Here is a 144,179-nt window from a genome sequence, read left to right as displayed (position 1 = left end):
TTTGAGCACAGGAGTTGGGACGTCATGTTGGGGTTGTACAGGATGTTCATGAGGCTTCTTTTGGAACACTTATGTCCAGTTCTGGAGAGGGTTCTTAGCCTGGAGAGGGTTCAGAAGTGATTTACCAGGATTTTGTGAGGAATGGAGTGTTTGAGATATAGGGTGAGGCTGGAAAGGATGGGACTTTTTCCACTGGAGTGCAGAGGTTGAGGTTTATAGAGGGTATAGAGGTTTATAAAACCATGAGGGGCATAGATAAGAAGAATACCAGGTATCTATTCCCTGGGGTGGGGCATTTGAAGACTAGGGGGCATATTTGTAGGTGAGAGGAGAAATATTTAAAAGAGACAAGAGGGTCCATTTTTTCACACAGAGCGTGGTTTGTGTGTGGAATGAGCTTCCAGAGGAAGTGGCGGATGTGGGTACAGTTACAACATTTAAAAGACATATTTTTAAGTACATGAATAAGAAATGTTTGGTAGGATGTAGGTTTAGTACAGGCAGGTGGGAGTAGTTTAGTTTGGGATTATGGTCAGCATAGATTGGTTGGACTGGAAGGTCTGTGTCCATGCTCTACAACTCTATAACTCTATCCAGTCAATGATTGAAACTTTATTGCATGTAACAACCATTATAAAACTCCTCAAGCAAGCAAGTTAATCCTCAAAATCGAACTTGGCTATTGTCCTATTCATGGTGGTATCTGGCCAGGATTTCAACCAACAGTGTTAACATTTCAGATCTAGTCACCCGTTTTTGGAACTGAAGGGCTTATCATCACAAACACTACCATCATCAGTTCTGAGGAAGGGTCACTGGGCCCAAAAATGTTAACTCTGCTTTCTTTCTACAGATGCTGCCAGACCTGCTGAGCCTTTCCAGCAATTTTCATTTCAGTTTCTAATTTACAGCATCGACAGTTCTTAAAGAGATAGTAGGAACTGCTGATGCTGGAGTCTGAGATAACAAGGTGTGGAGCTGGAGGAACACAGCAGGCCAGGCAGCATCAAAGGAGCAGGAAAGCTGACGGTTTGGGTCTGGAACCTTCTTCAGAAAATCTTTCAGCTCTTTCAGGCTTTTTTTCCAATGGGAAGCGTTCACCTCTGGAAGTGTCCAGGGTTTGGTCCTTGTGTAACGTTGTCTTCTGAAGTTCTGCTGCTGAATTGTTCTGCTGTTGGATTGTTGCCCAATTTCCTCCCTATCAAGTCTGTGGTGTGACATCATTGATGGTTCCTTCATTGATGACACTCCTGGAGGCCACAAGTGTGCCATTTTATCAGAAGCAGCTCCTTTGTTCCTTGTAACATTTGGAGTTAGCTATCTGTTTAGAACACAGCTTTTCCCCAATTAACCCCCTTACTTCAGGACATCTCATTCGATGGTCGGTCCTTATGGCCCATTTGTCTTGAGGCAGCAACTTAACAAACAGTTGTCCCAGGAAACAACCTATTTACGTAGCTTCTTCCCAGAGATGGCTAATTCGCATGTTACTGTTAGCTCCTTTATATCACAAGCAAAAATCTGTCCCAGAAAGCACTGCTGCTGATTCTGTCCAAGCATGAAATTATTAAAGTTCTGAAGTTAACATTGCCACACTTTGATGCCGTGGGTCAGAGATAGGGAAGCTATCACCGAGCCACAATTTATGCTGCAGGGGAAGCTTGATAAACAAATGAAGGAATAAAAGAGCAGAAGGATATATACAGAGTGAGATAGAGGGAGGTGGAAGGTGATGCTTGCACAATATAAATATTGGCATCGACCAAATGTGCTGAGCAAGTTGTTTTCCTGTTGCAAATTCTCTCTTGAAGTGCCAAAGACCTTCATTTGTGCTGTGGCTCTGTCGGTAGCAGGGGCGGCCAGTGGTGAAAACAGCAAATGCTGGCGATCACAGCAGATCAGACAGCATCCATGGAGAGAGAGCAAGCTGACATTTCGAGTCCAGATGACTCTTTGCCAGAGCTCTGATGAGAAGTCATCTCGACGCAAAACGGTAGCTTTCCCTCTCTCCATAGATGCTGGCTGACTCACTGCGATCTCCACCATTTGCTGTTTTCAGTACAGATTCCAGCATCTGCAGTAATTTGCTCCCACAGGGAGTTCGCGTGTGCCTGCAGGAATCTTACACTGTCGGGGGTTCTCAGTCGTGTGTTGGATATCTGAGGAAGACTCATGCAGATTTGGAACTGTTCTTCTCTCTCTCTCTCTCTCTCGAAAAATGCTACCCGACCCTGCTGAGTTTCTCCAGTATCCTCCATGTTTGTTTCAGATTTCCAGCATCTGCTGTATTTTTGCTTTTACGTCAAATCCTCCGTGTTCTCAGGTAGACGTAAGAGAAACGTTGATATTCTGGAGATTATCTCTTGAACTTATCCCTTCATCTCATGCCCATTATATTTATCCCTTGGCAGACATGGCTAAAAGATCACCATAGAAGTTAAAAGTGGCTGCATTACAAAAGTGACAATGTTCAGCATCATTCATGACTCAGATACTGAAGCAGTCCATGTTCACATGCAACAAGATCTGGACAATATCCAGGTTGGGCTGACAAGTGGCAAATGACATTCTCACCACACAAATGCCAGGCTGTGACCATCACCAATAAGAGAGAATCTAATCAACATTACTTGACATGCAATGGTGTTATTATCACTGAATCCCCCACTATCAACATCCTGGGGGGTCACCATTGACCAGAAACACAACCAGACTCACCACATTAACAGGGTGGCTACAAGAGCAGGGCTAGAAGCTAGTAATACTGTGGTAAATAACTCCCCTCCTGACTCCTCAAAGCCTGTCAACCATCTACAAGGCGCAAGTCAGGAGTGTGATGGAATACTCCCCACTTACCCTGGATGGGTGCAGCCCCAACAACACTCAAGAAGCTCGACACCATCCAGGACAAAGCAGCCCGCTTGATTGGCACCACATCCACAAACATCCCACTCCCTCCACAACCAATGCTGAGTAACAGCAGTGTGTGCTGTCTACAAGATGCACTGCAGAAATTCACCAAAGATCCTCCGGGAGCACCTTCCAAACCCATGACCACTTCCATCTAGAAGGACAAGGGCAGCAGATACATGGGAACACCATCACCTCCAAATTCCCCTCCAAGCCACTGACCATCCTGACTTGGAAATATATCGCCATTCCTTCACTGTCGCTGGGTCAAAATCCTGGAATTCCCTCCCCGATAGCATAGTGGGTCAACCCACAGCAGGAGGACTGCAGCGGTTCAAGAAGGCAGCTCATCACCACCTTCTCAAGGGCAACTAGGGATGAGCAAGAAATGCTGGCCAGCCTGCGACGCCCACATCCCACAAATAAATAGAAAAAATAAAATCCGAGCTTGTTGTGAGACAGCAAAAGGCATTGATTTAATGAAAGTCCTTGTGTTTGGTCCTTTAAACCTACTCCAAGAGATGGCCCCTTTAAAAGGAAGCAGTTGCTGAATTATTAGTACCTTTGAGTCTGCAATAAATGACAAAGGCCAGGGGTTACGCTGTGCTGAAAACAAGTCAGTCTATGAAATTATATATTAGGCTCTGGTTTGCTGCACAATTCAGAGATGCCCACTCAAACCAACTTCGTGACAAATGGTTTTTTTAAAAGTATGACATTAGATGGTGCAGAGGAAGTTATAAATATTGCTAGTGTCTATCTCCATTCTCACCTTCCTATTGCATTTATTTCCACATCAAACATCAAAGATATACACAGATCAAAGCTATCCTATTTTGCAACAGATTTTGCATGTCAGCTTTGATGTGGCCTCGCTCCTTTTCAATATCTATCTGGCCCTTTCCTCCCCTGTTTCCTTCCTTTCATTTCCTCCTCCTGTTAAAGGCAAAATTAGCACCTCACTGATTGAGGCCATTCAGCCCAGTTGAGTCCATGTTGGGTCGAAGGAAGAGCTAGCCAATTAGTCCCCAGTCCTTCATTGCCATAAACTGATTCAGTCCTATTTATGTGCTTATCCAATTCTCCTGTTGAAAGATAACAGTCAATCTTCCAAGCCAACTCATCTCAAATTGTAATTCATTTTTGAGTATCATAGAATCCCTGCAGTGTGGAAACAGGCCATTTGACTTCGCATCAAAACTCCAAAGAGCATCCCACCCAAACCCATGCCAACCGACCTAGCCTACACACCACGGCCAACTTAGCATGGCCAATCCACTTAACCTGCACATCTTTGGACTGTGGGAGGAAACCAGAGCACGCAGAGGAAACCCATGAAGACACAGAAAGAATGTGTCCACACCGAGAGTCACCCAAAGGTGGAATTGAACCCAGGCCCCTTGTGCTGTGAGGCAGCAGTGCTAACCACCGAGCCACCGTGGCTCCTTAACAGGGAAGAATACAAGGAAGACTTACAATGTCTAACAGAACATGCACACGTTGCTTTCAATGCGCCAGTCCTGGCTTTGCTGTCAAATAAGTGACTTTCCTCAACTACCTCCTTGAAAGTGGCATCAAAGGCAGACAGAATGGTGAAGAAAGCATTTGTTACACTTGCCTTCATTGGTTAGAACATTGAGAATAGGAGTTGGGATGTCATGTTGCGACTGTACAGGACCTTGGTAAGGTCACGGTTAGAGTACTGCATTCAATTCTGGTCACCCTCCTATAGGAAGGATATTATTAAGATGAAGATGGTGCAGAAAGGATTTTACAAGGATGTTACTGAAACTGGAGGCTGTGAGTTATCAGGAGAGGCTGGATGGGCTTATTTTACTGGAGCAGAGGAGAACAAAGAACAAAGAACAAAAAAACCTACAGCACAGGAACAGGCCCTTCGGCCCTCCAAGCCTGCGCCGATCAAGATCCTCTGTCTAACCTGTCATTTATTTTCTAACTGTCTGTGTCCATTTGCTTCCTGCCCATCCATGTACCTGTCCAAATATATCTTAAAAGACGCTAACGTGTCTGCGTCTACCACCTCCGCTGACAACGAGTTACAGGCACCCACCACCCTCTGTGTAAAGAACTTTCCATGCATATCTCCCTTAAAAACTTTCCTCCGCTCACTTTGAACTCATGACCCCTAGTAATTGAGACCTCACTCTGGGGAAAAGCGTTTTGCTATCCACCCTGTCTATACCCCTCATGATTTTGTAGACCTCAATCAGGTCCCCCCTCAATCTCTGTCTTTCTAATGAAAATAATACTAATCTACTCAACCTCTCTTCATAGCTAGCACCCTCCATACCAGGCAACATCCTGGTGAACCTCCTCTGCACCCTCTCCAAAGCATCCACATCCTTTTGGTAATGTGGTGACCAGAACTGCATGCAGTACTCCAAATGTGGCCGAACCAAAGTCCTATACAACTGCAACATGACCTGCCAACTCTTGTACCCAATACCTTGCCCAATGAAGGAAAGCATGCCATGAGGGTGGCCTTAATAGAGGTTTATAAAATCACGAGATGCAAAGATGAATAGCCAAGGACTTTTCCCCTGAGTATGGGAGTCCGGATCCAGAGGGAATAGGAATAAGATGAGTGAGGAAAGACGTAAAAGGGACCTGAGGTGCACTGTTTTCACACAGAGGGTGGTGTGTCTATGGAATGAGCTTCCAGAGGAAGTGGTGGAGGCTGTTACAATTACAGCATTTAAGATGCATCTGGATGGGAATCTGAATAGAAAGGGTTTAGAGGGATATGGGCCGAATGCTGGCAAATGGGGATAGATCAGTTTGGGATACCTGGTCAGCGTGGACAAGTTGGATCAAAGTGTCTGCGTCTGTGCTGTACTTCTCTATGACTCTAAGTGCCAGAAAGTGGAAATAATGTAGATAGGTGATAAAGATACATTGGCCTCGGAGGGGGCACAAAGTACATTTGTAGGAATGATACATGGACTTCAGTCATTTGGATAGGAAGAGAGATTGTGCAAACTAGGCCAACTTCCTCTAGAGCCTAGGGAACAGGAAAGATTGCAAAATAAAACTTTTTCCACTATTCTAGAGCTAGGAGGTGCAGTCTGAGAATTAGGGTAGACTGTTTAGGACAGATGTAAGGAAACACTTTCACACACAAAGGGTGGGAGAGGTTTGGAAATCTGTTCCACAATGGTAGGCAAATGGGACTAGTTTAGTTTTGGAAACCTGGTCGGCTTGGACAAGTTGGCCCGAAGAGCTTTGTTCCACGCTGTATGAGTCTATGACTCTATTGACGTGGCATGCAATGAGTCAAATGCATCTTGTAACTCCCATGCTTAGTGGAGAAGGAGGCCTGATTCAGCCTGAAGTACCTGTGCTGCCTCTCTAATACAGCTTATGCAGCTAACTCACCTCCCCACTTCACTAATTGCTGTGGGCTGAACTCAATCTAAAATATGACTGTTCAAAACTAGCTCCTAGTTTGTTATCTTGGATTCTCCAGCATCTGCAGTTCCCATTATCACTGAAGCTTTTGTGCTCCTGAGATGCTGCTTGGCCTGCTGTGTTCATCCAGCTCCACACTTTGTTATCTTGGATTCTCCAGCATCTGCAGTTCCCATTATCACTGCTCAAATCTATTCTAGGTTTTTGACAGCATGCTAAACTCCGATCACTGTCAAACTGTCTCTCTGGCTCTGAAAATTATTTTGCTTTACATATGTGGACACACACATCTCTAACAACTTTAAAAATTGTTCTCTTGTTCCTTTAATCCTTTATTCCCAGTCTTATATTTTACTTTTATTATCTGATTCGTCATTGAGTTTATTATTCTAACTGATATGTCATAGACTCTGTGACTCAGCGATGATTTTCCGTTCTCACTGCTTAATGACATCCACAGTAATTGGTTGTAGACACACTGCTGGTGATTACCCTAAGGTCCAAAGAAGAAATTCTCTATAGTCTACTGGGTTTTGTTTTTGTATCTTTACTGTAAGGAGAAATATATTATCTCTTCTTTTTGTCTTGCATTCATCATATCTGTGCAAGAAAGCCAAATTTCAAACTATTTCGAATGCAGAAGAAATGATTGGACATCGAGTTGACCCTAATTGGCTGGGGTGTCTCCATGGAGAAAGTGATGGGTGACACCTTAGTCAATCAGAGTAAAGTTTGTAACCACAGCGACCCCATTTTCTACTTTAGTATACGTTGTTGTGAGCAGATCAGAATAAAACTTGCAATAAAATAGCACCTCTTTCCGCTGTGGGAATGATTGTTCTCATCATTTGAAATTTGGCAAGCTTACATTTCATCCTCATAAGTGCAAAATGAAAAGCTTGTGCCTCTTGGCAGTTAAATTGCCTTAATTATTCAGTCCTTTGAGTATAGCAGTTGAGATGTTATGTTGAGGTTGTGCAAGACATCAGTGAGGCCTCTTCCGGAGTACGGTGTCAGCTCTGGTCACCCTGTTACAGGAAGGACATTATTAAGCTGGAGAGGGCTCAGAAGAGTTGTTGCTGGGTATAGAAGGTTTGAGGTATAAAGAAAGGTGGGATAGGCTGGAACATTTTTCACTGGAGCATAGGAGGTGACCTTATAGAAGATTATAACATCATGAGGGGTATAGACAGAGTTATTGGGAGCTGTCTTTTCCCTAGGATGGGGGATTTCAAGACTATGAGGCACGTTTTTAAGGTGAAAGGAGAGAGATTTAAAAAAGACATGAGGGGCAGTTTTTTTACATGGAAGGTAGTTTGTGTGTAGAATGAACTTCCAGAGAAAGTGATGGATGTGGGTACAGTTACAACGTTTAAAAGGCATTTCGACATGTACATGGACAGGAGAGGTTTCGAGGGATGTGGCATTTGGGACTTGTTTAGTTTGGGATTATGTTCAGCGCAGACTGGTTGGACCAAAGGGCCTGTTTCCGTGCTGTATAAGTCTATGGCTCTACGGCATGGCCAAGAAATCATCTCTATCTTGTCATTGCCAGGAAACATAAGGAAAATGTTAAACCCTCAAAGAGTGTGCAGAGGACCTTTACTAGAGATGAAATGAGTGGCAGTCAAGGGGTTGGTAGTATTCTCCTTAGAGGAAGACAGTTAAAGGAGATCTATTTGAGGTGCTCATAAAAAGGAGGGGGATTTGATTGATTAGATAGCGGGAAGCAGCCTCCAATGAGTCAGCAAAAGTAGAGAGTAGGTTCAGAGTTTGGAGATAATGGGAACTGCAGATGCTGGAGAATCCAAGATAACAAAGTGTGGAGCTGGATGAACACAGCAGGCCAAGCAGCATCTCAGGAGCACAAAAGCTGACGTTTCGGGCCTAGACCCTTCAATCAGAGAGGCTCTCTGATGAAGGCTTCAGGCCCGAAACGTCAGCTTTTGTGCTCCTGAGATGCTGCTTGGCCTGCTGTGTTCATCCAGCTTCATACTTTATTATCTAGGCTCAGAGTTTGGTCTGTTTCAAAGGCAGATGAACTGACTGACAGAATACACATTGGAAAGCATCAAAGCAGAGGCTGTGAGCCTATCTGCCTGCAGTCAAACCAGAAGCACAACTTGGGTCAAAGTGGGGGAAAGAAAAAGGAACATAGGTATGCTGAATCATTGTTTCACGTCCAAACACTTTTCTCCCTGGAGACCATTGTGAAGTTTTGGAAGAACTCTCAGGCTGATTAAAAGTCTGACAGTACGCAAAATGAACTCCTTAACCATCTCAGTAGCAGATGAAAGGATGGTGGGATGCTTGAGTCTTCATCCTATCCAACAGAAGAGGCCATCCATGCTAAATCAGAACTCAGCGAGAGTGAGTTCCTTCAAAGCACAAGTTAAACCAACTTGGAACAAAGTTGAATCTATACACATTGCAACCAGGTACATCGCTGAGACAAAGACTCAACACTAAAACTGAGACTGATTGTAGCAGGTACCTGTTCTCAAAGTCCAAAACACAATGCGTGCTTGTTAGATGTGATTCTGCGAATGGGCAGCATTTTCTGAACAATTCCTGGTGTGCTAATAGGAATGCTAACAACCAGATGATAAGCAGTTGATCATGAAGGTGGCTCATTTGTGCTCCCCAGGCATTTAGTACGCTTGCCTTCATTGTTAAGTCCTTTCAGTATAAGAGTTGGCACATCATGTTTGGACAGGACATTGGTGAAGTCTCCTCTGGAGTACTAAGCCCAGTTCTGGTCGCCCTGTTGTAGGACAGGCATTATTAAGCAAGGGAGGGTTCAGAAAAGGTTTACCAGGATGTTGCCCAGTGAGGAAGGTTTGAGTTATAAAGAAAGGCTGGACAGGCTGGGACTTTTCTCACTGGAACGTAGGAGATCGAGAGGTGATCTTATAGAGATGTCTAAAATCACGAGGTGTATTGGTAGGGTTAGTATGTGGCTCATGTGTGGAATGAACTTCCTGAGGAAGAGGTAGATGTGTGTACAGTTCCAACATCTAAAATACCTTGAGATAAGTCCATGAATAAGAAAGGTTTGGAGGGATATGGGCCAGGAACAGGCAGGTGGGCCTAGTTTAGTTTGGGATTATGGTTGGTGTTAACTTGTTGGATTGAAGGATCTGTTTCTTTCCTGTTTGATTCTAGAAGTGGCATGCATACACATTTATATGCAGTTTTTTGCAAACAGAAGGAATATGATCAAAGTTTTGAGCCTTTTTGGAATTTCCAATTAGTTTATGGTGCACTATTGCTTTGCCATGGCTATGGCAAATGTCCATTGTCAATAACTGTGCAATTCAGCAGCCTGGTGGGATATGGTCCATATACCAATAACACTCAAGAGCTCATTGATGCCCCATCAACCACCTTCAAATTTAACTTGCCCCACTTTGGACACATATTAGCAGTAGTGGGCACCATCTACAAGATACATAGCATTCCTACCATGTGGAAGCGGGACTCGCGGCCCATTGAATCCACACTGACCCTCTAAAGATCATCCCACCCAGACCTTCCCCACTACCCTGCGTTTCCCATTATCCAATTCTCCTGTTGAAAGAACCAATTTTCCAAGCCAATTCATCTCAAATTGTAGATAACAAAGTGTGGAGCTGGATGAACACAGCAGGTCAAGCAGCATCTCAGGAGCACAAAAGCTGACGTTTCGGGCCTAGACTCCTCTCTGATGAAGGGTCTAGGCCTAAAACGTCAGCTTTTGTGCTCCTGAGATGTTGCTTGGCCTGCTGTGTTCATCCAGTTCCACACTTTGTTATCTTGGATTCTCCAGCATCTGCAGTTCCCATTATCACTGATACAATTCATCTCAAATTGCAATTTAGTTTTGAGAATCATAGAATCCCCACAGTGTGGAAACAGGCCATTTGGTCTGTTGAGTTCACACTGAAACTCCAAAGAGCATCCCATCCAAACCCACTCCATCCCCATGGCCAACCCACTTAGCCTACACATCCCCAGATGCTAAGGGCAATTTAGTCCACCCTAACCTACAGATCTTTGGACTGTGAGAGGAAACTGAAACACCCATGCAGACACAGGGAGAATGTGCAAACTCCACACAGCCACCCCAGGCTGGAGTCAATCCCAGGTCTTTGGTGCCCACAGTAATAGTACAAGTTGGTCTCACCCTTATCATCTACATCCCATGAACAAAAAGAAAAGACAAGGACCTTTGTTTGCAAAACAACCTATTTGCCACCTGCTTTTCCAGTTAATCTTCCGCTTAATGGTAGAGTCGTGAGGAGTGTTGCCGAACAAACAGACCTTGGGGTAAGGGCTCGTATTTCATTGAAAGTGGAATCACTGGCAGCCAGGGCAGTGAAGAACACATTCGGCATGTTTTCCTGTCTTAGTCAATGCATAGAGTATAGGGGTTGGGAGGTTATGATGCAGCTGTACAGGACATTGATTAGTCCACTTTTGGAATATTCAGTTATGGTCTCCCAGCTACAGGAAGGAAACGGTGAAACTTGAAAAGGTCCAGAAAAGATTTACCAGGATGCTGCCAGGGTTGGAGGGTTTGAGCTCCAGGGAGAGGCAGACTAGGCTGGCACTATTTTCCCTGGAGTGTCAGAGGCTGAGGGGTGACCTTGTAGAGGTTTATAAAATCGTGAAGGGCACGGATAGGGTGACTAGCCAAGGTCTTTTTTCCCCCAGGGTAGGGGGAGTCCAAAACTAGACGGCACAGGTTTAAGGTGAGAGGGGAAAGATTTAAAAGGGACCCTATAGAAACATATAAAATCCTGATGGGACTGGGCAGGCTAAATGCAGGCAGAACCTCCCTTGGTGTTGGGGCAAGTCCTGAACTAGGGGTTCACAGTCTGAGAATAAGGAGTAGGCTGAGATGAGCAAGGACTTGTTCACTCAGAGAGTTGGGAACCAGTGGGATTCTTTACAACAGGAAGCTGCTGGGGCCAGTTGGTCAGATATATTCAAGAGGGAGCTGGACATGGCCCTTGTGAGTAAACGGATTCAAGGGGTATGGAGAGAGGGCAGGAATGGGCTTGGAAGGTCGGCCGCGATCATTTTGAATGGTGCTGATCGAAGGGCCGAACGGCGTACTGCTGCACTTGTTTTCTGTGTTGCTGTATTTCTCTAGTCGTGCATCGACAGTGCCCACACAAAAACAGCACGTGTCCATAAGTTAGCAATCCGATGATCAAAATGTACAGGGTCTGGACAGTACTAAGCTGTCAATGATGGAGAACGCCTGTAGGCTGCGGTGGAATCAAAGCGATCCAGTTTTTCGAGATTGCAAATGTTGTAATTTTCCTGAACTGTTTTGAAAGGACATGAAGCTATGATCGATTAGATGTGCGTAGTTGTTGACGTCAGCGCCATTGTAATTTCATCCTTCCTGAAATGACAAAAGATGGGCTTTTATTTTGTGAATGAAACACGGGCGATTCATAACATCACGGGGGATGGGGGCGGTGTAACCTCCTGCCTTCAACTCCGACCTGGGGTCACCCAGAGCGACTGGGACCCCTCAGGCGATATACAGCAGCGGGTGTTCCTGAACCACGAACAGAGCGAGGTGAAAAAGGAAGGAGAGAGAGAGAAATTGAGTGAAAAATGATAGGAACTCTGATGGAATAACAGGGATCCGGAGAGGGGAAACGAATAAAACAAAAATCAAGGGAAAAATGACGATGAGCAGAGGCTGAAGGGTGACCTTGTAGAGATTTATCAAATCGTGAGCGGCACGGATAGGGTGAATAGCCAAGGTCTTTCTCCCCCAGGGTAGGGGGAGTCCAAACCTAGAGGGCACAGGTTTAAGGTGAGAGGGGAAAGATTTAAAAGGGACCCTATAGAAACATATAAAATCCTGATGGGACTGGGCAGGCTAAATGCCGGCAGAACCTCCCTCAATGTTGGGGAAGTCCCGAACTAGGGGTTCACAGTCTGAGAATAAGGAGTGGGCCATTCAGGGCTGAGACAGTAGGTAGTGGCGAAAGAGGGTGAAAGAATGAGAGAGAGAGAGAGCGAGAGACAGAGTGAGGGAGGAAAGAGCGAGTGGGGGCAGAGGGAGAGAGAGTGAAAGACGACAGAGAGCGAGAGTGGAGAGAGAGGAGAGAGTGGTAGAGAGAACAGGAGAAGAGAATGTTGGTGAGGAGATAACGGGAGAGTGAGAGAGGACAGTAGAGGAGGAGAGAAGAGAGAGAGAAGGGAGAGAGTGAGTGAGAGAGAGGAGAATGGGAGTGAGAGAGAGGAGAAAGGGGGAGGAGAGAATGGGAGAGGAAAACAAGATTGAGAGGGAGAGTGAGAGAGTGGGCGAGAGAGAGACAGAGAGGAGAGAATGAGTGAGGAAACAATGAGACAGAGACAGAAAGAGAGAGGGAAAATCTTTGATAGCACCAAGTGAGAGAGGAGAAAGTGAGAAAGCAGAAGGTAAGAGAGAGATAGGATGCCGCGAGAGGAAGGATAATGAGAGAGAGCAGACAGTGCGAAGGTAAAAGGCACGCAGGACAGAAGCAAAGGATGAAATGAAAGGGAAACATGAGAAACTAGTATCAAATACAGAAGACGCAAACAGAGAACCAGAGAAAAGATTACAGAAAGGAAAATTGAGAGAAAAATCATGAAAAACATAACAAGCTTTTTGGCAAACATGGTGATTAATAGTTAGTCATATCCCGCACCACCTGCTATAACTGAATGTTAGGAACAAGCACCAATGAAATTATCTTCCAAACAAAAGAGAGATGTGAGACTGGATGAATAATGGTTTAGAAGAGGGCAGAACAGAGCGAACAATCAGCAGGAGGAAGGGGTTTGCGACCAAAAAGCAGAGGGTGACTACACAGTCACCACTGAATCAAACAGACACTAAAAACACAATTGCAAATATGATATCAGAGGAACAGTGAAAAAGGTTCCACTTGGCTTAATTCTTCCTGTACTGAATTGGGATAATTATGTCAGTTTTGAATCTAATATGGCAAGTTTATATATTTACTCCCATTTATAGATCATTTGCATGGATGATACAAATTAACCCTGGGAAAGAGCAGAAAGGAAAACGGAGAGTGTGTGTGAGAGAGAGAAAGAGCAGAAATAGAATAGAGGAGAGAAGAGAGAGAGAGACAGAAAGAGTAGGCCAAAGGAGAGAAACATTAAAGGTAAAGAGGACAGTTGCAGAGAGAAGGGGGAGAGAAAAGGGGTTGAGGAGAATAGAAAAAAAAGACAGAAAATTAAGCGCAGGCAAAGCAGCAGGGATTAAAAACAAAAAGTGCTAGACAAACTTAACAAGTTTGGCAATGTCGCTAGCGAGAGAAATAGAGCTGATATTTCGAGTCCAGTATGAATCGTTCTTTTGGAAAATAGCAGAGAGTGTGATTTAGAACAGTATGATTTAATGTTTAGCAGAGTATACAAAACAGAAACCCCAGCGGGAGTTCGAAATTCCATTTCATTCTCTCACTCACAGCCCACAACAAATAAATTAAACTTTAAAAGCACTCTGGTTGTGGTCTCCTTTCCATTTCGAATTATCGAATGCTCTTGATCCCAGGAAATAAAACAGGTCACATAATTCCATCAAACACAGGCAACTGAAAATGCAGATCAGAGATAATGGGAACTGCAGATGCTGGAGAATCCAAGATAACGAAGTGTGAAGCTGGATGAACACAGCAGGTCAAGCAGCATCTCAGGAGCACAAAAGCTGACGTTTCGGGCCTAGACCCTTCATCAGAGAGCTCTCTCTGATGAAGGTCCTAGGCCCGCAAAGTCAGCTTTTGTGCTCCTGAGATGCTGCTTGACCTGCTGTGTTCATCCAGCTTCACACTTTGTTATCTCAACTGAAAATGCACCATTTTTTAGTTCCAAGCTTGCACTGCCAAAGGTATTGAGGAAAGGCCTGTGAGGATGGATGTCTGGTCTTAGTACCTCCTTGTTAATCCAATAAGTCTGCCTGGAACTGACAGGGAGATGAGGAGAGTATCTGTCCATTGTGCTGAAAGGAGCTGCTGGCATTTGCCCACCTTTGGCAAATTTACTGGCTGTGGCTGGGTGTTTATATCTCTTCCGAGTTGAGCGTGGTCAGCAGTGAAGATTTCCTGAGGTCTAACTTGAAGGTAGCTTTATATTGCAAACATTTTCGAGCTCTGTGTTACAGTTCTGGTCACCCTGCTACAAGAAAGATATTATTAAATTATAGAAGGTTCAGAGAAAATTTACCAGGATGTTGCTGGGACTGGAGGGTTTGAGTTAAAAGGAGAGGCTGGATAGGCTGGGACTTTTTTCACTGGGACATAGGAGGTTGAGGGGTGACCTTATCGAGGTTTATAAAATAATGATGGCTATAAATAAGGTGATTAGCCAGGGCCTTCTCCCAAGGTTAGGGGAGTACACACCTTATAAGAGGAGAAAGATTTAAAAGGGGCCTGAGGGCCAACTTTTTCTACTCAATGGATGGTTTGTATGTGGAATGAACTGCCAGGGGAAGTGGCAGATATAGGTACAGTTACAGTGTATAAAAGACATTTGGACAGGCACATGGAAAGGATAGGTTTAGAGGGATGTGGGCCAACTACAAGCAAACAGATCTAAGATAATAAAATGTGGGGCTGGATGAACACAGCAGGCCAAGCAGCATCTCAGGAGCACAAAAGCTGACGTTTCGGGCCTAGACCCTTCATCAGAGAGGGGGATGGGGGGAGGGAACTGGAATAAATAGGGAGAGAGGGGGAGGCGGACCGAAGATGGAGAGTAAAGAAGATAGGTGGAGAGGGTGTAGGTGGGGAGGTAGGGAGGGGATAGGTCAGTCCAGGGAAGACGGACAGGTCAAGGAGGTGGGATGAGGTTAGTAGGTAGCTGGGGGTGCGGCTTGGGGTGGGAGGAAGGGATGGGTGAGAGGAAGAACCGGTTAGGGAGGCAGAGACAGGTTGGACTGGTTTTGGGATGCAGTGGGTGGGGGGGAAGAGCTGGGCTGGTTGTGTGGTGCAGTGGGGGGAGGGGATGAACTGGGCTGGTTTAGGGATGCAGTGGGGGAAGGGGAGATTTTGAAACTGGTGAAGTCCACATTGATACCATATGGCTGCAGGGTTCCCAGGCGGAATATGAGTTGCTGTTCCTGCAACCTTCGGGTGGCATCATTGTGGCAGTGCAGGAGGCCCATGATGGACATGTCATCAAGAGAATGGGAGGGGGAGTGGAAATGGTTTGCGACTGGGAGGTGCAGTTGTTTGTTACGAACTGAGCGGAGGTGTTCTGCAAAGCGGTCCCCAAGCCTCCGCTTGGTTTCCCCAATGTAGAGGAAGCCGCACCGGGTACAGTGGATGCAGTATACCACATTGGCAGATGTGCAGGTGAACCTCTGCTTAATGTGGAATGTCATCTTGGGGCCTGGGATGGGGGTGAGGGAGGAGGTGTGGGGACAAGTGTAGCATTTCCTGCGGTTGCAGGGGAAGGTGCCGGGTATGGTGGGGTTGGAGGGCAGTGTGGAGCGAACAAGGGACTCCCTTGTTCGCTCCACACTGCCCTCCAACCCCACCATACCCGGCACCTTCCCCTGCAACCGCAGGAAATGCTACACTTGTCCCCACACCTCCTCCCTCACCCCCATCCCAGGCCCCAAGATGACATTCCACATTAAGCAGAGGTTCACCTGCACATCTGCCAATGTGGTATACTGCATCCACTGTACCCGGTGCGGCTTCATCTACATTGGGGAAACCAAGCGGAGGCTTGGGGACCGCTTTGCAGAACACCTCCGCTCAGTTCGTAACAAACAACTGCACCTCCCAGTCGCAAACCATTTCCACTCCCCCTCCCATTCTCTTGATGACATGTCCATCATGGGCCTCCTGCACTGCCACAATGATGCCACCCGAAGGTTGCAGGAACAGCAACTTATATTCCGCCTGGGAACCCTGCAGCCATATGGTATCAATGTGGACTTCACCAGTTTCAAAATCTCCCCTTCCCCCACTGCATCCCTAAACCAGCCCAGTTCATCCCCTCCCCCCACTGCACCACACAACCAGCCCAGCTCTTCCCCCCCACCCACTGCATCCCAAAACCAGTCCAACCTGTCTCTGCCTCCCTAACCGGTTCTTCCTCTCACCCATCCCTTCCTCCCACCCCAAGCCGCACCCCCAGCTACCTACTAACCTCATCCCACCTCCTTGACCTGTCCGTCTTCCCTGGACTGACCTATCCCCTCCCTACCTCCCCACCTACACCCTCTCCACCTATCTTCTTTACTCTCCATCTTCGGTCCGCCTCCCCCTCTCTCCCTATTTATTCCAGTTCCCTCCCCCCATCCCCCTCTCTGATGAAGGGTCTAGGCCCGAAACGTCAGCTTTTGTGCTCCTGAGATGCTGCTTGGCCTGCTGTGTTCATCCAGCCCCACATTTTATTATCTTGGAATCTCCAGCATCTGCAGTTCCCATTATCTCTCAAACAGATCTAGCTCAGTTTAAGAAACATGGATGAGTTGAGTTTGTTTCTGTGCTGTATGACTCTGTGACTCTAAGAGGCTGGACCATGGATGTCAAGAAGAGCAGAGATCTGAAGGCAGAGGTAAGTTCATGGCAACATTTAGTAGACTTTGGACAAGTACATGAATAGAAAAGGTTTAGAGGGGGATAGAGGCCAAATGCAGGCAAATGGGACTAGTTCAGTTTAGGAAACTTGGTCAGCATGGACTGGTTGGACCGAAGGGTCTGTTTCCATGCTGTGTGACTACGACTCCATAACCTGTTGGCCTTGCATCATTAGCTATCTTGTCATGGAGCTTGACACATGTGACCAGCATCCATTCAGTTTGCATGATGTAGCCAATGGAGTTGCCACACACACTCAGGAAGGTGACAGTACTGGGAATCTCTGCACACTCATGTACCTCCATATCCTCCCCTCTCACAGCAGGAGATGGTCAATATTCATTTACAGAAATGGAGATAGTCTCAGTTTGACCTTTGCTCTTGGCCTGCATATGTTGCCCAGGCTCTGCTATTAATGGAAGACAGTGCTAAGGTCACAAGCCTGGTACATGTGAAGCTGTACATTGTTAGCTCATTTCTTGTTGGTCCACTTGATCTCTTGTGGTTTGCAAGACAACTGCAGCCTTGGTAAACCCGGTGCTAAATTTTGTATCAAAAGATGGGTTACTGGTAATTGTTGATCCAATTGCTGATGTCAATTGTCAGTAAGTAGCAGAGTGAGATTGTTGATGCTGGTGTAAGATGCTCTGATCTATAATTGTGGTCTTTCTGAGGCTGACTGTCAGTCCAAACTATTTGTAATTCTATAAGAGCCAATGTATAATTTATTGCTGGTGAAATACAACACAATGTTGGCTTAACAGCAAACAACAGTGCACAGACTAGGGCATTATCAGTTTGGTCTTAGTGTGCGGTCTTGCCAAGTTGAACAGGCTGCCATCAAGAAGCTGAGAGTTATCAGCAGGATCCCTTGGTAGGACAAGCTGGGTATTAGTGAGTTGACAGCTGGGGTACTTAAGTACTTAAGTAAGTGTTCTTACTTAAGGGAAGGCATAATTGCATCAGAAACAATGTAGACCAAGTGATTCCTGAAATGAAGGGGCTAACTTTTGAGGAATGGGTACACACGTTGGGCTTGCATTCAGTGAAGCTCAGAGAGGCAAGGAAAATATCAGCCTCCAATAGAAAAGGCAATTCAAAGAACTCCTAAATCACAATGCAATCATTGATGAGGACATGTTTGAGGGAATTTCCCAGTTCCCAATGAAAGATGCTATTAGAAACATAAGTGATGGAAAAGTCACGGGAGTAGATGATGAGTAGTGGAGGAACTCCAAAAATGTGAATCTATGGAAATATTTAATTGTTTGGCAACCCAAGTGAAATGCCAGGAACAATACCAACCATTCTACGTGACCTTCATCAATCTGACCAAGGTTTTTGAATCAGTGAATCTGGAAGTGTGATGGTACTAAAGCTTTAAAAGGTGTATTTTGTCCTTTATTTTGGAAGAGAGGGTTTAAGACAGAGGTACCGAGATGCCTACTGAAAACTTATAAGTTAAACAGTTTGTGAGGCTGTGTTTTATTTTAAAGATAGAACAATAGAAGCATCCTGACTGGATGTGGTCAAGCTCCATTAGCACCAGGACTTCCAATTTTTGGCTTTCAGCACTTGTTGTTGGAGTCTCAGCAGGGTTTGGAAACTGTAGTACATCTCTCTCTGCTGCACTCTCTCTCAGAGTTTTCTCTTGGTGTTTTCATGAATTTGCCTTTGTCGAGGGTGTGTTTATGGGATGCTGTCATATTCAAACAGTTAATTAGTAATTGTTACTGTATCTGTTATTTTGTTAAACATTTAGATAGAGTTATAGCTGAACCAATTCTTTTCTTTATTTTTTCTTTAGTGTAGGAATAAAGTGTGTTTTGCTTAACATTGAGTAGTTTGACCTACTGAATTGCATCTGAAATTCAACACTTACTTTTAAAATAAGAAAATTTTATGGTCCAGGTTATCTTCTTAATTTATTTTGAGGGGGTTTGGTCTGATCCATAACAGAAGGCCCTGTCAAAGGCCAACTCTCCCAAGAACAACATGTTCCATCTCTTCTACATTGGTAGGAGTTCTCACTAAAAATATTATGATAGGAGCCTTTGAGGTCAAGGCAGAGATCAAGCAAGAACATGCCACTTACCCTACTCTGCTCTCTACCTTCATTGCCACCATTCTTCATCTTATCAAGAACAAGCTTCCCTGAGGTATAGCCATAGAGACATACAGCACAGAAACAGACTCTTTGGTCCAACTCATCCATGCTGACCAGGTATCCTAACTTAATCCAGTCCCATTTGCCAGCATTTGGCCCATATCCCTCTAAATTCTTCCTCTTATTATACACGTACAGATTCTAAATGCTGTAAATGTACCCACCTCCACCACTTCCTCTGGTAACTCATTCCATACATGCACCACCCTCTGCATTAAAAAAAAATTGCCCCTTAGGCACCTTTTAAATCTTTCCCCTCTCATGATAACCATCTGCTCTCTAGTTTTGAACTCCCCTAACCTGAGGAAAGGGCTTTGACTACTCACCCTTTCATGCCCATCATAATTTTATAAACCTCAATAAAGTAAGTCCTCAGCCTCTGATGCTTCAGAGCAACTAGTTCCATCTTAGTTGTATCTTAGTTCCATCTCTGTATCGCACAAACTCTCCAAACCTGGCAAATCCTTGTAAACATTTTCTGAACCCTTTCAAGTTTTACAACATCCTTCCTTTAGCAGGGAGATCAGAACTGAGTGCAGTGTTCCTAATGTGACTTCACCAACGTTCTGTACAGTTGCAATATGACCTCCCAATTCCTCTATTCAACCTGTAAAGGCAAAAGTAGCAAATGCCTTCTTCACTACCCCCCTACCTGCGACTGGACTTTTAAGGAACAATGAACCAGCACTGCAAGGTCCCAGGTGTGGACATTATCCACAGGATGGACAGAAAGATCTTACAACCTCAACTGGTTGAAACCCAAGAAGAGGACGATGCCAGCCTCTTTTGCGAAACTTCCGTATGAAGGTGGCAATGTTACCTCTGCTCTTTCAGAAGGGAATCTTCAAGCCTCACATAATTCCTTCATGAAAGCATACAGGACAATTGGTCTCAGCCTCAACCTCAAGCAGACTCAAATCCTTTACCAACTTCCCTCAACCTCAAGAAGACTCAAATCCTTTACCAACTTCTCCAAGGTCAAGTTGCACCCCTTCCTTCCATTAAGAGAGAAATCCTTTCAACTGTGGAACATTTCTATCACCTGGAAAGTTTCCTCTCATCTAAGATTGACATCAATACAGAGATTCGACATCACATCCAATCTACGAGTGCTGCCTCTGGATGGCTAAGGATGAGAGTCCTCAATAATTTTGGCATCCATACTGATACAAAGATCTTTGTGGATAAGGCAGTCATCTTTTTTGAATCAACTATATGGCTCCAAAACAAACAGGTGTCACAGGAAGGTCCTTGGGAATAATGATCAGCTGCTATTATCACCTGCATCAAGACTATGATCGTCCAAAACCAACTTTGCTGGGTCTGCCACCATCTTAGAATGCCTGAGTTCCAATTTCCACACCTTCACCTAGCTCCAGGAAGGCAATTGAGTGAAGGAAGGACAAAGGAAACATTTCAAAGACTCACTGAAAGCTACCCTCAAGAAATGCAAGGTAGACATCAATGGCTCTGATTCAGAAAAGGCTAATTTGAAGGAAGTCCCTGGATAAAGGGGCACAACTCTTCGAGAACACCGTCAGCCAGAAGTGCAGAAAAGGAACCAAAGAAAGTCATGCCAGCATTCCCGAGGCCAAGGATCCTTTTCAGATTCCAGAATCATCTGCCAATTGAATGGTTGGAAATGTGGCTCCAGGATTGGGTTCATCAGCCCAAAAGGACCCACAGAACACATAATCAGTGACATGGAATTTCCTAGGTGGACAATCATACTCATCAGCAAGTGACTGCTGATGACAATGATGACAAATGTCAGTCAACCACATCAGCATTGACTGTCATACCCCTCCCTTCCCTCCACAGTCAAGTTTAGACATATGGATGCTCACTGATTTTCAGCACCATTCCTGACTTCTCAGCTTGGGAAATAGTCTTGGTTCATATGCATCAAGACGTATGTAAACTGCACACTTGAGCTGATATACAATAAGTAACATTTGCTCTACAAATGTTCGCAAAGACCTTCTCCAAAATGAGGGATTCTAGCCATCAGCCCTGATATACAATAGTGTTACCCCACTATCAACATCCTAGGGGTTATCATTGACCAGAAACTGAATTGGTCCAGCGATACCAATACTGTGGATGAGCATATAAATACTTGGAATTCTGATTAAGCATCTTGCCTCTTGCCCTCTCAAAACCTATTCACCATCTACCAAGTGTACATCAGGATGAATGCAGCTCCAGCAATACCTAGGAAGTTCAAAGCCATACCGGAAAACGAAGCCCAATTGATTGACACCCACATTCAAAACCTGCTCTCTCCACCATTGATACTCATTAGCAGCTGAAGAACGCATTTGGCATGCTTGCATTCAGTGCTCAGACCATTGTATATAGGCAACAAAAAATGCTGGAAATCTCAGAGGGTCAGGCATTATCCATGGAGAGACCAAGCTAACATTTCGAGTCTAGATTGTTCTCAGAGATCTGATGATGAGACTCAAAATGTTATCTTTCTGTCTCTCCCCACATGCTGCCTGGCCTGCTGTGATTTCCAGCAAAATTTGTTTTCAGTGTAGATTCCAATATCTGCAGTATTTTGCTTCTCCTTTGAGTATTGGAGTTGGGACATCATGTTCTGGTTGTACTGGATGTTGGTGAGGCCACTTTCAGAATACTGTGTACAGTTCTTGTCACCTTGCAATAGGAAGATGTACAAAATGAAGTAGAAGGATGTTACCAGGACTAGAGCGTTAAGTTATAAGGAGATGCTGCATAGGCTGGGGCTTTTTTTCACTGGAGCACAGGAGGTTGAGGTGTGACCTTATACAGGTTTAAAACCATGAGAGATATAGATAAGGTGAATAGCCAAAGTCTTTTCCCTAGGGTAGGGGAGTTCACAACTGGAGGTCATATTTTAAGGTGAGAGGGGAAACATTTAAAAGGGACCTGAGGGGTAACCTTTTCACAGAGCGTGCTTCATGACAACTGGTACAGATACTGTAACAACATTTAAAAGACATTTGGACAGGTACATGAATGAGAAAAGTTTACAGGGATATGGGTCGGATGCAGGAAAATGGGACTAATTTAGATTAGGAAACTTTGTCAGCATGGATTAGTTGGGTCTGTTCCATGCTGTATGTTTCCTTAGTCAGCGCCTACTGACCTCTACCACCTCGGAGGCCAAAGGCAGCAGATAAAAGGGAACACCACCATCTTTGAGTTCTCCTTCAATCCACTCCCCATCCTGACTTGGAAATGAGTCGGCCATTTCTTCAATGTCGCTGTGCCAAAATCCTGGAACTCTCTCCCTAACAGCATTGTGGGTGTAGTTACACCATTAGAGGTTCAAGAAGACAACTCACCATCACCTTCTCAAGCGGAAATTAGAGATGGGCAATAGATGCTGACCCACTCAGAGACACTCACATCATGTAAAAGAATAAACAAATCTCCCAACTCTAAAATAAGAAAAAAAAACCTAACCAGCACCCAATACTGACCACCAACAGAGCTTAGCAACAGCTTTCAGTTCTGAGGAAGTTGTATCAGATTCAGAATACTACACCTTTTTAACAACACTGTGTGTGGCCCTACACCAAATGCTGTCTATCTATTCATGATAGCAGCTCATCAGCACCTTCTCCAAGCTAGTTAGGGAGAGACAATAAATCTTTGTTCAGCTAGCAACGCCCACATCCTGTGAATGGAATAGAAACAAAACCAAATTAGAGTCAGGCTTGCTTTAAAAACAGCACCTATGTGAGAGGAGATGGACAAAGCGATTGTGTTTATGGTGCGAATCTCCTGCAATGAAAGACTACATTCCCTGGGGGAGGGCAAAACAGAATCATCAACAAAGACATTGACGCCCCTCACAATGCGGCAGAACTGCCATGACTGAGTCAGAATGAAACAATTCATGCCCTGGTTAAAGTGGGGCCGGCCAGCACCAATAGGATAAGGGACATATTAAAAAGATAAAAAAAATTAAACCAGGAAAACGGAGTGTAATGCTCTACATTTCCTCAAATGGAGTGGAGGATTACACCATTCTCACAGATTATTACAAACATGGTTGCATATAATGTTCAATGTACAACTTTAACACATGCACAGGCAGACAGATACCTGTAGAAACATTGTATTTTACACATAGAGCGTATATAAAGGGTTTATTCTATACATAGGTAGTATTGCATATAAATGAGCGCATCATTTATACATGGAATGTTACTACTACGGCTAAATATATTATCTATAAATAAATGACACATTTGTATATCCAGGCTACACAAATGCTGAATTGCACTGCAATTATGCACTTCGGAGCAGCTTAGTTTTGGTGCTCGGTATTTGATATATTTTCATTTTAGTTTGATTCAATTTTCTTCCCTGGCGTAACCATCTGGAAACACCACTCGTATCAACTGGAGTGTTCGAGAAACGTCCTCTGGTTCTCTCGGTAAACAGCTTTTAATCAGATTCAGGCTCACAGAACTGAAAGTCTTTCTGTAATGTCAATGTGTACACACCAGTGTTTGTTCCCTCGACATTCCTTTGTCTGGAATATGATTCTTTTTCTCTCCCTCTGTCTCAGATTTTATTTTAGTTTTCGGCGGAGGTTGCATCTGCATGAGGACCAGACTGAATCGCAATGTTCATGGCTGTCTAGGTGACTTCTTTCAGCTGTGCCCTCCCTCTATTGTGAATGGGGCCGAGGTTTCATTCATGAATCCGGGACTGCGGGTGATTTCCACACGAGAGGCTGGGGAATGAATGAATCGATGACGTCAATGCAACGTGACGTCAGGGAAGGGCGGAGACTCAAAAGGGGGTGTTCCCAGAAAGAGCTTAAAAATGTACGGGCGCTGTCCGTGGTGCTGAAACACACGGAACCAGAGCTAGGGCGCTGTCCACAGTGTTGAAACGCCGCGCGAACCAAGAAACTGCAGACGCTGCTGTCCGCGGTGCTGAAACCCACAGTGTCCAGTCCGCGGTTCTGAAACTCTTACAGTCGGAGACCCCAGCCGCAGAGCCGTGTACAGCAAGCATCCCGACCGCCGTCTCCCCCACCCTTAGACACCGCATCTACCAGGTAAGAGCTACTGGAGCCCAAGCTCTACCCAAGAGAGCAAATCTCAAATGCCCACATTCAGTGTGAAACCTACGAATTAAATGTGATCAGTTAAACGGTGAGCAAAAAATATTCACGGCCGATCAGACAGTCATAAATCTGCCAAAACAACAACAAACAGAAAGAATTCACCTTATTCTGGGGCACTTAGTTGCAAAATCATTTACTTTAAAGAATAGGATTATATTAATGCATTTCATTGCATGTTGGAATTTGTGAAATGTAACTGAATAATGCAATGCATTAAGTCATCTGGTAGTAGAGATTTACACATTTGGTATCTTAATTAGGAAATCAAGAAATATATATAATTGTATATTTCTGATTCTCAATGATGGTATTTTGTTTATATATATTATCAGTATAAAACATTTGATATATGTTTTGTGCATTCTCATTATATGTTAATGCATTTATTATAATATATATTTATTGATTTTATATAGTTATGTCTACAGCTGGGAGCTCACAAGTAACAGATACAGGCGCAGTCGGCATTAGCTTGCTTGTTTCTCAATGTAGACTGCAGTTTCAGGAATCACCAAATACCTCAATCATTCTTGAAGTGCATCCATTTCAAGAGGTTTGCTGGCAGTGAATGGGAATGAACAGGCACTGGCTTCACACAGTAGGAGGGGATGAACGACACTCCTGGACAGTCACAATCTGGCTGAATTGCATGCTATCAGCAGCCCCACTCCCTGGCAGCAGCACGGATGGGATTCCCCTGTTCAGGGCTGGCCTTTAGGCTGAAATCTGATCCGAGTCATATATCTCTGCCATGCTTCTTTCAACAACTAAGTGGCTAGAAACTTACTGCGTAGACAGATAGAAGGAAAGAGATAGGGATGAAGTGGATGATTATGTTGATAGGTAGATAAATAGACACACAGACAGATAAAAAGAAGAGACAGATAAACAGGTAGATGTATTGCGGTAAATATTCAAGCATCGCTATCCTGGTGTTAGACCAGATGCATTGACACACTAACTATTACGGATGTAAGTGCTCATTCCAGTGCAGGCAGAAAGCTTTCTGCCTGCCTGCAGTTACCAGATTAAAATGAATGGGCAACTGAAACAGAACCCTAGGTGGGGGGAATGTTCAAGGTAGAGTGATGTCTATGACATACACACACACATCAACCCTTGCGCCCTTGCCTCCTCAGTGTGAGACAGGAGGTCACCTGGATTTTGCAAAGAGCTGAGTGCCCCTCCCAAGGGAGAAGACTCCCCCTAATCCTAATCCTGATCCCTGTATCATTCGGGTTCTTGGAGTTGTCATGGTCCAACAGAAATGCCCAGAGTTACCATGGTAACCAGGAGGCTGTAGACATGGACATGGTCTTAGGAGACTGCAGATCAATCGGTTGTCATGGTAGCAGCTACTGATGTCCTGCAGCTTGGCCGTTGTGTGCAAACCCTTTCACTTCAGAACACATTTATTTCGCAAATCAAACAAGGAGAACACGGACCTACTGTGATTCTTGGCCTTATCCTTGGCAAGATCTTCATTGCTTACAGCTGTGAGAAGGTTTCATTGTCAGCTTTCACATTCATATTGAACAGCAACTGTCAAGCTTGTCTATGCAATACAAACCTTATTCTGATAGTCTCCTTGAGTTACAGCTGTACAAGTGGAACTACTTTGTGCCTCAGTGGAGACGGACACAAAAGCACACACAAATATGAGACACGTAGAGAGATATACATTCAGTCACACATATAGAGAGATATACACACAGTTGTGCATATATAGTGATATACATACAGACTCAAGTGTAGTAAGGTATTTGTGCACAAACACATTTAGAGTGATATACATGTAGCTATATCTGTCAGAGAGAAGTTGACAGATATATACACTGAAGTATGTGTACACAGACACAAAAACAATACACATGGATAAGCATACAAATAGAGAAACACACTGATATAGATACAGAGAAATATACAAACCAACTCATAGAGAGACATAAATACAGGCGTCTCCAAAATCAATATAATGTACATATATTATACATATAGGAGAGATTTACATGCAAGTATGCTTTATGCACAGGTAAACACACATATACATAGAAGGATATACATACAAATACATAAAGACATATAAGTACATAAAAAGGAAGACAGAATGTGAAGTTTGCAGGATAGATCAAGTCATAGAGATGTAGAAATAAACTGAACGATACTGGAATAAGGTTTCTAACACATACAGACGCTGCAAGTCAGAACGTAAGAATGGGGACTGACTAACAGAAAGAGAAGACGGCAATGCAGACAGAGAAACATTTTTATGTTCATGAATGTGTGGAGAAGAAAAATAAAGAATATTAGGGAGAGAATGTACATATATAACAATGCGCTGAGTTAGTTTACGTATCCAGTTCCTCTTATCTGATTCTGGCATTTTTCTCGCTCTGTCCCTGTGAATCCTAGTGTCTCTGTCTCTTTCTGTTTATTCTTAATGTTTTATTACCAATATCTTATGGTCCTCTCACTCGCTTTCAATATCTATCGTTGTGTTTCTGTCCTCCATTCTCTCTCACAGTCTTGGTGGTATGCCCCTGTTTCTGAATATGTATTCCTGCCTATGTGTAATTATCCCCACCCCACCCTCTTTATCTGTGTCTCCGCTAATCTACAGCCACACTATCTATGCATCGGATACATCTCCCTCTCTCCTTTTGCTTGTTTATACTTGTATATAACCCTATTCCTTTGTGTGCGTCTCTCTGCTTTCATTGTCTCTCTGCCAATCTACATGATTATCCTCCTTTCTGCTTGCTTCTCTGTTTTGCCACCTTCCTTTCTTCATGTCTCTTTCCCCCTCTTTATCTTGCTTTCTTTCTCTCCTCTCTCTCTCTCTCTTCTTTTTTTCTCCTTTATCTCTCCATCCCACATTCTTCCTTGCTTTGTTTTTGGCTTCTGTCACATTCTTCCTTTCTCTTTTATCTCTCTCACTTTATTTTTCCATCTTTCTATTTTCCTTTCTTTCCTTTTCTTTCTCTCTTTCTTGTTTTACTTCTTTTCTTTTTTTGCTGTATTTCTCTTTCATTCATTCTCCCCCCTTTGTCTTTCACTCTCTCCTTGTTCTTACATTCTCCTCCCTTTTTTCTCTTTCTGTTTCTTTTTTCTTTCTAGCTGATTTTCATTCTCTCCTTCCTTTTTATCCCTTTCCTATTTTTCACTTTCTCATTTTATCTCGAGTTTTTTTCTCTTTTTTAAAATATTTTCTGTATTTCTCTTTCATGTCCTTCGCTCCTCTCTGTATCCTTAATGTTTTATGCCTGTGTTTTCTTATTTGTCTTTGTCTGTCTCCATCTTGCCGGCTTGCTCTCTATCTTTTCGTATGTTTCAGTTTCATTGTCCATCTCCTTCAGGCCAAACAAACAGTAAATATCATCGCACGTTCCGGTGCCAAAGATGCCCAGGATGAAGCCAGTGGTCAAATATACTGCCTGCCATTCATCAGATTTAATTGTTATTTAAAGACTGGATTATCACAAAAGCAGAACTCACTGAAATTCACAGCACAGAATTGGTTTTTTGTTTATTCAATGACAGGATGCATGGGTTTGCTGGCTAGGTCACTATTTATTGTGCTCCATTACCTTGGAGATAGAGGCCATTTGGCCCATCCAACTCATCCCATTCTGCACTTCAAGCTCAAAAGCCTTTTTATTGTAATGATGGATTCTGCCTCTACTATTCTAATATGTTCCAGTTCTCCACCTCCTCCCTGCCATTCCAAATGTCCAAATGTTGCTAAATTGAATCCCCATCCCTGCACAAGCTCCCACCTCCCATATGGACAACTCCAGCAGAGGGTTTCCCTACCCATTCTATGTAGGCTCCTTATAATTTTATATCTGTCAGTAATGTCCCACCAGGTACTCCAAAGAACACAAAACTCCTACACTGCCCATACTTTGCCCATATCAAACATCAATCAATCCTGTTTGACCTGGACCTGCATTTAACTCACAACAAACAAACCCTAGCTCCCTTAAAATGCATTGGAAGTAGGATGCATGCATCACTTAGCAAAATGCTCTTGTTGTCACAAAATACTGGTGATAAGCAATGCCACAGGACATCCCCACGTGAAGCTACCTCAACATAAACTGTTATATCCCACGAGTGGGGGTTTGAGAAAACACAGTACTTCATATAACATGATGCATGGGTACTATTTCTTTGCAAACATTTCTTCTGTAAGTCACCTGAAAATCTCAGAGTAAGTATGGCTGGAGTTACCCATTTGTAGACACATGCTATAGGTCATTCAGTCATAGAGATATACAGCACTGAAACAGAGCCTTTGGTCCAATTCATCCATGCTGACCAGATATCCTAAATTAATCCAGTCCCATTTGCCAGCATTTGGCCCAAATCCCTCTAAACTTTTTCTGTTCATATAATCATCCAGATGCTCTTTAATGCTATAATCGTACCAGCGGTGTTTGACTTCAAAGCATTGGTTGGTGTGGTAAATCTGTCTCATCTTCTTCTTATGTCTTTGCATCCATAGCCTCCTCTCCCCTCCCCAGTGACCCTGCAAGGATGGCCTGGCCTCCCCATTCATCGGCCATTGTCATCTTCGCCCTGACCCTCACGTTGCTTGGCGCTGTCAGAGCTGGCACCCTGACAGAGGATAGTCACAGGGAACACCAGCGCCCAGACAACCTGAAAGAGAACAGACAGATCCTTCACCACCAAGGCCCGGGGCTGTTCTCAGAGGATGGGAAGATGCCCGAGGGTGAGACAGAAAAGTTCAAGAGTCACCAGGACAGGTCTGCTCCTTCCCAGCCCAACATGGAATCCAGTTTTGATGATGAGCTATTCAAGGACATGGATGCCAAGACCCTGACAGCCATTCTTCTGCAAGCTTTGAAGGTAGATGAAGAACAGCCCAGTTCCAGGGAGGAGCCAAGGCAGCACGATGGAGAGGCAAACCCCTCCACCGACCTCGCATCACCAGAGGTGGAACCCAACAACTTGACAGAGAACGTGAAGAGTAGGACCAGAGTGGGGAAGACCCAGAGGAGCCCCATCTCCCGTGAGAGTGAAGAGTCAGACTGGAGGGTTGGGGAGGATGAAGAAGACTCCCTGACACCACAGAACATTGACAGGCTGGAGACCATGCTGCAGGACATGGAGAGATACAGTGCAGCCACTAAAAGGGAGAGGTCCAACACTGCCCAACGCTCCTTAGCCAAGGGTGACGAGTCAATGGAAAATGATGTGCTGAGAGACCTGGATGTACTTGAAGACCTAGTGGGCAGGAAGGAGAAATACTCTGACTATGAGGAGAGACAGGAGGACACTCGGAGTAGAGTGAAGTACAACCCCAAAGCCCAAGACGGCAACAGGTGGAAGGAGAGCCAGCAGAGGGCAACAGATAGAGCGTCTGACCTGTTGCTGCAGTACTTACTGAGGGGAGAGGCCAGCCAGGAGGAAGAGGAGGAGGAGAAGCTGAGAGACAATAGGAGGAAGGTTGGAGCGGACTCGGAAGACAGTGCCTCCCAGGAGAAGAGGTCAGATGAAGACGAAGATGAAGATGAGGATATAGACCCCCAGACAATTGATAGGCTCATTGAAATATCTAGCAAGCTTCATCTGCCTGCTGATGATGTAATTGACATCATCAATGATGTGGAAAAGAAGAGGAAAGATCCAACAGAGAGGCTAGAGAGCAGATACGGGACATCATCCCGAGATAGGTACAAGACCCCAGATAGCAACTACCTTCCCCATCACTGGCCAGAGAAGACCAGACACCGTGCCAATGATGAAATGAGCCTTCAGGATCTGCTGGGTGACAATAATGCTCTAGACTACGACAGCATGGCTTATCCTGTCCCTCGGAGGTACCGGCCCAGGGCAAATGGTTATCCCAATTACATCCACCCCAGGCTCTCCCAGCCTCGTCACCGCCCCTATTACTACCAGCCACCACCCCCAGTCTACCGAAACAAGGAGTATTATGACGATGAAGACAATGAGGAAGAGCTGGAGAACTACATCGAGAAGATCTTGCTCAAGCATCCAGAGGTCTTCCAGTAGAATGAAAGCAACAACGAAATGGTCCAATCATTGGTTTGTTTTCCTTTTACACCCCCTCCCTCCTACCCCTCCCCCACCCCCACTTTCGCTTTTGTCTAGATTATCGGTTCAGTAAGGTTTCTCTGCATGAGCCAGGCAAAAGTGTGGATACATCACCCCCGCCCTGTCTCACGCTGAACACGGCTATGTGCCCCACCCAACCAGACCTTTCTCACATCCTTCCTTTCTCCCCCACCCCAGCCGCAATCGTCCCCGTACTGGACCAGAAGGAGAGCAGTTGGCAGTAACAAGGTCTGATATTTTTGTACTACAGCCTGGACTCAAGGAGAGTATCTCCAGTCGCTGCCTGCAACTCTTCAGAACAGTGATGGTGATCATGTTTCATGTGTGTGTGTGTGTGTGTGTGTGTGTGTGTGTGTGTGTGTGTGTGTGTGTGTGGTGGAGGAGTCATCCTTTACAGCAAAGAATGCAGCCATTTGGACCATCGCATCTGTGCTAGCCCTCCTCGGGGGCAAATCATGTGCTGTCCTCCCATCCCCACCTCCAGCCATGCGCGCTCGCCCTCTTTCTGAACAGGTACAGCACAGAATGGGACCGCTCTGCTCATTTACATCCAGGCTAACCTAACTGTACTTTCCGATACTGGATCTGTATCGCTTGGGTGCACACCCAGGCACATCCGCGAGGAGTTGAGGGCTGCATCCTTACCTCACAAGGAGCGAGGTTTGGACTCGGGTCAGCCTCTGAGTGAGAAATGCCATCCCTGTTGCCCACTATCTACCCATCACCCACTTTAAAATCGATGCCTCCCCCAGTCACTGACCCCTTCGCTGAGCAAAACAAGAAGACCCTTCCTTTTCTCTTCATCTGACCTTGCATATCTCAAGCAGTTACATTCTCTTCCACTGCTATCCGTTCTAAAAAAAAGGCATGTGCAGAGTCACCCATGGCTTAATCAGTGTTGTGCGTGCGCACACATGTGTGTGTGTCTGCATGTGTGTGTATGTGTGAGCGTACATGTGTGTGCATGTGTGAGCATACATGTGTGTGCACGTGTGTGTGTGTGTGTGTGCGCGTGCATGTGAATGTGCGCACAAGTACCTTCATCATCAGTATCAGGGCTCCCAGATTGTCCCTACCACTCTCTTCAACACTCTTACCCACCAAGTGCCCCTTCTGCTTTCAAAAGGTTGTTGGCCAGTGTTTGCTGGTGTTTAGACCACACGGAGGTTAATGGCATCAGTTCCACCAGCCCCAAGAGCAGAGAGGGTGGGGGAGCTGCACTTGAATGATTCCCCTCAATTCCCTGGAGGAAGTTTCTCCGACGCTCGTAGCTACGTAATCTTCGTAATTTCAGTGAAGATGGACTTGACAGCAATCTGACATATCGAGACCAGAGCAGGCTCCAGAAGTGAAGAGCTTCCTGTAGAATGGTAGCCAAAGTAGGGACATCTTCACATGCTTGACTGAGCCTGCATGCGCTGTTACAGCAGAGAGCGGTCTGCCTTCAACCCTAGCTGTCCTGTCAACCACATATCGCCGCCCCCACCCACCTGGCTAATCCACACCCCTGCCCACCTCTCCCCACAAAACCTTCCAGTTTCTGTGATCCACTCAAATGCCCTTGCTTTTTACATATCTTGAAGCATTGAGCGCAGAATCAGCCTCTCTTGATGCCTGAGATAATAAAAACTGGAAATGCTGGAGAATCTGAGATAACAAGGTGTAGAGCTGGATGAGCACAGCAGGCCAAGCAGCATCAGAGGAGCAGGAAAGCTGACATTTTGGGCCTAGACCCTTCTTCAGAAAGGTCCAGGAGAGTCTAAGAAGGGTCTGAAAAGGGTCTAGGCCCGAAACATTAGCCTTCCTGCTCCTCTGATGCTGCTTGGCCTGCTGTGTTCATCCAGCTCTTCACCGTGTTATCTCTCTTGATGCCTGTTGTGAAAGGAAGCATTCGCCAGAGGAAGAGACAACGCACAGTGTGGAGCTGGAGGAACACAGCAGGCCAGGTAGCATCAGAAATTCATAAGAAGTGTCCCAACCGGAAACGTCAACTTCCCTGCTCCTCTGATGCTACCTGGCTGTGCTGTGTTCCTGCAGCTCCACATTGAGTTGTCTCTGCCTCCAGCATCTCCCATTCACCAGAGGAAGCTGGCTACTGACGGCTCGCTCTTTGTTTGAAAGGTTAATTTCTCTGAGATGAGAGCGCCGATGACATTTCGACAAAAGGCGATAGGATCTGATCTTGCCTCCTACGTCTTTACGCTCATCGCTCACCCCAGGATGTTATGAAGGTTTTCAGCATCGGAGTGAAGAGTGAATGGAGATGGGGGTGGCGCGGGGTGTGGGGGACGAAGGAGAAACTTTCTGTTGCGCTCCTTTGTAAATTTCCTTGAGTCTGTGAAAATAGCTTCTTGGAGTGTACCAAGTCTTGTTCCCTATCTGAAGAAAATACAGAGTCATTTGATGTTGCAGCATTTGATGTCTTTTTGCATTTAATAAAAGTGACTGATGTAAATAGAACGGCAGGGGGTGGGGGGGGGAGGAAGGGTGTTGGGGGTGGGAGTTGGGGTGGGGGGGGGGGAAGTGGTTGAGTACTAGTTTTGCAATGAATAAAAAGCACATATTTTATTCAACAGTGGTCTTTTTGTCTTAACAGTTGCATTGAGATCAGAGCAGCAGCCTCCTGGGGCTGAGTATTAAAAAGATTAGGTCTTCAACCCACTGCCCCCCATGGATTTGTGTATGGCTGTAGCACGGGATGGCAAATATGCATGAGCATCCAGAGTAGACCATTCATTCCATCTAGACTACCCTATCCTTCAAATAAGGTCGCAGGTTATCTGACTGTGTCTCAACTCCACCTCCTCGTTTGCCCTGCCTACTGTAGCCACCGCCTCTCCATATTCTCTCTTGACCATCTACCTCTGCCTTAAAAATGTTCGTTGATCTAGCCTCCGCTGTTCTCTTGCGATGAGTATTTCACATTTTTGCCACCCTCTGGGAAGATGATGTCCTTGTCTATCAGATTGTCTTAAATAGTAGACCACTTTAGTTTTAAGCTGTGCATTTACAGCCCCCCCCAGTGCTTCCTGTTTTTCCAATGACCAGGGAAACAGCCACCCTGTCAAATCTCCTTGGGATCGTACACACTGCCTCCTGCATTCCTCTGAACCCCATTGGGCCCAGACCCCAACCTACCCGCTTCAGGCGGTCACCCCAAGAGTTTCAGAGGGAAAGAATTGGTAACAGACAAAACACACAGTGGGATTCAGCAAAGACACAGTCTGCATTGAAATAGCACCTTTTGGATTACCCCCTTACCCAATGAAGCCTGAGGAAGCCTGGCGCATAACCTGCACACAGCAGGCTCCGGCAAACACCGCTGACCCAGAAAACTGCTTTTGGCGACCTTTGCGGAGGTGGGGAACCATCAGACTGGAGGTGGAAGTCTTAGAGCAAGGTGCTGCAAGAGCGTTTGCATTCTCCACAAAGCTTGGCAAAAAGAAAAACACCCAGAAGGAGCAGCTTTGTATCTGCCACAGGTCCTGCAGTTGGGCGAAGTACAATTTGGAGTTACAAACAGACTGTGAAGGAAGAGTGCATCTCATCGAGCTACACCGCACAGGTTTTGGAGGAGTCAAAATGCGCAAAAGGAAATGTATTCTAAGAGATGGAAGCCCACAGCATAAAATTGGCCAAATTGTATGTCACAATGGTTCTGAATGGGTTAATGTTCATATTACATTGGCTTCACCCATTCTACTCATGTCTCCCCCACACACGGTCTGTGGGTGGAGACTCCAGCTTTTGGAAGGGGCAGATATATCTAGCCACCTCCCAAAAGTCAACTATTATATATGCCCAAATGTTGTTGCACTTACTGCTGTCATTGAGAGTCGTACAGCATGGAAACAGAGCCTTTGGTCCTATCAGCCCATACTGACAATAATCCCAAACTAAACTAGCCCCATCTGCCTGCTCCTGTCCCATATCCCTCCAAACCTTTCCTGTTTGTGAACCTTATCCAAAAGTCTTTTAAACATTGCAATTGCGCCCACATCCACTACTTTCTCAGGAAGTTCATTCCACACGCGAACCACCCTCTGTGCAAAAAAATTCGCCCCCGTCTTTTTCAAATGTTTCCTTGCAACTGAAAAATGTGCCCCTAGTCTTGAAATCCCCCTCCCTAAGGAAAAGGCATCAATCATTAACTCTATCTATTGCCCTCCTGATTGCAGAAACTTTTGTAAGGTCACTCCCCCTCAAACTTCGACACTGCAGTGGAAAAATGTCCCAGCCTATCCAACCTCTCCTTATATCTCAGACCTTCTATACCCAGCAACATCCTGGTAAATCTCTTCTGAAACCTCTTCTGCTGAATAATATCCTTCCTGTAACTGGGTGACCAGAACGGTACTCCAGGAGAGGCCTCTCCAATGTCTTTTGCAACATCAACATGACATCCCAACTCCTATGCAAGATATCATATAGTCATCTATGAGCTGGGGAAGTGATGGTCCATGGCACTATTGCTGGACTGTTAATCTAGAGATCGTGGAATGTTCCGGGAGCCTGGGTTTGAAGCCTCGGATAACAAGGCGGAATATGCCTGGGTACGCTGTAGCCCAATGGTCTCAATTTACAAACTTCAAAATCTCCCCCCCGCCAACCTAATCCCAAGACCAGCCCCTCTCGTTCCGGTCTCCTTGACCTGTTCATCTTTTATCCCACCAGTCTGCTCCTCCCACCTCACTGACCAAGCCCCACCTGCACTTCCTACCTACTGGCCTCATCCCTGCCTCTTTGACATGTTCGTCTTCCCTCCCACCTACCTGCCCCTCCCTCCTCACTGACCAACCCCTATCCCAACTCCCTACCTAGGCTGAAATGTGGGTAAATTGCAGAACACCTCCGCTCAGTTCGTAACAAACAACTGCACCTCCCAGTCGCAAACCATTTCCACTCCCCCTCCCATTCTCTTGATGACATGTCCATCATGGGCCTCCTGCACTGCCACAATGATGCCACCCGAAGGTTGCAGGAACAGCAACTCATATTCCGCCTGGGAACCCTGCAGCCATATGGTATCAATGTGGACTTCACCAGTTTCAAAATCTCCCCTTCCCCCACTGCATCCCTAAACCAGCCCAGTTCATCCCCTCCCCCCACTGCACCACACAACCAGCCCAGCTCTTCCCCCCCACCCACTGCATCCCAAAACCAGTCCAACCTGTCTCTCCCTCCCTAACCGGTTCTTCCTCTCACCCATCCCTTCCTCCCACCCCAAGCCGCACCCCCAGCTACCTACTAACCTCATCCCACCTCCTTGACCTGTCCGTCTTCCCTGGACTGACTTATCCCCTCCCTACCTCCCCACCTACACCCTCTCCACCTATCTTCTTTACTCTCCATCTTCGGTCCGCCTCCCCCTCTCTCCCTATTTATTCCAGTTCCCTCCCCCCATCCCCCTCTCTGATGAAGGGTCTAGGCCCGAAACGTCAGCTTTTGTGCTCCTGAGATGCTGCTTGGCCTGCTGTGTTCATCCAGCCTCACATTTTATTATCCCTACCTAGGCTCACCTGTACTGACTTCATCCCCGCCTCCTTGACCTGCCCGTCTTCTCTCCACCAATCTGCTCCTCTATCCACCGTCTATCATCCCCTACCCATCCGCCATTTCTGAAAAAAGGGTCCAGACCCAAAGCGTCAGTTTTCCTGCTCCTCTGATGCTGCCTGGCCTGCTGTGTTCATCCAGCTCCACACCTTGTTATCTCAGACTCCAGCATCTGCAGTTCCTACTGTCTCTGGGCTCGAAGCCTCGCATGGCAGGTGGTAGAATTTGAATTCAGTAACAAACAAACTAATGGTGACCATGAATCAATTGTCAGGAAAAATCCACCTGGTTCCCTAATCTCCTTTAGGGAAGGAAACTGCTATTCTTACCTGGCCTGGCCCACATGCGACTCCAGATCCACAGCAATGAGTATCATTTCCACTAATTACTAGAATGGCCCAAGACAAAGGCTATTTGCTGGCAATGAAACCTCAACAATGCTTACTTGGTGCCACCTACTGGCAAGAGGTGGCAAATACCACAAGATGCTGGAGCAGAGTCAAACGGCTACAAGGCTCACTTCTGCTCCCATGTCATATGGTCTTATGCCAAGTGCAATCATCTGGAAAAAGACCACATGGTTGATCTGGTGCTGATCCGACTCCCCGCTGTGAGAAGCAAATATCCACAAGTTTCAGAAGAAAAGAAAAGTCAACCATTTTAAGAGCATTACTAATTTAAGAAGATACAACGATTCAGCAGCTGAAATGTGATTACCCGAGGGACAGAGCGAGCAAGAGAGTGAGAGAGCAAGCGAGAGGGTGAGAGTAAGAGACAGAGAGAGCTGCAGTGTTCAGGCAAGCAACGGAAAGGCACTCAAACCATTCTGAAAGCAAAACTTCACTCAGAAGCCGGTAAGAAGTGCTAAGGCAAGAGGAAAAAAAGGCAGTCACACAAATAATTTAGCAAAGGGAGCTCTGTAATGAGCAACAGAAGCCCCATAAGGTAAAGGTGGAGGGAAAACTAAGGAAAGAAAGGGAGTACCTTTATGGATAAAAAGACTGTAAAATTAGAGAATCATTGAATTGCTGAAGTGAAGAAGATCATTCAGCCCATTGTATGTACATCTGTTCTGTACCTTGTGCAACTCTCCTGCCTTTCTCCCACATCCCTACCTGCTACTTTTATCCAAATTATCAGCAATGCCCTCTTGAATGTCACAACTGACCATGCCTCCACTATACTTCCAGGCAGTGCATTCCAGACCCTAACTATGCTCTGTATGAAAAGTATTTTGTTCTTCATATCAGCTTTGCTTTGTATCACTCTTAAACCCAAGCCCCTCACATTTTTTCCCCCTCTTTTGAGTGAGGAACAGCTTCTCCCTACCTATCCGTCTCACTCACATTTTAGCATCATGAAGGATCATAATCATTTCAGCTCTGGTCTCCCTGCTAAAGGAAAGATGTTGCTAACTTGAAAAGGGTTCAGAAAGGATGTTGCCAGGTTTGGAGTGTTTGAGCGAAAGGGAGAGGCTGAATAAACTGTGGCTATTGTTATTGGAGTGTCAGAGGCTTGGGAGGGGGGTGCCCTCATAGAGGTTTATAGAATCATGAGGGGCACGGATAGGGTGAATAGCCAAGATTTTTATTCCCCAAGGTAGGGGAGTCCAAAACTAGATGGCACAGGTTTAAGGTGAGAGGGGAAAGATTTAAAAGGGACATAATTTTTTCACACAGAGGGTGGAATGAGCTGCCACAGAAATTGGGGGAGGCTGGTACAATTACAATATTTAAAAGGCATGTGGGTGGGTTCATGTATAGGAAGGGTTAGAGGGATATGGGGCAAATGTGATTAGATTAAATTAGGATATCTGGTCAGCATGGACGAGTTGGACCAAAAAGTCTGTTTCTATGCTATATAGGTCTACTATGGTGCCAATGAGAGCTCTTTACTTTCACAATGAATATTGCAGCCACTGATACTTGGCTCGATGAGGGTCTGACTGCAAGGAAAGGGTCAGAGAATAAATATAGAACGGGGCTATAAAGTTGGGAAGGCCTCAGAATTTAAAACTGAAGATGGGAAAGCTTAACACATTTTGGGAAGAGTCTAGTAACAGTAGCAAAGTCAGAAAAGAATAAAAAGTTTGAAGAGGACCAGGGCTTGGTGTTTAAAGTGATTATTTCAATGGGAACATTCATAATGGGTGAAGTTATGACAAATACTTTTTGAAAAAAAAATGTGTAGGAGGAAATGCTTGACGTTTCAGACCATGAAAGGTCAAACAAAAGTCCATTTTACTTGAAACGAAATATATAAACTGCATTGGGCTGTGAAGCCTGAGAAGAAGAAATTATCCACAATTTTGATCACTAAATGAAGGGCACAAAATTCCAAAAGAATTTTGGAAAGTTAAGCAAGCAGCAGAGAGACACATTATTTCAAAATAACAGATTTTAAAAAACCTTGGAAGAGGTAAATACAACAGAATAGACAGTAATACAATTTAAAGCTTCAATAAAGCATTTGTACAGCACAGAAACAGACCCTTTGGTTCAACCCATGCATGCTGACCAGATATCCTAAATTAATCTAATAATGACCATGAATTAATTGTTGGGAAAACCCCGTCTGGCTCACTACTGTCCTTTGGGAGAAGGAAATTACCATCCCTACCTGGTCTGGCCTACATGTGACTCCAGACCCAGTGACATCATGGTTGGCTCTTAAACCCTCTCTGAAACGGCCTCACAAGCGTCTCAGCTCAAGGGTCAATGAAGGGTGGTCAACAAATTCTTGCCCTGCAGTGCCCACCTCCGATTGCTGTCCTTAGCGTTCAATGAACTTGCCTTTCACTTGCCGCTTGTCAATCTGAGTTTCAGACAATTTGATGGTGTCATTGGGCATCCAAGCACGTGGGTACTTGGCAGCTTCCTGTCAGAGGTTCCAGCCAAGGCAAGATGTCAGCTGTTTCAAAAGTGCATGGCAAGAGCCCACCAATGGTGATATGAAACAATGAGCAGACAATGGTCTTTGCTTTGTGAGGTATTAGTTGAGAGATAAACATTGTCCAGTTCATGTTCTGGTATTGTTCATTCACCCAAGGGGGCAAATAAGATCTTGGATTTAACATTTCATTCCAATACTGAGCACACCTGATCACGTTACACATCCTCCATCCTGCACTGGGTGTGTCTATCTGGATCATGTGCTCGAGAGACTGGGAATCCTGCAGCGAGCAACTTGCCTTCTATCTCCCCAAAGCCTGTCTACCATCGACAAGGCATGAGGAGGGAGTGGGACGGAATACTCCCCACTTGCCTGGTTGGGTGCAGCTCCGACGGCATTCAAAAAGCTCGATACCGTGCTGGACAAGGCAACCCCCACTTGATTGTCATTGCATCCACAAACATCCACTTCTGACCCTCAGCAGCAACATTGTGTACTGTCTACAAGATGCACTGCAGAAACTCACCCGAGGCTCCATAGACAGCAGCATCCAAACTCATGACCGTTAATGATTTGGAAGGTCAAGGGCAGAAGATACATGGGAACACCACCCCTTGAAAGTTGCCCTCCAAGTTCCATCCTGCATTCAAAATATACTGCTGTTCCTTCAGTGTGGCTGGGTCAAAATCCTGAAACCTCCACCATAGCAGCACTGTCAGGGTGTCCCTACAGCAGTTCAAGGCAACTCTCTAGCATCCTCTAAAGGGCAACAAGGGATGGGCAATAAATGCTGGTCCAGCCAGCAATGCCCACGTCCCCGTGAATAATCCAGTGAAAAGGCAAGAGAAAACATGGTTGGTAGGGGTGTGTGAATTAACTGTGGAGACAAATCCCAGAGCTGAGTCATTCCCTCCCACCCTTCAAAACCCAACCAGAGAGACCAAGGTGTTAAGATGTTGGTAATACCACACTGATGAAACTCAATTAGCTGCACACTGTTCTTAATTGGAAAGCTGTGGGTTTGGATGGTTGAAGGCAGCAATGTCACGGTTCATTACAGTTTGATTGGGCCCAGTTGCATCTTGATGGCAAGTGAGTCACAGTTGACGTATTTGATATAATTGGTTGGTACTTGGCACAGGCCCCATTTTGCTATATTTAGACATCGTCAGAGGCTTATGCAGCTCCAAAAAGCTGGACTGGATTTTAAAATTAATGGATTGTTCCCTTGTGATATAGAGTGAGCTGTGTTGGCAGTGGAGGAGCCAGTGAATTTCACAGAATCCCTGTAGTATTGAAGCAGGCCATTTGGTCCATCAGGTCCACACTGACTCTCTGAAGAGCATCCCACGCAGACACCACCCACCGCCCCCCAAAACTTTTCCCTGTAACTCTGCATTTCCCACAGCTAACCCACCCAGCCTGCACATCCCTGGATACCATGGGGCAATTTAGCAATGGCCAATCCACCCTAACCTGAACATCTTTGGACTGTGGGGAAACCGGAGCACCCGCAGGAAGCCTCACGCAGACGTGCGGAGAACATGCAAACTCCACACAGTCACCCGAGAGTGGAATCGAGCCCACATCCCTGGCAGTGGGGCAGCAGTGCCAATCACTGAGTCATTGTGCCACCCAGGGATCTCAGGAACTCCCTGGTGGATAAGTGTGTCAGGGATTCTTGGACTGTTCGAAAATGAAGCATGCAATTAGTATCTGGGTTGATTTATGGAAGACAATGGAAGTGATAGGGTTTACAGAGGATATACCAGGATTTCTGTCACCTAAAGGCATGGCCACCAATGGAGGACTGACGAGTATCTGGGAATCGGAATACTAAATGGCCTGGTTCATGGGAGGGATGTGAAAATGAGGATGAGAATTTTAAAGTTGAGGATTTGCTGGACCTGGATTTGGCATAAGCCAGTGTGCACAGGAGTGATGGGATTGGTGATTCTTTTTCATTCATTCTTTCAGGGGATGTGGGCACTGCTGGATGGGCCCAGCATTTATTGCCCCTTCTTAAATTGCCCCTTGAGAAGTTGGGAGTGAACTGCCTTCTTGAACTGCTGCAGTCCGTGCGGTGTAGCGGCATCCACACAGTACCATTAGGGAGGATGTTCCAGGACTTTGATCCCGTGACTCTGAAGGAACAATATATTTCCCAAGTCAAGAGGGTGAGTGGCACACACGAGAAATTAAAAGGGGTTGTGTTCACATGTATTTGTTGCCCTTCTAGGTGGCAGTGGTCTGGGTTTGGAAGGTGTGCTCAGAGTTGGACAGGTCTAGAGGTGATTCCATAGTATGTAGAACACATAGTTCATAGTTATTTCATAGCTCCCAAATGACATGGGTAATTTGATTTTGCATAAAAAAAGCACAATTTCCTCTTACCTTTTCCAGGCAAGTGATGGTCTCCATTCTGTGATTTCCATGCCTTGACATACATTTGTCACCGTCAGTCCCCAAAGGGAATCACAAAAGGCCATCAAAACATAAAATGGCTCGTGCACAAAAAGGTCAACGCATTGAGTATACACTGGCGAATGCAAATCAGCTAGTCCCACTCCTCATACCCTCTCCCCACATTTCCTCTCTTTTTGTGTGAATCCTTTCAGAAGACATAGTTTGACCTTCACCATCCTCTCAGGTGGTGACTTCCATATCTTGACTGCTCGCTGTGTGAAATAAAGTTTTCTTCTCTGCTGCTTTTGGCTTTCCTTGCTTGATCAACACCCTTTGACTCTTTTCCTTCCACAGGTGGGCACAATTTATTTCTTCCCAACTCTGTGCAGAGCCCTTGCAATTTCAAATACGTGTCTCCGTTTCTTTCTGAACCTCCTCCTCTCAAAGCTGAACAATAGTTTTCTAATCTGTCCCTTCGACTGGAGACTTCATACCTGGAAACATTCTCATAACCAAGGTCTATCCCTCCCCAAAAGCTATCATACCTCTCCCTAAACTAAAGGGCACAGAATCCAGTGCTACACACCCATTGAGACAGAACCTGTACATTATTTGAGCTCATTGCAACTTCCGTCAGTAATCTTCTCTGTGTTTACAAAAGAGTTGGATTCCACATATGTAAAATCCATCTTCCCAACAGCTCCATCAACTTTCTGTTTTGGTAACAGCCAGACATTTGAAATAATCAGGGATGGTAACGTGCATTACCAAAGTAATCTTTCTGCCCTTCTAAAGCTTGGTAGCATGAAGTCATATTGGCAAGTTACCCCATGCAGTCATGTACAGATAAGACATGCATCATGCACAGGGAGCACAAAAGCAGAGTGAGACAGAGAGAGAGCGAGAAAAAAAAACAACTAAAGTGCCCTCTTCAACTAGTGCTGCTATCTTTCACTGTTACTGTTAACATCACCTTTGACAGTGTCTGCACTGAAGTGGGACTTAAGACCCACCTCCTTCTGAGGTAAGGAGGAGAAACTCAAATAGATCTAAAGTGGCACCAACCCTGAGTAGACACAATATATAACTCAACAAAGGTAGAGAGAACTTTTATGTTGTGCCCTTGTACTCCCAGGGTAGGGGCAGCACAAGGTGTAGAGCTGGATGAACACAGCGGGCCAAGCAGCATCAGAGGAGCAGGAAAGCTGACGTTTCGGGCCTAGGACCTTCTTCAGAAGGGTCTTTTCATCATTTACTGAAGAAGGGTCCAGGCCCGAAACGTCAGCTTTCCTGGTCCTCTGATGCTGCTTGGCCTGCTGTGTTCATCCGGCTCTACGCCTTGTTATCTCAGATTCTCCAGCATGTGCAGTTCCTGCTCTCTCTACCCTGGGAGTGTTTGATGGGGGACAGCATAGGGGTACCTTCACTCTGTAGCTAACCCCACACTATCCCTTTCCTGAGATAATGGCAACTGCAGATGCTGGAGATTCCAAGATAATAGTGTGAAGCTGGATGAACACAGCAGGCCAAGCAGCATCTCAGGAGCACAAAAGCTGACGTTTCGGGCCTAGACCCTTCATCAGATGCTCTCTGAAGAAGGGTCTAGCCCTGAAACGTCAGATTTTGTGCTCCTGAGATGCTGCTTGGCCTGCTGTGTTCATCCAGCTTCACACTTTGATATCACTATCCCTTTCCTGGCAGAGTTTGGTGAAGGACAGTGTGGAGGATGCTTTACTCTGCCTGTAACTGTGCTGTCCCTCCCCGACAGTGTTTAAAGGGGACTATGCAGAGGGACCTTTACTTTGTTTATAAGAGTAGAGGATGATTTACTTTACATGTAATTCTGTACTCTACCTGTTTGATGGGGACAGTGCAGTTTGTGACCTTCTATTTAAAACAGCAGAGGAATCTTTACTTTCAGTTTAAAAGAGCAGAGGTAGCTTTACCTTATATCCATCCTTGTACTGCCTGCTGTCCTGGGAGTGTTTGATGGGGACAGTGGATGCTTCACTTTGTATCCAACCCAATGTCAACCCTACCCAGGAATGTGTTATGGGGACACAGTGTGTGTCGTAACAATAAAAGTCTCACGTTCTCACATCTCTCAGCTGCCTGGTCCTGCCAAACCAACTAAATTAAAATGCAAATGACAATTACTAATTGCAATACGTGTTTTGATGTGTGTAATGCAGCTGTTTAATGTTCAATAAATAGAAACACAAATTTCACAGATTTACATGATCTTTACACTCAAAAATAACCATTCAAAATTCTGTTCAGACAGGGGCAGGGTGTGAATTCAGATCAAGTCCCACATCATTCTGGCTGTGATAGAGAGCAATAGTTTAACACACACACTCACTAATTGTCAGCTGCCTGTGACCTGCCCTGCTTTCTCGATGTGGATCATTTGTAGAATTATCCAGCCGAGAGCCCTTTTGTTAAACGCCCTTGGTACCCACTCCAAGGTTTTGAAACTGTTCCAAAAGTGCTGCGGCCAAATTTGGATGCAAAACTCCAGCTGGGGACTCTCTCATTAATAAAGACGTAGCAACAGCTCTCATTAGTGCCCTTTACACTTGCATAACAGGGGTATCAACCTGAGGCAAGATGTGGGCCAAATGCAGGAAAACGGGGTTAGTGTAGTTTAGGAAACCTGGTCAGTGTGGACGAGTTGGGTCGAAGGGTCCGTGACATGTGACTCTATCCCTCCCCAACAGTCATTAAAACCCATTCATAAACTGCAGGGCCCAGAATCCATTGCCACATGCCCATCGAGGCAATGGACAGCCAGGACAAATGTGGGGAGACTGTGTGTGTTGAGAATACCAGCAATCGGTGGATAACATCACATAGGGGACCTGTTCAAATCCCAGAATTCTGCTAGCTGCAATGCTAAGTTGTTAACTTTAACAAAAATCTGGATTTCAAATGGAACAGGGAACAAAACTGACTGCCCTTAACCTTGTCTGGCCTACACGTGACAACCAGGCCCCCACCCCGGCTGATGGGGTTGACCTTTAACTTCCCTCAATTCAAGGGGCAATTAGGGACAGGCATCAAATGTTGGTCTTGCCACCAGAATGAAACTACACACACACACGGAAAAAGTGATAAGACAGCAGCATAGAGCTATAGGTCCCCAAATGGGGGTCACAGAAACAAAATGGCATTAGCCTCCCTTGTAATGGTCTCCCATCAGAAGATGAGTTCCTTATGCTGAACACTTGGGTGGGTTGCAGTGACCAGGCTGCAAGGTAATAATCCATCTACAAATGTGCCCTGGCATTTGTTTGGTAGAGGTAGACCAGGTTTTTGTGATCCGTGGCAGTCCTGGTACTGAGTGCCCGGGACTTTTAATCTTGTGCAATATATTATATAATGTCCTTTTGAAAGCAAACTTTAATAATTATATGCTGAATGCTGCTGGTACGTTTTTGCTAGAATCATAGAATCCCCTGTAGTGTGGAAGCAGGCCATTCAGCCCATTGACTCCATACTGACTCTTTGAAAAGCATCCCACCGAGACCCATCCGATTGCCCTATCTCTGCATTTCCCATGGCTAATCCACCCGGCCTGCACATCCCTGAACACTACAAACATTTTACCATGACTAACCCACCTAGCTTGCGCATCTTTGGGCCGTGGGAGGTAACCTGAGCACGCGGAGGAAACCCACGCAGACACGGGCAGAATGTGCAAACTCCACACAGACAGTTGCCTGAGGGTGGAATCAGACATGGGGCCTAATGCTGTGAGGCTGCAGTGCTAACCACTGAGCCACCGTGCCGCCCAATGGTTTGGAAGTCGCCTGAAATTTCCCAGCCAAAAACAAACAAAAAAAGTTGGAAAATACCTTGGGAAATCTTGTCATAAGATATCCATTCTTTCCTAACATTTGGCCCAAAGTAGTATTTCTGGTTTTGTTAAAATCCTCTCCCTTCCAAAATGAATAAGATTGAACAATACCGGCATCTCAGAAACATGAGAAACAACTAACTTTTCATAAGAGAAAGAAACAAATAAGATCTAGTTGCTTGGTGCAAAATCTGGACTGCTGGAAGTCACCATTTTGATAATAGGTGACATTTGACTGAGAAACATTTCACTAGTTGTGATTAGAACTGTTTCCCCACATCTGCAGTCAATTTCACGTTAGTTTAAGCCCCAAGATTGCTGTTTATGATATCACCACAAGGAGGTGATCCAGAGTAGTATTTTATCACTAGGACCAGGAAGCCACAAACCCAAGTGATGGTCAAATGGCAGATACTGGAATTTGAATCCAGTTAAAGTCTGGAATTAAGATGAGCATTGCCAGACGAGCCCATCTGGTTCATTAACGTCCTGCAGAGTATGAAACCTTACCTGGTCTAACCTTCACGCCCAAAGCAAGGGGGTTTGGGCATTGAGTGCTGGCCAACATCCCAAGAATGAATATATTTAACTTAAAAAAAATCAGGGTCTTGGGTGGACTGCGTTCATGCCCCAGGGGGACCTGCACTGAGCTCTAACGAGTGTATTGTGGAGATGGAATTTCTCACAGCAGGGGGCAGACATTGCCCACAGGATGGACAAGTTGGAAACCAGATCTCACACAGTGAGCAGGCACAGACTCACCTGGGTAACCGACAAATAGGCACCTTCACGTGGCTCCAGGACTGCAAAGTCAGGACATCATGCGAAAGGACATTGACTGATCTATTCCACCCTTCCCCAACCCCCGATAATCACCCCCATACACTGCCCCAACCAAACAGGTGCATGCAAAAATGGTGGCCAACCCACATATTGCCATGGGGAACACCATCACTATGTGGCAAAAGCAAAACATCACCAATTAATCCAAATCCACCGCCCCCTATTGGCCAGCCGGTGGGCGTAAAGCAACATTGAAACCATCAGCTCCATGAAATCCTTGTTGATGGTAAAACCCTGTGTTGCCTGTTAGAATGCACATATGTTCAAATGGATGAGCTACAGTCACCCTCATCTTTTCAAGGCAGCGAGACTGAACCCCCCCCCCCTTAGACAGTGCAGGTGTAAAATCGTGATTGGAAGCAACTCAACAGTGAGGGTCGAAGGATGGGGTGGAAATAATTCTGTGGTGAAGACCAATTGGATGCCAGCATTGCAGCCCATGCACAACTCCTGAATGACAGTTCATTGCACTACAGCCTCCTTCCACATCAAAATGTAGCATCCCACCAAAGATCTCCTATCTATTACCATTGTGTCATATGCTCCCTTGGGCATCAATGCAGTTGCAGACTTCGCTTAGCAGGTGGCACTGGCTGCAGAAGGTGTCACCACTTTGCCTGATGATGGTGAGCCCATAGGTGGTCTTCTTCGATTGAGGGGACAGGTAGCTCTCATTCCTGGTGTACAAGGATTGGAAACGTCCGATGAAAATGACGCGCCCCTGTTGGCAGGCACAAAGGCTGTCAACTCGTTGCACCCAGTGAGACTCTCACAGTCCCCTCTGACTGCAAGAGATGCATAAAGGAATAGGAGGAGCAGGAGAAGAAGCATCTCCTGCTCAAGTCCTTCCATTCACACAAAAGGTCACTGGGCAAGAGGGAGTCAGTCATGCCTGTTGGTCGAGAAATGAAGACTCCAGCCCGTTTTACAATTGGTACACCGCCCACCAAAGATTCCAGCCATGATTCTCGACCCTGCTCCCCGTTATTGCCCAGTTCGATACTGCTCAGTTCGGCATTGCTCGAGTGGAAACACATCCTCATCCGTTCCTCAAACCCGTGAGTTGGACGTGAAGAAGGTCAATTCTTAACTTCAGACAGGGACTCCACAGGATCAATACAGCACAGGTAGATTTTTTTGTGGTCAAAGATTTTTGGTCCCAATCACCACCCCTTTCCCACCCCACCCCACCCTCTCCCAATCAAGTGAGAAATCCCACCCCACCCCACCCCCCAATTTCCATGTAGCCATATGTCAGGCGTGTAGAGCTAAGCCAGCCCCATTTCCTCAAGGACACTGCGTGGAGACTCATCGTCCTGTAGAGGGGAAAGAAAAGCTTGCATCAATGTCAGAATCATAGTGAAGCTGACAGAATTGTACAATGAAAGGGTTTAAGGTCTTCGCTCATCAACCGTGGGGATACTGGTGCACGCCCAAACTAATGTTTTGGAGACAGGCTCAAATCTCACTGTAGCTGTCAATGGAACTTATATTCAATTAGTAAATTGAAAATTGGATTGAAGGTAGAAGACAGAGGGTGGTGGTAAAGAGTTGTTTTTCAAACTGGAGGCCTGTGGCGCCACAGGGATTGATGCTTGGTCTATGTTTATTCGTCATTTACGTAAATGATTTGGATTGGAATGGTTAGTACGTTTATGGATGACACCAAGATTGGTGGTATAGTGGACAGTGAAGGTGTTTATCTGGAAATATAGCGACATCTTGATCAAATGGGTGGAGGAGTAGCAGATGGAGTCAGGAGGTGAGTTACTCACTGCCAGCCTCCGAGCTGCTCTTGTTGCCATGGTGTTTGTGTTTTTACATGACTGGCCTGGTTCAGTTTCTGGGCAGTTGTAACCACCAGGAAATGGACATTTCCCAGACTCTCCTGCCCTACAGGATTTGGAATAGTGTTCCTCCAAAAGGGAGGTGAATCCATAAAGACACTGGAGAGGTAGCAACAGATTGGGAATTGTTGGGGTAACGGTTTAAATAACCATAGGATGTGGGATCATAGAATCTCCACATTGCAGATAGAGGCCATGAGGACCTTCAGTCTGCACTGACTCTCACTGAGCAACCTTCCGCCCTATCCCTGTAACCCCACATTTACCATGGCTAACCCACATAACCCTGAACACGATAGGGCAATTTAGCACAGCCATTCCGAGATTGGAATCAAACGCGGATCCCTGGCACTGCGCGGCAGCAGTGCCGACTGAGACACCGTGCTGCCCCTACCGCTTCTACGAAAGACTTAGTACAGGCACAGTGGGGCGAAAGGCCTTCATCTAGGCATCAAGTGTTTATGACCACTTTTCCTGTAATTACAACCATGGTTTGAGTTTTTCAATCAGTTTTCTATTAGGCCTCTCCCAGAACACCAGATGGTTGTGGGCGGGTAAAAATCCATTTGCGATGAGTAAAGCATCACACACGTGTGGGGCGAGGATGTCTTATTCCTGTCAGCTGTGTGCTATTTGCAGGGACCAATTGCTGAGCAATACTCCGAGAGATACATAAGGGGATTGACTCTTCAGTTGTTCCAGTGCCTGCTCCTCTCCCATTCTGAACTCCCACACGTAGTGGCCAGGCACATACAACGCAGGACCACAAGAGGTCCAACCTACCTCCTGCATGAGGTCTGCCTGTTCGATGGCCTTCAGCACGTTCTTTTTCGACGTGTCCTGAATTTCACCTCCCATAAGAAACTCGTCCAGGATGAAATAGGCCTTCTCGAAGTTGAAGATGATATCCAACTCACAGACCTGCAAGCAGACAGGAATTAGCAGCACCAGAAGATTCGCCTACCCCTGCAAGATTCCTATCTTAGAGTCCCTACAGTGTGGGAGCAGGCCATTCAGCCCATCAAGTCCACAGCAACCTCTGAAGGGAATCCCACCCAGACCCAACGCCATTCTCATTCCCCTAACCTATTTCTGTAACCCTGCTTTCTCCCATGGCTAATCCACGTACGCTGCACATTCCTGGATGCTATTGGGCAATTTAGCACAGCCAATCCGTCTAACTTACACATCTGTGGATCGTGGGTGGAAACCAGAGCACCCGGACAAAACCCATGCACTCACAGGGAATACGTATAAACTCCTCACAGACAGTCGCCAGAGGGTGGAATCGAACCCTGGTTCCTGGCGCTGAGGTAGCAATACTAACCACTCAGCCACGTGATGCCCTTTTATTCTTTCAGGCTGGTCCCGAGCTGCCCCTGTTGCATCAGTGCTTTGATGCACAGTTCTGTGCAGTATAGAGCCATACTTAACCCAAGATCTCTGCAAAAATTCAAACCTTGCAGTCAGTTAAGGTAATTTTCTTAAAGAATTACACATTTTATTCCCCTGACGATTAATTCTTGATGTTAGGTGCAATTTTTACATGAGAGCTTGGGACTTAGGAACGGGAGTAGATCATTTGGCTCTTCAAACCTGCAGCACAACTCATTAGGTAGCGACTGATATGGTTATGTTCTCAACTTCACTTCTCTGTCTACACCACCTCCCCCACAACTTTGTCTATTGAAGTCAGCCTGGAATAAATTCAAAGAACCAGTCTCCATTATGTTCTAGGGAAGAGAATTTCACACTTGCAAAGTCTTCCGTGAAAACATTTCTCCTTGTTCTTCTTAAAAAAAAGAAGAGACCTCTCATCCTTAAACAATGCCCCTAGTTTTAGTCTCCCCTACAAGTGGAAATATCCTTCTGGTATCCACCCTGTCTGGACTCCTCAAAATCATACATGTTTAAATAAGATCATCTCTCATTCTTCTTCACTCTGATGGATTTAGTCCTAACCTGTTCAACGTTTATGCAGTTAAGACAATAGACAATAGGCAATAGGTGCTGCAGTAGGCCATTCGGTCCTTCGAACCAGCAGCACCATTCATTATGATCCTGGCTGATCATCCACAATCAGTATCCTGTTCCTGCCTTATCCCCATAACCCTTGATTCCACTATCTTTAAGAGCTCTATCCATCTCTTTCTTGAAAGTATCCAGAGAGTTGGCCTCCACTGCCTTCTGGGGCAGAGCATTCCGTATATCCACCACTCTCTGGATGAAGAAGTTTTACCTCAACTCTGTTCTAAATGGCCTACCCCTTATTTTTTGTGTCCTCTGGTTCTGTACGCACCCATTAGCGGAAACATGCTTCCTGCCTCCAGAATGTCCAATCCCTTAATAATCTTATACGCCTCAATCAGAACCCCTCTCATCCTTCTAAACTCAAGGTGTATACAAGTCCAGTCGCTCCAATCTTTCAACATATGATAGCCCCGCCATTCCAGGAATTGACCTCGTAAGCCTTTCACTCCAGATAAAAAGCCTCTTTCCTTATTCCACTCAACTGCACCTTTGCCTGACATGTTAAGACCACAAGATAGTGGAGCAGAATTAGGCGATTCAGCCCATTAAGTTTGTTCTACCATCCCAATCCCATTCTCCTGCCTTCTCCCCATAACACTTGATTGCCTTTACTAATCAAGAACTTTTCTTGTCTTAAAAACACTTAACGACTTAACCTCCATATCCCTCTGTGGCAATGAGTTCCACAGATTCACCACCTTCTGGCTGAAGAAACTCCTCCTCATCTCAGTTCTAATGGGCCATCACTTCATTCTGAGGCTGTCCCTTGGTTCCTAGTGTCTCCTACTGGTGCAGATATTTTCTCCATGTCCACGCTATCAAAGCCTCTCAGCATTCTGCAAGCGTCACTAAGGTCCTGCCCCACCCCCCCACCCCCCCACCAACCTTCTAAACTCCATCAAGTACAGATGTACAAATCCTCAACCACTCCTCACAGAACAAGCCCTTCATCCCCAGGGTCATTCTTCTAAATCTCTTCTGGACAGTCTCCAAGGCCAGCGCATCCTTCCTTCGATACGGGGCCCAAAACTGCTCACAATACTCCCCTGCCTGCCAGAAAACTGCTCAATGAACCACTGTTGACTAATCTCTACGGCAACTACAGGGCAGCACGGTGGCTCAGTGGCTAGTACTAATGCCTCACAGCACTAGAGGCCCAGGTCCAATTCCTGCTTTGGGCTATCTATTAAGAGTTTGCACTTTCTCTCTGTGTCTGTCTGGGTTTCTTCCCAGTATGAAGGTGTGCAGGTTAGGTGAATTGGCCACCCTAAATGGCCCCCTTGAGTCCAGCAATGTGCAGGCTTGGTGGGTTATCCACGGCAATACAGCATTATAGAGGAGTGGGTCTGGGGGGGGATGCTCTTGGGAGGCTCAGTGTGGACTTGATGGGCTGAATGGCCTCTTCCACAATGCAGAGGCTATGTGCTTCTGGGTTATATCCTTATTTAGGTGTGTATTAATCTACTTCAACCAGATATTCCTCCCAACTCCTTTTCCCCTCATCTGGTTTATCTGTGCATGCTAAATCACAGGTGGAAGCACTGTCGATGCAAGTTCCTCTGGAAATGCTGCTCTACCTTTACATTTTTCTAATTCAGGAGGAGGACTGTTTCTTAGTTTCACCAACTTCCAGTAATTTTAGACTGAGCAGCTCTCAGAAAAAACAGAATTTTTTAAACAGTCTGTAACAAGTGCGCTCTCTCGCTGTTAAAATTTTTAATACAAAATGTTACATAGAACACTACAGCACTGTACAGGCCCTTCAGCCCTCGATGTTGTGCCGACCTGTCATATCGATCTCAAGCCCATCTAACCTACACTATTCCATGTACGTCCATATGCTCATCCAATGATGACATAAATGTGCCTAAAGTTGGCGAGTCTACAACTGTTGTAGGCAAAGCGTTCCATTCCCTTACTACTCTCTGAGTAAAGAAACTACCTCTGACATCTGTCCTATATCTTTCACCCCTCAATTTAAAGCTATGCCCCCTTGTGCTCGCCGTCATCATCCTAGGAAAAAGGCTCTCCCTATCCACCCTATCTAACCCTCTGGTCAAAAGAATCCCCAACTTGTTGGCCTGGTGAACTTGCCTGCATTCTGCAAACATTGTATTGATTGATTAATAGAAGCTGCTGGCTCAGTCGATCTGCTTGAGTATTACATGCACTTGTGGGTGTGGGAGCTGGCTTCACAGGGTGAGAAGGGACCTTTGATCTTGGTCGGGTTTGTCCACTACTTTTGTCAATAACAATTATGCTGATTGTGAGACTGTAAAAGTCTAGGTGTGCACGGTATATGGTGATGGAGCAGATTAGACTGTCCATAAAATATAACTTTATTTGCAAAATTATATTATACAATCAGGGGATTTTACAGTCCAGAAGGCGGCCATTCAATCATTATGTCTGTACTGGCTCCTGAAAGAGCTACCCTATCACTCCATCGCTTTCAAATATATATCTATTTCTCTTTGGAAACCTCCCATGGAATCCACCTTCACAACTCTCCCAGATTCCAAATCCTAACATCTCTCTGAGGAAAGAAGTTTCTCCTTCTCTCAATCCATGCTCTCTTGCTGATAATCTTTAAATAGTGACCCCTAGTTACTGACATACCAACTAGCGGAAGCAGAATATCCTTATTTACCCCATCAAAATAGTTCATGATTTTGAACACCTAATCTTCTCTGCTTTGAACAGTAGAAGCCCAATCTTTCTAACCTTTCCACATATCTAAAATCCTTCATTCTTGGTATCATCGATTAAATCTCTTTTGAACTCTCTCTACAGCTCTAATATCCTTCCTTAAATAATGTGCCCAAAAGCGAACACACGTAGATAGGGTGGTAAAGAAGTATGGCTTATTTGTCTTTGTTGGACAGGGGATGGAGTACAAGAGTCAGGATGTCATGTTGCAACTTTATAGCACTTTGGTTAGGTCACACTTAGACTACTGCACTCAATTCTGGTTGCCACATCACAGGAAGGATATGGAGCTTTGAAGAGGGTGCAGAAGAGGTTTACCAGGATGCTGCCTGGATTACAGGATGTGAGCTAAAAAGGAGAGGCTAGAAAAACTCAGGTTGTTTTCTCTGGAGTAGCGGAGGTTAAGGAGAGACTTGATAGATGTCAATACAATTATGAAATGCATAGGTACGGTTGACAGTCAGAATCTTTCTTAACCCCCGCCAGAGTTGAAATGTCTAATACTAGGGTGCATGCACTTAAGGTGAGCAGGGTAAGCTGAAAGGAGATGTGAGGGACAAGTTATTTTACACAAAGAGTGATAGGAGTCTAGAATGCGCTGCCAGGGCTGGTGGTGGAAGACGACACATTTGGGCTGTTTAAGGGACTTTTAGATAAGCACATAAATATGCAAGGAATGGAGGGATATGGACCAACGGCAGAAGGAATTAGTTTAATTTGGTATCGTGGGCTGAAGGGCCTATTCCTGTGTTGTACTGCTCCATGCTTTAACTGAATACAGTGCTCCAAATGTGGTCTGACCCTTGATTTGTAAAGGTGTAGCATCACTTCCTTGCTTTTATACTCTACGAATCTGTTTACAATCCCGAGAATTCTATAAGCCTTATTTAGTCTATGTTAGCTTCTTACATAGAAGTTGCAGAACCGGCTGTTCACTCCAGACAGCCTACGTTGGAGGTTTGCCTTTACATGAATAGTAGTGCCAAATGCCAGGCCTATTCTCAAATCCCATCACTTTTCTGTCTGAGACATGGTATCTAACACCTCAATGGTTTGAATAAAATTAGACCCCCATGACTTCGGTAGTGACAGAGTCTGAAAAGAAAAGGTTCCTCTTGGCTGGCAAAGTTTAAAAAAAGCTCTACATTTTGATTTGCTGTCTCATTTCCTCTTTTGACAGAATTGAGGGTGACTTATTACCCTACTTGGGTATGATGGGTTCAAAACTGGCCACACATGGGGGAGATTGCACCTAAAGAGCCAAGCAGGGACACGTGTGGGAGGTTCCTGCGCTCTCTCCGACCCTCCAATATCACATGCACCAAATGAAACTTACTAATGTGCACAGTACCTTTCCGAACTGGACTTTCCAATTTTGGATCTCCACGTACTGGGACTCCCAGGAACTAGAGGGATGATCGGTCATTTCAGAGAGGTGTTGAGGACACCTCTCCCGCTGTCTACCTGGGGGTCCCCTGCCACAACTGAGTATGGCAATTACTCTGGGTTGGGGGGGCAATTGGAAACTGCAGTGACTCACTAAGGCTCCTCTGATGGCATCTTCTGAACCCACGGCCACTACTGTCTAGAGAGGCATGAGCAGGGGATGCATTGAAAGACTAACAGCCAGTTAAAAATCCTCTGGAGGATTAGACCTTCAATGAGCACCTCAAAACACCGGGGCAGCATGGTGGCTCAGCAGTTAGCATTGCTGGCTCACAGCACCAGGGACCAGAGTTTGATGCCACTCTCAGCTGTTTGTGCAGAATTTGTACATTTTCCCAACTTCTGCATGGGTTTCCTCCCACAGTCCAAAGATGTGCAAGTTAGATGGATCGGCCATGCTATATTATCTATTCAGTCCAGAGGCTTGTAGGTTAGGTGAGTTAGCCATGGGAAATGCAGTGTTACAGAGATAGGGTTGGTGTGAGTGGGATGCTCTTCTGCAGAGTCAGTGTGAATTCAATGGGCCACTGGAGGGATTCCATAAGAAGAAATTACATCAATGGTGCCTTTGCAACAGCTTCTGAATCCAGGAACAGAAAAGGGGGTCCAACAGCACCATTCTCTCCCGGAACAGTTTTAAAAAAATTACTTGATGGGACTGCGGACGTTGCCGCACAGGCCAGCATTTACTGTTGATCCCTAATTGTCCCTTCAGAAGGTGGTGGTGAACTGCCTTCTTGAACTGTAGGTTGACCCACAATACCATTACGGAGGGAATTCCAGGATTTTGACACAGCAACATTGAAGGAACGACGATGCATTTCCATGGCAAGTCGCTTGAAGGGAACCTTACAGGTTGTATTGGTCCCATGTATCTACTGCTCTTGCCCTTCTAGATGGTAGAGGTTATGGGTTTGGAAGGTGTTGTCTGAGGAGCTGTAGTGAATTTCTGCACTGTATCTTGTAGATGGCACACATTGCTGCTACTGAGCATCGGCGGTGGAGAAAGTGGATGCTTGTGGATATGATACGAATCAAGTGGGCTTCTTAGTCCTGTATATGCGTTGTTCAAGCTGCACCAATCCAGGCAGGTTGGGAGTATTCCTGCTCACTCCTGACTTGTACCTTGTCGATGGTGGACAAGCTTTGGGGATTCAGGAGATGAATTACTTGTTGCGGGATTCCTAGCCTTTGAACTGCTCTTGTAACCAGAATATTCACATAGCTAGGATAAAGGAATGCAGGGCTCACTACTCTCCAACAAACAGTGCCTTTAGTTATGTACCATATGAAATACACACCCCGCCATCTAGACAATTTTTTTCGTGGAGAAAGTTGCATATTATAGTCAGAAAATTAAGATAAGTAATGTTGGAGTGCTTGAATGAATATCAGGGTCAGTATAGGTCACAATGCACTGGAAATCAGGGCTCTGATGCAAGGTCAATGACTTGGAACATCAGGCCGACACTCTCCACACACACTGTCTGAAAGTTTCCAGCCATTACAGTTTTCATTCCCCCTAATTTAATCTCTCTGTGGCTGTGCGACCTGTACTATGACACTCCATATGACTCGCTGTGGTAGGAGTGCCTGTGAAGCAGAGATAACACAGCAGGGGTGGGGGGGGGGGGGGGTGTCACTTACGCTCCCGAAGTATTTGTCCAGTAACTCGACATAACGATGGATCAGCTCTAGTGTCAGCAGTTCGTTGTCCTGGTCCTCAATCGCACAGCAGAAGTAAAGGCTGGCATACCTTTGAGGGAAGAGACAAGAGGTATCACTACATAGCCAGCATTGACAACAAATTTATAATGATCACTTCTTGCACTGGCAGATCCTTACACCATCCATGTTTCCACACACTCAGTAACTTACATAAAAGTTACATATATAAAACACTGCCAAATGCAACGCACACCAGATGTTCGGAACATTGTGGTCAGTCTATCATCATTCCCACTTTTCTTAAATCATATTGTGGAATGTGGGTGTCGTCAAAAAGAACTGTATCTGTTGCCTATCCCTAAATACCCCTTGAACTGAGGAGCGTGCTCAAAGGGCAGTTAAGAGTCAACACTGTTGCTGTGGATCTGGAGTCACGTCAGCCAGACTAGGTATGGGTGGATGATATTCCTCCCAAAAGGAGGAAAATGGCTTTGCTATTTTCTCTTCTGCCAACAATAGTTAAAAGGTACAGTCCCAGAGTATCGCAGGGATGCTCTCTTGTTATACAGTCAGAGAGAGAGAGTGGGTGGGGGGGTGGAAATGGGGAAACAGAGGGGTCATTGCTAAGATCAATGGGTTATTAACCTTAGTGCCATTGTGCTCCACCCCACCCATGCAGAATGCACATCCCAACTTTTAGGTCAATATTTATAGGGAAAGGAAATGCATATTAACTTAGGAAAATTATTCTGTGTGCACATTCGCCCCATTATCCCACAGGCGTCTTACCTCCCCCACCAACACCACATAACTCTGAACAGAGGGGTGTGCACAATTCATGGATACAATAATGATTCAGAGTTATACAACACCAAAACAGACCCTTTGGTCCAGCCAGGCCATGACACTGTAATCCCAAACTAAAATAGTCACGCTTGCCTATGCTTGACCCATATCCCTCCAAACATTTCCTATTCATGTACTTATCCAAATGTCTCTTAAATGTTGTAACTCTACCCGCATCCGTCACTTTCTCTGGAAGTTCATTCCGTACATGAACCATTCTCTGAGTAACAAAATTGCTCATGGTCTCCTTTCTGAATCTTTTTCCTTTCACTTTAATCCCTCAGCCTAGGGAAAAGGCACCTACCATTAACACCATCTATACCCCTCATGATTTTAAAAGATTCGATAAGATCACTCCGCAGCGTCCTACGCTCCAGTGAAAAATGTCCCAGCCTATTCAGCCTCTCCTTATAACTCAAATCCTTTTTTGTCCGGGCAACATGCTGGTAAATCTTTTTTGAACCCTCTCCAGCTTAATAATAGCTTTCCTACAACTGGGCGACCAGAACTGGACATAAGAGAGGCTTCACTAACATTCTGTATATCCAGACCATAATTACCCAACTCCTATACTCAAAAGGTCTGAGCAATGAAGGCAAACATCATCTTGACCACCCTATCTACATGTGACGCAAACCTCCAAAAATTATGTACCTAACTCCTAGGTTTCTCTGTTCTACAACACTACCCAAGGCCCTATCATTAACTGTATCAATTCTGTCCCTGTTTGTTGTACCAAAACGTAACACCTCACATTTATCCAGATTGAACTCCATCTGCCATTTTGCAATATATAAGTTTATAAAATCATGAGGGTATAGATAGGGTTAATGGTAGGCGTCTTTTACCTCAGATGGGGTATTTCAAGGCTAGGGGATGTTTTTTAAAAAAGGACAACGGGCAAATCATCGAATTGGACAAAGAGACTTTTTTGGTTCCCAAATGGCACAGTGCTGTGAATGGAACAAGGTCAGCCAGGTTGACCTCGTAGAATAAATTCCCTGATTGGGCCAGGTTAACAGCCCCAATCAGGGGGCCCTGGTCGACAAGTACAAACAGGAGTGACAGAGATTCTGCTCACTCAGAGAGATGGATCAGTGCCAAGTACTTGGAGATGGGATACAGGCCTCGGTGAAGTTATTTCACATAACGTTACATCACAGATTGGATGTAGATGGAACTTGAGTATTGCTAAAGACAGATTGTTGAAGCTTTGCTTTGAAGCACTCATCAGGATAATTCACAAAGATACCTGAAGTATAAATGCTCTTTTTTTGCGTAAATGTAGGAAAGTCAATGGGTTGTTTGGCTAACAGTGTTTGCTTGGTAGAGCTGCACTAATGGAGAATGCATAAGTTAATGATAACTGATAACTAATTGCAATTCATTGTTTAAATTTTGAACCAGGAATTTGACACTGACTGTTCAAGGCATTATTCTGGGAAGTGAACCAGAAAATGGCTGTCACCTATTTTAGAGACTAGATTTTACATACAGGGTTTAAAAGGCACTTAGAGAAGGACATGAAAAGGGAAGATTTGGACGGATATGGGCCAGGAGCAGGCAGGTGGGACTGGTTTAGTTTGGAATTATGGGCCGAAGGATCTGTTTCCGTGCTGTATGACTCTGACTTGACAGCAGCAATCTGTCAGTGGAAATCACCACTGTGTCACCACTGCACAGTAGCAGTACGAGACGGCTATGTCACCTGTTGCTCCAACCTTTGAGATCTTAATTTCAGTGCTGTTGTAATGCTAGGTACAATGCTAGGTACATGAAACCCATGTTCCAAGGACTGGCAGTGGTATCATATCAAAACACACATCCTATCAGCTGCATGCAACAAGCCAAGTGCTGACCTTTCCCAACCAGCCTGTGTTTGTGAAACTAATAGCGTTCAACATGAGTTGCAACTCCCTGGGTGGACAGCAAGTGCTAAATAATCTGAATGCACAAAGAATTGCACTGGCAACAAACTTACAATGGTCAGGCTCACTGTGGGGCACATATTAGAAGCTCCACAGGGCACTGTTCTTTGCAGAAAGACAGAGCACGTAAATTACTGTAACAATGCTGTGGCTTTAAGAGGTGTATTTTGTCCTTTTGTATTTGAAGAGGGGTTTTAAGGCAGAAATACCAAGTTGGCTAGTGAAGAAACAAAGTAAACAGCTTGGGAGGCCTTGGGATTTATATTTCAAAAGCTGGAACAATACAAGCAACCTGAATGGATGTGGCCAAGCTCTCATAGATCAAGGACATTTAGTTAGCTTTTAGCAGCTGCTGTTAGAATTTCAGAGTTGGAAACTGCAGTTAATGTCTCCTGGTTGCCACTCTGTTTTCACTTAATATTTTTTCTTTCTCACTCTGCTGCTGGGTTGCATGTGAGACAAACTGATTTCTACGCGCGCCTATTTGCCAAGGGGTGTGTTTATTGGACGTGACTATATTGGAACAGTTGATTAGTAATAGTTACTGTATCTATATTCTGTAAAGTTTTCCAACAGAGTGGAGTTATTCAAAGTTCTTCTTTCTTTTGTTGTATCTTAACTACAGTGCTTAAATTAATTATGTTTTGCTTAACGTTGAGTAGTTTGAATTGCATCTGGAACACATGCACTTTACATTTGCCTTTAAAAATAAGAAAAAGTTAGGGTCTAGGCTACTTTCTTAATATATTCTGAGGGGTTCTGGTCTGATCCAAAACATTACATTGTGCCTGTTGCAGCTCAACAAAACAGATGACAACCATGATCAGGTTCATTTCTCAGGCAATGCCATTAACAGTGTCAAACAGCCTGGTTTACAACTTAATTTCAATCCTGGCAGTTAACCACCAGAAGACATCTACTGGTACACTCCCCATGGCAACATCTCCAATCCGCAGTCCAGTTGCCAACCAATCAGCACTTGCCTCTCTTATAGTATAGTTGCCATTATCCCTTTGCTGTGAATATTTTTGTGCATCACCCTGACAATTAAAGATGAACTTCTCCATGGAAATGTGGTATTTTAACTGGCTGTGTTTGTACACATGCTAAGCGCTACATTAAACTGAGCCTTTTGCAGATTTTTGGGGAGACGGGGTGGGGGGGGGGGGGGGCGGAAATAAAGGAGAATACAAGATCCAGGAAAGAACCAGAAGGGAAAGGTGGGGGAGGGGCAGGAGGGCGAAATAAGGGAGACACAGCCTTGCTGTAACATCTTGTCCAAACAAAACAATAGCTCCGACACTGAAACACTCCCTCAGGATCACATGGGAAGCACTATCCTGGATTATGGTATTCAGAGTTTCTGGTGCAGGACTTGAACCAGTGATGCTGAGGTCTGGGGAAAGAACAGAAACCTAACAGGGAGAGGCGAGCTTGTTGGAATCATTGTAGGGGAGGTGGGCAGAATATAATCGTGAATCATGCCAAATTTAGACTAGCTGAGCTAATAGTGCCAACACAACTGAAAACAAAACAGCAAACCAAATTATTCACGGATCAATGATCGTGGAACAATTAAGAGAGACTCTTCCCGGCTCTGCTAAATAGTTCCAGTCTTCTTCAAATCCCTGATTAGGATTTGAAGTGCCATACAGAGAGAGACAGATTGCAATCTGAACATCAATTATTGGAAAGATGTGCTAAGAGTTTCCTAATTGTTGCACAGCCAGTGAAACCACTTACGGACCCTTCTTATTGAAACCTAGTTTCCTGGTCAGTTTCCAGAACAAAACTACATTTGTACTTTGCCTTTAGCAGAGTGAAATCCTTTTCAGTACCAACACCACTGGCTGCATGCCTTCAATAGATTCACCAAATGCTATGATTCTTTGTTTTTATTCACTTGTGGGATACGGGTGTCACTGGCTGGCCAGCATTTATTGCCCATCCCTAGCTGACCTTGACTTGCTAAGCCATTTCAGACGACAAGATTCAACCATATTGGCTGTGGGTCTGGAGTCACAAGTAGGGCAGACAAGGTAAGATTGGCAGTTTTTCCCCAGACAATATCAGTGAGTTAGATGGGATTTTCCGACAATCAGCAATAGTTTCACGTTCGTCAGTAGGTTCTTAATTCCATATCTGTTTTTCTTTCCCTAAATGATTTCAAATTCCATCATCTGCCGTGGTGGAATTTGAACCTGGGTCCCCAGAACATTAGCTGAATTTCTGGAGTAAGAGTCTAGAGATAATACTCTAGGGCATTGTCTGCCCCGAAATACATCCTGTTCCTTCACTTTCTCTTGGTCCTAGTCCAGAAATGTCCTTCCCACCAGGACTGTACTGGGTGGCTCCACACCACATGGGCTGCAGCAGTTAAATCAGGCAGCACACCACCACTTTCACAAGGAGCAATTGTAGATGGGCAATAAATGCCATTACCAGAGTCAAACTGCCTGGTTTACAGTTTGATTTTAATCCTGGCAGTTAATTGCCAGGCATAATTAATGGGTGCATTTGCCATGGCAACAACTCTGGTTGGCAGGTGGACTTTTGATCAATCAGCACTTGCCTCCCTTACAGTATAGAACAGATACTGATACCCACTTTCCCTGATGATGGCAAAGCAAAAGAAACATAGAATCCATAGTGTGGAAGCAGTCCATTTTGACATCCCTGGACACTATAGGGCAATTTACCATGGCCAATCCACCTAATCCCTACATCTTTGGACTGTGGGAGGAAACCTACACAGATACGGGGAGAACGTGAAAATTCCACACAGTCACTCGAGGTTGGAATTGAACCATGTCCCGAGCACAGAGGCAACAGTGCTAACCACTGAGCCACTATGCTGCTCTGGTTAAGAAACACATGTAAGCCAGTCCAGGTAAGGATGAGAGATTTCCTTCCCTAAACAGCATTAGTGAGCCAGATGGGATATGCCAACAATCTGCAATGGGTTCCTAGCCAAAATTAGACCCTTAATTCTGGGTTCTTTTTATTGAATTCAAATTTCACTATCTGCTGTGGTGGCTTTTGAACCCAGGTCCCTAGAAGACTTGGAGGCTTGGAGACCGCTTTGCAGAACAACTCCGCTCAGTTCGCAACAAACAACTGCACCTCCCGGTCGCAAACCATTTCCACTCCCCCTCCCATTCTCTTGATTACATGTCCATCATGGGCCTCCTGCAGTGCTACAATGATGCCACCCGAAGGTTGCAGGAACAGCAACTCATATTCCGCCTGGGAACCCTGCAGCCTAATGGTATCAATGTGGACTTCACTAGTTTCAAAATCTCCCCTTCCCCTACTGCATCCCTAAACCAGCCCAGTTCGTCCCCTCCCCCCACTGCACCACAAAACCAGCCCAGCTCTTCCCCCGCCCCCACCCAGTGCATCCCAAAACCAGTCCAACCTGTCTCTGCCTCCCTAACCGGTTCTTCCTCTCACCCATCCCTTCCTCCCACCCCAAGCCGCACCCCCATCTACCTACTAACCTCATCCCACCTCCTTGACCTGTCCGTCTTCCCTGGACTGACCTATCCCCTTCCTACCTCCCCACCTATACTCTCCTCTCTACCTATCTTCTTTTCTCTCCATCTTCGGTCCGCCTCCCCCTCTCTCCCTATTTATTCCAGTTCCCTCTCCCCATCCCCCTCTCTGATGAAGGGACTAGGCCCGAAACTTCAGCTTTTGTGCTCCTGAGATGCTGCTTGGCCTGCTGTGTTCATCCAGCCTCACATTTTATTATCCCTAGAAGACTAGCTGAGTTTCTAGTCTAGCGATAATACCGTGATCAATAAGTGTCCTCTTCCAAGGCCACATGCTCAGCAGTAAGGCATGAATCACTTGAAACCAACTCTGCTGAGTCGTTCATTTGCCTGGAACTCGGTCACAACAGGAGACAGCCAGGGGACAGTGGAATCTTTCCAGGATGTCCTCATTCCTGACAAGGTCAGACAACCTGAAACTGACTCACGGGTGGGCATCCTGGCTTGTGACTAACCATAAAGTTGAAGGTTCAATTGGGATGACAGTGAACTTGGGAAGAGACTACTGCTCTTAGATCTCCAATCATTTCTTTGAATGGGAAGGTCAAAAGTTTGCATTGTACAAATACAAAAGAATTATTCCAGTAAGGAGGAGCAGAGAGCTAAACACAAAAGAATGAAGTCTCTGACTGAGGGTGTCCTGAAGATTTACCTGGCATTTACAGGGGCTGGAGAGTTTGAACTGTAAGGAGAGGCTGGATAGGCTGGGACTTTTTTCCTCGGAGCATAGGAGGCTGAGTGACTTTACAGAGATTTATAAAATCTTGAAGGGCACAGTTAAGGTGAATAGCCAAGGTCTTTTTCCTAAGGGTAGGGGTGTCCAAAACTAGAAGGTGGATGTCTAAGATGAGAGGGGAGAAATTTAAAAGGGACCGGAGGGACTTTTTCCACACAGAGGCTGGTGTGTATATGGAATGAGCTGCCACAGGAACAGATGGAGGCAGATACAATGACAATATTTAAAAGATATTTAGACAGGTACATGGATAGGAAGAATTTAGAGGGAAATGGGCCAAATGGATTGGTCCAGTTTAAGAAACATGAGAGAGTTGGGCCAAAGGGTTTATTTCCATGTTATACGACTCTAAGAGGCTGGAGCACAAAGGATGAGAAAAGCAGAAATCTGAAAGCCGGGACATTGCCTTATGGAATACAGAGAAAGGTGAAGCAGATCATTAGGAAAATACACAAGAGGACCATGGAAATCCCCAGGAAGGTGGAAGGAGGAGGAAGAAAAACTGGCAGTGAACAACAATCAAGAAAAAGGGAACTCAGTGGATGAGCCACTATAGAAGGAGTAGAAACTGGCTGAAAGCAGGTGACTGAGATGTAGGCCAAGATGGAACAACACAAGAATCAGAATTTTGACAGCATGGTACGAAACCTCTCGATTCATCATGTCACACTAGTCGTCAAACACTTATCCCACTTTCCAGCACTTATCCCCTAGCCTAATTACTTTGGCATTTCAAATGTTCATCTAAATGCTTCTTAAATGTTGTGAGGGCCCCCAACTCCACGGCCCTGTCAGGCAGTGATCTTCCAACCTCTGGTGAAAACAGTTCTCCTCAAATCCCCTCTAAACCTCTTGTCCCTTTACCTTAAATCTATGGTTATTAACCCTCTAATAAAAGGTGAAGAATTTCTTGTCTACAACACTCCAAAATTCTGTTTGCCTCAATCAGGTCCGCTCTCATCTTGCTCCACTTCAAGGAAAACATCCCAATAGCTTATGTAGTGTCTCTCTCCATTGTGGAGTCGCTCCAACATCACGGCAAATCTCCTCTGCACCCACTCTTGTGCAATCACATCCTTCCTATAGTGTTGCAACCAGAATTGGTCACATTGCTCCAGCTGTGGCCTATCCTGAGCTTGAGACTGTCCAGCCAGTGATGAAAACAACCTTCTAGCAACTACCACATGAAGCTCTCTTGGATAAAGCAATGTATCAAAATCTCTCATTGCTCGAACTATCTGAGAATCTTGTCTTGCATTCTCAATTGGAGGTTAGCTTCCTGCATTTTAGGAAGGCACATGTCCTTCGTTGTTAGAGGTATGGAGTTTAAAAACAGGTTAGGTTATACTGCAGCTGTATGGGGTGTGGGTGAGGCCATATGTGGAGGACTGTGTCTGGTTTTGGTCTCCTTAGTTGAGAAAGGATGTGCTGGCACTGGAGGGGCTGCAGAAGAGTTTGATTCCAGAGTTAAAAGGATTCGCTTATGATGCAAGATTGAGTAGACTGGGACAGTACAAATTGGAATTTGGAGGCTGGTACAATTACAATATCTAAAAGGCATCTGGATGGGTACATGAATAGGAAGGGTTAAGACGGACATGGCCAAATGCTGGCAAATGGGATTGTTTAATTTAGGATATCTGATCAGCATGGATGAGTTGGACCAAAGGGTCTGTTTCTGTGCTGTATGACTCTCTAACCCTAGTTTGTGTAAACCTACCTCGTGATTTGACCCTTGAAGTCCTATGATCTATGCTGCAGTCCAAGGTCACAATATCCTTCCTGAAGGATGGTGCTTAAAGCTGTTTGATAAACACACAATTGTAGAATCCCTACAGTGTGGGAAGAGGCCATTCAGCTCATTGAGTCTGCATCAACCCTCTGAAGAGCATCACACTCATACCCAGCATCCCACCCAGATCCAGGCCCACCACCCTATCCCTGTAATCCTGCATTTCCAATGTCTAATCCACCTAGTTTACACAACCTGAACTCTATGGACAATTTAGCATGGCCAATTCACCTAAACTACACATCTTTGGAGTAGGAAAAGAAACCAGAGCACCCGGAGGAAAGCCACACAGACATGGGAGAATATGCAAACTCCACACAGACAGTTGTCTGAGAGTGGAATCAAATCCAGGACCCTAGTGCTGTGAGGCAGCAGTACTAACAGCTGAGCCACCACGCTGCCCCAGTAATACGAACAGAACAATATGCTGACAGGACCACTGTAGGGGCTCAGATGGGCTGAACAGCCCTGTCTGCATGCTGCAAAGTGCCCTGCAAGAAAAAGTGACGCACCTCTTGTAAACGATCTTCAGGTCCTTCCATTCCAGGAAGCTGCACATCTTGGGCTTGCGCCCGAGGACAATCTGCATCAACTCCCGGCCCAGTTTCTTCTTCTCCTTTTCTGAGACTGCGGTGTACCATTTCTGCAGCCTCAGCTTGCCCTGTCGGCTGAACAACAGCATGAAGCGCATCTGTGGACCCAGAGCAGACCAGGGTGAGCTGGGGAGATGGCAGTCTTCACAATGCAACTCTCAGGGAGTGCTCTCCCTGACACCCCACAATCGCTCCCCACCCAAACCAGAGCCCTACCCTTTCCCATCATTCAGTTCCACCTATGGTTAAAATTTACCTCATCACTTTTCCTTACCACATTGCTGTGAAAAAGCTTGCTGTGTACCAACTGGTTGCAGAGCTTCCAATGATGCACAACTTCTAACACCTCGTCATTGGCCTTACTGTGTCCCAAAGGATGTAACCAGCACTTCATAAATCCAATCTATTCTCTTCACTTGTTAACTTTATCCAAAGTGAGGTCATGAAACCACGGTTCTGCCCAGAAAATCCAGCTGGCAAACATTCAAACCATATCAAAATCAGCAAACACAGCTTCACCATCTCACTGACATCATTAATTTTGGCACAAGAGACACACATGCAGCCTGGAAGCTTTCACCTGTGTTTTGAAACTAAACAGCACACAGATTCACATATAGAACTAAATCTGAGCAACAATAGCATATCTCTTTTCACATCCATGACAGTTATCACTGAATCCCTATAGTGTGGAAGCAAGCTATTCACCCATTGAGTCCATACTGTCCTTGCGAACAGCATCACACCCAGATCCACTCTACTACCCTATCCTGTAACCCTGTATTTTCTATGGCTAACCCATCTCGCCTGTGCATCCCTGGACACTACGGGCAATTTAGCATGGCCAATCCACCTAACCTGCATATCTTTGGACTGTGGGAGGAAACCAGAGCACCTGGAGGAAGCCCACACAGACAGGGAGAATGTGCAATCTGCACACAGTTACCAGAGGATGGAATCAAACCAGCATCCCTGGCGCTGAGGTAGCACTGCTAACCACTGAGCCAACGTATTTGTCTGTATCTTTTAAATTGAACATGTTTTGTACCTGCCCTGGGATTGTTTGACGAGGACAGTGCAGAAAGTGCTTTACTTGCAGCTTTTTGAAAAAAAAGTGTGGAGGAATTTTTTCAGTTTAAAAGAGTCGAGCTTTACTTTATATCTAACTCTGTATTTAGAGTTAGCTTTACTCTATATCTAACCCTGTGGTGTCCCTATCCTGGAGGGTGTTTGATGGTGAACAGTGTAGAATCTGTTTTATTTCAGTTTAAAAGTAGAGGTAGCTTTTATTTTCAATTTACTCTGTTTCTAACCCCTTGCTGGATCTGTCCTGGGAACGTTTGATGGAGACAATGTTGAGATCGCTTTACTTTCTGTTTAAAAGAGTAGAGAGAGCTGGCATTTCATTGTAAAATGAGTAGAAGGTGCATCACTTTCAGTTTTAAAAAATTAGAGAAATGTTTCCTTTCAATTTAAAAGGGTAGGGGAAACTGTACTATGTATTTTGTTTGATGGGGCAGTTTAGAAAGTGCTTTATTTTCAGTTTTGAAAGATGAAGCTTTACTCTGTATCTATCCCCGAGCTGTCCCTGTCCTGGGAGTGTCTGCTGAGCACAGAGTGAATTTCAACAAAATTACTGAACATAGGAGATTCACTGAAAAGCTCACTATCTCATACAAATAGTTCAAGTGCTTTGCAAAGCTGAATTTAATCTGGCTGCAATGACTTATGAGGACAAAAGCAATTATCTTACAAGCTCCAACATACGGCCATGAGCTGAGCAACCAGTTAATCAGCATTTAGCATATTGCACAAGTTGGTGGCTACGTGTTTCATTACAACAGAAAATGTATGTCAAAAAAAAGGACGATGTTGGCAATAGAGTGCATTGCAGTTCCCTCAGGTTGCAAAAGGTGCCAGAGCAAGTATTTCTTTATCATTTTGAGGGAATTAATTTAACAATAGCTCAAAAGCCAAAGATCATTCCCCCTTTCTGAACACATGCCAAAGAAAGAAAAGAAATATTCAACACACTGTTTCAGGCTTGTTGCTTACTCATCCATCAACAGAGCCCTTGGAGGACACGCCTGGTTGATGTGCAAAGGTCAATTCACAGGCATCAGCCCACAGCGTTTCAAAAGTAACATTGTTTACAGAAGAAATATTAACCACCAGTAACACTGAGGTCAATCTGCTGCAAGGGGATGGACGCCCTCAAGAGGTTTTAGGCTCCAGAGGTTTTATTTTTGCAATTCATAACAAATCAACTTCCGTGTGAAGCACTGAAGCTTTAACAGGGCGTCAACTCTTAGGAGAGACAGCACAGAAATAAGCCATTCTGCCTGACTCCTTTGTGCTGGTTTTCAATGTCTGAACATGCAACTCCCCCTAACACATTCACTCTGCACCTCACCCAAGCACCATCTCCTTCCACTCCTTTCTCTCTCTCTCTCTCAGGTAATCATCCATCGAAATGGACAGACACCATTCACTTCCAACCATTTCCTGCAGTAGCAAACTCTCTGTTCTCAACACGGCTGAAGAATTTGTTTCCGATTTCCCCATTAAGATGATCACGGAGGAATCCATAGTCATGGCTCCTAGTTCTGCTCTTCCCCGCGAGAGACAATATGATGTAGGAACAGATGTTGCCCATTCAGCCCACTGAATATGTTGTCATTTAGTGGTAGGGTCCTGGGGAACGCTGTCAAACAGAGACACTTTGGGATGCAGCTACATAGTTCCTTGAAATTGGAGTCACAGGTAGACAGGGTGGTGAAGGCATTTGGTATGCTTGCCTTTATTGGTCAATGCACTGCGTATAGGAATTGGGAGGTCATGTTGTGGCTGTTCAGGACATCGGTTGAGCCACTTTTGGAATACTGCTTTAAATTGGTCTCCGTGCTATAGGTGAGATGTTGTGAAACTTGAAAAAGGAGAAAAGATTTAAGGATACTGCCAAGATTGGAGGGTTTAAGCTAGGGAGAGGCTGGATAGGCTGGGGCTAATTTCCCTGGAGCAGAGGCTGAGGGGTGACCGTATAGAGGTTTATAAAATCATGAGGAGCACAAATAGGATGAACAGCTAAGGCCTTTTCCACATGGTAGGGAGTGCAAAACTATACGGCATAGGTTTAGGGTGAGAGGGAAACAATTTAAATGGGACTCAAAGGGGTAACCTTTTCACGCAGAGGATGGTGAGTGTATGGAATGAGCTGCCAGAGGAAGTGGTGGAGGCCGGTACAAATACAACATTTAAAAGGCATCTAGATGTCAACATGAATAGGAAGGGGTTAGAGGGATACATGCCAAATGCTGGCAAATAGGGCTAGATTATTTTCGGTTATCTGGTCAGTATGGATGAGTTGGACCAAAGGGTCTGTTTCCATGCTTTAATGGAAATCATGACTGATTAGACAATCCTCAACTTCCTGCCTTTTCCCCATAACCCTTGATTAAAAATCTCAGAATAAACTGAACGACCCAGTTTCTGCAGTAATGAATACCACAGTTTCACTACCCTGTGAGAAAGCAATCTTCCTCATCCTTCTTAAATGTGACCCCACTTTATCACCATCTCCATTATCTCTCAGAGTCTTTTGCAAAGTTTAAAGGCCTCTTTCCAGTCATCCCTCTCTTTTACTACCACAGAGAGTGGTTGAGGCCAAAACATTGTGTATTTTAAAGGAGGTAGATATAGCTTTTATGGCTAAAGTGATCAACTGATGTGGTGGTGATGGAGGGCCAGGATTAGGGCATTGAGCTCAATGATCAACCATGGCTAATTGAGGGACCGCATAGCCTACTCATGCTTTTATTTTCATACTTTTTCACTTAAAAGAATGGAGTGTCAAGCCTGTCAACCCTTTTCTAAGGAACATACATGTTCTCCTCTGCTATCACCCTTGTAAATGTTCTTCACAAATCCTCCTGTGCCTCTTGACAACCATTTGGGGGAGAAAAAAAAACTCATTTGGCATGGAACCTTTGGAATCCAACTGCCTCCATCATCCAGTCTGTACTGACATGTAACTCCAGACCTACAGCAATATGGTGAATAGTTAATATGGTCACGGCATTTGCAGTAAATCTAACTTCCCTGCTTCACTCACATTCCAAGAGAAAAATGAATAATCAAAAACACTTGAGCCCTACCCATCTGTTCGGATAAACAATAAACATGAAGGGACACAATATGAAAGGGACCACTTCTGATGTGCAGCGCCAGAATTTGTCCCTCTGCCACCATTACTCAAACAGTTTATTTCTGTACTTGTGTCTTCCAACATTATGGTGCTCATCAATCAGCACTTTTCCCCTTTGTTCTTTTATGAGCATGTGGGTATTGTTGGCCTGTCCTCAAGTGCCCTTGAACCGAGTGGCTTGCTTGGCCATCTGAGTCAAACACATTGCTACGGGTCCAGAGTCACATGCAGACCAAACTGGATATAGAAAGCAGACTTCCTTCCCTAAAAGGGGTATTAGTGAACCAGACGGGTTTTCATGGAAACCATGATTGACGAGAACTTCAAGATTGCTGTGGCAGGATTTGAACTGATGTCCTCAAAGCTTCAGTCTGTGCCCGAGGATTACTAACCAGTGACATTACCACTAAGCCACAACTTCCAACTATCGCTCAGCACTTCGAACAAACTAGTGTTTGCTTCTAATCTGTAAAAGGCTTCACCACAACCTCTAACCCCATCTCCAAAACATTCTTCAGGCTTGACAACCTCCTCCAGCCCCCTGAGCCCCTCTCTACCTCCATCACCACCTCCGGCACCCCCCACATCCCCCATCTCTAACTCATCCAGCCCCTACACTTCTCCCTATCCCTATCCCTGTAACCCATCCAGGCCCTTTACATCTCCTTATCACTGAAACATTCTCCAGCCACCAAACCGTGTCGGATCTCTGTACATGCCCAATTCTGGCCTCCTCAGATCATCCATTTTCATGCTTGATGGCTGTGCATTCAGCTGCCAAGGCATCAAACCAAAATAATTCTCGACCTAAGATACAGGAGCAGAATTGGGCCATTTGGCCCATCAAGGCTGCTCGACCAACAGATCATTGCCAATATGTTTCTCAACCCCATTCTCCTGCCTTCTCCAACCGTTGATTCCCCTTAGTACTCATGAACCTATCCCTGTCTTAAAGGCACTCAATGGCTTATTGCCACAGAGGACCGCAGAGGCCAAGTTCCACAAATTCACCTGGTTGAAGAAATTCCTGCTCACTTCCATTCTAAAGATTCATTCCTTCATTGTGGCCGTGCCCTCAGGTCCTAGACCTTCCTACTAGTAGAGGCATCTTTTCCACATCCAGTCTGTCCAGGCGTCTTGGTATTCTGTAAGTTTCAATCAGACTCCCCCCCCCGCCCCCGCCGTCATCCTTCTAAACTCCATCAAATCTAGATCCAGAGACCACTACTGCGTCTCTTATGACAAGCCCTTCATGCCCAAGAGCATTCTTGTGAACCTCCTCTGGAACCCCTCCCAAGCCACATGTGGAGCTTAAAATTGCTCACGATATTCCAAATGCAATCTGATCAGAGCCTTATACAGCCTCAGAACATCACTGTTCTTGTATTCTAGCCCCGTTGAAATAAATGTAAACATTGCATTTGCCTTCCCAACTGCCAAATGAACCTGCACGATAACCTTTAGAGAATCCTAAACTAGGACTTGCAAGTCCCTTGGACCTTCTGATTTCTGAAGCCTCTCTTGGTTTAGGAAGTAGGTTACTCTTCTAATCTTTATAAGAAAGTGCATAACCTCATACTTTCCGTGTGTGCATCTGCCATTTCTATGCCCACTCTCCTTGCCTGTCCAAGCCCTTGTGCAGCCTCCCCACTTACAACATTAACTATTTCTCCAATTATCATTGTGTCATCTACAAACTTCGCAACACCTTCAGTTCCTTTGACCAGATTGTTAATGCATAACGTGAAGTGTTATGACCCCAACACAGACCCCTCAGAACTTCACTAGTCACTGGCTGCTATCCTGAAAAAGACCTTTTTAATCCTTACTCTTTGCCTCCTTCCAGTTAGCCAATCCTCTATTCATGCTTGCACCTTGCTCCTTACATCATGGGCTCTTCTCTTATTTAGCAGCCTCTTAAGTGGCACTTGGTCAAAGGGCTTCTGGAAATCCAAATAGATCATGACCACTGCTCTCCTTTGTCGAACTTGCTCTTTACCTCCTCACAGGTTTTTAACAGATTTGTCAGGCAGGACCTCCCCTTGATAAAGCTGTGCTGACTCAGCCCTGTTTTACCATGCACTTCCAAGTACTCAGTCTCATTCTTAACAATGGTCTCTAAAATCTTACCAATGGCTGAGGCCAGGCTCACCTGCCTATGGATTCTTAACGTCGCCCTCCCTCCATTCTTAAACAGAGGTGTTACTTTAGCCATTTGGCAGCCTTCTGAACCCTCCTTGGCTCCAGTGATTCCTAAAAGATCACCAGCAACAACTCTACCTCCAATCTCCTCAGCTATCTCCTTCAGAACTCTGGGGTTTGGTCCAATATGGTCAGGGTGATTTCTCCACCTTCAGGCCCTTCAGCTTTCCCAGCACCTCCTCTTTAGCAATGGCCACTATACTCCTGTGTTCCCTGACTGTCCTGAAATTCTGGTTTGTTGCTGGTGTCTTCTACTGTGAAGACTGATGCAAAGTACCTGTTCAGTTCGTCTGCCATTTCTTTGTTCCCCATTGCTACTTCTCCAGCCTCACTTTCCAGCAGTCCAATGTCCACTCTTGCCTCTCTCTTACCAGGGGAAGCAATGACCTAGTGGTATTATCACTGGTTAATCCAGAGACCCAGATAATGTCCTTGGAGACGTGGGTTCAAATCCCATCACAGCAGATGGTGGAATCTGAATTCAATAAATCTCTGGAATTAAGAATCTAACAATGACTATTTGTCGATTGTTGGGGAAGAGCCCAACTGGCTCACTACTGTCCTTTAGGGAAGGAAACTCCCATCCTTACACGATTCCAGACCCACAGCAACATGGGTGATTCTTGACTGCCCTTTGGGCAATTAGGAACGGGCAATAAGTGCTGCCTAGCCAGCAATGCCCTCATTCTGTAAATGAATTTTAAAAACCCCACAACTTTTAGGCATCTTATGAAAAAACCCTTGCAATCTTCTTCCCCATTTCTAGCTAGTTTACCTGTTTCTCTTCCTTTAAGTGGCTTACTAAAATCTGCGACTTCATCCATATCGGTCACTTGTCCCATTACCTTCTCAGGTGCTTTGACGTCCTACTGTCCTCACAGGCATATACATCTGACCATGGCCCAGGTGTAACAATCCTTTTGTTCATGGGAAATGGGCATCGATATTTATTACCCATCCCCAGCTGCCCTTTGAGAAAGTGGTGGTGAGCTACCTTTTTGAATGACTGCAGTCCATGGGGCTTGGGGACAATGTCATTAGAAAGGGAGTTCCAGTGACATTGAAGAAACTGCTGATATAGTTCTAAGTCAGCATGGCGCTTCACTTATAACTTGTAGGGGAACGGTATCTGCTGCCCTTGACCTTTTAAGTGGTTACTGTTGAATGCAGGGTGTTTCTTTAGGGTGCTTTCTCCATGTTAGTCAGCAGATTTTGTCCACAGCAAGATTAATAAAACACTGAGCACTGTAGGCCATTTATAAATTCACGAGTCTGTGTTTCATGAGGGAGTAGGGGCCCACAATTAATCAGTAACATTTAGTCATTTATTGGGGGCAGAGTCCATTAAATTCAGCATGATCCTCATCTCATGTTGCAAGGCATAATTGTAATGAGGGCTGTTGCAGGGTAATAATGCAAAATGAATTACAGTCAATGGTGAATAATCCTGTTTGTTGCTCCTTCCTAGTGGCATTCTACAAATTGAATCAAGAGCAGCTGGGGACATTTGCTTTAATAGCATCAGCACTTCCCCTGGGAGCAGAAATGGGGAACTTTAGTTGGTGGCACAGTCACAGTCACAGTCAAGGACATTGCTCTCAATAAGCAGAGCTATGGTTCCTCCTGAACCGCTGCCAATTTCCGTGTAACGAGAAACAGAATTTCTGTTTACTCTCTTTCATCTGCAGAGACTGTTAATTCACAGGGAATTTTACAGAACTGTTCAAGGTGACTGCCTCCATTGCTCGGAGGGGAACACCTGAAACTGAGAGAAGGACACATCACTCAATTTTCCTCGACTTTCCTTTCTAAGAAAAAGCCTTTAGCGTTCACAATTTTGTCTCAAAATGAACGCTTTTGCTTTTTTAAAAAAAAAAAGACAAGGCAACTTCAACTAAATTTTCAAAAGTTGCACCTTTAGCTGCTCAGGCTCTGCTTTCATCACATAGTCAGAGGAATTGAAAAAGGATGACGGGAAGCTGTTTGGCCCACTGTATCCAAAGATACCATTAGCTTAAACCTAATATCAAGCTCTTATTCCTCTTATTTCCTTGCAGATTACTTCATTCCAAATGCATTTCGAAGTACACGGTAAACATGATGAGGGCTTTCGACTTTTCAGGCAGCGAGTCACACAGCTGCATTTCTCCTGAAACCTCCTATCTCTTACTATGTTCATGGACCATTTCTCTGGTAAAGGGCTCCTTTACCAAGGGGAATACGTCTTTTGTATCTCTCTGGACCCCTAAAAATTTTATACACTTCAATTAAATCCACACTCATTCCCCAATAAAAAGCTCTCCTCCATTCCAATTTCTTCTCAAATCTAAACCTTTCCAGTCATAATGACAATCCTGCAGATCTTCTCTATACTGTTTCTCACGTGACCTCACCTTTGCTATTGCACACAACGTACATTTACATAGCACCGTCAATGGAGAGCAAGTATGACAAGACTCTTCATAGGAGAACGGAAGATGAGCTGAGGGAGAGGCACGTTAAGGGAGGTGTTCAAAAAGCTCAATCAAGGAGGTGAGTTGTAAGGGAGGGAAGAAGCAGAGTATTTAAACAGAAAACCCCTGAGATTTTAGCCCTGGTATATCAAACACTGAAAAGGAGATTACAAGAAGCAAATCTGTCAAGAGATGTGGGTGATATGGGTACGGCGAATATTTGTTTCCAACTGCACTTGAGTGGAGCAGTTCATTAAATCATTTCAAAAGGGTAGTTAAGAGCCACATACATTGCTGTGCGTCTGGACAACATTCGTGAAATGAAACAGATGGAATTTTATAACAACCAATCATAGTTGCCATGGTCAATCACGGAGACTAACTTTCTAGGTATCTTGTTGAGATATTGTTCTGAGGTGTTACTACACACCTCTCGTGCAGGTGGGACTTGAACCTGACTCTGGAAGGGACGCTACACAACAAGAGCCCATGATTAGCTTTCTATCCCAGATTTGTTGATTAACTGAATTTTATCAGTGAATTGAATTTAAATTGCATCGTTTACAATGATGGGGTTTGATTCCATGTCTCCAAGGCATTAGATTGGGCCTCCAGGTTATTTGTCCAATGGTACAACCACAATGCCACTGTCCCTCCAATTTGCTGACCTGCCTATTATCATTTTCCTATGCATAATTTGACTACCATGTTTGCTACACAACCAATGAGGCTACAAGGCAAAAGTTGTGTTTGGTGGACTATTAGGTGCTGAAGTTATGAAAGGTAGTATGTAAATAAAAGTTCCTTCTTTCTCTCACCCACAACATAGTCATAAATTCTCTCATATATACATTACTTCAGCACACAAAAACATAGCACATTGCATACAGCAGAACGTGGAGAACATCAATTGGATCAGTGCAGACTTGACTGGCCAAATGGCCTGCTTCCACACTGATTCCTTAAAACTTGGTGAAACTAAATATAGAACCACATATAATCAAAAAAAAAATTAGTAGCAAGTGACAGAGCTAAACAATTCCGTATCCAACATGTCAGATCTAGTCCATTGGTGGACAATTAAACAACTCACTGGAGGAGGAGGTTCTACAAACATCCTCAATGATGGAAGACCCCAGCTCATTAGTGCAAAAGGTTGAAGCACTCATAGCAATCTTCAGCCAAAAGTGCTGAGTGGATGGTCCATCTCAGCCTCCCCTAGACTGGCATCTGTGATGGCATCTTCAGCCAGTTCAATTCACTCCACGCGAAATGAAGAAACAGGTGAAGGCACTGAATATGACAAAGGCTGACACTATTCCAGCAATAACAGTGTCTCGGGCTCGAGAAATCTCTGCGCCCCTAGCCAAGTTACAATTGGCATCTATCCAAGCTTATATGGCTTGTACACAAAGCTGAACAAAACCGATCTGGTCAATTACCACCATTCTCTGGGTAGAGGGTTCTTAACTTTCCTACTAAATTTTTTAGTTTTTTTTTCTATATTTGTGTGTCTCAGGTTTGGACTTTCCCTTAATGTTCCTTTGTCAGCCTTCATTTTGGGACACTTGTAGTCCTGGAGCTAAATATTTCATCTTTAATGCACCCTGGAGATTCTTCAATCACTAGTCATTCCCAGTTGGAGTAAAGTTGCTTGAGGAATTACTGTACAATCTCTCCCCTGTATTCCGTTTCAAGGAAAGTTGTTCCCTCCCATTCTTCAGGGAATTAGCACAATTAAAGTTTGCATTCATTAGTGTAATCTAATTTCCTAACGTGCAGGTGATACAGAAGCAACTCCCTTCCTAATTTGCGACAACCACTGCCATCAGATCCCAAACTCTTCATTCCTCATGAGATTACTAATGATTCATTGCTCAACCCATTGAGTACAGGAGCTGGGATGCCATGTTGAGGTTGGACATAACTCTGGTGAGGCCTCTTCGAGAGTTGTGTGCAGTTTTGGTCGCCCACTTACAAGAATAATATTAAGCTCGAAAGGGTTCAGAAGAGATTTACCAGGACGCTGCTGGAGGGCTTGAATTTTAAAGAAAGGCAGGGACTTTTTTCCCCTCTGGAATGTAGGAGCTGAGAGGCAACTTTATAGAAGTTTATAAAATAATGAGGGGTATAGATAGATTAATGACAGATGTCTTTTCCTGAGGATGGGGGATTTCAAGACTAGAGGGCACATTAAGGTGAGAGGGGAACAGATTTCAAAAAGACATGAGGAGCAAATTTTTATTTTACAGAGGGTGGTTCATATGTGGAAGGAACTTGCTCAGCAAATAGTGGATGTGGCTACAGTTACAATGTTTAAAAGACATTTGGATAAGTAATTGAATTGGAAAGGTTTGGAGGGATATGGGCCAGGAGCAGACAGGTGGGATTAGTTTAGTTTGGGATTATGTTTGGCATGGGCCACTTGGGCCAAAGGGTCTGTTTCCGCAGAGTATGACTATGACCAAAATCCACTCTGAAATTCCACAATGCCAATCTACCTTGCTCTGCACCTGGGCTCAGAAGCCATCATAATCTAGACAAATCCTTCAGTATAGCAGCCAGCAAGTAGCATACTCACCTCTTGGTCAAAAAGACGTGGGTTCAAGTACAATTCCAGAAACCTGAGCACTAATCCTGGGCTGGCCTTCTGAGGTAAAGGCAAAAAAATCCCATAGAATCTTTAAGAGGAGCTGGGGGAAGCTGAGAAATTCTTCAAACGTCACCACTCGAAGCAGACGGACTGGTCTTTCACACGTTGGTGTTTGTGGGATTATGCTGCGTGTAAATTAGTTATCATGTTTCTGCAACAGTGACAACACTTCGAAAGTGCTTCATTGCTCTTTAAGATTTGCTTTGGAGATTCCCCAACCTTGCAAAAGTCTACATAAGTGGGATATTTTAAATACTCTACCTAATTAGCAGGGTCTATGAAGAATCATTGTCATAAAGATGTACAGCAATGGAAACAGGCCCTTCAGACCAACTCATCCATGCTGACCAGTTATCCGAAATTAATTTAGGCCCGTATATGGAAAGCGACCCCAAAGACCGAATCAGATGGGTGCTGATTGGTTGGAAAATTGATAAATTAGTTGTGATGTTATTGTGGAAGAGGTGACAGGGAACTATTAGTTTCCAAAGCTCACAGGTAATACAACAAAGGTTCAAGGTTTGAACTTCTTTGCTGAGAATGGGCCCCTGTGTAGTGCTTCTAGCAAGTGCAAATGGGCCATGTGGCAGTCGCAATCAATAATCACAAGTTAGTCGCCAAGTGGCACAATCCGGATTGTTCAGCAAGCGTTGTCCATTCTGGAATCCAATGGCAGACTTTTCATTTTGAGGCTTGCTAGCACAGGCTGTCTGAGAAATAAACATACTCTGCCAGATATGAACACCTAAAGCAACACGGGGGTTGATTCAAATCGGCCATCCGCTGTTAAATACAGACAACTGTAAAATTGAAGGATCCCCATCTGCATGAGCAAAGACAGATGGGAATAGAGCTGAACCAAGGCTACTCTCCTTGACAGATACTACGCTCACGTCTAAACATTTATTGTCTGACCCCATTGCAGATGCCTCAAGGAATGAGCTTTAAGTAGGACAAAAGGAACTATTTCTGGTGCATGTCTCACTGGTTCTTGTGCACTTTAATTTATTGCTACCTCCAGTTATAACTTCTCAAAGGGAGGTTTCATTTCACAGAGGGCGTTCATCAAGCAACAGCCTTCCTGATTCCCCGGTGCAGTGTTTTATGCATTAAGTAACCCCAAGTCCCTTCGAGCTGCAGATTTCTGCAGTTTTTCTCCATTTAAATAATACTGTTTCTTTTGTTTTCTTTTCAAAAACAAAGAAGTTCACATCTTCCCACACTATGCTCCATTTGCCAACTCTTTTTGATAGATATGTTAAGTAAGTGGGCCATGTTACTATTCACATCTCCCTGTAAACTGTTTGCATCCTTCTCACATGCTTTTCCAACTATTTTTGCACTGTTTGAAAATGTGGCTACAGTGCGTTCACTTCCTTTCTCAATTAAGTCCCAGGAAGCTTGTAGAATGTAGCAACAACAGCAGCCAATTCTTTGACTCGAGGATGAATAACCATCGACAGGGCTAGCATTTGTTGGCCAATCAGAGCTGTTCGAGAGAAGGGGTGTTGTGGTGTCTCTTGACCACTGTAGTCCATGTGATTAAGTGCTCTCACGGCACAGTTAGAGCCACAGAATTGTGACAGGGCAAGGCCCAGTGTATCTGCACTGGCCGTCCGAAATTGACTGCTCACCTTGTCCCATTCTCCCAGGAATCCTGCACACTCTACCTTTTGACACAACATTCCATTTCCCTTCTTGATTGAACATGCCTCCACTGTAGACTCAGTCAGTGCATTCCAGATGCTATCCCAAAATACTTCCCCTCAACACAACCACATCTTGGGGCTTAGAAATTGTTGTGACTACGTAATGATAAGTACGGGCCTCAGAGATCATGGGCCTGTTACATAGGAGCCTGTTAGGATAGCAGCACAGCTGTTACCTTGGGATCCTGCATAGCTGCCATAGTTGCCTCAGTGCAGGATCCCAAACTTTCAGCTCGTGACACCACTCGGGGGGGTGTGTGTGTGTGTGTGTGTGTGTGTGTGTGTGTGTGTGTGTGTGTGTGTGTGTGTGTGTGTGTGTGTGTGTGTGTGTGTGTGTGTGTGTGTGTGTGTGTGTGTGTTCTGATCCCCTAATTTAGGAAGCCCTGTCTGAATCACTTCCTGCATTAATAACCTTTGCCTCTTTTGATGATTACTTGAAAAACCCTCTTTCTATCATTTTGCAAGAGGGACATTTTCTCGCAGTCTGCTCTGTCTGATTGCTCATGATTTTGACCCCCTCAATCCAATTTACTCTCAGCCTTCTCTTCTCCAAGGGACATAGACCCAACTTTTCCAAATCAGTGAAGTTTCTCAGCCTATTCCACAGGAACACACAGAATTGTTATGACACAAGGAAGCCATTCAGCCAATTTGTGCTTGCACAGGCTCTTCAAACAAGCATCACTCTAAGCATCAAAGATGGTGGCAATGACGGGGTAAGTAGCATCCAGGTTCCTAAGCCCGTCTGCTGCCCAGTACCATGCCAGCTGAATCCAACTTTCTCTTCTTTTTTCTCACACTCTCTCCTTCTTGTCTGTGGTATCAGTACAGAAGACATGACCTGTTGCCAGCTTTGGAATCAAAGATGTTGAGCTTCAGCTGTGGAGATGAGGTGGCCTGAATCAGTCTTCCTGTTGGTGATGGGAGCAGCCGTTGCATTGTCGACAGTGTGACAGGACAGGTGGTACCCCTGCTGGGGTGACCCAGAACGAGACTCCTTGTGGCAACAAAGATGTTGACCCTGAAACGGTACTCCTGGAAACGACTGTGAAGCCTTTGTAAGCCTGGAGCATGTTATAGAGGTCCCACTGTCTGTTGTTATAAACCCCACCATGTCGAACAAAGCACAAGAAGCAAGGAAAATGAACTCAGTTTTTAAGTCATGTCTTAATATCTGCTGTAATTAAAAAACAAACAGTGCCACTGCATATTACACTGTTCCCTCTACTTATCCATTAAAAACAAGTGACAGTAAATCATTCAATTCAATTCAATTCACAACCCAGTGCCAATTTTCTGCCTTCTCCCTGCAAATCTGCACACCATTTCGATGCAAATAAACCACCCACTGAGATCCTGAATGTATCAACTGAATGTGCCTCTGCCACATTTCCAGGCAGTGCACTCCAGAATTCAACTGCCCTAGTTGCAGAAGTCAGTCATTTGGCCCTTCGAGCCTGCTCCACCATTGTATATTATCGTGGCTGCTTATCCAGCTCAAACTCGATTCCTGCTTTCACCGCATTGATACCGTTAGTCCTAAGAACTTTATCTAAAAGATAATGTCGCCATTATTCCTGTTGACCATCGGGCTACTCCAGCACTATAGAGAAAGCAACGGCGAGAACAAGGATGAGAGCGATATGACCAGTGATGGTTTAACCCAAGGGTTACTATGCCTCAGGCAAGGTGAGAGGTTGAGAAGGAGAGACCTTCATGGTAACGACATGGGATCTTTGTGGTGATCTCTGTGGTTTTTGAACCCATGCTACTAGAATCACCTCTGCTATCCAAACAATTAAGTTAACCCATCCCCAAACTATCACCTCCACGAAGGCATTAAACAGTCTGATCTCAAATGCTTTCTGTAGCAAACACTGCCACAGACTCACTACTCTGCAGGTGAAAACATTTCTCCCCATCTCAATTATGGCGCATGGTGGCTCAATGGTTAACACTGCTACCTCGGCGCCAGGGACCCGGGTTCGATTCCAGCCTCGGGCAACCATCTGTGTGGAGTTTGCACATTCTCCCGTGTCTGCGTGGGTTTCCTCCGGGCACTCCAGTTTCCTACCACAGTTCAAAGATGTGCAGGTTAGGTGAATTGGCTATGCTAAATTGCCTGTACTGTTCAGGGATGTGTAGGTTAGGTGGGTTAAAGGGGGATGCGTCTGTGTGGGATGCTCTGTGGGTCCGTCTGGACTTATGGGGCCGAAGTGGCTGTTTCCACACCATTGGGTTCAATGAAATAAACGACCTGCCCCATACCTTTAGACTGTGACTCATAGTTCTCGACATCCTGGTAATTGAACCTATCCTTCCTGTATTTACACTGTCTAATCCTGTTAGGATCTTATAAACATCCATGAAATCACACCTTTTTTTCCAAAATCCGCTGAATATAGTCGTAACCAGTCCAGTCTCTCTTCATAAATCAACTTAATAATTTATTAATAATCTTAAATACAAGAGGGATAAATATTTACTAGATAAGAATCTGAAATTACATGGAACTAAGGTGGATGGATAGAGTCAAAAGACGACCAGTCATGGTTGAACTGCATGGCGTCAAACAGACTCAGGAGGATGAATAGTCTAGTTATCCACTTACATCAGGTCTTAGCACAGTCAAGGAATCCATACGGCTGGAATGCACAGTCTGACCTAACAGGCAGAATGATGGAAACCAAATGGAGTTAGCCTATGGGTTAGGAGGCCTGGGTTCAAGTCCCACCTGTTCCAGAGATGTGCAGTGAAAGAGATGTAGAGATGTATAGCGTGGAAACAGACATTTCAATTCAACTCATCCATGCCGAACAGATAACCTAAATTAATCTAGTCCCATTTGCCAGCATATTCCCACTAAATCCTTCCTAAATCCATCCAGATGGATTTTAAATGCGTATTTGTACCCGCCTCCACCATTTCCTCTGGCAGCTCATTCCATAAACACATCACCCTGTGCTTGAAAAAGTTGCCCTTTAGGCTCCTTTTAAATCTTTCCCCTTTCACCTTAAACCTATACCCTGTAGTTTTGGACTTCCCTACCCTGGGGAAAAGACCTTGGAGTATGGACAGGGTGAATAGCCAAGATTTTACACCTCTCAGCCTTCGATGGTCCAGGGAAAATAGCTCCAGCTTTTTCAGCCTCTCCTTATAGCTCAAACTCTCCAACCCTGGCAACATCCTCCTGAACGGGTGGTTTAGAAAATACCTAGGGCATCAGGTTTGATGGGCTGAATGGACATTTCGCTTTATGTCTACCCAGAAGTGTTATCGCACGCTTGTGCTCACGCTCATGTTCGTTCTTGCTCTTGTTCTCTCTATAATGGAGGAGAAAGGGGGTGGGAGGCAATTTGCGCCAAGCATAAACCCAGCCTCATGTCAGATGGGCTGTACAGCCTGTTTGCACTCTTGCAGGCTCTCTGCAAACGCAGGAGGAGCCTCCGTGCTTAATTCAATTATCCAGTAATTATTTTAATTGTTCAAGGGTAATTACTATAATAAAGCTGTTGCTGGCATTTTGGCTGTTGCAAACTGCTTTAACTCTTGCTCTGCAGTGCACGGGCTGGAAAGATGTGAAATCAGCTGAGTCGAGGGGGAGATGGTTGGAAAGTCAGAATCATACAGCGTGGAAACAGACCCTTTGGTCCAACCAATCCAAACCAAAACAATCCCAAACTAAACTAGCCCCAACTGCATGCGCTTGGCCCATATCTCTCCAAACCTTTCTTATTCATTTACTTATCCAAATGTCTTTTAAACATTGTAACTGTACCTACATCACTATTTCCTCAAGTAGTTCATTCCACACACAAGTCAACAGAGATAACAAACTGTGGAGCTGGATGAACACAGCAGGCCAAGCAACATCTTAAGAGCACAAAAGCTGACGTTTCGGGCCTCGACCCATCATTCTGATGAAGGTTTTAGGCCCGAAACATCAGCTTTTGTGGACCTAAGAAGCTGCTTGGCCTGCTGTGTTCATCCAGCTCCACACCTTGTTATCTCAGATTCTCCAGCATCTGTAGTTCCCATTATCTAACTCCACACACGAGTCAGTCATTCTCCTTATGGGGAAAAAAAGTTGCCCCTCTTGTCCTTTTTAAAAATTATTCCCCTCTCAACTTAAAGATATGCTCCCTAGTTTTGAGCTCCCCTACCTTTGGAGAAAGACACCGGCTATTCACCTTATCCACGCCCCTCATGATCTTATAAACCTGTATTGAGATCACCCCTCAACTTCCTACACTCCAGTGAAAAATGTCCCAGCCAATTTTTATATTTCAAACCCTCCGTTCCAGGCAACATCCTGGTAAATCTTTTCTGAACCTTCTCCAGTTTAATAAAACACATCCTATAACAGGGCGACCACACCTGGAGACAGTACCCAGAACAGGCCTCACCAACGTTCTGTAGAACCTTGACATAATGTCCCAACTCCAATTCTAAAGGTCTAAGCAATTAAGGCAAGCATGCTAAATGCCTTAACTACCTTATCCATATGTAATGCAAATTTCAAAGAATTATGTACCTGAACATTCGAGTTGGCTCAAAGGGAGCAGGAGAGGGTCATTCAGCCCCTTGAACCTCTTCTGGCTGACTTTCTACTTCAGTGTGACCTTCCTATACTATCCCCATAACCCTCAATATCAATAAAAACGATTTTCCTTTCTTGAATGCACCCAATGACTGAGCTTTCACAGCTTACTGGCGTTTCTGGTATTTCCTATCCCAGTCAGCAAAGAAATCTCTCCTCCAGCCCTACTTGTTTCATTGGAATTAGGAGCAGGAGTAGGCAATTCAGCCCTTCAAGCCCACTCTGCCATTTAACACCATCTTCTCCTGGTGTTCACTCCACTCTCGTTCTTGCTCCCCAAAGACCTTTATTCCACTTTTCATCAGAAACATACCCATTTCATTTTTGAATCTGTCAATTGATTCCACCTCTACTGTACTCTGGGGCAGTGAGCACCACAGATTCACAGTGCATCGAGAGAAGTAGTTTCCCCTCATGTCTATTTTAAACCAACTTCCTCCTACCGTATATCTATGATATCTTGTTTGAGGCTGTCTTGCAAGAGACAGCATCCGTTCAACATCCACCTTACTGATCCCCTTTATCATTTTATGTACCTCAATCACATCACCCTTCATTCTCTGAACTCCAGTGAGTATAAGCCAAAGCTATTCCACCGCTCGTCATCCTCTGCCCTTTCATCCCTGGAATCAACCCAGTGAACCTCCTCTGAACAATTTGCAAGGCTTCTTTAGCCTCAACTACTACCTCCTCTACCAGAAGCCCCACAAAAGAAAGAACAGCACCCAGAAAGTAAATACAAGCATATCTGCTGAGAAAGGCAGAGACCAAGTCATGTGTTACCTGACCAAGCATGATAAATTGCCAATTACTGATTCCCTTCTTGGCTGACATTTTTTTAAAAAAATCCTGACTCAGCTGACAACTCTCACTGCACACCCCACTTAAGCTATCACCAACCTGCTGCTAGCTTGTCCAGGTGTCCGACAGACTCATTGCCAGGTGCCAACTGCTGGCAGATGCCACTTCTTGGCATGCGAAAATTCTGGATCTATGGGGAAAAGGGGGCTGTTTTAATTAGCACAGCGGGTGAGGGAATGATTGAATAGAGGTGCCAAACTGTACTGGGGTGGGTGAGAACACAGGTGACTGGCATGTGATTCAGAACATCCTCAATAATACAGGTTTGATTCCCATTCCAGCTGAGGGGAAACCTTGGGATTTGTTTCCCAGCCGTTCTCCTACAAATGGAAAGCCACAGCAAACTCACTGTTGACAAGAAAAGTGGATTAGGATGAAGTATCCACTGACAGGCTGTGTGATGGCTTAGTGGTATTATTGCTGGACTGTTAATACAGAGACCTATGTAATGTTCAGGGGACCTGGGTTCAAATCCTACTTCAGCAGGTAGTGGAATTTGAATTCAATTTTAAAAATCTGGAAGTAAGAGTCTAATGATGACCGTGAAACTACTGTCAATCATCAGAAAGCCCATCTCATTCACTAATGTCCTTCAGAGAAGGAAATCTGCCATCCTTCCCCAGTCCGGCCTCCATGTGACTCCGCTTCTCCTTAAATTATGTTCCGGCATCCACCCTAGTCTCGGGGAGTGAATTGCACAGTCACAACCCTTAGAGAAGTAATTCCTCCTCATCTGTTTTAAATCTGTCACCCCGTTATCCTAGAACCGTGACCTCTTGTTCTAGATTGCTCCAGAAGGGGAAACATCTGTGGGAATGGCAGTGGGTCTACAGGAAGGGGGCATAGGTACAAAATTAAATGCAAGAAAATTTAGGACAGAGTATGAGTCACTTCCATTTTTTATGTGGGCTCTTGCTGTTCATCACTTCCTTTATCCCCAACAGTACTTTAAAAACTACTTAGGTTCAAGAGGGAGGCCATTTTACCACAACATTGAACATATGTTATTGAGGGAAAAATAACTGGAGAGATACATGTTTAGACAGAGGGTTGGGGAGGCTGCAGAATACAGTAATTGGTGAGGGTTCACATCAACACTCCAGAACAGGTTGGGTAGGTAGCCAAAGACAGCAGCGTGGTAAAGGGATATGGGCACAGGGTGGGGATGCAGGATTAGGTTACTGCTGATATGGAGAGTAAACACAGACAAAATGCAAACAGGGATTAGCCAGGCCCAAAACAGCCTGATTAGAGTCACAGAATCATATAGCACAGACACCGATTCTTCAGTCTAATCAGCCCATGCGGAATGCAATCCCAAACTAAACTAGTCCCAGCTGCCTGCTCCAGGCCCATATCCCTTCAAACCATTCTTATTTCATGTACTTATCCAAGTGTCTTTTAAATGCCGTAACTATGCCCACATCCACCATTTCGTCTGGACGTTAATTCCACACACAAACCACTCGGTGCAAAAAAATTTTCCCCCTCATATCTTTTTTTAAAATCTCTCTTTCTCTCCATTCACCTTAAAAATATGCTCCCTAGTCTGAAATCCCCTATCCAAAGGAAAAGACACCTACCATTAATCGCATCTGTACCCTTCATGATTTTATAAACTTCAATAAAGGTTATCTCTCAACCTCCTATGCTCCAGCGAAAAAAGTCCCAACGTTTCTTTATAACTCAAACCTTCCATACCCAGTGATATTCTGGTAAGCCTCTTCTGAACCCTCTCTAGTTTAATAATATTCTTCCTATATTTGGGAGACTAGACTGGGCACAGTACTCCAGAAGAGATCTCACCACTGATTTCACCTCGACATGTCCCAACCGCTTTGCAGAACACCTCCGCTCGGTTCGCAATAAACAACTGTACCTCCCAGTCGCAAACCATTTCCACTCCCCCTCCCATTCTTTAGATGACATGTCCATCATGGGCCTCCTGCAGTGCCACAATGATGCCACCCGAAGGTTGCAGGAACAGCAACTCATATTCCGCTTGGGAACCCTGCAGCCCAATGGTATCAATGTGGACTTCACCAGCTTCAAAATCTCACCTTCCCCCACCGCATCCCAAAACCAGCCCAGTTCGTCCCCTCCCCCCACTGCACCACACTACCAGCCCAGCTCTTCTCCTCCACCCACTGCATCCCAAAACCAGTCCAACCTGTCTCTGCCTCCCTAACCTGTTCTTCCTCTCACCCATCCCTTCCTCCCACCCCAAGCTGCACCGCCATCTCCTACCTACTAACCTCATCCCACCTCCTTGACCTGTCCATCTTCCCTGGACTGACCTATCCCCTCCCTACCTCCCCACCTATACTCTCCTCTCCACCTATCTTCTTTTCTCTCCATCTTCGGTCCGCCTCCCCCCCCCTCCCTATTTATTCCAGTTCCCTCACCCCATCCCCCTCTCTGATGAAGGGTCTAGGCCCGAAACGTCAGCTTTTGTGCTCCTGAGATGCTGCTGGGCCTGCTGTGTTCATCCAGCCTCACATTTTATTATCCTATACTCAAAGGCTTGAGCGATGAAGGCAAGCATGCTAAACACCTTCTTAACCACCTTCTAAACAATATGGGACACAAACTTTAAAGCACTGAGTGCTGGAGTTCTCCATTTACTATGAAACTACAAAGACAAGTCAAAGTCCGTGCTAATTATTCCTGCCTGGCTGACTTTAACGTACACTTTTAGTGCATTAGTGCAGAAATCTACCACAAATCCACACAGGTCTAAGGATCAAACAAACACAAAGAACACTGGAGAAACTCAGCAGGGTCTGACAGCATCTGTGGAATGAGAAAAATAGTGTGTGAACACAAATTCCAGTAGAATCACAGAATCCCTTCAGTGTGGAAGCAGGCCAGGCAGCCCATCAAGTCCACATTGACTCTCCGAACAGCATCACAGCCAGACGCACCCTGCTACCCTCTCCCTGTAGCTCTGAATTCCCATAGCTAACCCATCTAACCTGCATATCTTTGGACAATGGGACGAAACATGAGCACCCAGAGGAAGCTCACACAGATATGAGCATAATGTGCAAACTCCACACAATCACCTGAGGCTGGAATCAAACCTGGGTTCCTGACACCGTGAGGCATCAGTACTAAGCACTAAACCACTGTGCTGCCCTGAACTGATTCTCACCTCAAATCTGCATTTCGCTCTACCCTCCAATAGCCTTTCACTACCTTGCATTCCAAGAACCCCTCTGCACCTCTGCTGTAAAAATATCAACCACCTTTTCAGGAAGAGAGATCCAAAAAAACTCATGACCCTCAGGCACAGAATTTTGCCTCACCTTTTGTAAATAGGTCTTTCTCTGATTTTTAAACTCCCCTAGTTCTGGAGTCCCCTATGAGATGAACTATCCTCTCCATGTCTCCTCTGTCAAGATCATTCAAGTTCTTGTATGCTTAAATCATACTCTCCTAAACTCCAGCAGTTATGAAACTGTCAAGCTTTTCCCTTGAAACAAGCTTTCCATTTTCAGGTTTTAGCCTGGGTCATAATTGTGGAAGTCCGTTCCTAAGAGCATAGCCAGAATACCTACAGCAAATGGACTGCAGCGGTTTCAGAAACCAACTCTTCACGGCCTTCTCAAGGTGCAACTATAGATGGGTAATAAATGACAGCCAGTGTGGAAGGAGGGAGTACAATTGGGAATTTTCTTTCTATTCATTCACAGGATGTGAGTGTCATCCATTTATTGTCCATTCCTAATTGCACACAGGACAGTTAAGTGTCAACCATATTGTTGGAGGTCTGGAGTCACATATGGGCCAGACAAAGCAAGGATGGTAGTTTATTTCCCTATAGGACATTAGTGAACCAGACGGGTTTTCTGAAAATTGATGATGGATTCATGGTCATCATTAGACTCTTAATTCCAGATTATGTTTTTTCACACTGAATTTAAATTCCATCATCTGCTGTGGCAATGTTTGAATGCAGGTCACAACACCACCTGAGTCTCTGGATTAACAGTGATAATACCACTACACCTTCATCTCCTCTTAATTATTTTTAGGCTGTGGAGTTGAAATGGAATTTTTAAAATATTTTATGACTGGTGTGTTATAACTCCTCAGAGCAGGTTGGACTTCAACCTTGGCCCCATTGCTCAGAGGAAAGGGAACTATCACTGTGATATAAGAACCCTGTTCAAGTGGAAAATAGGTAAAACATGCAAAACCTCCAAGCTGTTGAATAGGTGGTGGGGGGATTAATTGGAGAGCTCCTTCAGGAACCCTGGAGCTGCCCTGAATGGGGTTGCATTGATAGGAAATGACAACATCACCTGCCCTTCAGTGGATTTCATTTCATCAGGTGCAGCATAATTAAATTTGCCTGCTCCCTCACTGGAGAGGGCAGATTTGGAATACTGCATATAGTTCTGGTCACCCTGCTACAGGAAGGATGATATTAAAATGGAAAGGGCACAAAATAATTGGCAAGCATGTTACTGGGCTAGTGGGTTTGAGTTACAGGGAAAGGCTGAACAGGCTGGGACCTTTTTCCCAGGAGTGCAGGAGGCTGGGGGGGGGTGATTTTGGAGGGTTATAAAATCATGAGGGACAACAGATAAGGTAAATAGCCACAGTCTTTTTCCCAGGGTAGGGGAGTCCAAAATGAGAGGGTATAGGTTCTAGGTGACAGGGGAAAGATTTAAAAATGACCTGAGTGGTAAATGTTTCACACAGAGGGTGGTGTGTGTATGGAATAAGCTGCCATAGGAAATGGTGAAGGCTGATACAATTACATTTAAAAGGCATCTGGATGGGTACATGCATAGGAAGGGTTTAGCCAGATATGGGCCAAATGCTGGCAAATGGAACTAGGTCAAATTGGGATGTCTGGTTGGTGTGGATGAGATGGGCCAATGGGTCTATTTCTGTACTGTATGACTAACTCTCTCTGCTGTCCTCATTCTGTCTGGCCTACATACAACTCCAGATCCACAGCCAATTCTTTTGTGACCTCCGAAATGGCCACTAAGCCACTCAATTGTATTCAAACGAGGTGACCCATCTCTTCTTTTGTAAAACAAATTCAGGATGGGCAACAAATGCTGGCCTCTCCAGCAATTGTGAGGAAACATAGAACATAGAAAAGTACAGCACAGTACAGGCCATTCGGCCCACGATGTTGTGCCGTGGAATAATCCTAATCCAAAAATAAAGTGACCTAACCTACATTCCCCTCAATTCACTGCTGTCCATGTGCATGTCCAGCAGTCGCTTAAATGTCACTAATGACTCCGCTTCCACAACTACCACTGGCAAACCATTCCATGCGCTCAACTCTCTGGGTGAAGAACCTCCTTCTGACATCTCCTCTATACCTTCCTCCTAACACCTTAAATCTACGACCCCTTGTGGCAGTCAATCATGCCCTGGGGAAAAGTCTCTGGCTATCGACTCTATCCATGCCTCTCGAAAGGCACCATTTAGACAGCACATCATTCCCTCAGTAATTGCTCAAAAGCAAAGCCAAGATTACACATCAAACATCCAGAGCATGACTTGAACCCACAATGTTCTGCCCTAGTCGCCAGTCGGACACCAGTGAGCTGACAACAGCAAATAACCAAAAGGTCACAGTCACTTTATGACCTTCACCATACCTTTATACTAAGGGTGCAGGAACCCTCCACTCCGTTTTCTAACCGTATTTATTTTAGCAATAATAACACTGAAATACCACTTCAACTTCTGTGCCCATAGAAAGCTGTCTAATACACACTATTTCCATCAATCTCGTCTTTTGTTTTAGTACCTCCATTCAGGTGTCAGAGTCATATGTTGGCCTGTAAATTTATAATGGTTTGGAGGAAAAGAAACATTTTGAAACTTATATAAAGATAATCACACACCCTCAATGGAAGGAGGGAGGGCAGGTTGAATAAAGAAACTCAATATTCTAGGCTGACAACCCTAACACAAAATGAAGGGAGTGTTGCACTACCAAAGGTGAACGGATCTCAGAACTGGAACCGCACAGAACATGGCTGTTTGGCCCAAATGCCATTGGTGGCTTACTGCAAACACATAGGAAATAGGTCATTTGATCATTTAGCCCCTCAACTAGATCACAGCTGACCTTGTACCTCAGAGCCACTTTCCTCCACCGTCCTAATAATTCCTTGGTAGCTTTAAATGTGCAAACCTGTCAATCTGTGATTTAAATATTCTCAAAGTCTGAGCCTCCACAACTCTCAGGGCTGGTGAATTCAAAAGCATGGCTACAATAATTAAACCGTTTTAGAACACAGAATAGCAAAGGAACACGCCCTTCGGCCCGCGATGTTGTGTTGAACATGACAACGAATTAAACTAATTCCTTCTACAGGCCCTTGGTCCATATCCCTCCATTCCTTGCTTATTCGTGTACTTATCTAAAAGTCCCTACAACGCTCAATCGTATCTGCCTATACCACCATCCCTGGCAGAACGTTCCAGACTCCTAGTACACTGTATAAATAAACTTGCCCCTCGCATCTCCTTTGAACCTTCCTCCTCTTATCTTAAATGCATGCCCCCTCAGAATCTTTTTCCCACCATTGAAATGTCTAATTCTAACTGTTAACTCTATCTATACATCTCATAATTTTATAGTCTATCAGGTCTCTTCTAAGCCTCTGCTCCAGGGTAAACAACACAAGTTTGTCCAGCCGTTCCTTACAACTATGCCGTCTAATCCAGGCAGCGTCATGGTAAACCTCTTCTGCACTCTCCAAAGCCTCCACATCCTTCCTGTAATGTGGCAACCAGAACTGAACGCAATACTCTTAAGTGTGGCCTAATCAAAGTTTTGCATTTGTATCTCAGTTCAAAAGATCCCACATTATTTCATGCAGAGTGAGTGGGTGCTGTCTGATGTTTTGCTGTTGGTAACGTCACAAAAAGCCACATTGTTGTTTGCAGGGGCTTACATTTTCTACATTACCAATTGTCCAAAAATCCTTACACTGCATCTTGCAAACTGACAGCTAAGGAGAAAAAGCAAGGGCAGTAGATTCAGAGATCATACAATCCCCAGTCTGGAAGCAGGCCCTTCGGCCCAACAAGTTCACGCTGACCCTCAGAGCATCCCACCCAGACCTCTCCCCCATAACCCACCTAATCTAAACACCCCTTAACATTATGGGCAATGTAGCATTCCCAACCCATCTTGCCAGCACATTTTTGGTCTCTGGGAGGAAACCGCAGCACCCAGAGAAAATCCATGTAGACACGGGGAGAACCTGCAAACACCATACAGACAGTCACGCGAGGGTGGAACCTGGGATCCTGGTGCCGTGAAGCAGCCGTGCTAACCACTGAGCCACCGTGCCGTCCCTAAGACGACAAGCGATAAACTCCACATGCCATTCCTTCAGTGTCACTGGGTCAAAATTCTGGAACTCCCTCCCCAACGACACTGTGTGGGTCTCGCTACACCACACAGACTGCTGTGGTTCAACAAGGTGGCTCATCACCACCAGAGGGCAAGTAAGGATGAGCAATGAAAGGATGACAGTAACAGAAGGTGGGCACAGGATGGGATAGGGGGAAGGAGAGCAAAAACGGTCAGGGTGAGCCAAAAAGAGAAGGGGGCAATTGGGGAGGGTGGAGGGGGTGAAGGATGGGGCGGGAGGTGGGGTTCAGCACGAGAGGGGAGGGCAAGGGACAAGAGGGAGGGTGGAGAGAGAGTGGGGAGGGGCGAGAGGGAGGGTGGGTGGAAGCGGGGACAGGTGGACGGTGAAGAGGGGTTAAAAGGCGTTGGAAAGGGGTAGGGGTAGGGGTTGGGGGGGAGTGAAGCAGATCCCACAACCACAGATGGGGGTGGCGGGGTTATGACCTCCGTATTGACAGCACCATGGCCATTGGGTGACATGTCTGTCCATCAGGACAAAATAGGGCAAAAGTCATGAACCCCGCCCTTTCCGGGAAAGAAAATCCACATTTGACCAAAAAAATTCCTTTTTCCTTCAAATATACAACCATCATCAACAGGTTTCCCTCAGAAAAAAAAACCATAAAACGATCTCTAATAAGGCGAAGGTCACTAATGAAGGGGGAGTGATGAAAATAAGATTTAATTGGGGTTACCTGGCGACGTCGCCTTTACCTGGCGCTCAGGTGAGCGCGAGCCGTAAAGAAGCGGAGATTATTTCTATTTCATTCTCATATCCTATAGTCACATATTTAACCAACACAATTAGCACCTACCATATCGACGGTCTGCAATCTTTTCTTCCTTTTTTTCCCCCCCCCCAGCCCCCCGGTGCGGTAGCTGCCGTCCTTGCAAACTTGCCCACCCTCTGCTTGCTTCTGCCGCCGGATCTGTCAGTCAGCCATCAGGACCAGCCAACGGCAACTGCCGTCACCCCGCCCACGGCCCCAGGCCTCGGCACCTTCCGGCAACGTTCGGCGCTTTCCGCCCAGAACCGCCCCCTCCACCCCGTCAATATGCGGGCGCGTGGTCGGGGCAAGGGGGCGGGGAAGAGCATGCATTACGTCATAAGGTGGGGCTGGCTGTTGCGCTCGTCACTTTCCGCTCCGTTCCTCCCCCCACCTCAGCGTACATCGACAGAGACGGGCGGAGAAAGGGGATGAGCGTGCGTCACGTCAAAAGGGCAGGCTTACGAACGCGCTCGGCACCTTCAGCGCAGCTCCTCGCCCACCAACATGGAGACGGGCAGGACAATGTCGGGGGGTTGCGCATGTATCATAATGGGTGCTCCGGGATCTCAAATATTTCGGCCACACGTGGCATTTTCCTCTAAGCTGCGCCCCCTCTAACTTCAACGCAGGCAGGAAAGGGTTGCTGATACGCATGCGCAGGTGTGTGCTTCGGCTATTTCCGACCATACTCGATATTTTCCTCGTCTCCACCCCCGCGAACGATTGCTCCATCTGGGGAACGACTGGAGAAGAGCATGCGTTATACAGAACAAAAACAAAAGTTGCTGGAAAAGCTCAGCATCTCTGAAGGAGAAAAAGTTAACGTTTCGGGTCCGGTGACCCTTCCTGAGAACATTATTCGCGGCAGTACTTGATCTCGGCTCTTTCCGGCCACGGTCGGCGATTTCCGCTTACCGTCGTTCAAGGGGGTGGCTTAGTGATGCGCATGCGTCTTAAGCGAGGTATGCGGCCCTCCTCAGAAGCATCGGGTTTTTCCGGCCATGTTCGGCTGATTCCGTCCTGTGCTCCACACCTCCTTTCAGAACCCAGCCTCCTCAAAGCTGAGATAACAAAGTGTGAGAGATAATGGGAACTGCAGATGCTGGAGATTCCAAGATAATAAAATGTGAGGCTGGATGAACACAGCAGGCCAAGCAGCATCTCAGGAGCACAAAAGCTGACGTTTCGGGCCTAGACCCTTCATCAGAGAGGGGGATGGGGAGAGGGAACTGGAATAAACAGGGAGAGAGGGGGAGGCGGATCGAAGATGGAGAGTAAAGAAGATAGGTGGAGAGAGTATAGGTGGGGAGGTAGGGAGGGGATAGGTCAGTCCAGGGAAGACGGACAGGTCAAGGAGGTGGGATGAGGTTAGTAGGTAGATGGGGGTGCGGCTTGGGGTGGGAGGAAGGGATGGGTGAGAGGAAGAACCGGTTAGGGAGGCAGAGACAGGTTGGACTGGTTTTGGGATGCAGTGGGTGGGGGGGAAGAGCTGGGCTGGTTGTGTGGTGCAGTGGGGGGAGGGGATGAACTGGGCTGGTTTAGGGATGCAGTAGGGGAAGGGGAGATTTTGAAACTGGTGAAGTCCACATTGATACCTTTGGGCTGCAGGGTTCCCAGGCGGAATATGAGTTGCTGTTCCTGCAACCTTCGGGTGGCATCATTGTGGCAGTGCAGGAGGCCCGTGATGGACATGTCATCAAGAGAATGGGAGGGGGAGTGGAAATGGTTTGCGACTGGGTGGTGCAGTTGTTTGTTGCGAACTGAGCGGAGGTGTTCTGCAAAGCGGTCCCCAAGCCTCCGCTTGGTTTCCCCAATGTAGAGAAAGCCGCACCGGGTACAGTGGATGCAGTCTACCACATTGGCAGATGTGCAGGTGAACCTCTGCTTAATGTGGAATGTCATCTTGGGGCCTGGGATGGGGGTGAGGGATGAGGTGTGTGGACAAGTGTAGCATTTCCTGCGGTTGCAGAGGGAAGGTGCCGAGTGTGGTGGGGTTGGAGGGCAGTGTGGAGCGAACAAGGGAGTCACGGAGAGAGTGGTCTCTCCGGAAAGCAGACAGGGGAGGGGATGGAAAAATGTCTTGGGTGGTGGGGTCGGATTGTAAATGGCGGAAGTGTCGGAGGATAATGCGTTGTATCCGGAGGTTGGTAGGGTGGTGTGTGAGAACGAGGGGGATCCTCTTTGGGCGGTTGTGGCGGGGGCGGGGTGTGAGGGATGTGTCGCGGGAAATGCGGGAGACGCGGTCAAGGGCGTTCTCGATCACCGTGGGGGGAAAGTTGCGGTCCTTAAAGAACTTGGACATCTGGGATGTGCGGGAGTGGAATATCTTATCGTGGGAGCAGATGCGGCGGAGGCGGAGGAATTGGGAATGGGGGATGGAATTTTTGCAGGAGGGTGGGTGGGAGGAGGTGTATTCTAGGTAGCTGTGGGAGTCGGTGGGCTTGAAATGGACATCAGTTACAAGCTGGTTGCCTGAGATGGAGACTGAGAGGTCCAGGAAGGTGAGGGATGTGCTGGAGATGGCCCAGGTGAACTGAAGGTTGGGGTGGAAGGTGTTGGTGAAGTGGATGAACTGTTCGAGCTCCTCTGGGGAGCAAGAGGCGGCGCCGATACAGTCATCAATGTACCGGAGGAAGAGGTGGGGTTTGGGGCCTGTGTAGGTGCGGAAGAGGGACTGTTCCACGTAACCTACAAAGAGGCAGGCATAGCTGGGGCCCATGCGGGTGCCCATGGCCACCCCCTTAGTCTGTAGGAAGTGGGAGGAGTCAAAAGAGAAGTTGTTGAGTGTGAGGACGAGTTCAGCTAGGCGGATGAGAGTGTCGGTGGAGGGGGCCTGGTCGGGCCTGCGGGACAGGAAGAAGCGGAGGGCCTTGAGGCCATCTCCATGCGGAATGGCCTCAAGGCCCTCCGCTTCTTCCTGTCCCGCAGGCCCGACCAGGCCCCCTCCACCGACACTCTCATCCGCCTAGCTGAACTCGTCCTCACACTCAACAACTTCTCTTTTGACTCCTCCCACTTCCTACAGACTAAGGGGGTGGCCATGGGCACCCGCATGGGCCCCAGCTATGCCTGCCTCTTTGTAGGTTACGTGGAACAGTCCCTCTTCCGCACCTACACAGGCCCCAAACCCCACCTCTTCCTCCGGTACATTGATGACTGTATCGGCGCCGCCTCTTGCTCCCCAGAGGAGCTCGAACAGTTCATCCACTTCACCAACACCTTCCACCCCAACCTTCAGTTCACCTGGGCCATCTCCAGCACATCCCTCACCTTCCTGGACCTCTCAGTCTCCATCTCAGGCAACCAGCTTGTAACTGATGTCCATTTCAAGCCCACCGACTCCCACAGCTACCTAGAATACACCTCCTCCCACCCACCCTCCTGCAAAAATTCCATCCCCCATTCCCAATTCCTCCGCCTCCGCCGCATCTGCTCCCACGATAAGACATTCCACTCCCGCACATCCCAGATGTCCAAGTTCTTTAAGGACCGCAACTTTCCCCCCACGGTGATCGAGAACGCCCTTGACCGCGTCTCCCGCATTTCCCGTGACACATCCCTCACACCCCGCCCCCGCCACAACCGCCCAAAGAGGATCCCCCTCGTTCTCACACACCACCCTACCAACCTCCAGATACAACGCATTATCCTCCGACACTTCCGCCATTTACAATCCGACCCCACCACCCAAGACATTTTTCCATCCCCTCCCCTGTCTGCTTTCCGGAGAGACCACTCTCTCCGTGACTCCCTTGTTCGCTCCACACTGCCCTCCAACCCCACCACACCCGGCACCTTCCCCTGCAACCGCAGGAAATGCTACACTTGTCCCCACACCTCCTCCCTCACCCCCATCCCAGGCCCCAAGATGACATTCCACATTAAGCAGAGGTTCACCTGCACATCTGCCAATGTGGTAGACTGCATCCACTGTACCCGGTGCGGCTTTCTCTACATTGGGGAAACCAAGCGGAGGCTTGGGGACCGCTTTGCAGAACACCTCCGCTCAGTTCGCAACAAACAACTGCACCACCCAGTCGCAAACCATTTCCACTCCCCCTCCCATTCTCTTGATGACATGTCCATCATGGGCCTCCTGCACTGCCACAATGATGCCACCCGAAGGTTGCAGGAACAGCAACTCATATTCCGCCTGGGAACCCTGCAGCCCAATGGTATCAATGTGGACTTCACCAGTTTCAAAATCTCCCCTTCCCCTACTGCATCCCTAAACCAGCCCAGTTCATCCCCTCCCCCCACTGCACCACACAACCAGCCCAGCTCTTCCCCTCCACCCACTGCATCCCAAAACCAGTCCAACCTGTCTCTGCCTCCCTAACCGGTTCTTCCTCTCACCCATCCCTTCCTCCCAACCCAAGCCGCACCCCCATCTACCTACTAACCTCATCCCACCTCCTTGACCTGTCCGTCTTCCCTGGACTGACCTATCCCCTCCCTACCTCCCCACCTATACTCTCTTCACCTATCTTCTTCACTCTCCATCTTCGGTCCGCCTCCCCCTCTCTCCCTGTTTATTCCAGTTCCCTCACCCCATCCCCCTCTCTGATGAAGGGTCTAGGCCCGAAACGTCAGCTTTTGTGCTCCTGAGATGCTGCTTGGCCTGCTGTGTTCATCCAGCCTCACATTTTATTATTTTGGAATTCTCCAGCATCTGCAGTTCCCATTATCTGTGATACCAAAGTGTGAAGCTGGATGAACACAGCAGGCCAAGCAGCATCTCAGGAGCACAAAACCTGACGTTTCGGGCCTAGACCCTTCATCAGAGAGGGGGATGGGGAGAGGGTTCTGGAATAAATAGGGAGAGAGGGGGAGGCGGACCGAAGATGGAGAGAGAAGAAGATAGGTGGGGAGGTAGGGAGGGGATAGGTCAGTCAAGGAGGCGAGATGTGGAGGTAGGTAGGAAATGGAGGTGCGGCTTGGGGTGGGAGGAAGGGATGGGTGCGAGGAAGAACAGGTTAGGGAAGCAGAGACAGGCTGGACTGGTTTTGGGATGCAGTGGGAGGAGGGGACGAGCTGGGCTGGTTTTGGGATGCAGTGGGGAAAGGGGAGATTTTGAAGCTGGTGAAGTCCACATGGATACCATTGGGCTGCAGGGTTCCCAAGCGGAATATGAGTTGCTGTTCCTGCAACCTTCGGGTGGCATCATTGTGGCACTGCAGGAGGCCCATGACGGACATGTCCTCTGAAGAATGGGAGGGGGAGTTAAAATGGTTTGCCACTGGGAGGTGCAGTTGTTTATTGCGAACTGAGCCGAGGTGTTCTGCAAAGCGGTCCCCAATGTAGAGGAAGCCACACCGGGTACAGTATACCACATTGGCAGATGTGCAGGTGAACCTCTGCTTAATATGGAAAGTCATCTTGGGGCCTGGGATAGGGGTGTGGGGGCAAGTGTAGCACTTCCTGCGGTTGCAGGGGAAGGTGCAGGGTGTGGTGGGGTTGGAGGGGAGTGTGGAGTGGACAAGGGAGTCGTGGAGAGTGTGGTCTCTCCGGAAGGCAGACAAGGGTGGGGATGGAAAAATAGCTTGGGTGGTGGGGTCGGATTGTAGATGACGGAAGTGTCGGAGGATGAAATGTTGTATCCGAAGCTTGGTGGGGTGGTATGTGTGAACGAGGGGGATCCTCTGGGGGCGCTTGTGGCGGGGGCGGGGTGTGAGAGATGTGTTGCGGTGTGGCGGGGGCGGGGTGTGAGGGATGTGTTGATCACCTTCCTCAAAGCTGGCCGGAGTTACGCATGCTTCATAATGAACGGCGATCTATGAACTTGGGTGTTTCCGGCGGCACTCGGTAATTTCCATTCAATTTTGCTCTTCTGTGCCCGAAAGAAAATTGCAACATATTTTTCAATTTTTCTTCCCTGCTTGCATCTTGCTTAGTCAGACTGGTTTTATTTCTAAAGTATAAAATGCCACCCTAACATGCACTGTCTGATCTAAAATGTTACCCCTTCTTTACACTGATAAAACTGTGATAAATCACAATGACTTGAAAGGAATTTGGGAATTTACACATACATACTAAAACCTTCTGACTGCTTGAAGATTTAACACTATCTGAGGTTTGTTTAATACATCCTCATCAGTGGTATGACCCTTTTAACTTCTAAATTCTGTGTCAGATACTATCTGTCTAATTAACTCCAGGAAAAGGAGTAGGCCTGAAACATCAGCCTTCCTGCACCTCTGATGCTGCTTGGCATGCTGTGTTCATCCAGCTCCGCGCTTTGTTATCTCTGAAGCTCTGAAAGATTGTTTTCAAACAAACCTGTTGGGATATAACTTGGTGTCATGTGATTTCTGACCTTCTCCATTCCAGTCCAACACTGGCACCTCCACATTGAAGGGACAGAACTGTGACAGAGAGACCAGCACTGAAAAGAAAAGACCCTTGTCTTATTCCTTGGTAACATGAGGTACATTGTTTTCCCTGGTCATCCACTCTCAGTTGTGCAGGGTAAGCCAGGCTCTGACTTCAATCATATACGCTCAACCTGGCATTGACCATCAGTCCAGTGTGGTCAACCCAATGTTGACTCTCAGTCCAGTGCAGTCATTGAGATGTACAACATGGAAGCAGACCCTTTTGCCCAACTTGTCCATGCCAACAGGTATCCCAATCTGACCAACTCCCATTCACCAGCATTTGGCCCATATCCCTCTCAACCCTTTCTATTCAAGTACTCTTCGAGATGCCTTTTAAATGTTGTAATTGTACCACCACTTCCTCTGGTGGCTTATTCTATCCACACACCGCCCTCTGTGCAAAAATTACCCCTTGGGTCCTTTTTAAATCTTTCCCCTCTCACTTCAAACCTATGTCCTCTAGTTTTGGATTCCCCCATTCTAGGGCAAAGATCTTGACCCGATCTCTACCCCTCGTGATTTTATAAACCTCTTTCAGGACACCCCTCAACCTCCTGCACTCCAGGGAATAAAAGACCTAGCCCATTCAGCCTCTCCTGATAACTTAAACCCTCCACTCCCGCCAACATCATTGTAAATCTTTTCTGCACCCTGTCAAGTTTAACAACATCCTTCCTATAGGAGGGTGACCAGAATTGCATGCAGTACTCTAACTGTGACCTTACCAATGTCTTGTACAGTGCAACATGACATCCCAACTCCTATACTCAATGTTCTAACCAATGCAGCCAAGCGTGCCAAATGCCTGACTACCTGCAACTCCCTCACCTTCAAGGAAATATGCAACCTGGCATTAGCTCTCAGTCAGGTATGGTCAACCTGACATTGGCTCTGAGTTCAGTATGGTCTACCAGACTCCAATTCTCAGTCCAGCAGGGTCAAGAGGGCTCAGATCCCCGGTCTAATTTGGTCAACCTGGCATTGACGCTCTCCTGGGCACAGTCCACCCAGTCCTTACTTTCTCTGGCATAACGTTCATTTGGTACTGCCTCTTTCTGTGTCATGGCTCCCCTGGCAATGATCCTTGCTGGTGTGGCTATCTTTCCCTGGCACTAAATCTCACATGGGTGTGGTTCAGCTGCCGCTGAATCGTGCTGATGTGCTCTGAATGCTGTACCGACGGATGTCAAGACAGTGGCATGTTGTTGGAGCAGGGCATCGAGGTATCCATCACCCAATGACGATTGGCAGCCAGAATGCTGTCTCCCAAATTCCCACTTTGCATACTCAATGGCATCGCTCTCTGCCTTGTCTGAGATTTGTGCATGTTTTTGGAGGGTTACTGGAGACAATTTGTTCCCAAAGAATTAAGTCATTAAGCAGAAGAACCAGAGTGGGAGGAAGGCAAAATTCTTTTGCTGTGGAAAGATACTGTGATCCAGAATGCATTGCTAGAAAACACAGCAGATGCGGATTCAAGAGTAACTTAAAAAGGGGGAATTTGATAAATATTTGTAAGGAGATAAGAAGTGGACAAGGAAAGACGAAAGGGACTGGGATTAATTGGATAGCTCTTTCCAAAGGCTAGTGCAGGAACTATGGGCTGAATGGCGCCCTGTGTTGTATCCTTCTGTGATTCAGCAACTGAGCCTGGGACCTATTAAGTCCAATGTGGCTCAACCCATTACTAGGTTAGGCTGCCAAACCATCGAAAAAGCTTCCAGATTCAAAATGAAAGCTGGATAAACACATCAGGTCAGGCAACATCTGCTAATATAAACAAGGAATTGTGATGTTTTTGGCGCTTACTCTTCATCAGAACAATTAGCAGTAACCCCAGCCTTGGCACCAGACCCGTCAAAATAATGTAATTTACAACTTTGAGGGCAGTTCAGAAGACTTGCAGCTCCCATTTAAGTGGGTTTGTGTTTTCCGATGCCTCTCACATATGGCCCTGACAACAGTGTTGAGGAGGAGATTAACTGTCAGAGCATAAGTCTGATCGAGAAGTAAACAAGATGCACAAATAGAAATGGGAGGGAACTTTCATAGCTTTGCATGATGTTACCACGAGACCAAACCAGTCGTCTTTTTCCAAGATGGCAGTGGAGTAGCAGCATAATGTGTGGGCTGTTAGCCAAGGTTTTCATCCACTCCCTCTGCTTCAGTGTTTTTCTTTCTATGCTTTTCCTTTACTGTTTCCATTTATTGTTGTACCTCACCTTCTTTTCATGACGTCAGCGGAAGGTATCTTCTCCTGTTACAGGCGCAGTGATGGGATGGCTTCTAATGGCCCAGAATAGCAGTATAGGCCTGGCGGGGCAACCTCCTGGGGTGGCAGTCTTGTCCCGTCGTGCGGTCTCGTCTTGGCATGGAGGTCCACTTTTGGCATCTTGTCCTCGCTTCAGATTTGCCTTCCTGGTCTTCCAATGGCCCAGTGTGGAGGTCTTATCTCGGCCTGGTGTGGAGGTCCCTGATTGGTGTGCTGGCATTTCGGCCCAGTGTGGAGGTCCCAGACTGGTGTGTTGCCATCTCGGCCTGGTGTCGAGGTCTCGGCCCGGTATGGTGGTCTCTTGCCTAGTGTGGCGTGGTGTGGAAGCCCTGTGCAATGGTCTTGGACCAGTTCTGCGGAACAGAGTTCTGAGGAAGGATCACCGGACCTTTGGTTTTCCTGCATGAATGCTGCCAGACTGGCTGAACTTTTCCAGCAACTCCTGCTTTTGTTCCTGATTTACAGCATCCGCAGTTCTTTCAGTTTTTAGATTGCTATTCCAATCTTGTTGAAAACATAAGAATAATGCATAAGTATAGAATGGATGTTGGGATGTTATTGCAATTAAAACTGCCTTATGGGTGAACATTTAGAAGCCAATCCAACTCCCAATGTCTCCCACAACATGCTGGCCCTGGCAGGGGTGGGGTTGTGTGGGTTTTGCTTTGGCGGATGTGTTTAATTTCCTAGTCATCCCAGCCTTTGGTTTCAGGGTGGGGGCACTATTTTAATTTTAGGTTCAGCACATAGTTGTCTTTTGGGGCAGAGGAATAAAAAACATTTGTTTTTAATGACACGGATGATTGAATTTCCCAGAAACATTTGGTTCAGAGTGGAAACGTAACCGTGCAGTTTTTCTGTTGTGGCCAGGATTGGTAATTGAGATGGTTCGATTCATGTCTTACTGGGCCCAAGTGTCAATATGGGACTGTAGCCACATCTTCAGCCTTTCATGGGCATCACTGGTTGGGCCAGAATTTGTTGGCCATCCGTAAATGCTCTTCGGAAAGCAGTGGTGAGCCCTGTTCCTGAACCGCTGCAGCCCCTCTGGTTCCACTTGTCCATGGCAAGTGAATGAAAAGGACCGCTGGGCCGTGTCACTTCAGAGTCAACCACATTGACAGGGCGTCTCAAACTACAAGTATGCCAGGCCTGGTAAGGCTGTCAGATTTTGTACCCTGGGAAGACGTTAGTGAGCTAGATGGGTGACCACTGATGATAGTTTCATGGTCAAGATCACCAAAACCAGCATTCAATTCCAGAATGATTAATGAATTGAATCTAAAATTCCAATGATTGACCTGATGTGATCTTATCCTGTGCTCCCAGGCCATTAGTTCGGGTCTCTACGTTAATGGCCCAGTGACTTGGCACTGCACAATTTTCACTGAGAGACAGCTGTTCAGAGAAAGTTGACTGGGATGATCCTAGGTATGGAGGGATTTGTCTTCTGAGCAAAGGCTAAACAGATTGGGACTCCATTCACAGGAGTTTAGAAGAATGAGAGATGATCTCATTGAAACAATTGGATTCTTAAGGGGCTTGACAGGGTCAATGCTGAGAGGATGTTTCCCGTCATGGGAGAGCCTGGGATCAGAGGGCACAGTTTCAGAATAAAGGGGTGCCAATTTAAGACTGAGAAGATGAGGAATTTATTCTCTCAGAGGGTTGAATGTCTTTGGAACTCCTTGCCACAAAGAGTTGTGGGGACAGAGTCCTTCTGTAATTTAGGGCTGAGATGGATAGACTCTTGATCCGTCAGGGAACCATGGATTACAGGGAAAAGGGCAGGAAAGCAGATGTGAGGAATGTTGGATGAGCCACGATCCTATTGAATGGTGGAGCAGGCTCAAGGGGCTGAATGGCCTACTAGTGCTCCTACTTCTGGTCTTACAGATTTGTGAACAGCGAACAGCATCAATGTTTCAAGCCTAGAGGCCCATATGCTAAGTCTGATCCTCGAAGGTTAGGGTTGAGACAGAACAGAGGAACCTTGCATTCTGCCCAAAGTTGGACCCACGAAAGTTAGACAAAAGCAAAATGCTGTGGAGGTTGGAAATCTGAAACAGACACAGTAAATGCTGGAGAACCTCGGCAGAGCTGGGCACCATCTGTGGGAAGTGAAAAGCAGAGTTAATACTTTCATGACTTTTCTTCAGGACCCAAGTTAAAGATGCCTAATCTGAAATACTGCACGGCTCAGCTGAAATGATCTGAGTGGTAAGCTATTCTCAAATGTTGTTTTTTTCCCGTACTTCTGGTTTTATTTACGTGCAGGATATTTATCGCCTTATCATTTCTGTCCAAGGTCACTGGTTCTGGTGGAAATGGCCATGTGAAACAGTGTGGTGAGGTCAGACTGCAAGCACACATCCTTTCACTCACCGTTTCTATCAAACTGTCAGCTATCAGGTTTTCTCACGACTGTCACATAAATCTTACTCACGCCATAGCAACCCCACTGCTGGTCTTTCATTTTCCAGCCCACCTCTTAAAAATGTCACTACCATGTAGCCGTAGGATCACACAGCCTTAGAGTCAACAGACCCTTCAGCCCAACTCACCCATGCTGACCAGGTATCCTAAGCTATTCTGGATCCAGCTGCCAGCATTTGGCCCTTCCTATTTACATGCCCATCCAGATGCCCTTCAAATGTTGCAATTGTACCAACCTTCGCCACTTCCTCTGGCAGCTCATTCCCTACTCTGCGCCACCCTCTGTGTGAAAAAAGTGGCGCTCGGGCCCTTTTTAACACATGAGAGAGGGAAGGTTATGACAACAGAACAAGTCAAGGTAGGAAGGAGCTGAGGGGTAAGAGGCTGGATGGTATGATAAGCTTGAATGGTTGTGCGGTGGTGGGGGACAGTCTGGGGTTTTGACAATCAGATTGGAATGATTAGATATTTGCCATATGCCTGCTAGAGAGAATGGGAGCATTGAGCCAATAGGACTTACGGGAAGGTTGTCGATGTACTAGAAAGGGTACAGAAAATATTCACAGGGATGTTGCTGGGACTGGACGGTTTGAGTTATAAGCAGAGGCTGGGACTTTTTACCTGGGAGCGTTAGAGGTTGAGGGGTATATATATATAATCATGTGGGGCATGGATAAGGTGAATAGCCAAGGTCTTTTTTGCCAGGATCAGGGAGTCTCAGCTGGAGGGTGTAGGTTTAAGGTGAGAGGAGAAAGATTTAAAAGGGACCTCAAGGGCAACCTTTTCATGGAGGGTCATGTATGGAACGTGTTGTAAAGGGACGTAGTAGAGGCTGGTCCAATTACAACATTTAAAAGGCATTTGGATGGGTATACAAATAGGAAGGGTTTGGAGGGATATGGGTCAAATACAGGCAACTGGGACTAGATTAATATGGGATATCGGTTCGGCATGGACGAGTAAAGGCTCTGTTTCCATGTTGTACAGCTCTATGACTCTAAATGTGCTTTTATTTTAGAACAGCCCAGCGCTGCACTGACATTTGACAATAGTTCAAAGACATCTGACTGTCTCAGAAAGAACCATTCTCATCTCCATTTTAAATCGGAAACACTTTGGTTTTAAATTGTAAACCCTTTGACTTTAAACTATGTCTGCTCGTTTTGGTCTCTGCCAGAAGGGGAATTACCGTTCCAGTATATCGCTCCCCGCTCTCCCCAGCCTCATTGCAGAGGGTTCAGAAAAGACTTAGGAGTATGTTGTCGGGAGTGGAGAATTTGAGTTATAAGGAGAGGCTGGATAGGCAGGGACTTTCCTCAATGGAGCGTAAGGGCTTGGTGGGTGGGCGATGGCTTGACCTTATGGACATGTATAAAATCATGAGGGGTATGGATAAGGTGAATGGTAAATGTCTTTTTTTCCACAGGGTGGGAGATTTGAAAACTAGGGGTCATATTTTTAAGGTGAGAGGAGAGAGATTTAAAAAAGACACAAGAGGCAATTCTTTTAACACAGAGAGTGGTTTGTGTGTGAAATGAACGTCTAGAGGAAGTGGTGGATATGAGTGCAGTTACAATGTTTAAAAGACATTTGGATAAGTACATGAATAGGAAAGTATTGGAGGGATATGGGCGAAGCGCAGGCAGGTGGGACTAGTTTAGTTTGGGATTATGGTCTGCACGGACTGGTGGACCGAAGGGCCTGTTTCCATGCTCTATAACTCTGTTACAAAGCTTTACATGTCCAGCTGAGCCTGGTATCTGGTAACGGGGAAATCCAATCTCTTACCTTGCTTTGTCCAAACCTAATGTCAAAGTACACAGAAATTCAATACACCATTCTCTTGCAGCATTTAATACAATCAAAATCAGATACAGAAGACCATCACGGATCATCAAGGTCTTAATGCTAGTAATTGGTTCATGTTGTGGGACCACTCTCTCCGTGACTCCCATCTCCGCACCACACTCCCCTCCAGCCCCACCACCCCCGGCACTTTTCCCTGCAACCAAAGCAAGTGCTACACCTGACCCTATACCTCCCCCCTCATCCCCATCCCAGGCCCTAGGAAGACTTTTCACATCAAACAGATGTTCGCCCGCACATCTGTTAATGTGATATACTGTATCCACTGTTCCCGTTGTGGCCTCCTCTACATCGGGGAAACTAAACGGAGGCTTGGGGACTGCTTGCGGAACACCTACGGTCAGTTCACAACAAACAACTACACCTCCCAGTCACGAACTATTTCAATTCCACCCCCCCCCACCACTCCTTGGACGACATGCCCATCCTAAGCATCCTGCAGTGCCACAATGATACCCACCCGAAAGATGCAGGAACAGCATCTCATATTTTGCTTGGGAACCTTTGATACGGTGCCTCACGGGAGGCGGGGAGACTAGGACCTGTGGGCACAGCCTTAAAATTAGAGGAGGTAGATTTAAAACTGAAATGAGATGACATTTCTTCAGCCAGAGAGTGGTGGGCTTGTGGAATTCATTGTCACGATGTACAGTGGAGGCCGGAACGTTGGATGCCTTCAAGGCAGAGATTGACAAATTCTTGATCTCAGAAGGAATCAAGGGCTACGGGGAGAGTGCAGGGAAGTGGAGTTGAAATGCCCATCAGCCATGATTTAAATGGCAGAGTGGACTTGATGGGCCGAATGGCTGTACTTCCACTCCTCTATGTCTTATGGTCTTGTGGTCTTATGGAACTCTGCAGCCCAAGGATATCAATGTGGACTTCACAAGCTTCAAAATCTCCCCTACCCCGACGACATGCCAAAACCAACCCAGCTATTACCTGCCTTCCTAACCATTCCTTCCAACTGACGCCCCACTCCCATCCCCTACCCACTAACCTCATTCCACCCCCCCGACCAGTCCATCCTCCCCGCACTGACCTATCCCCTCCCTAACTCCCCACCTACGTTCACCTTCACTGGTCTAATCCCACCTCTTTGACCTGTCTGTCTCCTGTACCCAATCTTCTCCTTTATCCATCTTCTCTCCGCCTCCCCCGTCTCTCTATTTATTTCAGAATCCCCTTCCCTCCTCCATTTCTGAAGAAGGGGCCCGACCTGAAACGTCAAGCTTACTTGCTCCTCTGATGCTGCATGGCCTGCTGTGTTCATCCACTTTCACACCGTGTTATCTCAGGTCATTCAAGAGGTGAGTTTGGTAAGATATAGTTGGAAGACTCATTCGTCCCCATAGTAAAAATTCCTGCAATGAAATGGGTGCAAATCAGTCTCCTCATAGAATCCGCACAATGTGGGAGCTGGCCATTCAGCCCATCGAGTCACACCGACCCTCCGACGATAATCCCACCAAAATCCACACCCCCCCCACCCTATCCCTGTAACCCTGCATTTCCCATGGTTAATCCACCCGTACTGCACATCCTTAACCTGCACATCTTTGGACTCTGGGAGGAAACCCACAGAGACACGTGGCAAAATGAGCAAACTTCACATAGACAGGTGCCAGAGGGTGGAATTGAACACTGGCACCGTGAAGTGGCTAACCACTGAGCCACCGTGCTGCCTCCCACAATATGTAGTAGAGCAATAAAAAATGTTACCATTCTTTCATTTTAATTGTCAGTAACAATCTAACAACAAGCTAAAATTCTCTTTTTTGTCAAGGAGATATAGCCTTGTCAGCTGGATCCTGGTTGGCATGTACCTGGCCCGACGATCCTTCCAGAAACCGCAGTGTAATCCTGATGAAAGTGGAAGGGAAATTTGTGTTCTTGTGCGTAGCTGCCAGAGAACCAGAGTTTAAATTATTTGGCCAAAAAATGGAAAGAGATGAGGAGACACCTTTTTCACACATCATGTTGTTCTGATTTGGACCGTTCAACTAGTTGGAACCGAAGAATCACTACCAATTTAAGAAGGAATTCGATATATATTTAGAAAAGAAACAAAACATAGGGCCCTGGGCAAAGGATCGTGGAATGAGTCTAATTTTGTTGAAGGAAATTAGCAAGATTGCAGAAGAAAAGTATGGCTGGGAGCCCAGACTTCCACTAGTTTGTTGGAAAACAGAAAGGAAAGTATTGCTTGATTGATAGATTGTCAATATTTCCTTTTCTTCCCATGATACATTTTGTCACTGGCTCAATGTTTGTTGGTGTAAGATAAGGAGGTGTTAAGTGCTTATATTTTCTGTCATTAATTTTTTAAAGTTCTGGCAGATTGACATTTTTATAGGGTTGCGGTAACAACAGATTTTCAATGTTCCTGCACAGAAGATATACTGGGTGAAAGCCCAGGGAGTTGACGTATGTGTACGAGGGGCTATAGAGAGTAGGTAGTGCTGCATAGTAGCATGAGGGATATAGAGGCACAGAGATTTACAGCATGGAAACAGGCCCTTTGACCCAACTTGTCCATGCCACTCAGTTTTCACAATTAAATTAGTCCTATTTGCCTGTGTTTTGGTCCAAATCCCTCCATACGCATCCCATCTATGTACCTGTTTCTTAAATGATAAAATTGTACTTGTTTCCATTATTACCTCTGGTAGCCCATTCCAGCCACTCACCACCCTCTATGTGAAAGAACTTCCCCCCAAGACCCTTTTGTATTCCTCCCTTTCACCTTAATTCTATTCCTTCTAGTTTTAGTCTCCCCTACCATGGGGGAAGAGCTGTTGGCTATCTACCTTATCTATACCTCTCATGATTTTATAGACCTCACCTAAGGAAAAAAAAATCTCCCATACCTATTCAGCCTCTCCTCATAACTCAAAACTTCCAGTCCAGGTCGCATCCTAGTAAACTCTTTCTACACTCTTTCTAGTTTAATAATATCCTTTCTATACTAAGGCAAAAGGAACTGCATGCAGTCCCCCAAATGTGGCACCACCAACCTCTTGGACAGCTGCAACAAGACATCCCAACAGCTTGACTCAACAAAAACTGGAAGAACTGCGGATGCTGTAAATCAGGAACAAAAACCAAAGTTGCTGGAAAAGCTCAGCAGGTCTGGCAGCATCCGTGAAGGAGAAAACGGAGTTAACGTTTCGGGTCTCGTGACCCTTCCTCAGAACTTCACTCAGTGCCCTGACTGATGAAAGCAAGCATGTCAAAAGCCTTTTTCCACCACCCTGTCTACCGGTGACTCTGTTTTCGAAGTGCTATGAACCTGTATCACTGGATCTCTTTGTTTTACAACACCATGCAGGGCCCTACCATTAAATGCATAAGTCCTGGTTTGATCTACTAAAATGTAACACCTCACATATATCTAAATTAAACTAGGAGGGACTTCTGACGGCAGGAAGGGGTTATGCCAAGTTGGAGGCTTGAAGTTACATTTCTGAAGATTCTTGCATCCAACTACAATTGGAAACTCCAGCTAGGGCGTTGCTACGCGCAGCTCACTGCCAACACTCTCACCCAGCACCAACCTGCTCGCTCCTTAAACGTCTGCAGGAGCCCTTTGACTCTGTGCAAGCCTACAGATCATGTGGCCTTAGTCTTACCAGACTCTCCCATGAGACAAGACATGACCGGAGTTAAGGTTGAGAAAGGGGAGTCTTTCACGATAACTTCAGCTGGTGATGAGAATTGCTTTACAAGCCAACCAAGCTAGTCTCTCAGGACCGCAAGCCAACCAATCTCTTACTCTTTTGATTTGAACCAACACCCTTCTGTGTTCTCTCAGAGCCAGATGACCTGCTATTATCTTAGGGGCTTTCCTGAGGATTTCAAACCTCCTGCTGTTCAGAGATCAGCAGTGCAGATAAATTTCCCTTTTACCATCCTTCTGAATCGCTCTGTTCTCCCTCCTCCATCGTGACAGTGAGGTGTTCGTTCTCAGAATTAGGGTGGAGAGGAGCAGTGAATGGGTGCATTGTGACGATAGAGACTGATTGACAGCAGATGAATTTAGATCATGCATCTCGGGAGATGCTTTATTTTAAGACTGTGGCGTGAGTCGGAGTCTAAACTTTTATTTACACAACCTTTTGGAATGCAACAGAAGTGAATAGAACATTTCTGTGTGTGTTTGTTTAAACTTTCTTTTTAAAGCTTCTATTTTCTGTCCGTTGAGCAATGGAGTATGGTCTGCCGCAGGGACGTCCAGATAATTTCAGGAATAGCATTCTGTTTTTGTGACTATAAGACCATAGAATACAAGAGCAACAGTAGGCCATTCAGCCCATTGAGTCTGCTACACCATTCAGTGGGCAAATAGCTGATCTGATAACCGGCAACTCCAATTTCATTTTTGGAAAACTGGTCTCCTGGTTATAGGAAAGATTTTTCTTTGTTTATTTGTGGGATGCTTGCTGGCCAGGATTTATTGCCCGTCCCTAGTTGCCCTTGAGAAAGTGGTGGTGAGCTGCCTTCTTGAACCGCTGCAGTCCACAAATTGTTACACTTGAAAGGGTTCAGAAAAGATGACAAGTTGATGCCAGGGTTGGAGAGTTTGAGCTGCAGAGAGAGGCTGAACAGGCCAGGGCTTTTACTCCTTGGAGCGTAGAAGGCTGAGGGGTGACCCTATCGAGGTTCATAAAATCATGAGGGGCATGGATAGGGTGAATAACCAAGGTCTTTCCCCCAGGGTGGGGGGAATCCAAAACTAGAGGGCATGGGTTTAAGGGGAGAGGGGGAAAGATTTAAAAGGGACCTAAGGGACAACTTTTTCACACAGAGGGTGGTGCGTGTGTGGAACGAGCTGCCAGAGGAAGTGGTGGAGGCTGGTACCATTAGGCATCTGAATGGGTACATGAATAGGTAGGAGTTGGAGGGACCTGAGCCAAAAGCTGGCAAACGGGACTGGATTAATTCAGGATAACTGGTCGGCATGGACAAATATGACAGAAGTGTCTGCTTCTGTGCTGTACAGCTCCATAGTGGGGTCTGACAGGGTTTTGCCTAATTGCTGCGTTCTTGTATTCCAGCCCTGTAGATATAAAGGCCAGCACTGGACACTGGCCCATTGGGTCCATGATCTGTTCTCGAGGGGAGGAATAGCTAGGTCAGCATTCTCTCTCAGCAGGCCTGACAGCGTCTGTGGAGAGAAAGCACAGATAACGTTTTGGGTCCAGTGACCCTTCCTCGGAACGTTTTGTCGCTGGTCTTTAGAGCTGATTGTGCAGGAAAAGGTTGATATATATATAGCTGGAGATGGGGTATGGGGAGGAGTAAATGATATGTGGAGGTAGAGCCCAGAGACAGAGAGAAAAACAGTTGGACAGTTGAAGGAGCTGGTAAGGGTCAGCCTGGGAGAATCAATAGCTGAGAGTGGGGACTGTTAGAGGCTGACAATGGGTTGTTCGTGGCTGTGGTTTTGTGCAAGGCCTGGTGTGTGGAGTTGAATTGAATTGAGTACAGTGAAAGTCAGCACTTTACAGAGCCACCTTAGGTCCAAGGTACAGATGCTTCAGTTTAAGTTCTTAGGGGAAAAAAATTAGAAAAATAAGGAAATGAAAAGTCCAGCATTACTGATTGTATGAATAAGTTAGAAAATAGAGAAATAAGAAGTTTGGAACAAGAGTCTTTCCAAACCAGTTCACACCTAATTTCTAGTCCATTTTGGGCCTGGACTCCAGACTGTGCTGGGCCTTACCTCGAGGCTGTTGAGGCTGGAAGACCGCTCTGGAATCACCTCAAGGCCAGGAGTCCACACTGAGGCCATGCTGAGCAGATGGCTGTGATACCAGGCTGCTGAGAGATTGCCAGGCCCCACTGGAAAATCGCCAGGCCACGCCAAGAGAGAGTTTGCCACACCGGGGCCACTGAGAAGCCGCTAAGCCAGGCCAGCCAGGAGACCGCCTCGCCAGGGAGAGGACACCAGGACAGGCCGGGAGACGGTAGTAAGGCCCTGAAATTATTGAACTCGATATTGAGCCCTGAAGGCTACAGGGTCCCCAGTCAGAAAATGGACAGTTGAAGGAGCTGGTAAGGGTCAGAACTACCATTCCTTCCCATTCAACTACCCCTTTCCTGTCAGCCTGCAAAACCTTTCCCTCAACAAGTATTCATCCAAATCCCTTTTGAAATTTAGAATGAGAAAGGCCTATTACTGAACTGTTAACGCAGAGACCCAGATAAGGTTCTGTGGACCTGAGTTCAAATCCTGCCAGGGCAAGATGGTGGAATTTGAATTCAATTTTAAAAAACTGAATTGAGTCTAATCCTAACCATGAATCCGTTGATGATTGTCAGGGGGAGGGGGGAGGGAGCCAATCTGGCTCACTAATGCCCTTTAGGGAGGGAAACTATCATCCTTATCTGGTCTGGCCTACATGTGACTCCAGATCCACAGCTATGTGGTTGACTCTTTTAACTGCCCTATGGGCTATTAGGGATGGGCAGTAAATGCTGCCTGGCCAGCGACGTGCCCCATTCCGTTAATGAATAAAGGGATGAGGATTGGATTTATTTTCACATGTATAAGAGCATATACAGTGGAAAGCGTACAAGGTCACCATCCACTAGAGCCAAAACCGTAACTTTAAGAAGAAACAACATCGGAAATAAGAGACAAAGAGCCAAAAGGGGAAGAAAAAAATCCAGATTTTAAAGGAAGAAAAATGCCTAAGCCTTAAATCCTTGCCTTGCTAGTCTTGAATTGATTGGCAGGAGAAGCTGCTGATCAATGGGAAGAGATTTCCTGTTGCCTGAGATTGATATTGAATCTACTCCCACTCCAACTGCAGGCTGTATGTTTCCGAATACTCTTGTAAATGAAGTTCCCCTCAGCTCCCCCTCCGATCTTTTTGCTAATGCATCCTTTGTTTGGCTGGGTGATGAACACACGGCCTACCTACATACACTTTCAAAAGCATGTTGTCCCTTTAGACATCCATATCTGGTGAGAGACTGTGATCATTGAATATTCTTAAGGTGAACTAGGAGCACACCCAGACCCACCCCATCCTCTGTTTCCCCATGGTTAGTTCACCTAATCTGCATACTGCATGGTGTTTTCCCACTGCCAGCCCACTCTGAGCTGCATACAGAATGCAGATAGTATGGGAGCAGGCTATTCAGCCCATTCAGTCCACAGCGATTGTCCAAAGACCATCCCGCCCAGCCTCACCCCCTACTATCCCTGCATTTCCGATTGGGTAACCCACCTAGCCTGCACGCTATGGGGAAATTTAGCACGGTCAATCCACCCTAACCTTCTTCGGGCTGTGAGAAGAAAATAGAGCACCTGGAGAAAACCCACACAGGCACAGTTGCCCGAGGGCGGATGGAACTCAGGCCCCTGGTGCTGTGAGGCAGCAGGGCTACCCACTGAGCCACCGTGCCGCCCATTACCACCTGCTGCTTTTTTTTTTACTTTAGTTGTCCTCCCACCTGCCAGGGGCAGCCATTCCTTCCAGTTTGCTCTGACTAAGCCCTTCATAACTTTAAAAATCTTGAATAAATCTTCCCCCTAACTTTTCCTGCTCAGAGAATGTGACCAAGTATACTTAAGCAATATGTCCACATAAATGAAACAGTTGTCATCCTTAAGGGCTTTAAAAAGACTAAGTTGTACAAATTGATAGTGTGTCTGGAGTTAACACATATTGAGTCATAAATGCCAGTACAGAGCAACTGGGCTTGTTTCTATGCTGTAAATTCTCTCTAGTTCCTAAAATAATCCCAAAATAAACTAAACCCACCTGTCTGCACTTGGCCCATGTCCCTCCAAACATTTCCTATTCATGAGCTTATCCAAATGTCTTTTAAATGTTGCAACTGTACTCACATCTGCCACTTCCCCCGGAAGTTCATTCCACACACAAACCACCCTCTTGTGTCTTTTCTGTCACCTTAAAAATATGCCTCTCCCTCCCGAGTCTTGAACTCCTCATCCTAGAGAAACGACACCTGCCATTCACCTTATTTATACCCCTCATGATTTTATAAACCTCAATGAGATCTCTCCTCAACCTCCTACATTCCAGTGAAACAAAAAGTCCCAGCCTCTCCCTATAACTTAAATCCCCATTCCTGACAGTATCCTAGTGAATCTCTTCTGAACCCTCAATCTCCCACACTCCTGTTCAGCTATTCAGTCGAACTTAGTTTCGACTTAGTCTTCAGAATATCAAAATCTATCCCTTTATCACTAGAGGCCACTCTTTCAAGCACCCCATTCCCAACCTCTGGAATTCCTTCCTTGAATTGTCCTGTCTTAACTCTCCCCCCTTGTTTCCAACAACTTTGCCAAATATACCCCCGCTTCGTCTCCTTTGGATTGACTGATTGTTAGAGACTCAACGGGGCAACTGCAGAACGAAGATACCCAGAGCTAATTCGAGACGTGGGTAACTCCTTCATTCAACCCCACCTGTCTCCCCTGCTCCCTTTAACAGAGAACTTAACCTCGGGTTTAAATTCCACAGCCCTGCTGCTGCAAACCAGGAACTCACCAGGGGCCGTGTCCAGGATTGGCTTTGGAATGTGCAATCCTCAGAAACTTGGCAAAGGTCCACTGATTCCAACCACAACCAGCCTTGAAAGGGCAGCGCTTTCACAACAGTGACCACTGACACACCCAACACCAATATAGAAGCCCAACTGTGACAGTGCACTTTCTAAGTGGTCAATTATGAGGAGTGAGTGGCTATGGTCAGAAATATATCCAGAGCCTCAGTGCATCTCATGCAAATCATTTGTCTGTTGTCTCCCAACTGGTTACTTCTGTATTACAGTCACAGGACCTATGAGCAGCTGGTTACTGTTCAGTCAAAGTTTGTCATTTCATCCTGATTATAAAGGAGGTAGGGAATGATTCCTGCACCAGGATTGTGACAAACCTGTCCCTTGGATTTGATTGGATGGGTAGTCTCTCTTCTCAGTTGGTGCGTTGAATGGTTTCAGCCTCGTAATTGGTTCATCGGGCACGGGGTCTGCTCCATAACTGGTTCATTAGGGTCTGCTTCAGGATTGGTTCATTGGATACTCAGTGCGTCAGGATCAGATCACTGGATGTTCAAGGCCTAAGGACTGGCTCATTAGATGGTCAGTGTCTCAGGACTGGATCCGTAGATGGTCAGTGTCTCCGGGTTGGTTAATTGGATGGACATTGTCTCAAGATTGGATTATTGGGTGGTGAGTGTATCAGGATTGGTTCATTGGGTCATTAGTGTCTCCAAATTAGTTCATTGGATGGTCAGTGTCACAGGGATGGTTCTTTGAGTGGTCAGTGCTTCAGGATCGCTTCACTGGGTCAACAGTGTCTCCAGATTGGTTCTTTGGCTGGTCGGTGCCTGAGGATTGGTTTGTTGGGTGTTCAATGTCCCGGGATTGGATCCTCAGACGGTCAGTACCCCAGATTGGGTCTTTGGATCATCAGTGTCCCGGGATCAGATCATCGGATGGTCAGTGTCTCAGGATTGGATCCTAGGCTGGCCAATGTTTCAAGATTGGATCATCGGATCAGATTGGTTCTTTGAGCTCTGCCTCAGCATTAGTCAGGATTGGTTCCTCATCCTACGCCTGAGTCACCGAAGAAATTCTAATTCAAATTAGGAACAGAGCAATTCTGAGAAAAATGACAAAATGTGCCCCATGGCTGGATGTCAGTACTTAACTGAAAAGGAGCAGAGTCACTGGAGTAAATAATTGAGAAATTTAGAACTCAGTAAGGGAGATATTTATTTCAAATCTTTATTGCAAAACACAGACAGAAAACATACAAATAGCTCCATTTTTACTCTTTTGTACAGTCAATTGAAAAATATAGTATCACACAAACAATATAAAATAAACATTCTCAAACCTATGTAGACTGTAAACACTCATACCATACTGGAAGATGAATCAATCTTGTGGTTTAATGATTCAAAATTTGAGAGGACTGCCCAGTTTTGGTTAGCCTCGGCCTGGCCAAATAATTTCAATGGTAAATATTATTCCCTAAAGCAGCGACTGCATTTAGCTGTGATGGGCTACTTACCCAAGGCATCATTGCCGCCCACAATGCCTTGCATGTTCTCAGCAGTGGGCGCAGTTTCAGGATCTGAGGGTCAAAGCAGAAATGAACATAGAAAATAGGAGCAGGAGTAGGCCATCCGGCCCATTGAGGCTGCTCCACCAACCAATGGCTGATCTTCTCATGGACTCGGCTCCGTCTGCTCACCGTAACCCTTAATTCTTTAACTGTTCCAAAATCCATCCATCTTCGCTTTCAACGAGGACAGGGAATTCCACAGGTTCACAACCCATAGGGGGAAGAAGCTCCTCCTCCACTCTGTCCCAAATCTGCTGCTGGGTGCCAGCAGAGAAATAAAACTGGATAAAAACCAAAAGAACGGAGGATGCCGTAAATCAGGAACAAAAACAAAGTTGCTGGAAAAGCTCAGCAGGTCTGGCAGCACCTGTGGAGGAGAAAACAGAGTTAACGTTTCGGGTCTGGTGACCCTTCCTCAGAACTTCCGCAGTCACTGGTCCCGAAACGTTAACTCTGTTTTCTCCTCCACAGGTGCTGCCAGACCTGCTGAGCTTCCCCAGCAAATAAAACTGGATGCCTCCCCAATCACGAATGTAAGGCTTTAATCAGTTCCTTAACAGCCTACGGTCTGGTTGGCAGGTTATGAAACATTTTCCATCTATGAAAAGGAAAGGTTTGGAGGGATATAGGCCAGAAACAGGCAGGTGGGAGCTAGTTTAGTTTGGGATTATGGTCGGCATGGACTGGTTGGACTGAAAGGCCTGTTTCTGTGCTGTTGGACCTCTCTGTTTAAAAAGCACAAAAAACCCCACCCACTTTAAGAATTCACCTCTCCGACTGTCCAGAAATTTGGCATTTTTTAACAAGTGTTGGATATTATGAATGGATATCCCAATGGGAACAGGGTGTAGAGAATTCAGGGTTGAGATGTTTAAGATGATTATGGGATTTGAAAAGGTCAATAATTAGAAATAGTTTCTCAGAAGTAAGGATACGGTCAAAAACCAAAGTGCATACACTTAAAATTTGAGCCAGGTCATTCAGGGACAATACCAGAAAGACGAGGAGCAGGAATCTGAAATTTAATCTATCCTCCTGTTACCGCGAAACAAAATTGTGGGCTGAAGGTTGATTGAAAATTTCGAAATACACACATGGGGATCAACAGGCACTGGAATGATGTCAAGTCATTCTCAAGTTGAATGGTGGAATGTTCCTGTGGCAGTGTCCCCACCTCCGAACCAGGAGGCCTGGTTCAAATTTAAAAAGTGAAAACGACTGCGGATGCCGGAAATCAGAAACAAGATTGCTGGGGCAGCATCTGTAGAAAGAAATCAGAACTGTCCTTCAGGGTCCGGGGACTCCAGATCCTGTCTGACAACAGCGATAGAATACCCCCTTCCCCTCCCCCATTTCTGAAGAAGGGTCCCGACCCGAAACATCAAGCTTTCCTGCTCCTCTGATGCTGCTGGGCCTGCTGTGTTCATCCAGCTCCACACCTTGTTATCTCAGATTCTCCAGCATCAGCAGTTCCTACTATCTCTGATAGAATACCCAACCTTGTCCTCAGCAGTATCCACATCCAGTTCTGAAGGTGGTTAGCTTTTTTTTATTTAAAATACAAAACATTTCTTAAGTCAAAAGAAATAAATTACACAAATCTGAAAATATATTACAAACTACACCATGAGGTTTCATATTTTCCAAAGTGAAGCAATAGTGCAAGTTTTGGTACAGAGATGTGTGTGTAAATACAGATGAAAAGGTCTTGCATGTTCACAGTCAGCAAGCAAATAGCTGGTCCCCAAGCATTTTAACATCCCCCTCAACAGCAGGGAAATTAACATAAGATTTCGGCACAGGGTAGGAATTGACAGAGTTGGAACTGACATTGGAAATTGACATTGAAAGGAACGTTGAAATTGAAGGGGAAAGTGAGCGTGATATTCCATTAATGGTCCCAAATTTGCATCACACAGCGGGGCAACATACAATCTTGCCCTTCCTCACACTCCCCTGGTGAAGTATCTCCCTCACGCAGAGGCTGGGGTTGGGAGGGTAGACTGGGAATGTCACAACACGTCCCACCTCCCATCCAAAACGCGATTGGGCCATTCGGGCTGTAGCTGAGTTCTTTCAATGTTCCACGCCTGTGTCCCAGACCAGGGGATTGGCTGAACCCCGGGCTGGCCGTAGAAACGCCAGGATTCGGCTTCAACGGGGCATATCGGTCTATATTTATCCCTCAACTCGAGTTGCTCTACTCAGTCGTTTGGGGTTACATGGGATCTTGCTGTGCACCTGTTGGCGGCTGTGCCTAGAGAGTAAATTCACCGACATCTGAGGTGGGGGGTTTGGCAATAATGGTGACCTACAATTGGTCCAAGTGCCACAGAGATCAAGGGCAAAGGTTACTGGGGTGTATTTGATTGGAACATACACAGTGAAGTTGGTGTGGGTTGGGGGGGGAGCGGTTGGCGTCATATTCCAGTGGAGGGTGGGTTCAGTTGCCGGAGCTAAGCGCAAGGGCTTTGGGAAACCATTCCGAACCAAGATGGCATCAGACATTCCAAGCGGCTAATGAACAGACAAAACGAGACCTTGCGAGTTGTGAAATGAATGGGATCACTGGCGTGACTGTGGATTAGGAAATGACATCTAACGAAGGCTGAAGTTCAAGTCACTGCTGGTTAAATGTGAGCGAGATCCAGGCAGAAAATTGGTCATCATCCCCAGATTCCAGAAAAAACTTCCTTCCCTCATTGTACGTTTTTCTTCCGGTTAATTCCAGTTTTTTTTACTGCTTTCCGTTGCGGCTTTTGACAGAGATGATACCTGAGTATTGTCTTTTCAGAGCTGGCCTCATGCTCTAGGGTTCCATGACTTGGCCCATGAAGAGGATGGTGCCTACAAAACAAGACAAGCACCGTTACTGAAACAAATCTCAACCTTGCAGACCATCCGAGCCTGTTGGCATTCCGTCAGAATCCTTGGGATTTAGTCCTCGCAACTTCCCTGACAGGAGCACAAAAGCTGATGTTTCGGGCCCGGACCCTTCATCAGAGAGGGGGATGGGGTGAGGGTTCTGGAATAAATAGGGAGAGAGGGGGAGGCGGACCGAAGATGGAGAGAAAAGAAGATAGGTGGAGAGAGTGTAGGTGGGGAGGTAGGGAGGGGATAGGTCAGTCCAGGGAAGACGGACAGGTCAAGGAGGTGGGATGAGGTTAGTAGGTAGGAAATGGAGGTGCGGCTTGGGGTGGGAGGAAGGGATGGGTGAGAGGAAGAACAGGTTAGGGAAGCGGAGACAGGCTGGGCTGGTTTTGGGATGCAGTGGGTAGAGGGGACGAGCTGGGCTGGTTTTGGGATGCAGTGGGGGAAGGGGAGATTTTGAAGCTTGTGAAATCCACATTGATACCATTGGGCTGCAGGGTTCCCAAGCGGAATATGAGTTGCTGTTCCTGCAACCTTCGGGTGGCATCATTGTGGCACTGCAGGAGGCCCATGATGGACATGTCGTCTGAGGAATGTGAGGGGGAGTTGAAATGGTTCGCGACTGGGAGGTGCAGTTGTTTGTTGCGAACTGAGCGGAGGTGTTCTGCAAAGCGGTCCCCAAGCCTCTGCTTGGTTTCCCCAATGTAGAGGAAGCCACACCGGGTACAATGGATACAATATACCACATTTGCAGATGTGCAGGTGAACCTCTGCTTAATATGGAAAATCATCTTACACACACACACACAAAGTGGTTTAACTACAGCTTCTTCCCAGCTGCTATTAGACTGCTGAATGGACCTCTGACTTCAAATCATGTTGACTTTGCTCTGCGCACCTCCTGTGCAGTATAACTTGTATGCCTTGCTCTGTCTGAGTGCTCAATGATCTCTATGCCCTTGTTTGCTAATGGTCTGCCTGTACTGCTCACAAAACAAAACTTTTCATACAATTATGACACAGCAAATCAAATCAAAACCATTTTGAGTTTGTGTCTGTCTGTGCATGTACATGCATCTGTGTGTGTGTGTGTGCGTGCGTGTGAGCGTGTGTGTGTGTGTGAGAGAGCTTGAGTGTGTGTGTTTGAGTGTGTGTGCGCATGAGATAGATTTTGTGTGTGTGTATTTGAGTGTGTGTGTGCGTGAGAGAATGTGTGCGTGAGACAGATTTTGTGTGTGTGTGTGTGTGTGTGTGTGTGTGCGTGCGCATGACAGAATGCGTACATGTATATGTGTGTGTGTGTGCGTATGTGTGCAAGACACATTGTGTGTTTGTGTGCGCCTGTGTAAGCTGGACAAATGGGAATGCACTACAGCTCAGCCATGATTGCTGGAGCCCCTTCCTGTTTCTGAAACGGTGGAACAGGCCCTAGCACCGACAGTCCTGTTGCCGTCTTTGTGCTATAAAGGAGCCAACATGGCCGCCTCCCCATCGACCCTCTCGTTGCCTTACCTGTGGGGTTGTGCCTGACCAAGAAGAGGAAGGGCCTGTCGATCACAACCTCAAATGGCGCCATACGTTCATAAAGGACGGCAGCTGTGAACAAAAAGCAAAATGTCAGTCCATCAACGTGACCACACAGTTCATTCTCACACCCAGTGTACAATAATGCTTTCAGTTGAAGCCTCCCTGAACGAAATGCTTTGAAAAACATTTTATGAAATATCGGGGCTGTCAGTAAACAGTTTGGCTGTAACGATGTAGTTGCAAGCTCTGACCACAGGGTGGCGAGTGGGGCTGAGTTGACAGTCTCCCTCCTATCGCCATCTTGCTTTTCTGAAGTTCAGATGCCAGGACAAAATGCCAGGCATGGAGGCGCCCAGCTGTGCTGGCATGTGTAAACCTCCCCACTGTACGGAAACAGATTCACGGCTGAGCCTGTAATGCGCTTAGAATGGCTGACGCATCAGGGCAATCTTCAGAGGGAGAGCTTTGACTGTCATGGCCCAAGGCAATACAGAGACGCAGAGAGTTATTTGTTGGGGGTTGAGTGAAGGAGGAGAAAGGTGATCTCGGCCTGACGTGAAGATCTTTTTCATCTTCAGCGTCCAGGTATTCCAGTGGCCTGGCCTGGCGGTCTCAGGTGATTTCATCTGAAGACTGTATCTTCAGCGTATCCCATCATTCTTAAATTAGCGTTCCCTGAACCCAGGAGCCATTAACTGAACAGTGATGAACTTTGTCTTAAACTGTACTTTTGTTTTTGTTATTATGAATGAAGTCTGTTATTGATGTCGGTGGGGTGACTTTTTTAACTTTCCACGATATTTTTCACGCAAAAGTACCCACGACAATAAATTTCTGTTCTATTCTACACTCGTTCCAAAACCCAGCCCAGGATGGCGAGGGGATGTCCTAGTGGTATACTGTTAATGCAGCTAATATTCTGGGGAGCTGGGCTCAAACCCCACCGGGGCAGATTGAACTCAGTGAAGAATGTGGAATGAAATGATAACCATGAAATGGACGGTGATTGTTGGGGGAAAAAAAGCCCATCAAATTCATTAATACCCCCTTAACGAAGGAAACTGCTGCCCTGACAATTGACTCCAGGCCGACAGCGAAGTGGTTGACTTCTCACTGCTCTCTGGCCAATGAGGGATGGGCAATAAATGGGCAATAAATCCTGAGAATGAAAATATAAGAGTTTGGAGAGGCGCAAGGCTGAAGCAACTCTACAACAGCAGCAAGGCATCCCAGCTACCGCCCATTTTTCCAGTCCCACTGCATCTAAAATCAGGAAAACCTCAGCATTAAGGGTGCGTTGAGCATTCGGATGCAGTTAGCACATTGAAACTTACCAGTGGCAGCAGATGCCTTGGTCCCACTCTCATTGACCTCGATCTTGACTTTCTGCAGAGCCTTCGCGACAAACAGCTGCTCGCTGGCTGCACCGGGACGAGGAAGAGGAGACAAGAGGATTAGTGGGCAATCTGATCCTGCCAAGGGGATAGAAGGAACCTGGCATCTCCCATGGCTCACCCACCTAGCCTGCACATCCCCGGACCATACACCTTGGCCAACCCACCACTAACCTGCACATCTTTGGAACGAAGGAGGAAACCAGAGCAAACTTGCACGGACATAGGGAGAACATGCAAATTCCACACGGACAGTCATCCAAGGGTGGAATTGTGCCCCAATCCCTGGCGCTGTGAGGTAGCAGTGCTAACCATTGAGCCACTGTGCCAAGCTTCACTTGTTCGCCAGCTTTCCTGAACTGTCTCCCCCCAAATAGACCATCACCAACTATCCCGACACCCTTGCCAGAATACTCTGCACTTACCCCATCCCAGACGGAAGCATTGTGGTTATTGTGCTAAAGCTTACCCATGACAACATACAGCAAGCTTTTTATTATCCGGCACCTACAGGACCAGGAATGTGCTGGTTGACTCATATTCTGGATAATCAAGAGGTCCACACCATCAACATAAAAACACTCAGTGAGTAAAGAAATGCAATGCAGCAAAGAAATACACTGGCACGGTGGCTCAGTGGTTAGCACTGCAGCCTCACAGCGCCAGGGATCCGGGTTCGATTCCTGCCTCAGATAACTGTCTATGTGGAGTTTGCACAGTCTCCCCACGTCTGCATGGGTTTCCTCCCACAGTCCAAAGATGGGCAGGCTGGGTGGATGGGCCATGCTAAATTGCCTGTAGTGTTCTGGGGTGTGTGTGGGTTGTAGGGGAAGGGTCTGGGTGGGATGCTGCAAGGGACGGTGTGGACTTGTTGGGCTGAAGGGGCTGTTTCCACACTGTAGGGAATCTAAACCTCATTGTTATGCTTTATTTACAGCATAAGTCACTTCAATCATAATGCAACTTTGCCCTAAATTAAACAGCCTTCTCACAAACCCTCACCTGATTGCCCTGCGATCATGTTATTTGAGGAGAAATTCACTCAAAATTGAATTAACTGTTGATATTTTGTGATGGTTCGATTGAACAGCAAGTATATTTACACTGAGGCCAATAAATTGAAAAAAAAACAGGATAATACAGTAAACATGGTATTTGAGAGATATTTTGCCGGTTATTGAGGAAGCCGGCTCAGAAGGCACCGGTTAATAGAAAACGCCGGCTCAGCAATGCGCTTGTGTGACTGAGAGTAGGCTAGGTGCCGGTCAATCAGCAATGTTCGGCAGGGAGATGACGGTTAATCGAGAGGATCTGTCACTAGATGCCGGTTAATCGAAGGGAACAGCGGGCAACGTTAGTAACGCCGAAAGATTGCAAATAATGTGCCGGTTAATCAAGATGCCGGTTAAACAAAGTTTGCTGTATGTAGAAACACAGAAATTCGGAGCAGGGGTGGCCCTTCAAGCCTGCTCCACCATTCACCGTATTCACGGGCTGATCATCCAATGGAGTCCTCGCTTTCTCCCCAATCCTTTGATCCCTTTAGCCCTAAGAACTACGTCCAACTCCTTAATGAAGTCATACAATATTTTGACCTTAAACGCTTTCCGCAGCTCTACAGGTTCACCACCCCCTGGGCGAAGACATTTCTGCCCATCTCAGTCCGAAATGGTTCACTCAGTGTCCTGAGATACTTACTGCTAATCTTGCTGAGGTCAGCCTTTCTAGCGTTAAAGATGTCCGTTATTCCCATCGCTGTCAGTGACTTCCTCAGATCCACCTCACTATCCAGGGAAAATCTACCAAAAAGGAGAGAAAGAAATATGTACAAACAAGATAAGGGAAATGCCTGGTTAAGATTTTAAGATTACATCGACCTGTTTCGGATTTATTTGGACATATCTCTGAGGTTGGCACATCCCAAGGAGGGATTTGAACTGGATGGGAGGTCAAGGTTCAGTGATGATGCTCCTTGACTAGCTACCCAGCACTTTCGCACCACAGCAGATGGTGGAATCTCAATTTGATATCGATCGCCCCCTGATGGTTACCATGTAACCGCAGTCAATTTTTGCTGAAAACAATAGCCATTCTGGTGCACAAATGTTTTGGGATGATCTACCATCCTGGCCGACATGTGACTCCAGACCCACAGCAATGTAGTTGGCTCTTAACTGCCCCTTTCAACAAGGGCAATTAGGGTGCATTGAGTATGGGAGTTGGGACATCATGTTGTGTCTGTCATCATGTTGGGCAGAGGTAAGGCTACTCTGGAATTGTAGCGTTCTGGTCACCCTGCTTTAGGAAAAATGTTGTGAATCTGGAAAAGGTTCAGAAAAGATTTACAACGATGTTACCAAGATTGGAAGGATGTTATGTTGCGGCTCTACAAGACATTGGTAGGGTCACATTTGGAATACTGCATTCAATTTTGGTCGCCCTGCGATAGGAAGGATGGTATTAAACTGGAATGGGTTCAGAAAAGATTTACGAGGATGTTACCAGGTCTGGAGGGGTTGAGTTATAAGGAAAGGCTGGATAGACTGGAGCCTTTTTCCCTGGTTGGAGACTGAGGGATGACCTTATATAGGGTTATAAAATCATGAGGGACATGGAGACGGTGAATAGACAAGGTCTTTTTCCCCAGGGCAGGAGAGTCTAAAACGAGAGGGCATAGGTTTAAAGTGAGAGGGGAAAGAGTTAAAAAGCGACCTGAGGGGCAGAGAGCGGTGTACATGTGGCATGAGCTGCCAGAGGAAGTGGTGGAGGCTGGTACAATAACATTTAAAAGAGATCTGGATGGGTACATGAATAGGAAGGGTTGAGAGGGATGGGGGCCAAATGCTGGCAAAATAGAACGAGATTAGTTTGGGAAACCTGGTCAGTATGGCTGAGTTGGGCTGAAGGGTCTGTACAACTTAGTAAATGCCCACATTCCACAACAAGTATTTTTTAACAACCCCACACTCTGCCACCCTCTGAACACGATCAGATTACCAACACCGTCAGAGGGACAGGCGGCCTGGAGTTAATCTCCAGGTGAAGACTCTGTATGTTTGTACGTTTAAAGCTACACCATATTCGCGTAAATGTGGGAGGGGGTGCAGCTCAAGGGCTAAAGAGTGACAGACTGAAAGACCTAGTTAAAAGGTCCAAAGCAGATCGAACTGAAAGCAGAACGGGTTCGAGGGGTCGAATGGCCTAACCTGTGCTCAGGCCAAGTAGGCCTTAAGCCTGCCCGCTCACAGGGGCTAACCTTGCCCACTGCCCCGGGAATTTTGAGCGTAATCAGGGCCCCAGCTCTGTCTGAGGGACCCGTCTCCTCCACCACCGCACCCCCCCCCCAACTCCACCCCTCCCCCAACCGCCCGGTGCCAGCGCTGCCGCCCCCATCACACTTACTTGGGCAGGACGAGTTGGCGCTTGACGGTCTCCAGGCTTCGTGTCCACTCATCGACCAGCGAGACTGTGATGATGTCCGTGAGGGCGGAGAGCGGGACCTCCTTGCGGAACGGGGCCACGATGTACATGCTGAGGGTCTCGCCATGGTAGGGCAGCTCGATCACGTCATAGTCCAGGCCGCTGGGAGTCACAAACTCACCTGCAGGAAGAAGGTCGGGCCAAATGAGACTCTTTCTAGTTTGGGGAAATTTGGTCGGCATGGACGAGATGGACCAAAAGGGTTCTATGGCAGAGTCTCAAAGTAACTCCCACCCCCCACCAGGCATTTTGCATGCCTCCTGTGACCTCGTTTGGCACCCACTGGCACTGCCAACGCTCCTTAATTCCAAGGAGAAGTTGGCAAACAGCGTGAGGAAGAGTTGAATCTTTATGAGCAACAAAAGATGGGCCAGGAGCTTCAGGGAGGGAATCTCAGGAGCCTTGTATCCAGGCAGCCGGGAGGGGAACAACAGAGGGCACCAGGAGTTTCAGGGAGGGAATCTCAGGAGCCTTGTATCCAGGCAGCCAGGAGGGGAGCAACAGAGGGGACCAGGAGTTTCAGGGAGGGAATTTCAGGGGCCTTGTACCCAGGCAGCCAGGAGGGGAACAACAGAGGGGAAGGCAAACACACGCACTCAGACCAGCGGGAACTGTTCACTCACTGGCATTCAGCTTGGCGCTCTGCGACATCATGGGCACCAGGATCTTGGTGCCATCCTCCTTGTAGAATACTCGCTGGTGGGTGGCCTTGGCAGGGAATGGCATCTTCCAGAGCCCCTTGAAGTAGACAGCGTTGATCAGAACCATGCGGGTCAGAACTGGGTCCAGCATACCCGGGCGGAGAAACTTGGGGATCATGCCTGGCATGGGGCAGGACCAAGAATTCTAGTTAGACTGGTTAACACTGGCAAGTCAAAGCTAAAACCCAGACCACCCCCCAATATGGTCAGCTCAACACTCGCTGTAGGCAGACCAACCCATACTTCTCTCTTGTCATCAGGTTACCACCCCCCACCTGATTGACCCCATCCCCACCGATTTTGTCTCTGCAGAAATGTTTTGTTCCAACATTAAGCTCGGCATCAGAAGCTCAATTTCACCTCGCTACCTAATTACTGTATTAAGCCCTCCCAGGAGAGAGACAGCACAGGGGTTAGATACGGAGTAAAGCTCCCTCTACACTGTGACCCCAAACACTCCCAGGTCAGGGGGTGCTGCCCAGCCGCATCACTCCGAGTCGGCGCTGAGTACAAATTGAACCGGGCAGCTGCTGGGGAACTCACCCCTGGTTTGTACTTCCACCCATTTGTTGATGAGGTAGGTCGCCGTGTTGGCATCATGGAAGTAGATCTGTTTGGGCCACCCGTTGAAAGCACGGCGGTAGCTTTTCAGGTAGGCATTCTGGAGCTGCATATTCCTCTGAACGAACACGCTGCTGGCCGAGTAGACAATGTCGCGGTTGCTCTTGGCGGTCAGGTCTTTCTGGAGATGTTTCAGGGCCAGCGGCACACCCTTGTCTGCCCAGAGAGAGAAGAAATCCGACTGAGTCTTGAGCTCCCAATGCCCATCTCTTCAAACAAGCCTTTGCCCACCCGACCCAGAGGCTCAGCCTCACTTTCAGGCTTGGTGCTAGCCTTGGCCCACTCAACCACCGTCACTGCCTGAAACCCAGTTGGCATCTGAATGCCAAGTTGTTGTTATAGACTGGGGTCACAGGAGGGGTCAACGCATCAAAGACCCCCATATATCTCACCAAAGAGAGCCCTTTCTGGGAGAGAGAGAGGGAGACAGAGAAAAAGAAAGAGAGAGAGAGCAAAAGATGAAAGAAAACCATGGCGGGCACTAATTCCTGGGTCATGCCCAATGGCGGAGATGGCCCAGATGGACAGACATTTTGTCCCCTTCCTCCCAGAGAGAGGGTCTTTCAGAATTGGGCAGAGGAGGTTCTAGACTCAGGGCAGGGGGACATGTCTGAATTTGAAAGGAGCGGGAGCCGAGGTCCGCATGCTTGGAGGAGAGCAGGGCAGAGGGTGTCACATAGGAGCAGGAAGAGACCATTCGGCCCAGTGAGCTTCTTCTGCCATTCAATCAGATCATGGCCTAACCCCATCTAGCTGCCTTCGTTTCTTTGCTTCGCAAGAACGTCACTTTCTCTTTTGGATGGGGCTTGGTGGTGTGGGAGGGTCAGAGAGCAAGCCGAAGGGAGCCAACCGCAGCTGCGTTGGACGTTTGGTTGGGTGGGGGCGCGGGGTGGGGGAGGGATGGTCAGCTGTTCGGTTTGGGATCCCTCACATCTGGGGAATCCGAGTGGAAATGGGACGAGGGTCGAGACATGGTAGCCACGAGGTTGGGTTTGGTAAGTTTGTAGAGTGAGGCCGGCAAAGAGGCCCACCGTGAGGGGGGTGCTCGCTGCCCCAAGGTGGGGCCCCGCGGCGCCCATTTTGCATACAGCAAGATCCTGCTGAAACGCAGCTCCACGTGGTGCGCACCTGCCCCTCTCCACACGAAGATGTTTCTCCCAGCAATCTTTGCGAGCGTCTCCCGAATGTCGGTCTCCCTGCACGCGCCCAGACTCCTTTGTGACTTCTAATGGTGAATAACGAGCCTTATTTTCACCAGCCTTTGCCCCTGCTGCTTGCTCTGGCCAGAATCTGAAAGGGAGCTCCCCTGAGTGGGAGAGCTCAATGCGGGTGTTGGGGTCTGGCACTCGTGACCCAGGCCCGGTTTGGTTCCGCAATACTGACTCCTACCACCAGAGGCCCTCGGTTAGCCATGCAGGCAGGAGGCCAGAAGGAACTGGCAGGGAGGTCATTCAATAGGATCGTGGAACATTCCTACCGTGGCAAGGAGTTCTCTGAGAGAAGAAATTCCTCCTCATCTCAGGCTTAAATGTGCGCACCTTTATTTTGAGACTGTGCCCTCTGCTCCCAGACTCTCCCGTGAGGGGAAACATCCTCTCAGCACTGACCCTTTAAGGATCAATGAGATCACCTCTCATTCTACTAAACTCCAATGAATAGATTCACACATTCACCTCCCCCCCCACCTACAAAATGCGGGGATCATCGTGAACTTTGTCTGAACTGTCCCCAACGAAATGATGTCTTTCCTTAAATAAGTCGGGACAAAGCAGCTCAATTTGGTTAACAAACTAAAGGGAGGGTACCCTAATATTACGCTTAGACACTTTGCTACCCTTGGAATTTCACATTGCATGCAGGCCGTCAACAGGGTGCTCTAATTTGTTTAAACCCCTCCCCCCACCTTACCTCGGTGTCTTGTTTGCATTCAACAGTACTGACTCGTTTCTGACTATTAACACCTATCCTATATCCATATCATTCTTCTACCACCACTGCAGTTTGCTCTGGGCTCCATCCAGTTGTTCCTCCCTTTCGCCAATAGTATATATAATTAAATCAATTTTCCAGTCCTCAGTTGTGCAGAAGAGTCACTAATTCTGTTTCTGACTCTTCATGGATGCTGCCAAACCCTGTTGAGTTCACCTGTGGCCTGTGATAATGGGATCTGCAGATGCTGGAGAATCCAAGATAACAAAGTGTGGAGCTGGATGAGCACAGCAGGCCAAGCAGCATCTTAGGAGCACAAAAGCTGACGTTTCGGGCCTCTGATGAAGGGTCTAGGCCCGAAACGTCAGCTTTTGTGCTCCTAAGATGCTGCTTGGCCTGCTGTGCTCATCCAGCTCCACACCTTGTTACCTGTGGTCTGTGTCTTGTTTGTTTATAGTTTTGCTTTCAGCCAGGCATATCTTTAATCTGGCAAAAGCAACTTATGCCAAATCAAAGCTTTGTCTTCTCAACTGCAGTCACCCTCCCTTTATCCCCTGTTCTTTGGCCCCTGTTGATTTCTGTTAATCTATCCCTGATCTGCCTCTTCTGTTCCCTTATCCCTCTGTAACACCATAAGGCCCAGGATGTTTTGGAATGCTGCATTCAATTCCGGTCTCCCTGCTATAGGAAAGACATCGCTAAATTTGAAAGGGTTCAGAAAAGATTTACAAGGATGTTGCCATGGCTGGAGGGTTTAGGCTGTAGGGATGGGCTGAGGCTATTTTCCCTGGAGTATCGGAGGCTGAGGGGTGACCTTACAGAGTCTATAAAGTTATGAGAGGTGTGGATAGAGTGAACAGTCAAGGTCTTTTTCCCCAGGGTAGGGGAGTCCAAAACTAGAGGGCATAGGTTTAAGCAGAGAGGGGAAAGATTTAAAAAGGGACCTGAGGAGTAATTTTTTCACACTGAGGGTGGTGCGTATATAGAATGAGCTGCCAGAGGAAGTGGTGGGGGCTGGTACAATTACAACATTTAAAAGGCATCTGGGTGGATACATGAATAGGAAGGGTTTAGAGGGATATGGGCCAAATACTGGCAAATGGGACTGGCTTAATTTAGGATATCTAGTCAGCATGGACAAGTTGGGCTGAAGGGCCTGTTTCTGTGCTGTACTACTCCGTGATTCAAAGATTCATAGAAACCAAAAGAACTGTGGATGCTGTAAATCAGAAACAGAAACAAAATTTACTGGAAAAGCTCAGCAGGTCTGGCAGCATCTGTGCAGAGAAATCAGAGTTAGCATTCGGGGTCGAGTGACCCTTCCTCAGAACTCTAAGCTTCTGTCTCTCCCCTCTCTCTCTCTCTCTCTCCTGCCAAATGTTGCCAGACCTGCTGAGTTTCTCCAGCACGAGGTCTGGTCTTATTACAATTGGTAAACTAAGTCAGCAATTTCACTGCTGGTTTCTGTAATTTCTAGCTCCGATCTTCCTACGCCCATATAACAAGGCAAATGGGATTATTCACACCTGGCTGTGTCTGACTAGGAGCAAAAAGCAGGATAAGACAGAAGACTGATTCACATTGACGTCTATCCTGTTGATATACACTTCAGACATGAGTCCCTCACCTTCCCAGCCTCCCAGGGCAGGCCCGCTCTCAGTACAAAACACAGGGCAGGCGCAGAATGGAAAGTGAACTATTCTCTCTCTCTTTCTCTGTCAGAAAATGAATGAGTGAGCGATGCACACCCTCATTCACTCTCACACAGATAGACAGAGGGGTACCCACATAACTCACACAGAATCACACTCATTCACTGCAAGGGAGACAGAGAGAGAGAGAGAGAGAGAGAAAGAGAGTGAGGCACACACAGACGCAGAGAGAGACACAGAGAAAGAGACAGAGACAGATGGAGAGAGAGAGCAATGGAGATGCACACAGAGAGAGAGAGAGAGATTCACAGATGCAGAGAAATTCACGCGCAGATGCAGAGAGATATACAGACACACACACACAGATGCACAGAGAGAGGCACACACATACACGCACACTCAAATGCCAAGAGACAGTGATACACACACAGATGAAGATAGAGAGAGAAAGACTGATACAGAGACACACACACACACAGATGCAGAGAAAGTGAGTCACACATGCATAGAGAAAGAGAGAGAGATGCATGCACGCACAGATGCACAGAGAGAGAGAGAGAGACACGCAGAGAGAGACACATACAGATGCAGAGAGAGAGACACGCAGAGAGAGACACATACAGATGCAGAGACACACACACAGAGGTGCAGCGAGAGAGAGAGAGAGAGAGAGACAGAGACTCACGCACAGACAGACAGAGAGCAGCAAGCTTCCCTGTGCTAAACACAGGGGTGTATCTCTGCACTGAAGCCAGCGTTTCATTTACAGACCCCCTGCCCCACACCCAGCCCCCGGACCCCGGATCCCAGGCTCACCTTTCAGCCGGTATCCCATGGCGTTCCACAGCTGCTCGAGGGTGTTCCCAGCCGCTCCGAGTTGAGCCATTCCTATCAGGGCCGTTGCTCCGTACGGCGAGAGCACCACGTTTCGGTCGCCGACCGATGCGGCCACTTCTCGGAACAGGCGGATCCCAAAATCGGCGCTGAGCTCGGGGATGGACGACCTGGTGTCAGCCTGGCAGAGGGCAGCTGCGACAAGCAGGAAGCTGGCCAGGCATGGGATGGATTGGGAGCGGATCATTGTGGCGTTTCTGGTCTGAAAGAGAAGGGTGGACTACTCAGCTGTCAGCGGGGAAACCCAGACCCAACGTCACCGCTCACGGTCAGCACTGCGCAGAAATGGGCTGCTCAACCGCAACGCAGAGCATTCGCAGCACAGGAGGAGGGATTGAGTGCTTTATGTGGAGCTGAGAAGAATGAGAGGAGACCTAACTGTGATGTACAAGAAGAGGACTGACAGCAAGATTCCAGCACATGGCGCACTCTTTGGAAGTCTGAGCGGTGCTAAAGAAATGCATTTGTTTTGGTAGTGGGGATTGGGAGCAGGCATTAAGACACAGCTCTTCAGATGTGGCAGAGGGCCAGCATATCTGATCGGAGTTAACTATTTGAACATAGGGCGTATGTTAAAAAAAATCTACTCAGCAAATAAGGGGAGTCTGCTGGCATTAGTGGGCTGGTGGGTGGGGAGGATTATTACAACAATTCTCATTATTATAATAACAGCATTGTTGAATCTACACTTAATCCACTTGAATAGTTGAGGCAATGATCTCTATTTAACTTCCCAACTCAGAACGACAGCGTGGGACTCTGTCCTCACTATAGTGGAGTGCTCAGGCTCTGGACTGAGACTTGAATCCACAACACTGTGACTCAGAGAGCTCCCTTAAACACACAGAATGCAAATATAAACACAATCGCGACAAAGTCACTTCCTATGGCACAAAATTAGAACTCTCTGTCCCAACTACAGTTGCAAACCAATCTCGAGAGGGACTGGGTAAGTGATACAGCCCAGCTGTATTAGCCCTCGTAATAACAAAACTGATCTCTCTCGCTCTCTCTGGCTGCCCAGACACCTCCACCCCTGTTGTTTCTCACAGCAGTCAGTTGCAAAGGCAAGCACACCAGTCCCACTTCGTCAAGATCGGCATAGATTAATGTAGCTAAGCGCATTGATGTAGAGACGCAAACAAGCATTCAAATTCTCATGTATACACACACTTTCTCTCAATCATGCATGCACACAGGGACATAAAATATTAGACAGGGAAACACATACACTAACACAGCCGAGCACATCGATATTCACAACAAGCACACACACACACACAGACATGCATTCTCGTGCTCATATACACACTCTCTTCAGTCGCACCATAGACACACACACACACACACACACACACACACACACACACACACACACACACAGAGCCAAGCACTTCAATAGAGACAAGTGCACACACACACTCTCTCACACACACAATCTCTTGCGCACACACACTCTCTCGCGCACACACACTCTCTCGCGCACACACACTCTCTCACGCACACAGTCTCGCAAACACACAGACAGACACATGCAAACACACACACACTCTCTCTAAATCACACATTGACAGATGTCCGCACGTGCTCACACTCAGACACACACTCACAGACACACACTCTCTCGCCCCACAAACAGAGATTTTGGATTCACACAAACATTGACTACACCTGGAGGACCATCGGCTCAATAAAAGACATGCTTAGGTCTGCTCGAAACCTATTGGCCCTCCAGAGCAAGGAGCTGACCCTGACAGAGTGTTGCAGACTGGCGCATTCCAAGGTCCAGGACAACATGCTGAGGGACACACTCAAGCTTGGGGCAGCTACCGCCAAGGTGCAGTGGGGAAAGACCGCCGTCGGAGGTCTACCTGCTGAAGCTAAGTGGGGGCCCATTCAGTTATTGGACCCTCCAAGTGCCTCAAATGTATGTAAACATCATCTTGTACAAGTTAGAAATGCCTTTGGTATGTTGGCTGGATAGAATCAAACTCGAGTGTTTGATTGTTCTTTCATATACTACTGTACAGAGCCGAGCTGCTTCTGTGACAAGCTTCGCATATAAAAGATATTTTGTTACAAATAAAGCACATTTTTGACATTTTTAAAAAATGGTGCACAGAAAAAGACACAGGTAAACACACCCACGCTCACAGACACACACACCTATACATCCACAAACACAGACCGACAAATCTATAGACACACGAACACATATTCACACAGGCACACTGACAGATGCACGCCCGCACTTTTGCACAATTGATCTCTCTCAACAGTAGCGCAACAGTTGCAGAAAGACTTCAGGCCAAATCAACACAGACTCAGGGAGACACATACACGTGTTCAAAGATAGAGGAGCAGAGGAGCAGATTTAATATTACACAGGGAGACAGGCACACACAGAGTAACAGATATAGTGTCAGAAATACAAACTTGCACAAATCTGGAGTCAGGAATAAACACATACACAAATACAGGGCCAGGAATAAAAACACAGACACACACACACACAGAGTAACAGATATAGTGTCAGGAATAAACACATACACACACACACACACACACACACACACACACACACACACACACACACACACACACAAATATAGGGTCAAAAATAAACACACACAAATATCGGGTCAGGAATAAAAATGCACACACACACACTGACACATAGAACCGAACGTACAGCGCTGCACATTGAGTGACTTACAGTACCAGGTAGTGCTCTCTCTCTCTCTCTCCTGTTCTCTGCTGCACTGCACTGTGCTGTTCGCTGTTTGCTGTTTGAGGTTTTCCCTGTGTCTACAGCAGACTTCGTCCTGCTTTCAATGCAGCTTACAACTCTTCTCATGCACCTCTCGTCCCTCCTCTGCCTTTTATATGCCTTGGTAACGGAAGCTGATTTGCTGAGTAAATCACTACTGGGCCAGAGATCACACCACCCCCCCACTCTTCCCCACCCCCACCATAGTTACAGTAAACAAGACAATACAGGCTGTCTCAACTGTATTGACAAGAATACAGCAGTGCTCCCCTGGCCCCACCCGCCCTCCCCCCACCAGGCTCCTAGTGTCCGACACAACTGACTGTTAACCAACTCACTTCCACTGGGGTACAGTACCGGTGGGCACAGGTCTGTCACTGTGTAACACTGGGGTACAGTACCGGTGGGCACAGGTCTGTCACTGTGTAACACTGGGGTACAGTACCGGTGGGGGACAGGTCTGTCACTGTGTAACACTGGGGTACAGTACCGGTGGGGACAGGTCTGTCACTGTATAACACTGGGGTACAGTACCGGTGGGGGACAGGTCTGTCACTGTATTACACTGGGGTACAGTACCGGTGGGGGACAGGTCTGTATCTGTGTAACACTGGGGTACAGTACCTGTGGGGGACAGGTCTGTATCTGTGTAACACTGGGGTACAGTACCGGTGGGGACAGGCCTGTCAGTATATAACACTGGGGTACAGTACCGGTGGGGCACAGGTCTGTCACTGTATAACACTGGGGTACAGTACCGGTGGGGACAGGTCTGTCACTGTGTAACACTGGGGTACAGTACCGGTGGGGACAGGTCTGTCACTGTGTAACACTGGGGTACAGTGCCAGTGGGCACAGGTCTGTCACTGTGTAACACTGGGGTACAGTACCGGTGGGGGACAGGTCTGTCACTGTGTAACACTGGGGTACAGTACCGGTGGGGGACAGGTCTGTCACTGTATAACGCTGGGGTACAGTACCGGTGGGGGACAGGTCTGTCACTGTGTAACACTGGGGTACAGTACCGGTGGGGGACAGGTCTGTCACTGTGTAACACTGGGGTACAGTACCGGTGGGGGACAGGTCTGTATCTGTGTAACACTGGGGTACAGTACCGGTGGGCACAGGTCTGTCACTGTGTAACACTGGGGTACAGTACCGGTGGGGGACAGGTCTGTCACTGTGTAACACTGGGGTACAGTACCGGTGGGGGACAGGTCTGTCACTGTGTAACACTGGGGTACAGTACCGGTGGGGACAGGTCTGTCACTGTGTAACACTGGGGTACAGTACCAGTGGGCACAGGTCTGTCACTGTATAACACTGGGGTACAGTACCGGTGGGGGACAGGTCTGTATCTGTGTAACACTGGGGTACAGTACCGGTGGGGGACAGGTCTGTCACTGTGTAACACTGGGGTACAGTACCGGTGGGGGACAGGTCTGTCACTGTATAACGCTGGGGTACAGTACCGGTGGGGACAGGTCTGTCGCTGTATAACACTGGGGTACAGTAGCGGTGGGGACAGGTCTGTCACTGTGTAACACTGGGGTACAGTACCAGTGGGCACAGGTCTGTCACTGTATAACACTGGGGTACAGTACCGGTGGGGGACAGGTCTGTATCTGTGTAACACTGGGGTACAGTACCGGTGGGGGACAGGTCTGTATCTGTGTAACACTGGGGTACAGTACCGGTGGGGACAGGCCTGTCAGTATATAACACTGGGGTACAGTACCGGTGGGGCACAGGTCTGTCACTGTATAACACTGGGGTACAGTACCGGTGGGGGACAGGTCTGTCACTGTGTAACACTGGGATACAGTACCGGTGGGGCACAGGTCTGTCACTGTATAACACTGGGGTACAGTACCGGTGGGGACAGGTCTGTCACTGTGTAACACTGGGGTACAGTACCGGTGGGGACAGGTCTGTCACTGTGTAACACTGGGGTACAGTGCCAGTGGGCACAGGTCTGTCACTGTGTAACACTGGGGTACAGTACCGGTGGGGGACAGGTCTATCACTGTGTAACACTGGGGTACAGTACCGGTGGGGGACAGGTCTGTCACTGTATAACGCTGGGGTACAGTACCGGTGGGGGACAGGTCTGTCACTGTGTAACACTGGGGTACAGTACCGGTGGGGGACAGGTCTGTCACTGTATAACGCTGGGGTACAGTACCGGTGGGGACAGGTCTGTCACTGTATTACACTGGGGTACAGTACCGGTGGGGACAGGTCTGTCACTGTGTAACACTGGGGTACAGTGCCAGTGGGCACAGGTCTGTCACTGTGTAACACTGGGGTACAGTACCGGTGGGGGACAGGTCTGTCACTGTGTAACACTGGGGTACAGTACCGGTGGGGGACAGGTCTGTCACTGTATAACACTGGGGTACAGTATTACTGGGGACAGGTCTGTCACTGTATAACACTGGGGTACAGTACCGGTGGGGGACAGGTCTGTCACTGTATAACGCTGGGGTACAGTACCGGTGGGGGACAGGTCTGTCACTGTGTAACACTGGGGTACAGTACCGGTGGGGGACAGGTCTGTCACTGTATGACGCTGGGGGTACAGTGCTCGTGTGGATAGTGCTAACACATCCCTCTTTACCTGGTACAGAACCCACTGTGGAAACACAAGCCTCCAATTGCAGGTGTAGAAAGTGAAAGCACGGGAAGGGGTTTTGCCCTGTTGGTGGTGCTGTCTCTCAGGTGAGGCCCAGATAACCAGCCTCACAACTGTTCAGAAAAGATGCCCCAGCCTGTTACCAGGATCAACAGGACTCCAAAAGCCCGAGCCATCATTTACCCCGGAATTAAGGCCGATGAGAGCAGACAGACTTTAGTGCTGGTCGTGGCGAGCTTGCTCTGCGAGAAATGTGTTCGAGCATCTGCAGTTTACTATCTCCGAGTGAGAAACGGCCGCTGGATCCCACTCGTTACACTCCGTCAAATACACTGCGTCACTCCCTGCTGAACAAGGGCAGCAGACACTGATGCTGTTTGATTTCAGAATAAAACTGCTCCCTCCTGTTCCAAAAGACAAGAGCTCAGCTCATTTCAGGGACGCTGCTGTCATTCCGTCTACTTCCACTATGTGGCAGCAAAGTGACCTTGCCCCTCCACTCTCCCAGATTCCCATACTATCCCAACAGGGAATCAATGCCCAGGGACTAGCCAAGGGATACAGTCCAGGGAAGGCGTGTGCCCTCTTTGTACCGGAGTTTGGGGGTGGGCAGTAGTGTCAGGGAGCCCGCTTTCGTGTATTTTACAGAGGTCTTTTCTGAAGGCGGCCCAAATCAGATGTTGTTTTCTTGAGAGAAGTTCGAGAGGGTATCCTTCCGGGAATCGAACCCATTCCGTTTCCTCACTTTCTCTTCTGATGGTACCTTCAGTACAGTTCCGAAGGTGCCAGGTGCCCCCCGCCCCACCAAACGCATACACCCAGTCTCTGCCCATGTGCTCAAGACTCGCAGCAATCACCATTTTGCTCATCACCCCAACAAAGCAAACCAGGACAGGACTTACACAGTTAATGGTACCAGGCCCTGGGGAGTGTTGACCAACACGAGAGACCAATGAGAAAGTGGCATCCCATGTAGACAGGATGGTGAAGAAGGCACAAAAGCAGAAGTTGCTGGAAAAGCTCAGCAGGTCTGGCATCATCTGTGAAGAGAAACTGAAGGAGGGACACCGGGCCCGAAAGGTTTACTCTGATTTGTTTTCTTCACAGATGCTGTCAGACCTGCTGAGCTTTTCCAGCAACTTCTGTTCTTGTCCCTTCCGGGGGGAAGATACAGAAACTTAAACACATGTACTAACAGATTCAGGAACAGCTTCTTCCCCGCTGTTATTGGACTCCTGAATGGACCTCTCAAACTTCAAATCGAATGCTGGTCTCGCTCATTATGTATCTTCTCTTCATCCAAAACTTAGTATTCCTTACTCTGTTCTAATGCCCTAATGCACTCTGTACGATATGGTCTGACTGTATTGCATGCAAACAAAACTTTTCACTGTGCTTAGGTACATGTGATGATAATAAGTTAAATCAAAGTTGTGGAAGTACAGGACTTTGATGAGGCCACTTTTGGATTTCTGCATTCTGTTCTGGCTGCCCTGCTGTGGCCAAAAACAAAGTTGCTGGAAAAGCTCAGCAGGTCTGGCAGAATCTGTGAGGAAAATATCAGAGTTCCTCAGAAGGGTAACTGGACCCCGAAACGTTAACTCTCATTTGTTTCTTCACAGATGCTGTCAGACCTGCTGAGCTTTTCCAGCAACTTCTGTTCTTGCTCCTGATTCACAGCATCTGCAGTTCTTTCAGTTCTTATTGAGCATTATCATTCCTTTGTTGCTTTGCAGATAAGTCAGGTCTTGGGTCAGATGCGTTATTTAATGAACAGTTTTGAGTCCTTACGAATTAGCAATTGCAACTGTGTGCCATTTAACCATGTTCTGCAAATTAGTGTATTCTTGTCAACTAAAATTGCTGTATTTAAAAATAAAAGAGAGAATGGTGAAAATTCTTATTCTGAAGCAGTGTCCCCTGTTTTTAGTTTACACCTACACAAATACCAAGCTCCTTAAGATTTTAAATGTTTCACAAAAGCCACCCTTACTCATCTTAGTTCTAAATGCGAGTCATACCACTTCTGGACCACTATGAAGAATTCTGAGCCCCTGATTATAGCTAGGGTAGACTGGCATTGGAGGCAGAGACAGTAGGAACTGCAGTTGCTGGAGAATCTGAGATAACAAGGTTTTGAGCTGGATGAACACAGCAGGCCAAACAGCCTCAGAGGAGCAGGAAAGTTGACATTTCAGGTCTGGACCCTTCTTCAGGCTTTGGAGGCAGTCTGGAGAAGATTCTTTAGGCTGGTAATAAGGATGGAGAATGTTTCTTATGAGGAGAGGTTGAGTAGGTCAGGCCTGTACTCATAGGAGTTTAGAGGGATGAGAAGTGACCTTATTGAAACATACAAGATTCTTATGGGAAACTGACAGGGGAGATGGAGAGAGGTTGTTTCCCATTGTGGGAGAGTCTAGGACCAGAAGGATATTGTCGCAGATTAAAGGGAAGCTGAGGAAGAATTTCTTCTCTCAGAAGGGAGTGAATCTATGGAATTCTTCACCGCAGAGGACTATTGAGGCTGGGTCATTGAGTACATTCATGGTTGAGCTAGATGCAAAATCAGGAAGGGAATTGAGGGGAAAAGCCAGGAAAGTGGAGCTGAAGATGATCAGATCAGCCACAATCTCATTAGTCGATGGGCCGAATGGGCTGTTTCTACTCCTGCATCTTCGATGATGTGGAATGGTGATCAGCAAGCCAATCTTACCAGCACTGCCCCAGCCATTTTCCAGAGGGGAAGCCTGGGAAGATTCACTTCAAAATTAATTGCTGCGACATTAGCATCATGGTGGCTCAGTGGTTAACACTGCTGCCTCACGGCTCCGGGGACCTGGGTTCGATTCCACCCTCAGGTGACTGTCTGTGTGGAGTTTGTATGTTCTCCCTGTGTCTACGTGGGTTTTCTCCGGTGTGTCATTTTCCTCCCACAGTCCAAAGATGCTAAATTGTCCCATAGTGTCCAGGCTGAGCGCATTAACCATGGGAAATGCTGGGTTATAGAATTGGGGAATGGGCCTTCAGAGGGTTGGTGTGCACTCGATGGGCTGAAGGGCCTGCTTCCATACTGTCAGGATTCTATGACCTTATTACTACGGGGATGGGTTCCAGATGATGACAAATAGGACTGGATTAGTTTAGGATATCTGGTCAGCATGGACAAGTTGGACTGAAGGGTCTGTTTCTGTGCTGTGCATCTCTATGATTACATCCTGACATAAATGGTGAGTCAGTCAGGAGTGTGAGGGAATGCCCCTACTTTACCCTGGGTGGGGGCAGCTCCAACAACACTCAAGAAGCTTGATACCTTTCAGGACAAAGCAGCCCCCTGCTTGATTGGCCCCACATTCACTCCCTCTACCACCGCTGCTCAGTCGCAGCAGTGTGTACCATCTACAAGGAGCTCGACAGAAATTCACCAAAGGCCCTTAGACCACGGCTCCCTAACCTATAATCTCTACCATCTAGAAGGACAAGGGCAGCAGATACATGGGAATACCGCCCCCTGCAAATTCCCCTCCGAGTCACTCCTCATCCTGACTTGGAAATATATCGGCTGTTCCTTCAGTGTTCCTGGGTCAAAATCCTGGATCTCCCTCCCTTAAGACACTGTCTGGCGTGTGTGTGTGTGTGTGTGTGTGTGTGTGTGTGTGTGTGTGTGTGTGTGTGTGTGTGCGTCTGCGTGTGTGTGTGTGTGTGTGTGTGTGTGTGTGTGTGTGTGCGTGTGCGTCTGTGTGTGTGTGTGTGTGTGTGTGTGTGTGTGTGTGTGTGTGTGACTACAGAGTTTTACTTAGCCAATATACCCAGCATCCCTTGCTGTTTAGCCGTCTGTGGGTGCTCCTATCCCACGCGGACTGCTGCATTCTATGAAGGCAGTTCATCCCCATTTTCTTAAGGGGCATTTAGGGATGGACAACAAAATGTGGTTTGGTCAACAGTGCCCATGAACCACAAATAAATATTAAAAACAAGCTTGTCAATTTTGTACAGTTCTGTTGCAATTGGCATGCATGTGGAACATTAGGTGAAATGCATCAGTCTCTTTAATGGGGGAGTGGAGGGGTTCGAGGGGTAAGTGGGGTAACACATCCTTGCATTCACCATGCACCTTAATCTCAGACCGAAGAGAGATCTCTGCACTGATCAGAGATGACCTTCTGCCGATGCTGTGGCTTTCAGGGGTGCATTCTGTCCTGTTTTCTTTTAAGAGAGAGATTGAATGAGAGGTACTGAGCCATCCATGGTAATTACAAACAGTTTATAAGGCCTTGGGTTGTTTTTCAAAGTCGGAACAATAGAAGCAGCCTGGATGGGTGCTGCTAGCTCTCACAGAGCCAAGATTTCCAGCCTTCCTTTCACTTTTAGATTCAATGGAATCTGTTGGCATCTGAAGGAAATCGAAGCCATTTTATCACCTCTCTTGGCTACAGCTAGAAGCTTCCTGCTGTAGACGTTGCATGTGAGAATATCTGATTTCTGAATTTGCCTTTTTGCCAAGGGGTGTGTTTGTGGAATATGTGGAAGAGTTAATTCATAATACTTATTGTACCTATTATTCTGTTAAGCTTTCCAGCATTTTGTTTTGTTGTATTCGAACTATATTCGAGCATAAACAGTGTTTTGCTTAATATTATCCAGTTGGATTGCACCTGGAACACAGCAATTTAAACTTGTAAATGAGAAAAAAAATTATAAATTTATAAAGAAGAAAAAGTTAGGGTCCATGCTACCTTTGAAACATAACTTGAGGATGTCTGGTCCATAACAAACTGAAGAATTCCAATGTCCTTCCCCTCCTGTGCATAGGCGCAGAGGAGTCGGGGGCAGGGGGCAATGGCTGAAGGGGTTTTGTGAGGACCCCAAACAGGGTCTATTCCCAGATCCGAGGGAATAGGTGCAGTGGGAACCTTGTTCAGACAGTTTTCCTTCAGCTCTTGGTTATCACCGTGTGAGATTAGAGCTTGCGTCTAAGCCCTTTGTTTGTGTTTCCATGGTTGCAGACGGGAGTTTTTGTTTGGAACTGTCTGAAGGCCTCAGATCCTGTCACCGGTCAGCTAGGAGCTGACGAATAGGAGTTGGACAATCCGAGACTGTGTCCACCAGCTTCCACCCCCGCAGCCCATTCGTTCTCCCCAGCCCTCCCCGGTCGTGCTCAGGCCTGAGGCTCAGTGTTTGCAGAATTGGAGACTGAAATGTTGCTCACGCTCTCAGTTAATTTACAGGGAATGTGAGCCAATCTTGAAATAACGAACCGTCCCTTCTTAAGCTGTTCAAATGGGGAGATTGAATGCTGAAGGAAAGCAGGGATTAGGTACAGAGTCAAGCTCTCTCTACTCTTCAAACTGAAAGTGAAACCTACTCTACACTGTCCCCAGTTAAAACACTCCCAGGGCAGGGAAAGCACAGGGTTAGATAGAGAGTAAAGCTTCCTCTACACTGTCCCCCATCATGCACTCCCAGGGCACGGACAGCACAGGGTTAGATACAGAGTAAAGCTCCCTCGACACTGTCTGGGAGCAGACTTTTAACCCATAACAGCAGCACAGCGGAAGCTATTGGAATTCAGCAGGCCTGGTCGCATCTGTAGAGAGGGAAACAGAGTTAACCATATGAGTCCTCTTTGAAGGAAGGTCTCATTGGGCTTGTAATGTAAACTTCTGTTTTTGTCTCTCCATAGCTGCTGCTGGATCTGCTGAGTTTCTCTCGCCTCCTCTGCATTTATGTCAGCTCATAATTCGCCGTGCAAAACGTCTGTCATCGCAGGGTCAAATTTCCTGGACATCCGGCTAATTAGTGTAAAACTGCCTTCCCCCGATAGTCAGCTTGGTTGTGTAAATTTCTTTCACCTTGAACACTTTTATTAAATCTCCCGTCAACTTTCTCGATTCTGAGGAGAACACTGTCACCTTCACTCTACCCCCTGTTCCCCCTTGACTAATAGCTGCTCTGGTAATATCACAGAGATGCAGAGGCATACAGTATGGAAGCAGACCCTTCGGCCCAACTTTTCTAAACCAACCCAATATTCTAAACTAATCCATTCCATTTTGCCAGCATTTGGCCCATATCCCTTCCTATTCATCTACCCATCCAGATGCCTTTTAAGTGTTGTAACTGTACCAGCCTCCTCCACTTCCTCTGGCAGCTCATTCCACACACACGCCACCCTCTGCATGAACATGTTACCCCTTAAACTCCTTTTAAATCTTTCCTCTGTCACCTCAAACCTATACCCCTCTGGTTTTGGTCTCCCCTACTCTGGGGAAAAGCCTCCGCTATTCACCCCTCATAATTTTATAAACCTCTACAAGGTCACCCCTCAGCGTCTGACACTCTGGAGAAAATAGCCTGGCCTATTCAACTTCTCACTACAGCTCAAACTCTCCAAACCTGGCGAATCCTTACAAACATCTTTCCGAAGGCAGGGAGACCAGGATTGAAAGCAGTATTCCAAAAAGTGGCCCTAACCTATGTCCTGTACGGCCGCAACATGACCCTCCCAACTCCTTTACTGAATGCACTGGCCAATAAAGGCAAGCGCCCCAAATGCCCCCTTCACCACCCTCCGACTCCACATCCAAAGACCATTTGCGTGCTCACCAACACCTTGGTGCCCTCTTCGAAGTGGAACGCCCCAAAATGAAAGCAATACTTCAGCTGAGGTCTAACTCATGCTTTTTATTAAAACATTCCATGAGCAAGTAAGGATACTAAGTGATCAGTGCAGTGAAGGGAATGTTGTTGATTGCTACGAGAGGAATGGAATCTAAATGCAACGAGGTGTTGCTACATTTGAGCAAGCTTCGAGCAAGACCACATCTGAAGAGGAGCGATATGAATCACCTGTTTAGTATTCAGGTTGTGCAAGTGATCAGAAAGGCAAATGGAACCTTGCCATTTTTTGAATGGGGAATGGGAAGGAGATGTTATTTCCTTTGGGTCTTTGAGTCTGTGCCAGTCGAAAACAATCAGCTAATTATTCCCATTTTCCAGCACTTGGCCCAGAGCCTTGGACCTCCTGGTTTGGAAACATATCGCCATTTCTTTAGCATCATCTCATCAAATTTCTGGAGCTCCCTCCCTCGAGCGTTCTGATCACCTCACTGCCATCTTCTTTGGGGTAAATACAGACGGACAAATTTCCATAAATCTATGGAAACTGGAGATGAATGACAACTGGTGGTCCAGCCAGTGACCCCTCTGATCCATGACTAAATACGTTCTGAAGGGACTTGACTGGATGGATGGGGAAATCCAGAATGATGGTGAATGGTTTCAGAACAAGAGGCCTCCTGTCGAAGATAGGGATGAGGAAGAATTTCTTCTGTCATTAGTCTTTTTTTAGATTAGGTTCCCTACTGTGTGGAAACAGGCCATTCGGCCCAACAAGTCGACACCGCCCCTTGGAGCATCCCACCCAGACACAACCCCCTATAACCCACACACCCCTGAACACTACAGGCAATTTAGCGTGGCCGATCCACCTAGCCTGCACATCTTTGGACTGTGGGAGGAAACCAGAGCACCCGGTGGAAACCCACGCAGGCACGGGGAGAATGTGCAAACTCCACACAGGCAGTCACCCGAGGCGGGATTGAACCTGGGTCCCTGGAGCTGTGAGGCTGCAGTGCTAACCACTGAGCCACTGTGCCGCCTGTCTTTGGAATTCATTTCCCCCCCAGAGAGCAATGGAGGCCAGCTCACTGAATATATTCAAAGTTTGGAATTGATTTGATTTATTGCTGTCACGCGTGCCGAGATACAGTGAAAAGTATTGTTTTGCGTGCTAGCCAGGCAAATCATCCCTTACATAAGTACATTGGGGTAATAGAACAGAATGTAGAGTATAGTGTTACAGCGACAGAGAAGGTGCAGAGAAAGATCAACTCTAATATATGAGAGGGCCATTCAGAAATACGATAACAGCGGGGAAGAAGCTGTTCTTGAATCTATTGGTAGATGTTTCAGATGCTCTGCTGGGCAGGAAGAGGGATTGGAAGAGAGTATAACTGGGATGCGAGGGGTCTTTCATTATGTTGGCCACCTTCCCGAGGCAGTGGGAAGTATAGCTGAAGCCAATGGATGGAAGGTTGGCTTGTGTGAAGGACTGGGCTGACTCTCTGTAATTCCTTGAGGGTCTTGGGCAGACCCGTTGCCGTACCAAACTGTGATGCATCCTGATATGATGTTTTCTACAGTGCTAGCTAAGAGTCATTGTGGATAAACCGAATGATTTCCTTCGCCTCCTGAGGAGGTAGAGGTTGAAAATTAGATTGAGCGTTGATTGATGGGGTTTCGAGGTTGACAGAGGGGAAGGGGAGGCCGGGAAACTGAGGCTGCGGCTACGTCGGGAGAGCTGTGATCTTATGGAATGGCAGAGCAGGCCCAAGGGACTGAATGGCCTACCTCAGCCCCTGTTTCTAACGGACGTGTTGATCGCAATAAGAGATGGGTTTCCACAAGCCATTCACACATCGGCGACATGTCCTGCACTAGGACCCTACTGCCGGAAGGCAGTCTGGGAAGCCAGGGAATGTTTACCCTCCGTCTGGAGACAGGGGAGGAATGGCTTCAGGCATGAATACTCCCCACTGTGGACTCTTACGTCATCGGATTTGTCACTTGGAGTGCTAACAAATGGCAATATTACTCATGTTTACACTGTGTCCTGAATCAGCAAGCCAGCTGATTCACACTCATAAGCAGCATCTCACTCACTGATTCTCAACATTAATCCCCTGAA

The 144,179-nt window shown here is 46.5% G+C and overlaps 3 protein-coding genes across 4 annotated transcripts; 1 reads left to right on the top strand and 2 right to left on the bottom strand.

Annotated features, from left to right (window-relative positions):
* Positions 1–23,950: 23,950 nt before the first annotated feature.
* Positions 23,951–32,016, top strand: LOC125448616 (neurosecretory protein VGF-like). Its single transcript, XM_048524023.2, has 2 exons — positions 23,951–24,160; positions 28,737–32,016. The coding sequence occupies exon 2, from the start codon at positions 28,769–28,771 to the stop codon at positions 30,269–30,271; it is 1,503 nt and encodes a 500-aa protein (XP_048379980.1). The 5' UTR covers positions 23,951–24,160; positions 28,737–28,768; the 3' UTR covers positions 30,272–32,016.
* A 15,096-nt stretch (positions 32,017–47,112) lies between these two features.
* LOC125448738 (AP-1 complex subunit sigma-1A) lies at positions 47,113–92,275 on the bottom strand. The gene is made up of 5 exons (XM_059642647.1): positions 91,940–92,275; positions 64,957–65,135; positions 55,568–55,676; positions 48,518–48,655; positions 47,113–47,203 (listed from the first exon to the last, which is right to left on the bottom strand). Exons 1-5 carry the CDS (start codon positions 91,940–91,942, stop codon positions 47,156–47,158), a joined length of 477 nt encoding a protein of 158 aa, XP_059498630.1. The 5' UTR covers positions 91,943–92,275; the 3' UTR covers positions 47,113–47,155.
* A 24,210-nt stretch (positions 92,276–116,485) lies between these two features.
* LOC125448833 (plasminogen activator inhibitor 1) lies at positions 116,486–132,870 on the bottom strand. Of its 2 annotated transcripts, none has more exons than XM_048524408.2 (9): positions 132,745–132,870; positions 129,951–130,230; positions 125,476–125,709; positions 124,855–125,052; positions 124,154–124,352; positions 122,450–122,550; positions 120,692–120,778; positions 119,343–119,426; positions 116,486–117,806 (listed from the first exon to the last, which is right to left on the bottom strand). In XM_048524408.2, exons 2-9 carry the CDS (start codon positions 130,213–130,215, stop codon positions 117,769–117,771), a joined length of 1,206 nt encoding a protein of 401 aa, XP_048380365.1. In that variant the 5' UTR covers positions 130,216–130,230; positions 132,745–132,870; the 3' UTR covers positions 116,486–117,768. The 2 variants fall into 2 exon arrangements, with proteins under 2 accessions (XP_048380365.1, XP_048380366.1); XM_048524409.2 differs by having other exon boundaries at positions 132,750–132,870.
* Positions 132,871–144,179: the final 11,309 nt, after the last annotated feature.

Source organism: Stegostoma tigrinum, chromosome 45, assembly GCF_030684315.1.
Source record: "Stegostoma tigrinum isolate sSteTig4 chromosome 45, sSteTig4.hap1, whole genome shotgun sequence".
Lineage (NCBI taxonomy): Eukaryota > Metazoa > Chordata > Chondrichthyes > Orectolobiformes > Stegostomatidae > Stegostoma > Stegostoma tigrinum.
The sequence above is the reverse complement of the archived record's forward strand: the minus strand, read 5'-3'. Positions and strand labels throughout refer to the sequence as shown.

Excerpts from the sequence above, each read along its gene's own strand:
- LOC125448616 (XM_048524023.2), top strand. The coding sequence starts at position 28,769 with ATGGCCTGGCCTCCCCATTCATCGGCCATTGTCATCTTCGCCCTGACC.
- LOC125448738 (XM_059642647.1), bottom strand. Across the intron at positions 55,677-64,956 it reads CTGAAGATCGTTTACAAGAG|GTATGCCAGCCTTTACTTCT; the intron begins GTGCGTCACTTT and ends CTTCCCTCAAAG. Across the intron at positions 47,204-48,517 it reads AGGCAGACCTCATGCAGGAG|GACGATGAGTCTCCACGCAG; the intron begins GTAGGTTGGACC and ends TCCCCTCTACAG.
- LOC125448833 (XM_048524408.2), bottom strand. The coding sequence starts at position 130,215 with ATGATCCGCTCCCAATCCATCCCATGCCTGGCCAGCTTCCTGCTTGTC. Across the intron at positions 119,427-120,691 it reads CAAGGCATCTGCTGCCACTG|CTGCCGTCCTTTATGAACGT; the intron begins GTAAGTTTCAAT and ends TTTTGTTCACAG. Across the intron at positions 117,807-119,342 it reads GGTCAGGCACAACCCCACAG|GCACCATCCTCTTCATGGGC; the intron begins GTAAGGCAACGA and ends CTTGTTTTGTAG.